Genomic DNA, 115131 nt, shown 5'->3' with positions numbered 1-115131 from the left:
TCTTTCAATTTCCAATTGAATGAGCACCTTTTGAAGTTTTTACGACAACTCTATCTATAAAAACTTATATGCCCCTGGGCATAACTTACAACCTTTGCCCTGGGGGCTCTGGGGGGTTTGTCATCCTTAAATACATAATTTTCAGAACTTTCAACTACGTTGAACAAAATGGCTATCTCTAAACTTTGATTGATTTTTTGGGGGAAATGGTGGGCGTAAAAGGGGGGTTAATTACTCTCCAATCACTTTCGACTATTAAAAAGGGCAATTTCAATTTCCAATCAAATGAGCCCTTTTTGAAATTTCTACTACAAATTTAAATATAAACCTTAAATGCCCCCAGGGCATAACTTACAACCCTTGCACTGACGGCTCTGAGGTGATTATCATCCTAGATGACCTAATTTCCAGAACTTTCAACTACGTTGAAAAAAATGGATGTCTCAAAATTTTGATCGGATGTGTTTGGGAAAATGGTGGGCATGAGAGGGGGGTTAGTTCCCCTTCAATCACTTCCCAATATTAAAAAGGGCACTAGCCCTTTCAATTTCCAAATGAATGAGCCTTTTTTGAAGTTTCTACAATATCGCTTTCTATAAAAACCTTATGTGCCCCAAAGGGCATAACTTACAACCCTTGCCCTGAGGGGTTCGGGGGAGGGGTTGTCATCCTTAAAGACCTAATTTCCAAAACTTTCAACTACGTTGAATAAAATGGCTATCTAATAATTTTAATTGGATGTGGTTAGGGAAAAGGTGGGCGTGAGAGGGGGGTTAGTTGCCCTCAAATTACTTTCGACTATTAAAAAGGGTACTAGCCCTTTGAATTTCCAATCAAATGAGCCCTTTTTCAAGTTTCTATGACATAGATTTCAATAAAAATCTTATATGCCCCCAGGGCTTAAGTTATAACCCTTGCTCTGAAGACTGTGGGGGGAGTGTCATTCTCAAAGGTATAATTTCCTGAACTTTAAACTGCGTGGAAAATAATGGTTATCTCAAAAATTTGAATGGATGTGCATGGGACAATGGTGGGCGTGGAAGGGGTGTTAGTTGCCTTTCAATAACTTTTGACTATTAAAAAGGGCACTAACCATTTCAATTTTACATCGAATGAGCCCTTTTTGAAGTTTCTACGACAACGCGTTCAATAAAAAACCTTATATTCCCCCAGGGCATAACTTAAAACCCTTGCCCTGAGGGCTGTGGGGGGAGGGGTTGTCATCCTTAAAGACCTAATTTCCAGAACTTAAAATTACGTTGAATAAAATGGATATCTCAAAGTTTTGATTATATGTGTTTCGGGAAAAGGTGGGCGTAAGAGGGGGGTTAGTTGCCCTCCAATCCCTTTCGACTATTAAAAAGGGCACTATTCCTTTGAATTTCCAATCACATGAGCATTTTTTGAAGTTTCTACGACAAGACTTTCTATAAAAAACCTTATATTCCCCCAGGGCATAACCTACAACCCTTGCCCTGAGGGCTGTGGGGGAGTGTCCTCCTCAAAAACATAATTTCTATCTGGAAATCAACTATGTTGAACAAAATGGCTATCTCAAAATTTTGATCGGATGTGTTTCTGGAAATGGTGGGTGTGGAAGGGATGTCAGTTGCCTTCCTATATCTTTTGACTATTAAAAGGGCAAAAGCCAATCCAATTTCCAATTGAATGAGCCCTTTTCGAAGTTTCTACGACAACTTCTTTGATACGAAGTGCCCTGCTCTAAAGGAAAAAAAAAATAATAAACAATACATTGTGCCAACATCGTTCTTATATGCACCCAGGGCATAACTTAAAACCCTTGCCCTGAGGGTTGTGGGGGACTGTCCTCCTCAAAAACATAATTCCTATCTGGAAATCAATTACGCTGAAAAAAATGGCTATCTCAAAATTTTGATTGTATGTGTTTGGGGAAATGGTGGGCGTGGAAGGGGTGTTAGTTGCCTTCCAATCACTTTCACTATTAAAAAGGGCACAAGCCACTCCAATTTCCAATCGAATGAGCCCTTTTCGAAGTTTCTAAGACAACTCCTTCGATACGAAGTGGCCTGGCATGGAAAAAAACATAATACATTGTGCCAACATCGTTGGTGTTAGCTGCCTTCCAATACTTTCGACTATTAAAAAGGGCACTAGCCATTCTAATTTCCAATCGAATGAGCCCTTTTCAAAGTTTCTACGACAACTCCTTTTTTACGAAGTGCCCTGGTATGGAAAAAAAAATAAATAATACATTGTGCCAACATCGTTATCAAGTTATCAAGTATTTTACAATAGGTTGTATAGGTTGCATCAAGACGCTGGGTAACTGTAGGACAGAGAAAAGTTAAGACAATTAGTCCAAGTAATTGAGAGGCAAATGTTTAAATGCCTGGGGCACGGGTAAATGGCAGGAGTATGCATGGACTCTCTTATTGGACACATACTTGTCAGGTTAGTTCTTGGAAAGGCATGCCTGCCTAGATTCTTAGGCATGCTGATCAAGAATTCAAAAAGAGGCAAACAAGGCACACCCGCCTATGGTCTTAAGAAGGTTGACCAAGAATTTAAAATTGACATAGGACCATAAATTTGCTTGAAATAACAGGCAAACAATCGTTTAAAGCCATCTTTATCTTTCAAATAGTACCTATTCGTTGCCTAAGCTTAGCCTCACATTCTGAAAAAAATTTGAATTTGTCACAAATTTTTGAAATTTTTGGGTCACTTGCCGAGACTCTGGGCGGGTGGGCGCCCCCAAATATTGCCCCAAATTACCGTGTATGTATTAAATATTAGCAGAATTCAGTTGCCTATACAATAATTAGTTCTGCTGATTGCCAGGCTTAACAAACCACTTAGCTGTCTATATCACCCGCAAGCCATAATTTTTCTTGGTGCAGACATTAAAAACCGCAACTCAATGGAGAGACATTAAATACCGCAAATTAATGGAGAGACATCAAAAACGGCAAATTTGTGACAAAGGCAACCCCAAAAAGATCCGGGGGGACTGACAAGAAGACACACAATTTTGGGGAGAGTAAGAAAAAGTAACATTTTCACTGTATCGCAAATGTTCACTTTTGTTAAGTTTATACTCTTCAAAACTGGAAAAAATAAATTCTTACCCTTTATAAATAAATAAATAATTTTAAAAAATGAGCATCTTTTTCTACGAATATGTTGTTGTTACTATCTGTATAGAAAAACTCCTCATTTCCCATAATTGTATTGTTTGCACACGAGGCTAAGGTAGTTTGGTCCTTTGTAGTCTTTCCCTTACCTTCTTCTCTGATAGTCTTTCATTTATACCTGAGTTGAATCTAACTAATTAAAGCAAAAACTCAAATTCAGTTAAATCAAAATGTTTTTGAAATAATTTAATAGTCCACATCAAACAAAACGGAGGTAAAACTTTATTGATTAATGTGAAAAGGAAAGAAACATTGAAATTATGAAGGTTGTTAAAGGTGAAAGGGTGGAGGGTAAACAGTGAGCTATTGGAAGAAAATAATGCACTTTCTAAAGTTTTTCTTGTCCTTTGACATACCCCGTAATCATACCAGTTAATGGAAATTTCGGTCCATAGCAAACTACGACTAGTGGAGGTGGTTTATCTGGAAGACTTCCAATAAAAAGTTCTCTTCTGCAAAAGTTTCCACTATTCTGCTTGCGAGTATTTTGTACTATTTCTTCTATCTCGTCTGGATGCCTTCCATCAATATCCAGGTTTTTTATTTGGTAATGACTGGGAAGACACTGTCCATCGTCAGACAAGAAATAACCCTCCGGACAAGGAGAGGCATCAAACTGATTCGAAGTGGAAATTGATTGGGAGCCGGTGGTTCCAGAATATTTATGGCGGCGCAGACAAATACCATTGACGCAATCCAAGGGAGTGAGACTTTCTTCGGTTGTGATTTGTTGGTAATATTGAGCTCCAGACTCACCTTGACTGAGGCATTTACCATTTATGCAAGACCAGCCATGAGGGCAGTACCCATTTTGGCCACATTCATCCTCTGGTGATGGTCGAAATGGATTTACACCAGTCCCAGAGCTTGAATCAATCGCCACTAAAAAAAAAAATATACAGTTTCAAAACGATAATAAAGTACTAAAAATAAAAATCAATTACTGATGTAGTAAGTAGGAAAGACGTACATTGTTTAATGTAAGTCTATTTAATGTACTTGGTAATTTAATATTATTATATTTTAAAAAAAACTCAAAGGCTCAAATGTCTCCCCTACCCAATGTAAATGTGTTATTTTCGAGCTGGCTAGCGAAGCTAGCTTTTTTTCCTGTTTGATGTTCACGACTAATGCAAATATGCTAGGCCGATATTCAAAGGAATACAAGAATTGATAAGACTCGGAAAGTCAATCCAGACGGCTAGTAGAAAGTATTACCCGTGCCATTTAAACACCTTTTATCTCTCAATTACTCGGACTACCTGTCTTGGTATTTTTCATACAATTAGCCATGTCTTGGTGGCTACTACAATCAAGAATCAAGCGATGCCTACTACTGATTGAAAATCAAGTATTTTGCAGTAGGCATCAAGACATGGTTAGTTGTAGGAAAAAAGTCAAGACAGAAAGTCCGAGTAATTGAGAGACAAAAATGTTTAAATGCCAGAATACATATTGTTTGTTTAAAATTAACAGTCCTCTTAAAGGTTAGAAAAAGAAGACTCAAGTATGGCTAAACATTGAAATCTTGATACCAAATTGTTTACAGCACTTCTAACAAGAATAAAAACATTTAGTGATTTCACACAATACTAATATACTGCATCAAGAAGTAGGTGACTTTGTGCTGGGCAGACAAGTCAAAACCTAGTTTTGTGATAACTACTAGTACTGAAAAATCACTGCAGCATCAGGCCATCTGAGCCTAACAGAGTTGTAAAACTTTTCCACCCTCATCCAACCGAAGCTTCGAACTTAACCTACTCCTGTGTTGTTCCGAATTCCTTTAAATTCTTCCTATGACCTCTTCCCTTCCCACTCGGACAGACTTGCTTCTCTTTTAGTCTCTGATCGATGACCAAAAAGCACAATCTTTGAACATATGTCATCCCTCATCCGTAAAACGTGGCTTGGCCGTAATTTCAATTTTTCACTAAAGCCTTATAAAGTGGTATCAAAGCCCCTTTTTCGTAAAGGATAAACAGTCAGTCAAACGTGTACCTAAGACTATCCTTAGACAATTCCTTTGGAAAAATGACAAACATATCTATTTAGCTTTTAAAACGCCCACGCTTCACAGCCGTAATTGACCAGTGATAAGAGCATGGCTTCCAATATTCTAGTCGTAGTTTGGTGACTTATTTTCTTGTTCTTCCGAACTTTTTTCAGCTGCTAATAAAACCTAAGTTTGGCTACTCTACTTTTTGCGTATTCACGTCCTCCATCATCCATTGTTGGGAAGGTGTTTTGACTTTAGACAAAGAACATTATCACACATATTGATGCATTAGCTTAACATTGCACTTAGTTCTATGTTTTGACAAACGGTTCGTATTCTTTTGACAAAAACTATTATAAAAAGTAAAATGGGGTAAACATTCGAAAAGTATAAATGAATAAAACCAACATCAAACTCATCTAAAGTGTTTGAGAAAATTTTAAAAGAAAGGATTTCTAATTATTTGGATAAGATAAATTTTTTACCAAATACCAGTTTGGATTTAAGGCAAGCCATTCGACACAACACGTAGTTGTAGCTCTTTTATTAGAATTACATGATTACCTAGATTATGGTCTCCATGTGGCTACTGTTTTCTACGATGTTAAGAAAGCAATTGACACATTAAGCATGAAATTCTTTCTGACAAAATGGAAAATGCAGGCATAAGAGGAATTGGACTAGATTTAGTAAAATCATACCTGTGTGGACGTAATATTGCTATAGATATCGATGGAAAAGTGTCTAATTTAAAAAAATCTTAATGGTATTGGTGTCCCTCAAGGTTCAGTATTAGGTCCGCTCTTATTTTTGATTTATATTAACGATCTTCCGCAAAGTTTGCAGGGGAATATTAGTCTTGCTATTCTATTTGCAGATGACACAGCTATATCTGTTAAAGCAAGTGACTCAACTACATTATTTGAAAATTTGATTGTAACTGTTACTTCATTTAGGGTTCAGGGTTCAAATTTTTAGGGTTCAGTCATATCGCTATTTAGGAATTTTTTCTTGATCCATTGTTGTGTTTTCGTAATCAAATTGATCATTTAAGGGTTAAACGTGCTCAAAATATTGGGTCGATGTACCGTGTGAAAATATTTTTCCATTTTTCATACTAAAAATAATTCACCACTCTTTAATTGCTTCGTACCTGAATTACTGCTCAAATGTTTATCTTTATACCTTTTGGACGCCTTTAAAATAATTACAGGTACTACATAATAGGGCAGTAAGAATCCTTGGAAATTTTTATATTGACCATCAAAACTTGAAAATACATCTCAAACGAAAACGATGTTCTTCTTCCTAAATTTATCGGATTTAAAATATATACGCGATGTAAATATTTCCTTATGGCAGTTTCATATTCAAAAGCCTAAAAATTATTTCTATAACAATTCTCTGTTGATTTTGCCACCTCGTTCGGCTAGTCGGTGGGCGGGATTATACCAAATTGCTTTTGTAAGATGTGAAAGGTCAAGGTTTTCACTTAGGTACATAATGTCATTCATTGCGAATAAATATAAGCTAAATGATAAAATTCAGATTGATCAATCCCAAAAATCTCAGCTGTATTTAAAGAAGAAATTATTAAAGATTGTTTTTTAATGTTTGTTTATGATGGAATTTTTAAAATTTAAAATGGAATTTTTTCTTTATGTGTTTTGTTTTGTATCCACGGTGGGACGGCCTCCCCTGTCCCCCCTTGCCCACCATTTCTTTTCTGCCCAGCATTTCTTTTCCATCTTCTTTACTTGCATTCCTTGTTTCTAACTTTTTCTTGTTATTTTTTTTTGTTAATTAAGTTAATTTTGTTATTATTACTATTACACACCCACAGGAGCTCTGCTCTCTATTGGGGTTAATATTTTTTTTGTACTTTTAAGTATATTAAATAAAGTCAGTCAGTCAGTCCTAAAACATTTTAAAATGTTTCTTGCAATGACACACCTATCAAATATGTCGGGCTTATTTCAGGAAAAACTATATCTTTCAAAATACATTTAAATATCTCATATCAAAGAGTCTAATATATTTTGGGAATAATACGTTTGTTAAAAGTAGTACGTTCTGCGTGATATTTAAAATAAAAATAATAGATCTCCTTTTTAAGTTTCTTGTTTATTCTTCCTTTATTTCTGTACTAGGTTCTATGTTCTATTTTTCAGTTCAACTAATTCGGGCTCTCAGAAAAATACTGAAATTTGTTCTTTAATCCTTCTTCGATAGTCCCAATCAGAATTAAATAATAAATGTTTTGCAAGCTCATAAAATTTCGATTTTTTTTACAATTTTTATGTTAATATGCCCAAGTCAGCTCATAATTAACTACTCAACTTCTTATCCAAATTATCCTATTTCTGATTTAGAAAGTGCTTATTTCATGCCTGTTTTCTGTCAGAGTACTATAATACATTTTTCAGTTCTCCGCCTTGGTCATGATTTCTAGTATTCAGTTGAATCAGCTAAAATTATCCCAAATTATTAAAGCACCAAAGAAAAGGTAATAAAATCTGATTTTTTGAACTGGTAAGTGGGATATTTGCAACCAAATATATCTAAAAAAATTAGAGAAATCGGGAGCAGAATTTTTTAATGAAACACACTGTAATACAGCTTTTGGAAGTTGTAAACACCAAATTTAACAATAGAAAAGTGGGTTAAAAATCAGTAAATAAACTAAACTAAAAACCCCATGGCTCAAAATTTCGAAATGAGGTGTAGCTTTCCTTTGGAGGTGTAGCTTTCTTTGGGAATCGGCTGGTTTTGATGTTTGAATTTTTGTGGACGTGAACCGCGAAAAAGTCACGAAAACGTCACGTCACGCGAACACGTCACGTCACGAAAACGTGATACTGCCTTAAGAATTTGATGATTTTGAAACTGCCGAAAGAATTTTTTTTTTCAGAAAATGCAGTTTTGAGTCATCAATGCATCTAACATGGGTACAGGGGGGAAAGGCTATTCTTATTTTAATGTTATTGGCATTTCAAAGGTTTAAAAAAATTTAACAACACGATATGAAGAAACGAAACACAGATGTTATTAATCAAGAGCTGCTGTCTGGTAAAGATCAGATGTACAGTAGAGCATAAAAAGAAATCTTATGGAGCTCCCGAAGTACTGAGTAGAGGCAAAGGCAAAGGCACACCCCAAAAACATTTCCTGCTGGAGCTTTTCATTTATTAACTGTGAATATGGAAACTTTAGAGGGCCAAACTTCCAGCATCTTTCTTCTGGCAAAAAATACAAATTCACCCAATGCTTGACAGAAAGATAAGAAAGTTTGGTCTAGAGATTCAATTTGACTACAAGAAATATAGCAAATTTAACATAAAACAAATTTAAGCAGAAAACAAGCGTCTTCCTCCAGAAACGAAGTACTAGAAGCAAAATATAAGTTTCGACAACTTACACAAAGTAACAGCTAGAGCGTAAAGAACTATGTGTTTTTTCATCATGATTAAAGTCCAAACTGTAAAAATTTCCTCAATTTCAGCCTTTATATACACCAAAAAATTAGCTAATTGCATTTCAAGTCACGTTTTATATTCAGCTAAGTCTCAGATTTCAGGAAGTATGTTCATGAATGTACGATTTATTTGTTAATACAGATTTTCTATTGTACACTTTTTTTCAGCAGTAAATGCATTTTAAAAGAGAAAAATTAAAATAAACGATATATGATCTTAGCATGGAAACAAGCCAATCAATTTTCCCATTAGAATTTAAGCCACTTTTTTAATTACTAATGGTGTATTTGACAATAAGTAAATAGCTTGTTTATACTAAGCTGGAACTTATAAAAACGAATAATTTGAGACCAATACAAGGCTTGATCTTGGGTAGGTTTATTTATTGTTTTGTAAGATTGATTTAAGCATGGGATTACATGATAAAATATCGTCTATACATTAATAGCATTTATTTTCCAAGCTGATTCCAAATGTTTTGGGATTTTTTTGTTGCGACGTCCAAGTGCAAAAACGAAAATTTAGACTGTAATGTATAAAAAAAAACAACTTCAAAAGCATCAAAAACAGGTAAGAAAAAACGAAAAGGAAAAACTATATCAAGGAAATAAGTGAACACTAATTAACAAAAAAAACTAGTATCCAAGAAAATCAAAATACGCAACAACAAAAAACTCCTAGAAAGAAGTGTAGACAATTTTCATTCCATAACTAATTATAATATAAAAGTAAAAACTTTAAGAGATCTATTTCTTGCCATTATGAATTGCCATAAATGGCTTCAGTGGGCCTTTAATGGCTCACTGAACCACTGAAGCCATTTCAGGTCTCAATTTCAGTGTGACACCTAATGCTGCATTGATGCAAATTTTTTCTGAAGATTTGGCCACCTTTAAAAAGCTTAGGTAATAATCTTTTGGGCAAAAATTTTCTCTCCACGGTTAACGTTATTTCAAAAGTGACCATAATCATTAAGTTAATAACATTCTATTACAATGAAATTGGATTCTTTTTGAAAACTGTGACTTTTTAAAACAGGAGATTGAGAAAAAATTAATAGATTCGACTCCAAACATACGCAATTCTTCAGTTAAGAGTTATACATAAAATTCTTTAAAATCAACAAAAACAAACTCTTCCTAAGATAAACAGATAATTTTCGGTACTTGTCTATTATGTAATACACACTCAAGAAGTGAAATTTGGTGAATGCTAAAGAAATAAAACAAAATATGATGAAAATAGAATACTTTAGTAACAAAATTATGAAAACTACCACAAAGAATTATTGAAGGGGGGGCGCCCAGAGCGCACTATATTAAATACGTAACCTAACCTAAATTAATCAAAATACCAACTAAATATTTAATTAAACTATAGCTGTAATGTAGTTTCCCAACGAGCCGAGGATAATTATCTGGTATAGACAGCGTGAAAAACAGGTATTGTCTAATCTTCGCGATGCAAGTTCTCGAGTGTGTATTATATGATAGACAAGTACCCAATTTTCTTGTAGTGCCCTGATCTTGCCACTTTTAAAAGCTCACTCCTGTATGCTATATGATGCTGTATTTATGCAAGTATTCCTTAAGATTTTGGCTACTCAAAAGCAACGGAGTTGTTTCTTGGTCAAAAATATAACTGACAATTTCTTTTGAAAAGTGGGAGGACCTTCTCTTGGGAAGGGGAATCTCTTAAAAAAGGCATTTTGGGGCTTAACTCCAGTAGCCTGTGCTATTTGATGCTCTTATTTATGCAAGTATTTTTTAAAATTTCGGCTACTCAAAAACAACAAAGTTGTTTAACTCGGGGTTCGGCTTATTCCCCCTGAAAATTCCCCCAAGAGAGCGAGCTCCCACCTGGAAAATCTCTCTGTGGAAAATTTTTCCAGAAAACTCCTCCGACAAAATGTTTTCTTTCGAGAAAGATCTGACCACTCCCCCTTGAAAATTTTCCCCCGATAATTTCCCCCTGGAAAATTCACCTCAAATGCAAAATTGAACAGCCAAATGGAAATTCAGACGAAGAAAAGCGTGTAATTGTACATAAGCTATTATGAAGAAGGTGTGGTTCTATTGTGGTTATATTATGAAGAAAGAGCGAGTTTCTAAACCCAAATTTACTAAATCTCCACGAGCCTTCAGATAAGTATAGGAAGAAATAGGTTGGTGGAGGGGGAATCACGTACGAAAGGGATAAATGTAGGTTGGTGAATCACTTTGTAGGCAGGGGAGTCAGATGCCTCAAGGGGTGCATTTTAATCCAAAAATTTCCTAACTCTTATTGAGCCATAAACTAAATATAGAATAGTTCTAGGAAAGAGGGAAGGGTAGAAATAGATATCTAGTCCCTGGGATTTCTAGTCCCTAGATTTCTGAGCATGTTTCTGGTCTAAGCCTTTATTATGAAAGTAAAGAACGACACTAACCCCTAAACGAGCAGAATTGATTCTGTATAGGAGAGGAGCTGTCTCCTCCTCGCCTTCGCTCCCCTCGTATCCTTAGACACTTCAGAGGATGCTCATTTGATCTGAAATTGAAAGTTCTGGTGCTTTTTTTTAAAAGTCAAAAGTGATTGGAGAGCAATCGCCCCCTGTTCAAGAATCGTTTTCTTACATTTATTTCTTTTGATCCTTGTAAACCTTTGGAACATCTGACTAACATTTCGAGGGATCCATTTTGTTCAGAAAAGCTGAAAATATTGATAAATTTGCATTCAAGGATCACATAACCTCCGGAGACCCTGGGATAAGGGCTGTAAATTATTCAACTGCCAGTTCTTTATAGATATATTGTATAGCTGAAAAAAGGGACATGCTTGATATTGGAAGTCAAGTGGTGTGAAACTTTCAGGGATTATTTTCTTGGTGAAAAAGATCATCAATAATTATCTTTGGGAAGGGAAAGAGGCTGGGGGGCCGAAAATAAGCCAAATTTTTTTTTCTGATCAATTTGAAGCGTCCAGCCATAATTCCATGGGCCAAGGGGTAGGAGGTTCGAAAGACGGTTGAGTATTCCGAAGAAAAGAAAATGTCGTGACCGAGCATTTGTCTTTGTTCACGACCATGTTTAGTTCAGCCACCTCTGAGGTAACTTTTTCGATGAAACCAGCAGCATTGCTCTTCGAATCCTTAGATACGATTTCCATTAAGGACAAGTCGTCAACGTACTTCCATCTGTCCTCCAGCTCAGCAGCAATGTCATTTATCATGAGGAGGGAGCCCAGCGGCTTTATCACAGTTCCTTGTGGAATTCCAGAAAAAACTGGCAGAGAAGTGGAAAATTGGTCTTTATACTTCACAGTTTGCTCTCTATTTGTTAAGAAGCTCTTGACGATTTTAATAATAAAGCTGGGTATATTTTTTTCCGCCATTTTTTCTAAAAGGATTCTAAAAGCTTTGGAATGGGGGTAATAAACCCTTTCTTCCATTTCTTTCAAAAATGTCCTGTTTTTGTTATATTATTGAAAATTATCTGAAGGGGAAATAATAATTCTTAAGCAAATGCTTTAATGAGAGCAACTGGAATGTCAAAACGGGCAACGGAAGTTCTTTTTAACGAAGAGAGTTTACGGATTATAATTGCCGATGAAATATCAGCAATTAAATTATCATCTGAAGGAGTAGTTGAATTTACTGGAGGATCCTCAGGTGGAAGAGGGGGGTAAGACTGCACAATTAGAGCAAAATGGGCATTTAAATCATTCGCAGTTTTCTCTAGAGGCTCCTCATTCATGAAGTCAACAGGTTGAGAACTTTTGCCAATCAGACTTTTTACTTTACTGAAAAACTGCGACGGCTTGGACTCCAAAAGATGGTCAACTTCATTTTCATAGTAATTTGCTTGTGCCTTTTTGATTTTCCATTTTATTTGGCTTGCTAACTGTTTTCCTTGGTTCTCTTAACCTTTTCGTGTTAGGTGCAATTTGTGTTTTATCAGTTCCTTTATTTTTGAATTTACGTATGGTTTATCACTAGAACAGAATTTAGTCTTACGTTCGGGAAAGCACTCAAGAAATTTTGAATTTACCATATTATGGAGTTCTTCTACTTGGGAATTCCAGTCTTTAGCTGAAGAGACCGCGACCCAGTTTTCTCCCGTTATCCAGTCACCGAATTGCAGCAGACCATAGTCAGTGATCGGCCTTGATGTAACTTCGGTTACTGAATATTTAATTTTTACTTTTTCCAAGGGGTTCCTCTGTAACATATAATGTATGGCATGAGTTTTGCCTGGGTAATGAAATTTAAGCACCGAAACCTATATAGGCAATGAGTTTTCATCTGATGAGCCCTGATATGTGGTGATTACCTGGGGAATATTAAAATGTTGTAGATTTAAGGTGCTATGGCTTGGTTTTGGGACAATGACTTCTACTCATTAATGCTGATTTCGCTCTATTTTGGATTTGATTTTCGGATTAACAGGTTGGATATACTGCTTTGTCCTAGGTGATTAGATGGCTGAGTAAGGTTTAGGACCTTGTTCAAGTGCTCATTTATTTCAGTTATTAAATTAGGAAGACATTTTTTTTTTTTTTTTTTTTTTTATATATATACCAAGTAATTACCTGTAATACATTATATAATGATAACTTCCACCAAGTGGTGCTAGTTTACTTGGATTCTGGTAATATTTCGAAAGATTTGTCAGGATTACATCCAGAGAAGTATTCCCCTTAGTTGTTGGGAAATGGACTAGAGTTTTAAGGTTAAGTGACCTGGCCAGCGATTTGCTATCGAGTTCATTAGCATCTCCTAGCATTACTACTCCAAAATATGGGTGAGTTCTCTGGACGTAATCTGTCGATTCCTGCAGTTTCTCCCAAAAAGCTTTTCTTGCTGCAGCTGGCTGACCAGGTGAATAAAAGAAAACTTACACTGCTACGGCAGAGAGCGCCTAGGGAGTCGCTTATAGAGTACACATAATATCAGTACCACCAAACCGAACGATTAATTTTCTATTCCGGTGCGAACGCTGCAAATAAAGATGAAACTTGTAATGCCGAAAACATGAATACGGATTCTATTCAGATCACTTTCTCGAAGCAAAGAGTAAAATCCAGACACAAAGAGCATAGCATGGTCACAAAAATCGAATAAAATTTCGTAAAACCACACTATTATAACGACCGCGATTTGCGACTATCTTAGCATAGCTCATTTTCGATTTATTTATAATATAAGATACAGTTTTCTGTTGCAGAGTTGAAAATAACACACCGAAATCCCGAGTCACCTGAGACTACGAATATGGAGAATAATGAAAAAACAGCAGTTTAAGTCATCCATACCTAACGAATTATTAAACAGCAAATATTCACTTTTAGCCAATTTTTCAAAGAAACAACAATTTTTTATCAAAGGAAGAACGCACCTTATTACCACTCTTTTTCTAAATCAACTTTAGATCAACTAATTAGTAGCAGATAATCCGTGTATATTGCCTTGTTTCAGGTAGGTACTCTTCTTCTTCTTTGCGCAGTTCTTCTCGCAAATTTACTGTGCCTAAACGGTCATCAACACTAACTCTGAGGTCTGCTGTTTGTCAATCCAGTCTACTATGGAACTCTATCCCTTTTGATGTCCCTCTATCTCCGTGAAGGCAGTTTCTCGGCAGGTCTTTCCGTAGTTTTAGTCCAGTATTTTGTATCCTTCCTTTGTTTATTCCTCCCTTCTCTTTTCCTATTGTTTCTCCTTATGTTATTTTCTTTGTTTTGCTTTTTTTTCCATTTATTTGATCCGATTTTTGCCATTTTTAGTTGACAGATTGTTTTAATTTATTGAGTCATTTCCGTGTGTGTTCTCAGTTTGTTGTCTTATAAATGTTTGATAGATCCCTCCACAAACTTACTTCTGTATTTCTCCGTTTTTTTCCGTTTGTTTGTGTTATATATAGTATAAAATAAATGATGATGATGGTGATAAGAGGCTATATTTCCAGTCTGCAAATGCATCCCTATAGTACACGCCAATATAGTACACGATCAAGGAGGCACACTTGTGCCTCTATAAAGAGGCGACCCACCACAATGTTAAGCGATTTCAGTTCTTAGAGGTCACAGAGAGACGGCGGCAATCGCATTTTGTAGCTCAAGCTCAAACTAAGAAACATGAAAAATTTCATCCTCCTCCGACTTTATCTTCATGGGGTAAACTGGGCCGGAAGTTTCGACCCTCCCACCACAGCCCCCCTTTAACGTTGTCCGATTGGGCTGAAATTTAGAGGTTAAGCTATCTTAGGGCCCGGGAGCTTATCCTCGAAATTTCAACTCAATCTGATCAGTCCTTCCCTGTTTTCAAAAAACCAAATATAGCCACTTAAAATTCATCATCATTTCTTTTTTTTTCTTAGCCACGCCTAAAGGCCACAGTTGGCAACGGATCCGGTTGAATGAGGACTCATTCGAAGCAGAATTTGACCTGTTAGGGCCTTTTGATATTTGCAGACCGAAAAAATTATCCCCCGGATTTACATTTACGAAAAACCTTAGTTTTTTTCAAATAATACAGATAAACAGGTTAGACATGCTTTGTTATGAAAACATCTGCGCGTCAATTTTCATAACAAAGCATGTCTAACCTGATTATGTGTATTATTTGAAAAAAAAACTACGTTTTCTAAAGAGTTAAAGAGGCTGAGTTACAAGGTCAACCCTTAAAACGTACAGGGATTAGGAGGCACAGTTGGGGGGGCTGTTAAAGAGGCTGAGTCACAAGTTCGAACCTTAAAACGTACAGGGATTAGGAGGCACCCTGTACGACGTGATTTGAGTATTCAGGATTTAAAAGCCTTAACACAAGAATGTTCAAGAGCGGGAGGTTTGGGGGCGGCAGCCCCAACTTCAACTCCTGACACCGATCAGCTAACAGTTAGTCAAGCAATAATAAGTAATAAACTGTACAAAAACGTGCAGAAATTATTTGAAAAAAACTACGTTTTCTAAAGAGTTAAAGAGGCTGAGTTACAAGGTCGAACCTTAAAACGTACAGGGATTAGGAGGCACAGTTGGGGGCTGCCGCCCCCAAACCCCGCTTTCGCAGCCTTTAAATAAAAAAAGAAATTTTAAACTGAAAGTAAGGAGCGACATTAAATCTTAAAACGAACAGAAATTATTCCGTATATGAAAGAGGCTGTGCCCTCCTCAACGCCTCGCTCTTTACACTAAAGTTTTTATTTTTTAAAAAAAGAGTTTTGAGAAAGTAAAACATTAGCGTAAAGAGCGAGGCGTTGAGGAGGGCACATCCCCTTTCATATACGGAATAATTTCTGTTCGTTTTGAGATTTAATGTCGCTCCTTACTTTCAGTTTAAAATTTTTTTTTTATTTAAAGGCTGCGAAAGCAGGGGGTTCGGGGGGCGGCAGCCCCCCAACTGTGCATCCTAATCCCTGTACGTTTTAAGGTTCGACCTTGTAACTCAGCCTCTTTAACTCTTTAGAAAACGTAGTTTTTTTTCAAATAATACCAAAATAAACAGTAATAAGCTGGTAGTAACCTGACAGAAAAAGTTCTATTGCTGCCTCTATATGCTGCCTCTTCCTCAATACGCCTCTCTTCATGCTCAAGTTTTAACCACTTTAAAAAAGTTAATTATTCTAATTAAACGGTCGTTGCGTTTCAGGAGGTACTCTTTAAGAATTTGGAAAAAAGGTGTAACTTTAGCGTGCAGAGTGGGGTATGAGGGGGAGGCACGCCACATATGTAATAATTTCTATTTTTAAGTTTTATTTTTGCTCCTTGCTTCCAGTTGAAAAAAAAAGTTTTTCTTAAAATTTAATTTCTGATCGTATTTCGAATTATACCGGGACACACACCTCCTCATTCATGGTAATTTTTACAAAGGAAATTGCCCCAATGAAATTTCCCCCGCGTAAAATACTTCCCCCCATGAATTTGCCCTCGTAAGAGTTCATCCTCACTGCAAATGCCCCCTCCCCCTAAAGAAATCTTGTTCAGAATAGTCTGGATGAAAAATTCTTCTGAGCATAATCTTACTCGAAAAATTACTTTTATTTAACTTTATTTATCATCGTTTACTAATTCTTACCAAAAATCACCTCTATGTTGAAAATTTTTCCAAGATCCCTCCCCTCCAACGGGAATCTTCTTGTGTGGAAAATTTCACAGCACAGAATTATTTCTGATGATAAGTCTTCATGGATTAATTCTCATGAGGTAAATTAGTATATTTTGTGTATGAATTCAGGCAAATTTCCCCCTGTGTAAAATTTCTGTTGAAAAGTCTCTCCCCCCAGGATTTTTCTGACGTCCTCTTTCCCTGTTTTTTTCTTTCTTTAACTTTTTTTTAGAATAAATTTGTAAATTTGGTCAATTATTGGCACCTTTGTCACATTGGCCCACCCCCCAAGATTTTACTCATTGGGGCCCAAGACACATTGCCCCCACCCCCCTCCAAAATTTCGCTCTTGATCCACCCCTGGACTAGAGCTCTCAATTTCTGATCTTATCAGCACCCTCCAGAGTTTCAGTGACCATAAGATGGAGTAGTGGATGCCGAAAGGAGGTCCCCCTTCCATAAGCAATAAATCCTGCTCATTTTGGGGTTTAATGATACTCTACTTTCATGATAACAGTGCAGACCAGAAATATTCCCAAAAAGCAGGTCAGAAAGCATTCCAAATGCGTTTTTTAAAGTTTCTTTTGTCCCCCAAACAAAACATATCCCCCCTAGAAAAATTCTGGTTATGGCCCTGGTGATTATGCATCGTTTTTTACCTCCGCCATCCCATTGTCTCTCACTTAGAACTAATTCTGTATTTATCTGATAGTTCAATGAGAACTGTAATGTTTTGGCATTAAAATACACCCTTTTAGGTATCTCCCTCCCTCCTTAACTGCAGATTACTCAGGGGATCGTATTGTAGAGGTTTAAGGGCCTTTTTAAGTTTGTAATTTGTCCACTGCTAACGGATAGTATTTGTTATTGGAAAAGACACAAATATTTTTTGGGGAAAGTTTTCTGCAGGGAGGGGGGGGGGGTGAGGGATTTTCTGAATGAATTTTCAGTGGGGAGATAATATTTGGGAATAAATGTCTTTCAGCTGAGATGTATTTTCCATGGGAAGAATTTTCTGGGTGGATATTTTCCACGGAGGATTTTCTGGGGGCTAATTTTTGCAGAGAAATATTTCCGGGGTTGTATTTTCCGCAGGGGGTGATTTTTTTTCTGGGGGTTTAAACGCCTAGAAAAATTGGCAAAGGTGTTAGCTTGCACCTCTTCTCCCGATATTTGGGGAGGGGGGGGGGGGTTCTAGTCATCCTGAAAGAAACAGTTATTAGATATTTCGACTATGAAAATTGCTCGAAGTTAGACCCACTAAATAATTTTTGGAGAAAAGCTTTAGACTAAATCCACAAATTTCTAGGGGAACTTTAACTTCGACTATAATTCACTCCCAGCCTTCTAAAGTTCCTTGCATATTTTTTTTCCCATGCGCCACTCTTGTTCTCACTGTCTATTAACTCGTAAATTGAATCAATGGGTACAAAATCAAGAAACAGAAAAACACTCAAGAAATGTATAATTTGGGTTATATATTTCCACAATAAGGAGGGGGTAGGGTAAAACAGATGTATTTTTCTATTCGCAAAACAGTTCTGAGAATAATCATCGTCCCTGAAAATATATACCCTTTCACAAGCGTATTGTGATAAAAACTTTTATTAAATCAACAAATTTCTGGGGGAAATGTTTTGCCTTTTATAACTTTAATAAATCAAATAATATTAACATTTTGATTACTAAATATCAGTATATGTATATTAAACTGACAATGCACATTCATTTGTATTTTTTTCAGTAAAGTGCAAATTATGTTCTGGCCTTGGGAAGTCATATGGGTTTTGAGCCCAACTTATGTTAATTTCTGTTCGTTTTGAGTTTGACTCGGTTATTTATCATAATTTCTGTTCGTTTTGGGTTTCATTTATTGATCGATGCTGCTTTGTGGTAGTTTCAAGCTTGGTAGATTATTTGATTTTATTGTTGCTTATTTTTTGTTTAATGGAGTTCCTACTTTTCTTTGAAAAACTTATTTTGTCGAAATTTTTTTTTAATTAATTTCTGTTCGTTTTATATTGAAATAGTCTTTTCAGATAAAAAGAAAATAATGCTTTAAATCTTTTCATTTTTTTAAGAATTTATAGTTTGGCCTGCTATTTGTATGCTGGAGAAAAACTTTCAGCAATTTTTAACAACATAGCCTACACCCTCTTTAAAATCTGGACCCAAATAGCAGTGTTTAATTTAGTTTCATACCTCCTCTAGTTGACCTGAAATGGAAGATTTGATACCATTCGCAAAAACAAAATCTGTTTACTTTCTTTGATAGCATGGATACACTTACGCTATTTTGATTTGGTTAAATTCTAAGAGAAGAAGCAGCCCCGAAAGTTTGAACATAATATCCACAGTTGTTCTTGGGATACTGCTGAGATGCCTTATTGGGAATTAGCATTAACACAGTGCATTTTGATTTAATCTTATGGCAACATTTAGTTTTTAAACATGAAGTCAAATGGGGAAGGTGGGTGTGGGAGGGGGATTAGTTTCCCTCCAATCACTTTCGACTATTACAAAGGGCGTCAGCCCTTTCTATTTTCAATCGAATCAGCCCTTTTTGAAGTTCCTACGACAACTCCATCGATACAAAGTGCCCTGGTCTAAACAACTACAACAGAGAAAAAAATTCATTTTGATTAAAGACCAATATTCACACAAAAATCATATCAGACAGACCCACCACGTGAAAATCTATACAAATTTGTTTGTGGCAGGACTCACTATTTTACTCACTTATTACATATATGTTGAAAAAAAATAAAAAAAAAAAAAAAAAAAAAAAAAAAAAATGCAATCATATAAATAAATAAGAAATAAACCCCATAGGAACCGTGAACCAATACTTATACAAGATAGAACACAGGATACAGCCCCCCCCCTCAGCCATCCTTATTATGTAAAATTCTTTAACCTATTTTTAAAGGAGGACACACTCTCAGCCATCCTAGTGCTTTGCGAAAGACTGTTACATACCGAAACACCCACACGCCCAAATAAAAAACTAGACCTAGCAGTGTGTCGTCTCTCATGTAGGCTACTAGGTCCGCAGAATTCCTTGTATCATAAAAATGGTACGCAGAATTCGATGATAAAACATCACAAAAATAATTAGGTGCTAATTTAAACACTGATACACGAAAATACCGGTCTGATACTCCCTCAACTGCCCAACATTTAAAATATTAAAATGGCGATAACAATCCATTGTACGTTCACAATTTTCAAAATCACCGAGGAGGCGCAGTGCGTTATTCTGCACAATTTGTATCCGTTTAAAATTTACAATAAAATTACTAGCCCACACAGAACAACCGTATAAAATGTAAGGATGAATAAGTTAATTATATAAAATTTCAAAACTGAGACAGGAAACACATGGTTTAAATCTACGAATCAGCCCTAAGCCCCGCACAACTTTCACCGATACAATTCCACTATATTTTTTCCAATTTAAATTACAATCAATCTAAAAACCAAGATACCTTGCATCAAATATCTGCTTAATCTCTGTACCATTAAAATTAACTAAACCGAAAACATTATCAATAACTCCAGTACGACTACAAATCATGTAATTAGTTTTACTCACATTCACTGCTAAGCAACTAAGACTAGTAAAAACATGCAGGTTTAGTAGCACTTTATTTGCTTTTGAAACAAGCTCACTCAAAGCCTATCCAGCAATCATTATAGCTGTGCCATCCGCAAAGGATGTTATGGCGGCATCAGGAATGTAGAACCGTAATGTGTTAACATAAACTAAATATAAAAGCGGACCTAACACAGAACCTTGCAGTACTCCACATAGTACAGGACGAGGTGAACTGACAATATCCCCCACTACTACATGCATTGATCTACCATACAAATACGAACGAAACCAATCAATCCAATTTCCTTTTATCCCTAAATGTGACATCCTACCTAACAACATCTCAAAATCACCAGTACCAAAAGCTTTCTTAAAATCAATGAAAATAGTTAAAGGAGTAGAGCCGCTCTCAAATACATTGTTTAAAACATCAAGAAGATGGTGCACTGCATGACTAGTTGAATGAGATTTTCGGAATCCAAATTGCGTTTCACATAAAAACCTAAGAGAATTAAGGTATGAATATAGTTTCTTATGAAAAACCTTTTCAAATATTTTTGAGAACAGTGGCAGAGTCGATATAGGTCTCCAGTTTGACATTTCTCTTTTGTCACCCCCTTTATGTAAAGGTATAATGTTTGCTTGTTTTAAAGCATCTGGGAACTGACCTTTTTCCATAGATAGGTTCACCAAGTATAGAAGACAAGGCAAAAGGTAAGCGGCGACAGCCTTAAATGCCTTAAGGGTAAGACCGTCAATTCCTGCTGAATTCGATTTTATTGTTTCCAGTGCGTCCTCGAGATCAGATTGAGTGCACTTTACGAATTTCATTGAACGACCTTTCCCACGGTCATCAATAAACAGCTCATTTTTTATACCCATGGTCAGCAACATCATTTTTAACATCAATTCCAACATTTGAAAAATATTTACAAAACTCATCACTAACACCTTTCTTACCTTGAACTTGTTTTTCACCGACTACAAGTTCATCCACTGGGTTTATAGCGTTATTACCACGTAGTGCCTCGTTTATCCCTTGCCAAGTTCCCTTAAGGTCACCGTTTTTATCACGAAACTTCTCTGAATAATAATGTTTCATTGATGACCTTCTGTGGGAATTCACATTATTCCAAATTTTCCTAAATTCTTCAAGGTTTTGTTGCGTTGGAGAATCAAGGTACAACCGATAAAGTCTGTTCCGTTCACTAATTTTTTCCAAAGTTGTATTCGTCACCCACGGTTTCCTTGGGACATTTTTCTTCTTAGGAACAACCTTCACAGGGCAACACTTATCATAAATAGCTGACAATATTTTTAAAAAAGTGTCAAACGCCACCGATACGTTTTCTTTTTCATTCATAACTTGCTCCCAAGAAACTATACTTATCGCTTCTTGAAACTGTTTAAGATTTTCCGGCTTAAGGTCCCTAACTGTCGTTTTCTCCATTTTAAAAAAATTTTTTCCAGTGTCCCAAATTTCGAACGCCAAAGGAAGATGGCCAAAACCTGGACATATGATCATGTCGCAATAACTTTTCGGTATAAGATTCGACGATAAATAAATATTATCAATAAGGGTAGCCGACTGACTAGTAATCCATGTCGGTATTTCTGCTACCGTAAAAAAATTGTGCGACAACATAAGATTTAAAAAATCAAGGTTAGAACTACATAAATTAAGAAGATTAAAATTAAAATCACCAATAAAAACCCGATCCAATTTAGTCGCCACTGTATTGGAAATAAACTTATCAAAATCATAAAGAATATCCTTTGGATTAGCACTAGGTGGCCGGTATACTAAACAAACTAACAACTTTTTCTTCCCCGAAACTTCAATCTCAATAGAAAAAGTTTCGATCTTACCTTCAATCCAACAATTTAAATCCTTCTTTACTGTGTATCTTATTTGATCCTTAATTATAAATGCAAGTCCACCCCGCATCATAGAATTTCTTGATTTTGAAACCAGCTGGTACCCTGGAAAAGTATATGATGGTAGAAAGCTATCCTGTATAAGAAAAGATTCGCATATACCCAACATATCAATCTTACCACAACATGAAGTAAGAAGGTTCGACACTTCAGAAAAATTCGACGTGATGTATACATAATGCTTAAGGATCTGTATCTGGGTCACACTGGTTACATGACTGATCCGTAATTTCAACACATCTACTAGGCCTCATCGACCTGACATTAAATTCAGTGGGTTCAATTACCACGCGTTATAACAATAGGTCTATCAATTTGAAATGAATTAGGTTGAGGTGGCTTCAAGTGCGATGTTGTTCATGCATGAAGCGATGACAGATTGCCGAAGATTGTTCTTTTCGGCCAACCATCATATGTCCCTGGCTAAAAACGAAAAGCAGGTCGTCCCCGTACTGGGTATGGGAGGACGTCATATCAATCTTTACTGTAAAGATGTCAAGCGAAATGGGAACTTCGTGGGCGGATGTAAAAAGGGCACTGTGCTTTCGAATTCCAGATTGGGGTGGAGCCGTTAGGAGCGTTCGTACGACTATGCTTGGCCTATAAGCGGCTTGGTGCTGCGATGAGTTGTTAGTAGTAGTTAGTAGTAGTACCCTAAGGGCTGTGAGGGTGGTTGTCATCCTCTAAGACCTAATTTCCAGAACTTTCAACTACGTTAAACAAAATGGCTATCTCAAAATTTTGCTTCGATGTGTCTGGGAAATTGGTGGGCGTAATAGTGGTGTTAGTCTTTCTCCAATCACTTTCAACTATGAAAAAAGGCATTAGCCCTTTCAATTCCCAATCAAATGAACCCTTTTGAAGTTTCTACGACAACACTTTGAATAAAAACCTTATATACCCCCAGGGGATAACTTACAACCCTCGCCCTGAGGACTGAGGAGGGGGTTGCCATCCACGAAGACCTAATTTCCAGAACTTTTTACCACTTTGAACAAAATGGCTATCTGAAAATTTTGATTGGATGTGTTTCGGGGAATGGTTGGCGTCAGAGGGGGGTTAGTTACCCTCAAATCACTTTCAACTATTAAAAAGGGCACTAGCCCTCTCAGTTTCGAATTGAATGAGCCCCTTTTGAAGCTTTTACGACAACTCTATAAGTAAAAACCTTATATGCCCCCAGGCCATAACTTACAACCTTTGCCCTGGGGACTCTGGGGGGTTTGTCATCCTTAAAATACATAATTTCCAGAACTTTCAACTACGTTGAACAAAATGGGTATCTATAAACTTTGATTGAATGTGTTTGGGGAAATGGTGGGCGTGAGAGGGGGGGTTGAATACTCTCCACTTACTTTCTACTGTTAACAAGGGCAATTTCAATTTCCAATCAAATGAGCCCCTTTTAAAATTTATACAAAACTCTATCTATATAAACTTTACATGCCCCCAGGGTATAACTTACAACCCTTGCACTGAGGGCTCTGATGGGGTTATCATCCTAAAAGACCTAATTTCCAGAACTTTCGACTATGTTGAACAAAATTGACATCTCAAAATTTTGATTGGATGTGTTTGGGGAAATGGTGGGCGTGAGAGGGGGGTTAGTTGCCCTTTAATCACTTTCGACTATTAAAAGGGCACTAGCCCTTTAAATTTTAAATTAAATGAGCTATTTTTGATGTTTTTACAACATCGCTTTCTAAAAACCCTTACAAGCTCCCAGGGCATAACTTACAACCCTTGCTCTGAGGGTTGGGGGGGGGATGGGTTGTCATCCTTAAAGACCAAATTTCCGAAACTTTCAGCTGCGTTGAATAGAATGGCTATCTAAAAATTTTGATTGGATGTGTTTGGGGAAAAGGTGGGCGTGAGAAGGGGGGTTAGTTGCCCTCAAATCATTTTCGACTATTAAAATGGGCACTAGCCCTTTGAATTTCCAGTCAAATGAGCCTTTTTTCAAGTCTCTACGACAAAACTTTAAATAAAAACCTTATATGCCACCAGGGCATAATTTATAACCCTTGGCCTGACGACTGTGGGGGAAGTGTCCTGCTCAAAGGTATAATTTCCTGTACTTTAAACTGCGTGGAACAAAATGGCTATCTAAAATTTTGATTGGATATGTCTGGGGAAATGGTCGGCGTGGAAGGGGTGTTAGTTGCCTTGCAATCACTTTCGACTATTAAAAAGGGCATTAGCCATTTCAATTTCCAATTGAATTAGCTCATTTTGAAGTTTCTATGACAATGATTTATGTAAAAACCTTGTCTGTTATGTGGTCATTATGTGCAACCATTGCCCTGTAGACTTTGGGGGACCACTTCCATCAAAAACAAATTGTCCATCTCGCAATCAATTGTGCTGAAAAAAATGGCAATCTAAACGTCTTGAGTGATGGCGGTCGAGGAAATAATAGATGAGAGAGGGGGGCTAGTTGCCCTCATTTCACTCTCGACTATTAAAAAGGGCACTAGACCTTTGAATTTCCAATCGAATGAGCCCTTTTTAAAGTTTCTACGACAAAGATTTCAACAAAAACTTATATGCCCCCAGGGCATAACTTATAACCCTTGCCCTTAAGACTGTGGGGAGAGTGTCCTGCTCAAAGGTATACTTTCTTGAGCTTAACTGCGTTGAACAAAATGGCTATCTCAAAATATTGATTGGATGTGTTTAGGGAAATGGTGGGCATGGAAGGGTTGTTAGTTGCCTTCCAATCACTTTCGACTATTGAAAAGGGCACTGGCCATTTCAATTTCTAATCAAATGAGCCCTTTTTGAAGTTTCTACGACAACGCGTTCTATAAAAACTTTATATGTCCCCAGGGCATAACTTACAACCCTTGTCCTGAGGGCTGTGAAGGGGTTGTCATCCTCACAGACTTAATTTACAGAACTTAAAACTATGTTGAATAAAATGGCTATTCTCAAAATTTTTATTGAATGTGTTTGGGGAAAAGGTGGGCGTGAGAGGGGGGTTAGTTGCCCTCCAATAACTTTTGGCAATTAAAAAGAGCACTAGCCCTTTCAATTTCCAATTGAATGAGCCTTTTTTGAAGTTTCTACGACAACGCCCTCTATAAGAACCTTATATGCCCCAAGGGCATAACTTACAACCCTTGCCCCGAGGGATGTGGGGGAGTTTCCTCCTCAAAAACATATTTTCTATCTGGAAACCAACTACGCTGAGCAAAATGGCTATCTCAAAATTTATATTGGATGTGTTTGGGGGAATAATGGGCGTGGAGTGGGCTAGTTGCCCTCCAATCACCTTCGACTATTAAAAAGGGCACTAGCCCTTTGAATCTCCAATCGAATTAGCCTTTTTTGAAGTTTCTACGGCAACACCTTCTATAAAAACCTTGTATGCCCCCAGGGCATAACTTAAAACCCTTGCCCTGAGGGTTGTAGGGGAGTGTCCTCCTCAAAAACATATTTTCTATCTGGAAACCAACTACGCTGAGCAAAATGGCTATCTCAAAATTTATATTGGATGTTTTTGGGGGAATGATAGGCGTGGGGTGGGGCTAGTTGCCCTCCAATCACTTTCGACTATTAAAAAGGGCACTAGCCACTCCAATTTCCAATCGAATGAGCCCTATTCGAAGTTTTTACGACAACTCCTTCGATACGAAGTGCCCGGGTATGGAGAAGTAAGAAAAAAAATAAATAATACGTTGTGCCCGCATCGTTCTTTACTTAGGCAGCGCTATCACGCTGCCTATAATATCGCCATTTAAATCCGTTTTAACAAGAGTCCCACTATATATAAAACCAGCAATAATCAAAATTTTCAGTTTGAATGAACACCATCTAAAAATCCAACTAAATGTTTTATACAATTTCCATCCAAAAAATAAAATTTATACATAAATGATACAAATATATTTGTAAATAAAACTTCTACTTTTATTTTTGTAGATTCTAAACCTCAGAAGTAGGCATTTTTAAATCCTAAGTTTAAAAGACATCCCTTTTCTAAATAGGGATTTATCCCTCAATTGCCATCTTTTTTTCAAAGTACTTACTGGACCACTGAATTCCAGCAGACCCATAAATATTGTATGAAAATGCACTTGTGCCACTGGTTTCATATTAGCTTATGGAACAAAAACCAGTTTTTGACGTAGTGCCTAAACATGCCACTTTTCGATAGAAAAGTGGCTTACAAAAGTGGCCTTTTTACAAAAAAGTGGCCTTTTTGGTTTACAATTGTCATGTCATCACCTTCGTATTAGCTTATGAAACAAAAACAAGTTTTGTGACGTCAGCTCATAAACATGCCCGTTTTCGACAAATATTCATTTTTGTGTGGAATTGGCATGGCCGCATTACACCTGTTTCTAACATGCCACAAAGTGCCTGATTCTGTTTTAGACTGACCCAAAGCTTAGTGAATCTCCAATAATTGACCAGTACAGAATTTTTTCCCTATCTTTCTAATTATAATAAAAAAAAGAAATAAATGAAATTTTCTTTAGGGATTAGCTAATGCTGGACACCTGTAAAATAAAGAATTATATTTTTGAACCATGTGATAAAAATTATGCATTTTTTTCTCTATAGGAAATAATTCTTAAAATTAATCTAAAAATTGCCAATTTGCATCTGCTCTTAGAATTTCCTGTGTTCATCTAATTCTACTAAATTCCAAATGAATGTGCTTCGGGCTTTTTCCAAACATAGACTGAGAGCAGTAATAGCTGCAATCTCATTAACTGGTGTTGGGCATATAAAGGGAAACTTGAACATCTTATCATTGGTAAATATTCCAAGAGGAGTCATAATATCATGACCAACCTTCAAAAGAGATCAAAGGGAGAACGTTCCTAAATTCTTGTCAAATGGACAGCTGCCAGAAAGAACAATCATATTTTTAATGAAATTTCGTGGGAAATGGGAGTCACTAACCTATTCATATCTTTTGATAGTCACATAGAGAGTCTCTGGGGGAATAATAACATGTATCATTGTATGTGTATTTAATGAAGAATAAATCTTATCTTATCTTACAACAGACCTAATCCCTATGGGATGGAAAATTGGGGGCCACTGATTTTTTTTTTCACCAGGCAATTTAACAAAAGATGTCGACAGTTCTCTAGTAAATATTGCAGAAGGTAAAAGAAAATGTCCTAGAAGTTCTTTTTGAAAGTCTGTATCTGATCCTACCTCTTTGGGAGTAAAGAAGGGGGTAGATCTTCCAGCTTTTATGATCAGAACATCTAAGAAAGGACTTCTCATGTATAGTTCAAAGTTTGTGAAAGCTAAAACTAAGTGTCACACTTTGGCCTTTTGAAGACATTTGAAGATGGAACGAAGACATTCAAGTTAAAAACCTAACGACGAAACTTTAAGATGCCACTCATACTTCTTCGGAGTAGACGAATAATTCTTAGAAACTCAAAAGGCCAAAGTGGGACGCTTACTTTTTACCTTTCCTAAAGTTTGAACTAAATCTGAGAACCCTTTTGTTAGATGTTCTAATGCTAGCAGCTCTGATTAAATACAGACATCCAAACAGAACTGCTAGGATATTTTCTGTCATCTTCCAAAGTATTTACTAGATAGCCGTCAAATATTTTGTAAAGTTTCCTGGTGAAGAAAATTCAGAAGCTCCTGCTCCCAATTTCTTATCCCCCACAGACACTATGGCCTGTTCTAATTATCAAAAGATATGATTAGGTTAGCAGCTCTCATTTCCGACGAAGTTTGGATACAAGTCTGAATGTCCCTTCTGGTACATGTCTGGATAACACAAATCTAGGAATGCCCCCGTTTTCACCTCCTTTGAAGGTTGGCTATAATATGAAAATAACTAGAGTGAGCCAAAGTTGCAATAATGCATTAAGAGTTTGGGTTGTGCATTTGTGTCGCACGTCATGTGTGTTAAAAACGCAATATTATAAAAACCAGCTGAAAAATTACACTGGATGAACATAGAGAAATATTGCAAAAACTTACTTGACGTAAATTGAAGGCACAAACTAAGTGACCACTTCCCCTGGGGCTAGGACCAGTTGAAAATTATGTTTATTTCAGATGCATTCATAGACCATAAGGTCAATTGTTTTGCATCAAGATATTCCCATTAACTGTCATGGTTGGGGTTTAGATCAGCACTGACTTTGTTTTTCGAGATGATCTGTTTTAATATCTGGCCAATTCAATACTTTTCAACAAAGACGCATTTGGTAGTGAAGTTTCTTTGAACAAAAAGAAAATATTCTGACTTGTAACTGGCGGGCCCAAACAAGGAAAGTCAGTGATAGTTTGGGTATCATTCTTCTATCAGCTTCAATGCCTTATCTGATCCTGAGCGACGGGATCAATGGTAGGTCCTTTCTATCTTATACGTTTATGATTGACGGGGTATCACAGCCTGATTTTGGGATATTTCTACTGGTCAAGTTTTACAACCATAATGGTTGCAAACATTTTAAAGCGGATCAAAGATTCTTAAAATCATTTTTTTTTTCCAATAAGGAGCTACCAACTTTTCTAGATTGGTCTGCAAGTTTGATAACAGGCTAAATAAGGTACTGCTCTTTAGGCTTGAATTTCACTGCAACATTGCACATTGACTGATCGAATAAATTCTTAGATTCTTGAATACTTCGTACTTTTAATGCATTTATTTGATGATTCAGAAAGGTTATGCAGTATTGATATCTGAAATAATTCCATTATTTTGTTTTTCTACCCTCTTGGCTACGTTTGAGTAGATGCATGAGCATATTTATTTGAAATCTTTCACGAATGCAGACAAATTTGTTTTTTTTTTGGGGGCGAATCTTCATGACTATTTTAGAAGTTTGTGTTTTCTCGTGTAAAATCATGCATTAATTAGAAATAGGGCCAAGTTTTTACACCAAGTTCTTCTTTTTATTCTGTATTTTTTCACTGAACTAAATATATCTTTTACCTTTAAAACGTAATAAATTGTAAAAATGCTGTTTGAACATATTTAGGACTGAGAAAACGCAAAAAAATTCTTCGCGCAAAATAAAGCTAAAATTAGGGGCATTTGTCGAAAGCTAGATTAATTTGCAGCTAAAAAATAAACACACCATTAAAATTGTCAGACAATTTGTAAAATATAATATAGCTACTCTCGCCATTCTGTATCAGTCAGATCCCCCCCCCCTACCCTTATTTCTGAATAAGCTCTAGATTATACAATAAATTTTTTTCTTTTTTTTTACTTGGCATTGATGAAAAATAGGAATAAGAAATAATACAAATTAACAAGATTAGCGAACTTTTGTATAAAGTGTGGTCTATCTGAGAACCAGGAAGGGGGCTATAATTACTAATAAACAAATACATTTTTAGGATCACCATAAAAACCTGATTATTTTACTGAATGTTATCAACAGTTAGGCTCTTGCAGTTTCGCTATTGACAAGGATCGTTATTTACTTATCATTCATTGCTATGAAGATTTTTTTTTTTTTTTTTTTTTTTTTACTCTAATTAAATAATAGAGAGAAAAAGTTTGTGGAAAACTGGAAACGGGTCCTCAGTCATAAATTAGACTTATATCTGCCTTATTAAGGGTCAAAATTTATTGACAGGCAGATAAAAATTGTGCAACACACATTTTTTCATGTTTTTTTTTCTATTCTGCTCTTTTCCCTTTGGTTTCCTTATAATTGCCCCCCCCTTGCCGGCGCCCATGGTCACAGATTAGAATTCATAATGTCCCCTTTAAGGGTCAATACTTATTGGTGGGCAAGCAACCATGGGTGTACACACACGTTTCTTTTTTTTAATGAATTATTTTGCACCCCAGATTTTCAGAGGGGCCACGCCGACAGACCCCCCACTCCTCTGCAGGTGCATATGATTTACAATAATTGGCTGAAGTGCACAACGCTACCTGTTATCAGTTTTCTTACGTCAAATTATATAGAGAATATCGAAAATACTTTCCATCCAAATACGAATAGAAACTTTTCCTTGTGAATTTTCATGAAATATCTCAAGGGCTCTCTAAGTAAAATCAGAATTATTTGTCTTGCAATGCACTTATATAATAATATTATTTGATAATATTGATTTTCTGAGGAGCAGGCCAATAAGGTTAGCATTAGCATTTCTGAATGGGCTAAAATGGTAGGTTATAGGCCTAGACAAGGTCCCTAGGCTATTTCCTAAGAAGAAGCTTTTCTTTCTGGCAAGTTTTCAGGTAAGTTTTATATTAACAGACTTTTCAGGTAACTAGGCCTAATAAATAAACTTACATTTATAGTCAGAATTGCATCCAGAATCCATTTTTAACAGGTATTTACATTGGAAATACCTTTTTTAACTACTAAAATTAGTAAGCTAATCAATAGAAAACACAGAGCATGGAACCGTTATAGAAAAAATAAGACCACAGAAAATTATCTAGTCTTCAAATCCTCTTGTAATCAAACAACAAACCAAATGAAGGTGTTGAAGAGAAGGTTTGGGGAAAAACTGGCAGAGGAAGTTAAGGTTAACCCTAAATCTTTCATCCGTTATGCCAGTCACAAATGTAGCAGCAGATGCACAATCCCAGATATCCTGTATGATAGTAAATCAGTTGCTGACCCTGAACTGAAAGTTGAAATTTTCAATCAATATTTCTCTTCTGTTTTTTTGTTCAACCCCAGTATTGTATATCCTACATCCCCTTTACATGATGTATTGGATAATATGGAACCAATTCTGATTACAGATACTTTGGTTCTAAAGGAACTGACATCCCTTAAACTGAATAAATCTGCTGGCCCAGACAGCATTCACCCATGTATCCTACACAAATGTTGTACAGTTTTGTGTCAACCTCTTTCCCAGCCATTCAAATTCTCATTAAATCTTATTAGACTACCTCAGGATTAGAAAACTGCACATATTATTCCTATTTTTAAAAATGGTAGAAAGGACCTTGCTGAAAATTATCAACCCATCAGCAGTTGTTAAGGTTCTTGAAAGAATAATAAATTCTGCAGTTGTTAAATACCTTGAAGCAAATAATGTTTTACACAGTTCACAACATGGCTTTTGTTCTGGAAGATCTGTTGACACCAATCTCCTTAAATCATATGATCACATCACCAAGTTGCTTGATATTTGGGTGCCTGCTGACATGATTCTGCTTGACTTTTCTAAAGCTTTTGACAAAGTGTGTCACAATCAACTTGCAATTAAATTGCACACAGTTAAGCTCAAAGAGAAATCCCTGCTCTGGATCCTTGATTTTCTTTACTTGTGAAACCAATGTGTTCAGTTGTTTGATGACTCTGGAGTCTGTATTCTTTCTTCCTCAACATGTGTTAAGAGTTGAGTTCCTCAGGGAAGTGTCTTGGGTCCTACATTATTTAATATTTTCATCAGTGATGCTCCTTCCATTATCAGTAGTAATTCAACTCTCTATGCAGATGACCTGAAACTTCTTGGACCAGCTCTGTCCTGTGAAGATTATGCCCTGTTAAAAAATAATCTTCATCTGCTGGGTCACTGGGATGAGGCCTGGCTTCTTGAATTCAATGTTGCCAAGTGCCATATTATTCACTTTGGCAAACAGAATCCATGCCACTCTTATTTTTTCTTAGACCACCTACTCTCTTCTGTGAATAATGAGCAAGATCTTGGTGTCACTATTGACAATGAATTAAAATTCAGCAAACATGCTAAGAGGTCTGCTGCTGGGGCTAGTTCAACCTTGGGTTTGATTAAACATACCATCTCCACTTGTTCTTCTAAAGTCATCAGTCTTCTTTATAAGGGACTTGTGAGTCCTAAGCTTGAAGTTGGAACGTCACTTGCCTCTCCATATTTTAAAAAAGATATAAAAGTTCTTGAAGATGTCCAGAGACATGCCACTAAAGTGAAATCTGGCATGTAAGAGCTTTCCTATCCTGTAAGACTATCAAAGTTGAATCTCCCTACTCTTGTATACAGGAGAAATAGAGGGGATGCCATTTTAGCCTTTAAGTTATTGAGGGCTAACATTCTGCCAGCATTATTCCCAACTGTAGCACTAATTCAAAAACTAGAGGTCATCAACTGAAACTTGTCAAGCAGTCTACAACATCTAGAGTCTGTACTCAATTCTTCTCAACACATATTGTCAACAATTGGAACAAATTATCTAATGAAACTGTTACTGCTGAATCTGTTGTTGTTTTTAAACAAAGTCTAGATGCTGAGTGGTCCTCCAAAGAGTGTAAATTCAGTTGGGATGCTATCAAAGATGAGGCAGTGAGTCACCAGTGATTCTTGCATACAATTAGTCATCATTCCAGAGCTCTACAAGGAGAATTCCTTAGATTTCTCCTAGCTGCAATTTAAGGTAAATGAACTCTACTCCCACCCCTATATTGGCCTCTACCAATTCAGGGTATATATTTGCACATTGTAGGGGGGGGGGGTAAAACTCATTTCTATCACAAATCAATGACTACAGCCCAGAGATTATGTTTGAAATATACCCCAACTCCCCCCCTAATATGTAAATATATACCCTGAATTGGTTTATACAGGGGTGGGGGTAAAGTTCATTTCCAATGCAAATGCAGATTAAATATGAATTCCCAATGCAATTCTGACTAGCCTATAGAGGTAAGTTTATTTCTTAGCTACCTGAATAGTATGTTAATATAAACCTTACCCAAATATTGTTTACTGTTTTATTTGCCTTTCAATACTGGGATAGGCCTATTTCTAGCCTAGGTCCACTATCTCAAGGACCACTCACCATCCACACCTTGTTTGAAAATGTCAACAATTTCAGCAGTAACTGTGTCTTCAGAGATTTTATTCCAATTATTGACAATTCTTAAGGAAAAGAATTGAGCATGGGCACTGGTTAGGGTAGATGGTTTTACAAGTTTCAGCTGATGACCTCTGGCTCTTGAATTAGGGCCAATAGCAGGAAATAATGCTGGAAACATGTTTGCCTTCATTAGCTTGTAGGCTAGAATGACATTGCCTCCTCTTCTCCTGAATACAAGTGTTAAGAGTCTCAGTTTATCTTGTCTTGCAGGGTAAGAAAGTTCCTGCATGCCAGATATTGTTTTGGTAGCACATGTCTGTACAGCTTAAAATAGCCTGGAGGCTAGAGACATTTGAATTTCAAACTTGGGTCAAACTAGTCCTTTGTACAGAAGATTAATGAATTTGGAGGAGTGAATAGAAAGGGTCTACTTGATCAGCCCCAGAGTTGAACTGGCACCAACAGCAAAGATGTTAGCATAGCTACTGAATTTTAATTCAATATCAATTGTGACTTCAAGATGTTTCTCATTATTACAGATAATATTGGGTGACCTGAGAGAAAATAAGAGCAATAAGCATTTTTCTGCCAAAGTGGATGACACGGCACTTGGCAACATTGAACTCAAGAAGCCTCAGCTCATTGACAAAGCAGTTTGAAATTATTTTGTAAAAAAGTGTGATCTTCCCATGACAAGGTTGAAGGCTGGTCCAAGAAGTTTCAAGTTGTCAGTGTGGAGTTTTAGTTTACTGTCAATAGTAGAAGAAGCATCATTAGTAAAGATTTTAGATAGTGTAGGAGGTTACCAGACCATCAAATAGCTGAATACACTGATATCACTGATGAAGAAAATCAGGATCCAGAGCAGGGATTTCTCTTCAAGCTTAATTGCAAGTTGCTTGTCACAAACTTTGTCAAATGCTTTAGAAAAGTCAAACAGAATCATATCAGTAGGCACCTGTGTATCTAGTAACTTAGTGATGTGGTCAGACAATTCAAGGAGTTTGGTATCAACAGATCTTCCAGAGAAAAAACATGCTATAAGATGTACTACTACTAACAACTCACTACAGCGCCAAGCCTCCTAAGGCCAACACAGCTATGCATGCTCCTCTTCTATCCCAATCTATTCAAAGCCCCCTTCTTTACACCCTCCTAGGAAGTTACCATTTCCTTTAAATCTTTCTTTATGACATCATTACAGACAGGGACATCCTGCTTTCTGTTTAGCCCTAGACAGTTGGCCAAAAGCAACAATGTTTAAGGAACAAACTCTTTTCAAATATAGTTGTCAGCTTGTGGAATTCCCTTAGTGAAAAAACAATGACATCTACCAGCATGGAGGCATTCAAGTCATCAGTGGATAGGGAGTGGCTCAGTCCATGGACCACTGCTTGGGACCCCACAGAGGACTAACTAGTATCACTGAAGCTGGTGGACACAGGATTCATCCTATTGCTGGCAAGTGCAGTTTAAGGTAAAAAGGATAATCTTCAGCAATCTGTCATCCTTCATCTGCAGAATGTGCCCTAGCCATCTCAACCTTTCTTTCATTGTATCCCTAGAAAGCAGGATTGAACCACATTTTTGTACAGCCTAGTGTTTGAAAATATGGTCAGTCAGCTGGATACCCAGAACAAACCATAGGCAATTTCTCTGGAAAACATCTAGCATCCACTTTTTGGAGTGCCCATGCTTCAGAATCATATTTGACCACTGTCATCATTGTAGCTATGAGCTCTGCAAGGGATTATTGGCTTCAAGATGCTGGATAGATACAGAATTGACTATTCTTTCAAGAACCTTAACAACCACTGATGTCATGCCTAAGGTTGATTGTTTTCAGCAAGGTTCTTTCTACCTTTGTTAAATATTAGAATGATATGGACATTTATAAATTTCTAATAAATGTCACAAATCAATGCAACCAGATTTGTTTCCTATTTTTTTTTGTATTGATAAAGGTTCTGGAAGCCAATGTAATAATGAATTTAGTAAGGTTGTTTATTATGTTCTCTTATTTTTAAATTCAGAAAGGAAATCTTTGAACAGATGAATGGTTTACCTATGGGAGCTCCATTAAGTCCATTATTAGCTAATATTTGGTTGAAAATATAGAGTAGCATTAGATCTATATTTGTTGAAACATAAATTCTGGGGATGTTATATGGACAATATTATTTAAATGTGGAATTATGGGGAAGAAGAACAACTAGAAGGTTTTTGGAATATTTAGATTATTTTGTTTTCAGAGAGGCAGTAAAAATTAATAAATATATAGACAAAAAATTAGCCCTTAATAGAGGTACCAGAGAAAGTTATTTAAGCCCCATTTTTAAGGAACTTATTAATGCAGATTTTTGCAACCTATATTTACCTCATAATCACCTCATAAAATTTTGCAACCTAATAAAATATCAGATGATACCAGATCTGGCAAGCAATTGAATTTTAAAAGGCATTAATTAAAATGAACTCAGATTTAGTTTCTGGAATTGCCATTCAATTTTGGATTTTTTTTTTCAGCTACCCTTCCACCATTACATGGAAATGGTTTTCCATGTAAATTTTTCTTTAGTGGTTGTTTTTTACAGTCTTTAATAAAAAAAAGTTGCCCTTTCACTGTTACATGAAAAGGGTCTATTTTCATTTTAGTAATTGTTTTTTAAGGTTTGTCTTTATTTATTTTAGTTGTTGTTTTTTATGGTCTTTTATTATTTTCGTATCTTATCACTGAGGATGGCTGAGCAGAGATCTCGGCTGAAATATTTGCATTGCATTTTGTTTTTTCACTGGCTGGAAATATCCTTCTTGGTGAGTATGTAACTGAACCCTCTGGCTTCATTTTTTCAAAATTCTTGGGGGGGGGCAAAATTGGAGCCAATTTACCCTAACCACATGAAAATGAAAGTGCAAAATGAGCAATATACTATCATAAAAGTAAAGATATGCTAAGGAAAACTAACCCATTTCTGTGGATGCTTGAATTATGCAGGCTTATCTTAGTTTTGACAAGATTTTTGAATTTTAGCTGGGAGGGGGGCAAACTGGGGTCTGGTGGGGCAAACTGAAGTCTGGGATGGGCAGTTGCTCCCCCTGCTTCATAGCAAATTACACCCCTGACTGAACCATTGTGCAAAGGAATCCCATTTAATTGAACTCTTGTGCAACTCAACCCCATTCAACTGAACCTCTGTGTAACTGAACCCCTGTCCAACTGAACGTCCATATAAATTAACCCCCATGTAATTGAACTCCTATGCAACTGAACCCCAGGACTTAGTTTTTCAGTATTCCACAAATGTGAGGCAATATCATGGGTTAAAACATAAGTTAGAATCCTTACATGTTCAATCTTGTTGGAATTGTTTGTTTTTTAAAGTCATAATATAAATGCACATCAAGACCATTAACAAAAAGCTGTTTTATTGTCACAAAAAAAGAAAATCAGATGTCACAAACCATTAAAGTGCATTTATTTCTCCTTTTTTTCAGATCAATTGGACCTTTCCTGAACATTGAGTAATAAACATCTGTATTGAAAATCTTTGAATGTTGTGAATTTAGATAACAAATTTTGTTCAGATGTCTTTGGGGAGATTGTAACTAAAAAGGACATGGGAGGGGGAATAGTTGTGCTCTGGCCTTTTTCAATATGCCCTGAAGTTTTAAACTTAATACCCTCAGCTGCTCTTGACATATTGCAGGTACACCTTCTTGTAAAACTAGATGCACATAGTATCTTTTGATCTAGCTGAAGATGCCCCTAAACATTTCCCAAACGGTGTGATGGCTGATACCATTAGCTGTTATTTAGGTATTATTAAATAAAAAAAAACAAGTTTTTCCAACTGAAAGTAAGGAGCAATATTAAAACTTAAAAAGAACAGAAATTACTACGTATATAAAGGGGGTTATCTCCTATTCGACATCTCGCTTGCTGTGACAAAGTTTTTTAGTAATTGTAAAAAAGTGCATCTTTTCTCCATTGAAATAACCCCTGGGTTCCGGGAATATTACTCAGAAAACTGGGACGCAAATTCAAGCTTAATATCGAGATTGAGATACCGAGGATGGGGCAACGCCCTTATTACGCAATAATTTATGTTCGTTTAAATTTTTAATGTTGCTCCTTACTTTCAGTTGAAAAACTTGTTTGTTTTTTTCTAATTTCTGATCGTTTTTTTTTAATAATGCCAGGAAGTCTGGTCCCACCTTCATGGAGAAACCCTTTCCCCGCGGAAATATTCTCTAGACAATTCAATCCCAGCGAAAATTTACCATGGACAATTACTCTTAACCACTTTGCATGTAAAATTGAGACGGGAAAGAGACAAAAGGACATATAAAAAGAATTTTGTATAAGAATTCTGGCCAATTCCCCCTGTGTATAATTTCCCCTGACAGGTTCACTCCCTGGAAACTTCCCTCCCCATGGAAAATTCCCCCGTGGAAAAACCCCAAGCAGAAAGTTTGCCCCCCCCCCCTAGCTGAAAATGTATGCCTGCATCCCAATAACAAATACTATGCACAAACAATGGGCAACTTTTATAACTTAAAGGCCTGTCCCCTGGGCCTATGGGGGGGGGGCGTCGTGTATTTGAACTCAACATAAAAAGCCGATTTATTTTATATGTCTTTTGGTATCAAAATTCCGTTTTTTTTTTAGAGTTTCGGTTACTCTTGAGCTGGGTCGCTCCTTACTTACAGTTCGTTACCACAAACTGTTTGATACTGGTATTTCTTTTCATAACCAATAAAGGAAAAACAATTTTTTTTTTTTATTGTATTTGGCAGGCCTCCCACTGGGTTCATAATTATGAAAAAGGGTTCATAAAGTTCATATTTTTCTTGTCATCAGCTGGAAAGCACTTGTGGTTGGTGTCTTTTTCCTTATAAAGGACAAGCAAAGCAAATGTATGTGCAAGAGTTTTATTTAAAACCTTTCAAACTGTAACACTCAGCATGTTTTGTGAACATACATTTTCTTCTGTTCAAAAAGACATTGTTACATCTAACTTGGTTCCTATATTGCCCCTATATCTTCTTGTACTAAGCTATCTTTTAGTCTTTTCTTTTTTCTGGCTTTAGTCTTTGCTACCTTCATAGAGATTTCTAGTAGTAATATTCCTAAATAGTTGATTAAAGCTTATGAGCTGTAGCATAACTTCTTGGCAGAAGATCATAAGTTGATTGATTATTTTTTTTTTTTTACATGGATTCACACTAATGCTTTTTGCACGGACCTTCTACGCGACATTGGATCTTCTTACTTGGCGTTGCTTTACGATGAGACTACAAATGCCAAAGGTGCAAAGGAGTTGAATATTATTATTAGTTACTGGTCGGAGACCAAGGAAACAGTCTCTCTATGGCACCTACAGTCCTTATTCATAGGACACGCAAAAGCAGAATATTTACAGCAGCACCTACTACAAGCTCTAAAGAATACTAACCTTGATCTTCGTCAAGTCTTGATGATGGGGAGTGACGGACCTAATGTCAACAAGAAAGTTCGGAGGTTATTTGATTCCCAAGTTAGAACTGTGCGCAGCGACCAAGGCCTAGCTGACATTGGGACATGCATTTGTGGAACTCGGTTTTTAGTCTGAAAAACCATCAAGGACAAAAAAAATATCCCCTTGTTTCAAAGATAGTAAAAGCAGCTCTCTGCATGTCGCATGGGAACGCTGACGTTGAACATGATTTTTCCTGGTCAGGACGGATCATGACCGAGGAAAGATCATCAATGAAAGTCAACATACTCAATGCTAGACTGATAGTCTCTGACGCTCTAAAGAAGTTTGAGAACAGGCCCGAGATAGTCATCAGAGAGCTGTTGAATTTGGGGCGAAATGCGTGCCAGAGCTATAAACTGTACCTGGAAGCTGAGTGATCTAGACAGGCTGAAGAGGAATCCAAAAGGAAAGAAGAAGAAGAGAAGAAGGCAAGAGAAGAAGAGGAAAAAAAGAGGATGTTGCCTGAGAAGAAGACCATTGAAAACCTGGAAAAAGATTTGATTGAGAAGAAGTCAGTTGAAAAGGAGAAGAGACAAGTAGCAGAAAGGCTTCTTCAAGAAGCTAATGAGAAGCTGAAAAAAGCCATAGTTGCCAAAGACTTTGTAGAAATAAGCCTTGCACAAAATATGATCGAGGATTTGAGCCGGAAGATGCACAAAGAAGATAAGGCAGCCAGAGAGGTTGATCTGATACGGAGCAGGGTAAATAAACGAAAGTCGTCCTTAATTTCGTCATATTTTTCCAAAAGGAACAAGTAGAGCGGAATATTTTGTACTATTGTGTTTTGTACTTTTATACAAATTAAACGCATTTAACTGAACTCATGAAAAAAAAAAGAAGAAGAATATGTGCACCAGTGATAAAACACCAACTGTCACTTTTTGTGTCCGCGGACAGTTTCTGAGGTGCACATACCGTAAATTTAGGTTCATAATAGGTTCATAAAAAGCGCAATAAAAAGTTCATAAACTTCATATTTTTGTGGTCAAAAGTTCATAAAGTTCATATTTTTCACAAAAAATCTAGCGGAAGGCCTGTATTTGGCATTCTTCTTGACATTTCTTTGAAGTTTGACCTTAATACTCCATACTTTTTTGGATATCCAGGATCAAACATACCCCATTTTCTTAATAAAAAACCTTATATGGTAACAATAGGCAACTTGCATAACTTACAGCCCTTGCACCAGGGACTGAGGGTTGTGAATCCTAGAGGCATAAATATTTAAACTTTGGACTGTTTCAAATAAAATGGCTATCTCAGATGTATTTTGGGAAAAAAGGGCGCTGGGGTGGAAGCCCTCCGATCACTTTTGACTGTTAAAATGGCACTGGAGTTTTGACTTCCATTTGAATGAGCCCCTCCAAAGTTGACATAAAACCTTTTCCAGAAAACCTCATGTGTTAGCAATGAGGAATCGGCTTAACTTACAGCCCTTGCACTGCTGGCGAGGTTGTTAACCCCAGAGGCATGGTCATTTGACCTTTGGACTATTCTGAGCAAAATGGCCATTTCAAAGTTTTGATTGGATGCATTTCAGGAAAAAATAGCGGTTAGGAGGGAGAGGCTGGTTCCCCTCTGATTATCTTCGATTCTCCAAAACTGAACTATAACTTTCGATTTTCAATCTAATGAGCCCCCCTCCAAAGTTTATATGACCATCCCTTCCATGAAAACCATATATTTTAACAGTAAGTAAATGGTTACTTACTTTTTTTCAGAAAAATACAAATTATATTCTGGTCCTGAGAAGGCATGGGGATTGTCAGCCTTATTCGTGTTAATTTCTGCTTGTGTTTAGTTTGAATTGGTTATTTATTGAATTTCTGGTTTTTTTTGTTTGTTTTTTTTTGGGGGGGGGGGGTGTCATTTATTTATTGATTGTGATTTGTGGTGGTTTTACCCTTGGCAGATTATTCGATTTTATTTCTGCTCATTTTTGGTTTAATGGAGTTCTTTACTTTTCTGTGAAAAACTTATTTTTGTGGGAAAAGTTTTTTTGGTTATAACCAAATAATAAATCATTGAAGCCTTATGGCTCTTTCGTATAGGCACCGCTATAGCCTTGCATCGGATACAATTTTATTCCATCTACTTACTATGTTAGTCAATTTTACTAAATCAAGTGAAAAGGGTAGTGAAAAATAAAAAACGAGCCATATAGTACCATAAAGGCAAAGGTATCAAACAGTTCGTGGTAACGAACTGTAAGTAAGGAGCGAACCGACTCAATGGTAACAAAACTCTAGAAAACGGGATTTTGATACCAACAGATACATCAAAAGAATCAGATTTTAATGCTGATTTCAAATATATCAGTTTCATTGAGTTTAGTCCTACCCATCAAAAGTTACGCGCCTAAGAAAATTTGGCTGATTTTCGAAAAAAGGGGAAAACCCCCTAAAAGTTATATAACCTTAATGAAATTCACACCATCATATTCAGCGTATCAGAGAACCCTACTGTACAGGTTTCAAGCTCCTATCTACAAAAATGTGGAATTTTGCATTTTTTGCCAGAAGAAAGATTACAGATGCCTGTTTGTTTTTTTTCCCAGGGGTGATCGTATCGACCCAGTGGTCCTAGAATATCGTGGGTGGGCTCATTGGAACGGAAATTAAAAGTTCTAGTGCCCTTTTTAAGTGACCAAAAAATGGAGGGCAACTAGGCCCCCTCCAACGTACATTTTTTTCCCAAAGTCACCCGATCAAAATTTTGAGATAGCCATTTTGTTCAGCATGGTCGAAAATATGATAACTATGTATTTTAGGAGGGCTTAATTCCCCGAAGTCCCCGGGGGGAGGGCTGAAAGTTTTGAACTTTACCCAATGTTAATATATGGTATTGGTTATTGGGAAGTATAAAGACGTTTTCAGGGGGGGGGGGTTCTGGTAGTGGGGGGAGGGGGTGGGTTGGGGGTTATGTGGGAGGATCTTTCCATGGGGGAAGGGACATTGCTATGAAGGGGGCGCCTGATTTCCCAACATTCTTTAAAAAAAAAGACCAGAAATTAAATAAAAAAAGGGTTTCAACTGAAAGTAAGGAGCAACATCACAACTTAAAACGAACAGAAAATATTACGTATATGATTGGGTTCACCCCCTAGTCCATACCTCGCTTTTTAAGCCAAAGATGTTTTAGTACTGTCATAGGAGCTATTTATTCCAATTAACGGCCTTTGTGATTAAGGGTCATTTTTAAAGAATTGGAACAAAATTCGAAATTTAGCTTAAAGAACAAGGTATTGACTAGGGGGCGAACTCCCTAATATACGCATTAAGAATATATGAATATAGAAGTTCGTTACGTAAGTTAATTCGTAAGTTACGTATATTTATTGCTAATAAAAACGTTCGTAAATAAAATTAAACAAGTTTCAAGAAAGCCAATTAACCAAATAAAAGTAAAATTAATATTAAAACTTTGTTGTAATTATTCATGTACGGTGAGCCAAAATCAAAACCTGTATTAATTCAAAAACGTTCAAAAATTAAATAAAAAAAATAAGTTTTTTTTTTTAACTGAAACTAAGGAACGACGTTAAAACTTAAAACGAACAGAAATTATTCCGTTTATGAAAGGGGCTGTACCCTCCTCAACGCCTCGCTCTTTACGCTAAAGTTTGACTTTCTCACAACTCTATTTTTTGTTAAACAATAAAAAAACTTAGCATAAAGAGCGAGGCATTGAGGAGGGGACAGCCCCTTTCATATACGGAATAATTTCTGTATTGGTATTTCTGTATAGTATTGGTTTTGGTTTATTGGGAAGCCATTTAGCACAAGAAAAGTAAAATTAATATGCAAATTTTGTTTTACTTATTCAATGACGGTGAGCCAAAATAAAAGCTGCATTAACTAAAAAACGATCAGAAATTAAATAAAAAACGTTTTTTTTTAACTAAAAGCAAGGAGCAACATTAAAACTTAAAACGAACAGAAATTATTCCGTAGGCCTATATGAAAGGGGCTGTCCCCCCTCAACACCTCGCTCTTTACGCTAAAGTTTTTATTGTTTAAAAAAATAACGTTGTAAGACAGAGTCAAACTTTAGCGTAAAGAGCGAGGCGTTGAGGAGGGGACAGCCCCTTTCATATACGGAATAATTTCTGTTCGTTTTAAGTTTTAATGTCGCTCCTTGCTTTTAGTTTAAAAAAACTTGTTTTTTTTTTATTTAATATACTAAAGAAAGCTGACGCGTTTCTCTGGATGTTTGAATTATGCAGGCTTGTCTTACTGTTGATAAGATGTTTGAAGAAACTAAATTTCAGCTTGGGGGGGGGGCAAACTAACACATAGCAAATTATGCCGGGGGCATGTTTGATTCTTGGTTTCAAAAAATGGTAAGGCTATTTGTTTTGTGGGGATGTGTGATTTATATACGTATTGCTAATACTACTTCTCCTGCTACAACGACTGGCCTCTTTTCGGGCCCCTTCCTGTCTTTAACAGGGACGAATTCAGATTAACTATTCCCTCTCAATATATTAACATGCCAGTGCAAGATACTACTGTTGTGCCGTATGGCTTCATCTGCTACATTTTTGGCAGTTTCATTCATGGCCTCCATTTTGCATCTTTGTAATTTACATTTTAGTGCTTTCTCCACTTTCTTTACATTGCTCTTATTTTTGTATGATCTATCACTCATGTAATTCTTGTACAGGTCCCTCCTCCTCTATTAAACATAAAGCATTTTCACTAACATTCCTAGCCGCGTTTAAAATTTCTTCCCTAAGACACTGTCAGCAACTTCGCAAACAATTTTCCTAAAATTATTCCATTCATCTTCTATATTTTTAGATTTTAAACTCTCTAGTTTAGTATTTACCTGTTCCTGGAAAGTTTCTCTCAAATTCATATTTTGGAGTCTTATCAGTGTCGACAACAAAACAGAGCTTTTTATGAATCATCTTGACAGGCATTTAATAACTTTAAAAAACAAATAATTCCAAAAATGTTGAACATGTGAATATTCTAACCCCATCATGTTCCCTCACATTTGTAGAATACTGAAAACTGAGTATGGGGGTTTAGTAGTTGCAGTAGAATTCAGTTAAATGGGGTTCAGTTGCACGAGGGCTCAGTTACACGAGGGTTCAGTTGCATGGGGGCTCGGTTGCACAGGGGTTCAGTTGCAATCGAACCATCCTCGTTTGTTCTTCTGCTTGAGTTTTTTCTCCTATTGTTTGGAAGGTTTAGAGGGGGGAGTTGCCCTTCTCTTGTTTGCAGTAATTTCTGTCTGCTTTCAGTTTGACTTGTTTATTCATTTTGATTTTGGCTCATTATAGGATTTATTCATTTGTCTGTGTCAGTATTTGCTATCTTTATGTTTTGTGTTGTTTTGATTTTAATTTTTGTTCATCTAGGGTTTCATTAAACTTTTATATGGCTTTTGTTTGAAAAACTCCTTTTTTTCAGAAAATGTTTTTATAATTAATCCATGTTCGTTTTAATGCCAAGTCGTAATTATTGGCTAAAATCATAAAAATATATTCATACTATGATCATTTGGCGACCTGGATGCACATAGTGTTTTTGGATTTAGTTCAACATCCTCCTCAGCATTTCCTGTAAGTTTCAACGAAATATGCTTAGCCTTTCCTGAGAAACTGCACATACGCCGTATTGACAGCCTGGTTGCACGTACTATCTTTTGATTTAGTTCAACACCCCTCTCAACATTCCCTGAAAGTCTTAACTTAATACCATTAGCCATTCCTGAGATATTGCAGATATGTCTTTTTGATAACCTGGATGTAAATACTGTCTTTTGATTTAGCTCAACACCCCCTTAGCATTCCCTGTAAGTCTCAACTTCATTCTCTAATTCCCTTAGCCATTTGTGAGATATTGGAGATACGCATTTTTGACATCCTAGATGTATATAATGTCTTTTGACTTATTTCAGCACAACATTCTCTGAAAGTTTCAACTTAACACCCTTAGCTTTATCTGAGATATTACAGATACGCCCTTTTGACCATCTGGATGCAGATTGTGTATTTTGATTTTGTTCAAAATCCCCTGAAAGTTCTAACTTGAGACCCTTTTGACAACCTGGATGCAAATAGTGTCTTTTTATTTAGTTCACACCCCCTCAGTATTTTCTGAAAGTTTCACCTTAATACCCTTAGATCCTCCTGTTGTTTTGCAGATACACGGTTTGGATATCCTGGATGAACCTAAAGTCTTTTGACATAGTTCAATCTCCCCCTCAATTAGCTGTTCCTTTGATATTGCCCAAGCCCATCTTTTTCATTAGAGAACAAGTTTTTAAACAATTGCTAATTTGCTGGGGATCATGTCATCCCCAGAGGCATATTTCATTGGACTTTCTACTATTGTAACCAAAATTGATGTCTCAAAATTTTGATTGGATGTCTTTGGAGTTTACAGTGGGCCAAAAAGAGTATAGGAGGGGGAGTGGATGCCTCCAATCATTTCATACTATTGAAAAGAACACTAGAACTCCCATCGAATGAACCCCTTCCAAAATCTCTTCGACCACCCCTTTCATATGAAGTAGCTCTGGAAAAAAATGTTATACATTGAAAGATTTTGTAAAACTGGTTACGCCAGAGTATTACCTCTGGATAAAGTTATAGTTGAATCATAAAAATAATAACTCTCTTTTATTTCCAGTATGTCTTCAATATCAAAGAAAGTAACAAGCCTAATAAGGCAATTGTCATTTTCATCAAATGTAGATGATGCAAGTGAATCTAGCAGCATAAGCGAAAAACGCCGAAAAAATCAAGTATTTCGAAGTAAAAGTGGTGGCCACATACCCTCTAAATCAAAATCAGACGAAAGTCAGAAGAGAAAACATTCTACATCAGATAAAAACAATAAGAATCCCTCGTGTTGCCATGCTGGTGTGGGGTCCTGCTTCTTGTGCTCGTATTTATCCAGGTACTTCTTTTTACTTACTGATTATGATTACAAATGCATACACCATGTTGTATATCAATGGCATAGGCGTAAGATAGGATTTATTTACGAATGATCACAAGCTTAGATGGGCCAGGCTCACTCTGCAGAGTAAAAGACACCGCGCACAAATAAGATATATAAAAAGATCTTTTAGCACCAGAATTTAACGTGTCGAAAAGGTTAAAAACGTTGAAAAGGGTAAAAACAATTAAAATTAGTAGAATTCCGAACGGATCTTATTACACGGAAATTATGTACATATTTCTTGTACAAAATTATGTACAAGAAAAAAAATCTTCTAATTCTGGACAGACAAGATGACAACCTTTTAAGGCATTTGGAATGGACGCTTGTTTGCCTGCAATTCCAGGCGACTTAACGGTCATGTGTATATTCTAAAGTTTGGTCAGCCTGCCTGAGACTCTAGGCGGACGTGCCTTTCCAAAAGCTAACACATAAGTAGTTGTCCATTTTGAGAGTCATAGCTACTCCCGCCATTTGCCCGTGACGTTTGCCAAAACACTTGGAAATTTATAGGTCTCCCAATTCATCTGCGAGTCCAGGGAACTTCTCAGTCATGTTTCAATCCTAAATCGTGGTAGTCTGCCTGACATTCTAAGCAGACATGTAACCCTAACAGGACCCACCCTCCTGCCTAGAGTGTCGGGCCAGGTTTGGGGATGGTTCTATGCACACAATTACGGGGATCATTACATTTTTCCAAGGGGATGGGTTGAAAACACACACAAAAAATGTACTTTTAGACACGAGTAAGCCGCAAATCTAGACAGTTCAACAGAATTAGACATGACAACCATGACAATCCTCTACATGGTGGAATGTTGACATGGCTCTCACAACCATTGGAGTCTACAAGTAAGTTATCCTCACATCAGAGGGGTTTAAAAAATCACAATCCCTAAAAGAGTTAGGGGCTGAAAATAACTTGTTCTTACTTTCTTTGTGCTAATCACCCTCAACAGGAAGCTTTTGGGCTGGAATATATATTGAAAGACTTTATGTACCAATCAGTTACCACATAGGAGGGCCTCCTTATTGAAGGCCCTCAGCTATTGCAATAACTGACTATCACAAGGAAAGACATATTTTCCAACTCTTGCGGAGACATAAGTACGGTTCAGATATCAGCGGAGTTTTCTTGGGAAGGGAAGGTTGGGAAACTAAGAAAACTTCACTTTGAGGAATAGTTTTCCCTAAGGTGGTCTATGGAACTGACCTTATTGGAACTTTCTTCTCAGTCAGAGTATACAGGTAATATGAAAGTTCTGAGGAGTTTCTATTCCTCTCACTAATCGACATTCAAGTAACCTACTATATTGAATAATTGTTCAAGTGACTAGACAGGGCGTAGAGTATTCCACGTTCTAAGATGTTTGGATAAAAAAAAAAAACACACACACAAAAAGATCCTCCAGTCATTGCTGGCAAATAGGGTGTCGACCGACGTTTCAGTTGCTGGAAATTTTTTGCAGGCACAAGTAGTAAGCCTGTTGCCCTACTTTGGGGTAGGGCGGTATATTTATATGAGCACTGTATATTTATATGATGATCTACTGTATATAATAGTTTATCTGTTAATGACAGCAACTATATATGTGACCGAAATAGCCAGAGACTTTTTTGTTGTTTCACTGTCAAATAAAAGGATTTGTCCCTATTGAACTGTTATTTGTACTGTGCTACCAGAAGGTGGAAGTATTAGATCTTTAGTATATATTTTGTTTAGTTTTGCTATGGCTACTATTTCAATCAATCAATCGATTAGTTTATTTACTGCGCCGTAATATTTTAAAAATAGAAGCGACGTTGCCAATATAAAAAAAAGCATTGGCATTATCAACATCAAATTAAAGCACTAAAAACAATTAACTATGTACAATTATTAAATGATTCGACAAAATATGGTACAAATGAAGATAAGTAGCGCTGACTTGAATTCGGTGCTGGTTTTTTCAGGACAACTTTAACAGCAGCTTTGCTCCTTATCGCAGGACCGTTTTTTCTTGGCTCTAAGAAATTCGGTAAGATGCTTCCATACCGTTGTGAAAGAAGGCATTGGCGGCCCAACGTCATGAGTGCTTCGTTTCTGCGTTGGAATAGGGTTTTGAGACCGAACCTTTGGTTTGGAGACTCTCCTCGTATGAACTGTAGGCTTGGCCGAGGATGATGCGGCAAGCCCGTTTCTGTATCTTCTCTATTTGCTTGTCTTGTTCTTTTGTCAGACTTGACAACCGTATTCCAGGGCGGGTAAGATGTATGTTTTTAGGATGTTTTTAAGGGCCAGGGCGGTAAAACCAAAGCGTTTCAGGTTTGCGAACGATCTTAGTAGTCCTGCTCCTTTGCTTACAATCTTGTTAACTTGGGAATCCCACTTCCGGTTTTTGTCAATAATAATTCCAAGAATTTTGGCAGAGTCCACTGATTTGAGCTCAACTTCTGTTTCAATGTTGCCTATGTGTTTCTTGAGGAAGTTCATTCTCATGACAACACTTTTTTCCTTGCTGATTTTCATCCTAGTCTTCTTAGCCTCCATTGTCAGTTCATCAAAGGCTAGCTTAAGCTCGTCTTTGGCTGTGGCTAATTGACACAAGAGAGGTAAGGAGAGGTCATCAGCAAACTTGGCCCTGTTCGGCTTTTTCTCAAGTAGCTATTTTCAACTATGCAGAAGTTTAAACATCAAAACACACACGTTTGACATTTAAGTCTCCAAGTGACTATAACTAAAGTCCCATTAAGATGAAATTTTGAGTCTTAACAAGAATTTATATTACCAGTAATTCTGTTACCAGTCTAATTTTATCAAATTAGTAAAAGTATTGAATAAAGGCCAACTAAACTGAAAGAAAAAGTAAAAAAAGTAATAGACTTTTAGACTTAAGTCAAAGACTTAAACTGAAGTCGTAGATCAAAAATGCACTCTTTGTGACTTGCCGGTCTCCTCGTATCTAGATGTCTGAATAGCCTCCCCCTCCCCCCCTTCTTCTTCACACGGGTGCCTTCTGGTGCTAATAAATATACTTAGATCTAGGTTCATGCTGTTTGTCCTCTGTTAGAATATCTGTGTACTTCATTATTGGAGAAATTATTGATGGTTCAAAGCTATGGATCTGTGTATGACATTAATTATTGGTTTGTTTAATGTTTAGTTTATGTAAATATCTTATAAAAATTTTTTCTAGTGACCAATCTAGAGCTGATCAGCCTGTGATTACGTACGGTAAGTCTGGTGAAGATTTGCCTCGTTTGAAGATTGCTCACCTAAAATCACGTATGGTTGCCACTCAAACTGGCCCAGATAAAGGGATTGAAACAATCAATCCTGTCAATTCTCACTTTACATCTAAAGAACCTGATATCTCTTTTATTGACTTGGATAAAGACACTGACACTTCTACAGTTGAGAAAAAAATGGGAGGGTTTAAAACGGACCAAAATGAGAATCACGACCTTCTTCAACGAACTCTTCAAGATGATGGATTTGTTGGTGGTATTGAAAATTGGACTTGTCCATCCGAGAGGGCTTATGGTATTGCTGTATCATTGTATGAAGTCAACCCTGTAACATCCGTTCAGTCTGGTGAGTTAACAATGTTTTAGTTTTCTAAATGTCCTTGTATTTATTGATTTGCCATTTAAAACTTTTGGATAATATTTAAAATTTAATGAAGCACTTGTTCATTAGATATTTTAATTCAGTAGGCTACCAAATTTGTAGGAGTAGAAATAAAATTCAACAGGAGAAGGGACTCCTTGGGAAAACCTAGGATCTTTTATCACAAATATTTTTTGTGAAGAAAAGTTTTAGGGCTTTTCCACACTTGTTGGGTTCTTTTCTAATTTTACGTAAATAAAAGCCAACATTCATAAATCAACATTCTTTTTTAGCATCGCTATACATAGAAGAGAATTGTACCATCCTCCGTATTAGAACGAACACTGAACACATGGTGCAAGTATGTAAGGGGGCGTATTTTTTCGAGTGGCAGGAGGGGCACAAATGAACCAAGCTACGTCATTTTGCTCTATTTAGATGAGGTGTGCTAGAATAGGCTTAAAATGTTTGATCAAAGGAGTATGTGATACTGATCAGAGAGAAAACTAAAGTCTGTCTCGGAAAATAAAGAACAACCAATGCTATCTGGGATCACTAAGCAAAATTTTGCACTTGATTATAAAACCCTCAATGAAAAATCTATTGCGATGATTTTCGTTTTTTTTTGTTTTTTTGTTTTTTTTACTTTTGCTTCAAATTTAACTAAATATTAGAGAACCATATTTTCCAAAAGCATACAAATGATGTAATTTTGTTGTTAGCCTGTATCGTTCATACTAGACTTGCTCTGACTATTTCACAGTTAATAATTTGAAAAGCCAAAGAATCGGCCATCTTCCAGAAAATTTCAAATTGGACTCTTGCAAACCTAGAACTCTTGAAAACGAACATTTAATGTTTTTGATTTTTCTAAGCGATAATATTTTTTTTAATTCCTCTTAAACCCAAGTTAAACCACCAAAATGTCATGTCTCTCTTTGGTTTGATGCATTATTATCCAACAAAATAAAAATAAATTCAACAACCTTAACCAATGATAAGTTAATGCAACACATAAAAAGATATGATCCAGGAGACCGAGCATTGCTCAGTAAAACGAAACAGTTGTTTTAAGAAGTGCAATTTTATTTTTTGTTCTGCAAACTGATTTTTGCATATTTATATCGACAAACTATTTTATGCTATGACAATCAAATTAAATTATGATGCACTTTTCAAAATGTTTAGACTCGTCCTCATAAAATTTTATTGCAACTATTCTAAGTATTTGTCACGTGATTCATATGAAAAATGTTTGAAAAAATTAAGGCTCTAAACGAATTTTATCCAAAGTTTGGGCTATCTAAGTCATTTTTCACACCAGAAGATGCTACTTTGCCAATTTTCAGAAAATATTATAGTGGTTTATTCGAAAAAAAAAAATGCGAACACAGATATACAAAATTATTACGCCAAAAGGCTGCGTAAAACGCTTGGTAATGACGAGGCAGATCTAATAAACAAGATTTTTTATTGTTTCAAGAAAATTCATGCCCAAAAGTAGCGAAATTAGATGTATCGTAGCCCAGAAACCCGTCACGTGGGTTTTTAGTAACTTGTGCCGCGAAACAGAAAATTAATTAGCCCAATTGGCGGAAATAGTCCAACCTGGCAAGACAGCTTGAAAATCCTGTCCTTTCGGTACAAACTATAGCTTTATTCATGTAACTGACAAGGCAGATCTAATAAACAGGATTTTTTTTTCAAGAAAATTCATGGCCAAAAGTAGTGAAATTAGAAGCATTGTAGCCGTAGCCCGAACATCGAAGTCGAGCACATTATCCACTGTGCTAAGCCAGCTTGTAAACACTAATAAAAGAAACAGAATGATGAGAAGTGCATATGAATGCGACGTTATTCATATGAAAAACTTTTTTTTTCAAAATTAAGATTCTAAACGAACTTTCCCCACAGTCTTGCCCTATCTTGATCATTTTTTTCAAATCAGAAAATGGTACTATGCCAATTTTCAGAAAATATTATAGTGGTGTATTCAAGAAGAAAAATCAAAAAGACGAATATACAAAATTAATGCTCGTTTACTAAGACAGATAATAGAAGTAATATCTGATCATAACAAGTGTCATTTTTTTTTCGAAGCTCCATCCTTTCACTCTTTTCTCCTTCCCATAGTGCTGGTGGTGCAATGAGTTTTTGATTATAGCAGTTATAGGCATTTCTTTTACAGGTGACCCAATAGCTGACGCATTTGCAGTTTTGGCTCGAGAGAACAGTGCCATCTTAGCCGTGGCTGATGGTGTTAATTGGGGTGAAAAGGCTAAATTAGCTGCTCGGTGTGCTGTCTATGCATCTGTTCATTATCTGAATCGCATATTGTTTGAAAATGGCCTAAGAAAATTAACAACGTCTGTAAGTCGTTTTCCTTAGAGTTATGCATTTAAATTAAGTTAAAACTAGACAAAATTCCTAGCTAAAATATCTAACAATTTACTTTTTGCCTATATTTTTGACACAATGGATCCTTCTTCGCATAGGCTCGAAACCTCCAGTTTATGGCCTTAGGCCCTGAATAGTAAATAGTAAAATGGATCCTTCTTCGCATAGGCTCGAAACCTCCAGTTTATGGCCTTAGTCCCTGAATAGTAAATAGTAAAATGAATCCTTCTTCGCATAGGCCCGAAACCTCCAGTTTATGGCCTTAGTCCCTGAATAGTAAACTGTAAAATGGATCCTTCTTCGCGTAGGCTCGAAACCTCCGGTTTATGGCCTTACTCCCTGAATAGTAAATAGTAAAATGAATCATTCTTTGCATAGGATCGAAACCTCCAGTTTATGGCCTTAGTCCCTGAATAGTAAATAGGCTATATGAAAATTTCTATTCTCTTCCATTTTGACCTGTTTGGACAAAAAACGGCCACTGTCTTTGACACCAGGGATCCTTTCATGCATGGTTAAGCCTGAACTTTGGGTGAATTTCTTTTCGCAAATCTCACACTCAAAAGGTTTTTCACCAAAATGAATTCGCATATGATTAGTTAAGTGGTCACTATGGTAAAAGGCTTTTATACAGACCTCAAACTGGTAGACCTGCTACTTAGTATGAGTTACCATGTGCTTAGTTACATCTGATATTATAACAAAGCCCTACACACAGATTTGACATAACCTCTTCCTACCTCCTCCGTAACCTCCTCCTAATGTACTCTCCTAACCCATTCCGAATATACTCTCCTAGCATAATAGGCAAGTAGACACTTTCTGCACCTTCTTTTTAGTGGAAAAAATTCGTCAGGTCAAACCAAAGCTAAAAACAATGTTGATTTGCTCTCATTAATAGATACCTATTAGCAGACATATGTACAGATTAGAAATCGTTGCTACTGAAGATTTGAACAAGGTGCTATATGTCTTTCTTTTTGCTGAAAAGTTGGTAGTGGGCAAAGATTGGGTTTAGCCTTGACTTCGCTTACTTTTACGCCGAGCCAGCATAAAGGTCATTTTGCCCCAAGTTGGGCTTTAGCTTGTTTCTTTACAGTGTCCAGAATTAATTGGTTTTGCACCGAATTCAGATTTAGCTCAATTTTTCACCAATTCAGGTTATCTACTCTTATAATTTTGACCTAAAATCCTACTTGCAAATGTTCTGCTTTTCAGTCTAAATATTTTTTTTTCATTTTTACCGAATTTTGACTCATTGATGTTAAATAAATAACCGGTGGATATGCGTGTGGGGTAGATCGACACGTATATGCAATGATCTTAAGCATTGACCTCAAATTTGAGATCGAAACTTAATGGGATCTCAGTGAGATCAAATTTGGCTCGTTTTTTCACTATTTCAGGATGATCTGAAGTTTTCTTAAGTTTATGAACTTGAAAATTAAATGATTTTCTATATTTAAGAAAGCATAAAGGAGATTCTTTTGTGGTAGGTTTTGTAAAAAAGTGTCCTCTTTTCGAGTTTTGGGCATTTCTGGCATGGTTGCTCTTTGCATCACCTGAACCTCTTGATTATGTGTATTCACTTTGCCCTGTCTTCACAAACTTTGTGAAGGCCTGTCTTCACAAACAAAGAATGTAATTATTCAAATTCAAAATGCCATGTTTTTTTGATTTGAAAACTTAACCCGAGTTCTCTTCTCCCATTCCTCAGCTTTACTGACTTAATCACAATGTTGAATGAAATCAGATGTACTAAGAGACGATGGACGATTAAGGAAATTAAGAAATAAATGAAAAATTGATGGGCTGGTAACGAGCTAATCCTAAAGAAAAAGGGACATCAAACTGAAAACATTTTGGGTCAGTGGTCCCATCTTAGATCTAATCATACTTGAAAACCACAATTTTCTAAGATTTCTCTGCAAAAAAAGTTATGTAATCTTAATGAAAATCGCACCGTCATATTCAGCGTATCAGAGAACGTTACATTAAAGGCTTCAAAGCCCCCATCTTCAAAAATGTGGAATTTCGTATTTTTGCTATAAGAAAGCCAGTGATCTTTCTTTTGGCAAAAAACAGAAAATTCCACATTTTTGCAGATGGGAGCTTTAAACCTTTTGTTTAGGGTTCTCTGATACACTGAATATGTGGGGGGGGGGGTGCGATTTTCATTAGGAATTCATGACTTTTCATGACCCCCGCCCTTCCTTGTCGAAAATCAGGCAAATTTTCTCATGCGTATAATTTCATGGACAGAATAAGTGCCTTTAAGTCTAGCAAGAGAGGGTGGGTGGGCATGTGCCCCATATTATGTTTCAAATATAATTGCAATATCTTCTGAAGAGAATGGTGTGTTTAGTTTGCTTCTTTCAATTAAATCAATTCGATTTATAGTAGATTCAAATCCCGCATTCTTTTTGGGACACCCTATATATGTTTTTTGCGTTTTTTTTTTTTTTTCAACTTTTATTTAGTATTGTATTGCAGGGCTGCCATGAAGTCTCTAAAGTCACTAAAATCGAGTGAAGATCCCTATTGGTCCCTTAAATTGATAAAGGTCCCTAAAGCCCAAATTTCTTGCTTTGGTTTAAAGCTTCGTATTCTGAAGGCTACCAATACCTGTGAGTATACGGTTTTCAGTATTTTTGTTTGGGTTGAGATTCTTGGAACCTCTTTTTGCTTGTCTAAGAAAGACAAAACTTGTTGTTACACAGGCTACAGCGTTAGTATGTGGACAGAGTGGACAGACAAGTAACGAAAAAGAGTGACTCCCTTTGCCTCTGCAGTCAATAGGCTAGGATGCGGCAAGGTTTGGTTGGCTTTGTTAATTACGTAGAAAACAAATAAGAGGGGGGAAAAAATAAGAGAATGGCTCGAAGAACAAAATACGAAGGAGGTGGGGTTAAAACCAGGTTTTTTGCGCGATTTTGAACTTACATTTATTTCTTGAACTATTAGACTACTTCCTAGCGCCCTTTTTTATTTGAATACATTTCTGGGAATAGCCTATATATTTTAATACTAACTTCTTTTCTTTTTTTAAAGTTTTGGGTTTGAAGTTCCATTTTGAATTAGAATGGGAAAGTGCAAATTCTGGGAAAGTTGGTTGGAAAAGAAAGATGCGACAGGACACTAAATGAAAGAGTGGTGCAGAGCCGTTCCGGGGGGATCTGTTGCTCTGGAGATGATAGAGTCTGACTATTCTGGGAAATCCGTAGACGGAAACGCAGATGTATATGGAAAAATGTTCCGAGATTAAATGGTCAAAAACTTTTCCTTCGGGCGAACTAAGTCCGCTTATTTTTTTAACCGAAGCTCTTGGATCCTATTTCCGGAAGATTGCCCTTGATGAAGTCGGCAGAAAGCAGTTGTTGAAAGCGTTAACTTTTCTTCATCCCGATGAAGTTTCAAAGCCAGTTTCTGCTCACAGTTTATTATATGTTTTCATGAAGCTACCCATCTCGACACAAAAGGACATGGTAGTTGATGAGTTTAAGCTAGTCATCCGGAATTCTATGGAGCCATGAAGGATCAATGACAAGTGGAACAATGTGATCCAGGAAGGAAAATATCCAAACTTGTCTGAAGTCGTAAAAAATGCTTTGACCATTTCTAACGGGTCTGCCAGGATTCAGCTGGGTTTCTCCCTTTCTGGGCGAGTTCTCAGTGAAGAAAGCTTCGATGAACGAACTTTGTATGCAAAACTGTTTGTGATACATAGGTGGAGCAGATTTGAAAGACATGTTCAAAATGTTGCTGTCTCTGAAGACTTGATAAAACTGGCAAAATCCGCTAGAAAGAGCTATGCTTTGTACCTACAGCAGGGAAAAGCCCTGAAAGAAAAAATGAGAAAGAACGGCAGGATTTGGAGGCAAGAGAAGGGCTGAGAGGGCAGCAGCTCGCTAAAACCTATTTGAAAAGACAGACATTAGAGACTCTCGAAAAATCTCTCAAAGAAAAAAAAAAGAAGCGTTTGGTACCAAGGAACAGGCCATGGACTAGTTACTGAGTGAAGCTCACAACCGGCTAGAAAAAGCGTTGAAAAGAAGTACATGGTCGATTAGCGGAGGCTATGATAGATGGGACTCTAAGAAACAGCTGCAGTTAGAGTCGCAGTTAGAGAGCAGCAGTTAGTGTGTGGTTACCGTACCCTTATCTCTTTCATCATATTTTTGCATCTCATTTTTTGTATTCGAAAGTAAAGCGTTCAGAAAAAAGAAGGAAAAAGCTTCTCCCATGACATGATGATTCTCAGGTGGTTGGTTTCTTAATTATCACTTGACCTCTGATCATGGAGAGATGTCTGCAAATGATCATTCCCATTTATTTCTTAGTCAAGTGTCATTTGCTGTTGTGTCAGTGCTTTTTCCTTTGTGTGCTTTTAGTGCTTTTTCTGAAAACTGAGTTTTGGGGTCCATTTTGTGTCTAGAATGGTCCCTAGAGAGATTCCTTTTTCGACTAAAAAGAGGTCCCTAAGTCCCTATTTTTCACTACTTGAACCTGTGGCAGTCCTGGTATTGTGTGGGTTATAAATAGATTGGTAATATTTATATTTGATATAACTGATTTTTTAGGATCTGTTTACGTCACTTCTGCAATCGTTTGAGGCAGCCCATCGACTAATTCTTCTTGAGGAAGCAGCGTTGACTACCCTTGCTTGTTGCATTGTAGCGCCTCTTGACCGGTCTGATGAGTATGTTGCTTGTATTTGCAATGTTGGTGATTCGCTGGCGTATGTTTATAATCGGAAAACGGGTGTGAGAGAAATTACGAAAGGTAAATTTTGGTTTTGAATTTTCAGGGATCTCAAAAAATAAAATATAGTGGCCTATACAGGGTCATTTCGGGTTGCCGAAAGAGCAGGACTTAGTGCCAGGAAGTGCCTCACTGCCAATTAATGAGATGCCATAAATCAAAACTGAGTGCCAAAAAGGGCCTTATTGCTAATTAAGGTTTGCACTATCAATTAAAATGTATTGTCAAGAGCGCCTTAGGAATTTTTTTCTGTCATGTCCTGTCCAATTTGGTTAAAAAAAAAAAAAAAAAACTTTTCAAATAAACGGGTCCGAGACCAGCAAAAAAGACAAGAAAACAGAAAATAACGCTACAAAAAGAAAAATTATTTTTTTTCAAAGCAATGGATCTAAAACGAGATAAAAAGACAAGAAAAGAGAAAAATTGATTTTACACCAGTTAAGCGTGTTATTTTTCTCTTTTCGTGTCCTCTCCAATTTGAGGCCCTTTTTTTGAAAAAAAATCTTTTGTTTGTCGTCATATTGGTCAGTTCGGCTTCAAATATTTTAACCGATTTTTTTTTTTCCATTTTGTTAAGACAAATTAAAAACATTTCGAATAAACGGGTCCGAGGCCAACAAAAAAGACAAGAAAACAGAAAATAACGCGACAAAAAGAAAAATGTTTTTTTTTTCAAAGCAACGGATCTAAAACGAGTTGAAAAGACGAGAAAAGAGAAAAATTGGTTTTACGCCAGTTAAGCGTATTATTTTTCTCTTTTCGTGTCCTCTTCAATTTGAGTCCTTTTCTTTGAAAAAAAAATCTTTTGTTTGTCGTCATATTGGTCAGTCCGGCTTCAAATATTTCAATTTGATCTAAAAAATTAGTTTCAGGAAAAGACTAATATTTTGTAATAATAATCAAAATGCTTAGAATTTAAAAATAGAGGTATTAAATAAACATTGAAGGTTAATAAACGCTTCAAATATTTTAACCGATTTTTTTTTACCATTTTGTTAAGACAAATTAAAAACATTTCGAATAAACGGGTCCGAGGCCAACAAAAAAGACAAGAAATCAGAAAATAACGCGACAAAAAGAAAAATTATTTTTTTTCAAAGCAATGGATCTAAAACAAGATAAAAAGACAAGAAAAGAGAAAAATTGATTTTACACCAGTTAAGCGTGTTCATTTTCTCTTTTCGTGTCCTCTCCAATTTGAGGCCCTTTTTTTGAAAAAAAATCTTTTGTTTGTCGTCATATTGGTCAGTTCGGCTTCAAATATTTTAACCGATTTTTTTTTTCCATTTTGTTAAGACAAATTAAAAACATTTCGAATAAACGGGTCCGAGGCCAACAAAAAAGACAAGAAAACAGAAAATAACGCGACAAAAAGAAAAAAAATTTTTTTCAAAGCAACGGATCTAAAACGAGTTGAAAAGACGAGAAAAGAGAAAAATTGGTTTTACGCCAGTTAAGCGTATTATTTTTCTCTTTTCGTGTCCTCTTCAATTTGAGTCCTTTTCTTTGAAAAAAAAATCTTTTGTTTGTCGTCATATTGGTCAGTCCGGCTTCAAATATTTCAATTTGATCTAAAAAATTAGTTTCAGGAAAAGACTAATATTTTGTAATAATAATCAAAATGCTTAGAATTTAAAAATAGAGGTATTAAATAAACATTGAAGGTTAATAAACGCTTTTCCCCCTCTTCACATGTTTACGAGGTCCGTAGATCCCAGAGAAGGATGGGAGGTCCATTCACCTCTCCTTCTGTTAGTTTCTTACAATAAATAATAAGCGTCCCCATTTAAATTTGTTTGATATGTACAAGCATAAGGAATATGATACTAATCATAGCAACGTTTCTTTTGAGTCTCGATTCCCCATTTAAAATACCGATTTCTCATTTGGGGACCTCCCTATTACGCTAAAGAAATGTTATAAATACTAATCTAATACTCTCAAATATTTAATACTTCATATTAGAATATAATTCATATAGAAAAACTTTGAAAAGGTAATGGAGTTGGGCTAAGTTGCAGTTCGAAACGAAGAAGAAAAAATTATTATTATGAAACAGATTGCGAAAAATGTCGTGGTAAGAGTGAAGAAAGAGGAAACAAAAGACAAAAGAAAGGTCGTAAATAGAATAAAAAGCTCCAGAAAAGGGCTGTAGATTGACTTTCGTTTTTTTTTGTGATCAAACTAGGCAATTTAAATTTGATAAACTAACTGGAGAACCTTATTTGAATTTCATTTGAAATCTTATTTACCTGTTGTTTTAAACTTAGAACCCCCTTTGTAGCCTTTTTTAACTTCTTATTTTCTAAATTTGTTCGATAAATCCTTCAAAAACTTCCTGCAATAAATTGAAATAAGCTAGAAGTCATAAGACGTTAAAATCCTTACTTGAGCACCCTCTATGTACCTAAAATGGAGTCGATTTTAAGATCATTTTCTAGATGTCTCTTCTTTTGATTTCTATAATGTATCCTGCCTTTCGATTCTAAAGCCATTTAATTATATTTCAATAAAAAAAATACGATGGAATACTTGTTTTTTCCTGCTACATAGTAATGATGCAGGGCATATCTCTTGCGCTCTCTAGATATATCTTGTTTTATCACTTTCAGAATTTATGATGGCCTTTGATTCTGAAGCCATCTCATGCCGTTTCAATGAGAATGATGACACACTCTGCCGTCCTTTTTGCTAATAAAACAAGGCGCGTCGTGTTTTTTTGTTTTTTTTTGTTTTGCTTTTTACCAAGTATTGTTGCCAAAGTTTTTTCTTAATATTCACAATGATTAGAAGATTTTTTTAGAAAGCTTCGTTGTTTTTTTTTAGGAAGCTTCATCGTTTTTTTTTTTTTTTTTTTTTTTTTTTTTTTTTTTTTTTTAAGATTGTTCAGAATTTTAAGCGGGAAATTTTTTTGGCATGCTTTATATTTCTTATTTTTCTACTAACCGAACGTCTCTATCCTTTTCAGATAAGAAAGTTAATGTTTTTATTAACGATTTCCTTATAATGATTTATATTGAGTTTAAATTTTTAAGTTTTCTTGTAAAAATTAAAAAAAGAACTTTTTCTTGGTTGTGTTGCGGGAGCGAATTCCGCTTTGTCCTGGCTTTTTCTTTATCTTTTTCTATGCATGTGATTCTCTTTATTGAAAAGAAGTAGAAGGGTCCAATAATTGTGGGCTTGATTGCTAAATATGGTATTATATTTTTAAAAACTATGTATATCTTTTGCCTTGGTCCTGGATTGCTCTTTTTGCTCCTATTATAAGAGGCAAGATAATACTTTGTTGATAAACGACTGCCACGAGGAAAAATAGAGAAAAATTATATTTCAAGTTAAAAATTTTTAGAATCTGAACAAGAACCACAAGCGAGTAAAATAAGAGAAGCAATTAGAAACAGTTGATGACTCCAAGTTAAAAATTCGGTCAAAGTGATTAAAGACTTGAAAGCATGATTAGAGTAAACTCAAGATAGATAGCCTCTGTGAGAGGCAAGGCTGGCATAGCTTTTCCAGAGTTGTATAAAAAGAAGGCTGGAGCCAAGGAAAAAATTTAGAACTAATGACTTGAAGTAAAAAAAATACAGCCCAAACTGCGTCGACCCCCTCCGCCCCCCTTCCCACCCAAAAAAAAGAGTGGAAATACGAGATGTGACAATAATCATTTCGACAATACCTGAACAAATAAAAAAAAAATGAAGGAGTCCTATTTAGTTTAGGACAGATTTCGAGAATCATTAAGGTGTTTCGCGATGTCGGGGGGTGAAACTCTTTCGAAGCCTTTCAGCTACAGCATGGATCGGTGAGTAAATGCGTACTTCTGGGGAGTTTCAGTGGGGGAGCCAGTGTTCAGCGAAAGGCATAGTTAGTGACTTAGCAAAAGGCAAGTAAATGCTATTCCTCCTTTCTTTGAAGGTAGTAAGGTTTGCAGTTATAAGAGGGAAGGAATATGACGTTTTACTCTTTTTGTAAATGATCCTGAGCGAATACTTCAGAACCGACTCAATTTTGTTGTTACGTTCACTAGAAAAATGCGGAGGCTAGACCGGGCATGCGGATTTTAATAACAGTCTGACTAGGGATAAGTAAACACGGTGGGACTTGATCACAAAACACGGAGGGACTTCAAAAGAGACGGACGGTTCAATTTATTCAGAAGTTCTAACAAGGATAACGGAGCATTTGCTTCTTTTGTGATATTTAAAGCATGTATATCCTGCTTAAGATTATTGGCAATTGTGACACCAAGGAATTTAACTTATTTCATTAAAATTTTGGATGGGGTAGGGTCTAGAAAAAAGGCAGTAGATTTCAGAAACTTTATGGTCATCGTATTCGATGTAAAACTACGTGTTTTTACGTTCCACTAATCCATTAGAAATTATTTTCTAATTTGGATCTTAGTCATGTTTAGGTTCTTAGCTTCTTCCGAAGCAAGAGTACTTAAAAAATTTCAAGGGGGTCACTTAATATTTCTATGACAAACTTTGAGGACCGACAAGTCATCCAAATGTCTTCATCTTTGAGGGAACTCACCACCAATTTCATTAACAATTGCTAGAAACAAAAATGGTCCATATAAAGGTAATTGAGGAATTCCACAGTAATTAGGGAGTGGGTCAGAGAATGTGCTTCTGTAAGCTGAAGGGGAGTCTTATAGTCTATGTCTTAGAGTCTGAGGACTAGCATGGAGATTGTAGTTACTACCCTGAATAATTATCGGAAATTTTTCCACCAGGCTTTGGTTTCGGTTTTTTTTTTTTTTTTTTGCATTTAAGTGGAATGCTCTATTCAAGCAAGCGGTAGTTTCCAGTTGGACAGATTGAAAAGTGAAGGTCTGAAATGTAAGGTGGTTAGCTCTGTTGATGTGACTCCCATACGAGTTACTATCTTCAACCAGGCGGAGAAGGTTCGGCATGTTCAGAGACGGGAAATTGTCATTCCATAAAGACATATAGAAAAGCTTCGAGACTAAAATAAAAACATATTCCAAGGGCCCCGGAAGTGCCGTCATTTACTTTTCGTTTACTGTGATTTTGGCTAAGCTTGCTATTTTATTTTCTATATTTTTGGACTGAGGCAAAGGAAGGGTATCATCTAAACTTTAACAGTTCTCTTCCCTAAGAACATTGGAGCTCAATATTTACTCATTTCTTAGTAGTGCTATTTGAATTTTGGCCCACAGCTAGAAAAAAAAACAAGGAAAATAGGATTTCTTTTATCTCTGGTCAATAATCCTTGAAGGGTCGATGAAAGAATATTACATTGGAATTTTTGTGCAGTAAATTCATTAATGAGATACGCTATTTTGAAACTGCTGGTCAACTCGCTGCGGGGCATATTGGGTTTAGAATCAGATGATGACAGTGCAAAAACGAGCTAAGTCCTGATTTGGTACAAAGACGATGCAAGTCATGATGTGCTATTACTACTAATAACTTACCGAAGCACCAAGCCCCCTGAGGCCAACACAGCTACGCACGCTCCTCCTCCATCCTAATCTATTCAAAGCATCCCTTTTTACACCCTCCCAGGAAAGTCCCATCTCCCTTCAATTTTTCCTGACGACATCCTTTCACCCCAACCGAGGACGATCTTTTTTCCGTTTAGCCTCAGACGGTTGAGATGCACTAAGTTGGTTTTAGTCCTCTCCAACACCCCCACCACTAACTTGTCAGAATAAAGATAGGAAGACTTTTTTTTTCACTGACCAACCTGAAGTAATGTGTCAAATACCTTGGTCAATTGGTACATGAGAATGGTGATTTTCAGAGACGTACGTTGCTTTTCTGACGTTTGTGTCATTTTGCTCAGCTCCGTTTGAAACTTCCGGGGTAATCACCTGGTGCCAAGGAGACAGAGGGATTAATCTTCAGTTGCGTATGGCGCTTCATAGCCCAACCTACCTACCGCACTAAAATCTCTGGATTCGCTTGAAATCTGGTAGCCAAGTACCATCAGTCAAAGGGACTTTAATAAAGGCATTGTAGACCATTCACTTTTACAGCCCAGGCGCTAGTAGGTTTCACAGTTGCATTGTTTATGGATTCCTCCCCTATGACGGAGAGTCGCTTGCAAGCAAAAATAATAAGACATGGTCATCTTAATGCGGCACAGGTTGTATACTTGGAATAGTTAACTTTTATCCCTTTTCGGTGTATATTATGGTAGAAACACGTGTCTCGCTTGAAGTTGTTTGGCAGCAATTATAAATAATAATGCAAGGGACTGACTTAATTTAGTTCTTGTAAGTATGTTGTTTATGTGGCAATCACTTGATGATCACCATGTAAAATTATTTTATTCTAACCATCAAACACATTGGAAATAAATACCAGGTGCTGTGTTTGGAGTCAAATTAGCCTAAGGTAATCTTAGGTTGTGCATACTGCAATAATAGAAATAACAACGTAAATTCTGCTAGGTTGTATGTTTTGGCGTAAAGTAATGCAGCCGTAGCTTGTATGCACGGTACATTTAAAAACTATCAACATTGATTGGGTCATGACATAGAGAATAAAGATGGTTTTAAGCAGAAACAGAATATTAAGGAATGATAAAAAAAAAACCGTAAAGAAGAGAAAAACGAGGATAATAACAGCCAGTAAAAAAACACAGATTACAATACAAATATGTCGGTCAAGACCTCTGCTTGACCGTCCTCAGTGCAGAATAATAAAAAAAAAATACCAATAAAAATGCAAAGATAATATAAAAAAACAAACCTTAAAACAAACACAAAAAAACTAAAATAGGAAGACCCTTTCGAAGTAACGGTGAAATGGTAACCTATTTCAACCTATTTTAACGTTTTCCTATTTTAGTTTTTTTGTGTTTGTTTTAAGGTTTGGTTTTTTATATTACCTTTGGATTTTTATCTGTATTTTTTTTCTGAACTGTGGACGGTCAAGCGGAGGTCTTGACCGAAATATTTGCATTGTAATCTGCTTTTTTTTTTTTTTTTTTTTTTTTATACACGTCTCTTATTATCGGTTTTTTATGGTTTTGTCATGATTAGCCAGTATGGGGTTAGAAATTATTTAAGACAAGCTTACGGGGTTATTTTGATTTGTCAAAAAAAACACGCTAGCCTAATTAACCAGAAATATTTTTTACAACATTGTAGGGTCAATAGAATTTTTATGAATTATATTTTTTTTTTTTCGCTTAAATCTAGGCACACGATCGGAACGGAAATTTAGTGATAAGGTTCGTTTTCAGTCATTGATCCACATTATAAAAGACCATAAATATCGATGTGTTTTCCTTAGTAAAACGATCTAAAAAATTCGAAATTTGTTACAGCAAAACCTCTCACCAGCAGGTTTTCAATGTTACCCTTTTGCCGTTACTTTGAGAGGGTCTTCCATTTTTTTTTTTTTTTTTTTTTTTTTTTTTTTTTTTTTTTTTTGAGGTTTGGTTATTTTATTATCTTTGGATTTGTTTTGATTTTTTTTACTATTCTGCGCTGAGGAGGGCCAATCGGAGGTCTTGACCGTAATATTTGCATTGTAATCTGCGTTTTTTTCACTTGCTGTTTTTATCCTCGTTTCTCTCTTCTTTACGGTTTTTACTGTTTTGTCATGATGAGCCAATGTGGTCTCAGAAATGATTTACTTTAAGGAATGTGACATAATTTTTCTTTTTTTTTTTTTTTTTTTTTTTTAAGGGAAATATCACTCTAAAAGTTTTAAGGGGTTGACAGCTGCAGCGTGCAATAGCTGGTGAAAAAGCAAAACTGAAGTGTTATTTCCCAAATATTTTTATTGGTAACACCGGTCAAATGTTGATGCAGCACTTCGCAAATGTTGATAGGCAACGCAAATCATGATTTTCTTTCTTCTTTTCGTTTCTGTTCCTCGAAGATAAGGTTGAAGTCTCCAGATTTTGTTCTAGATTCTTTAAAGTATTTTCGGTACTTTCCCATTATATGGGCACCTACAAGGAAGCCAGTCATGAAAAACTCGTTTGTGACCGGTTAATTCAATAGATGGCTTCAGAGTAATGCAATCCATAGCGTGGTTTTCATTGCGTATACGATATTTAAACTGTTGTTTTTTGGAATTTAGGGGGGGAAGGTACCTAGGTTAGGTTAGGTTATGTATTAAATATATTATGTGTTTTACCCCCCTCCCCCCTAATGTGCAAATATACAGCCCAAATTTGTATATAAACAATTATAAATCCTATTTTATTTTATTTCATTAGCATTAACCAAACGTAACTTTTTAGAAGTGTCCATATCATGGGAAAGTATCGTATTTTCTTTTCTTCTCTCATGTTTAAGCAGTTTCAACCTGTTTTGGTGTAGTTTTAGTGAAGTAGATTAAACTGCCTTATGTGCACAAATTTATTTTAAAGTTGCGATGGAGTTGTTTGCAAATTCGCCAAAGTCATGAAAAATATACGGATTATGTAATGAAATAATGTAATAATGAAAAATATACGGATTATGTAGATATCATAGAAAATACAGTAAAAGTTTTTGGACAATTTCTTTATGCGGAAAGTTGCAACATAAGTGATATCGACAAGGCTTCAGTATTAACCTTACTTTAGTTAAAAAAATACCTTCCAAAATGTATGGTAGTCCAAATCCTGGTGAATACACCTGCACAACGATGAACCTAATAGTAAATTCCTAAATTGTGCCTATTTCATATATTTTTTTTTTGTTCAATATTTAAGTTTTCATTCAGTTGCTCTCCCTTTTGCTTTCTGATGGCTTTTGGACTCCAATCCTCCCAACCGTAACCTTTAAACGCTATGGTAAAACTGAGCAGCTAATCTATGCCAATCCCAAAATTTCAAGTTGCTTCCGCTTTGTAAATAATTTGGTTTGTAGAATAGAATTAGCTGTTGGAGGGATAGGACTAGTAATGATATTTTAAAAAAGATTATGACATTAATTAATTGAAGGACTGGACTCTAAAAGGAGTCCAAAAGTAGCCACGATAAGCCAAAATATTAAGAAGTAAAATGACGGATCTGAAGGAATAGTTATAGTGTTTGTTAAAATCATTTTTTGTACTAATAATAAAACCTAGCAGAGAACTAACAAGAGATATAACAGAGACATTAAAAGGGTACGGCCGCTATAGTTTTTAGAATGTTTAACGAGTAGTAGCCCTAATTCTGTTTGTGTTTATGTCTGTTAGTTTTGAGTTTGAATTAACATAGGACTTTATTCCTGTTCATCTTAGGTTTTGATATAGCTTTTGACTTTTTTTTAAAGACGTATTTTTCGGAAACTTTTTTAAAAAATTAATAAGTATGTGAAGACCTAAATAAGATACGGAAAAACGGATGGAAGCAATCGAAGGATCCTGCAGAGTTTGAGGAAGTTGGCTACTAATCTCATTTTGACATAAAAATGTAACATGGCACCTTTTGAATTGTCACTGCTGACACCTGGTAGCCCCCCGCCGCCACCTGCATATATGCCCAGCGGACTGAACTGTTAAAAATCTTATGATTTTACTTCATATTCAAATGAATCTGATTTTTTAAGAGTATTAATTAATTCAAACAATTATAAATTTCTGATATAGGGACAAAAAAGAAGCGTAGAATAAAAAAAGATCAGCAAATACACACACGGACATTGAATGGCTGTCGTCCCCGAATGGTGTGGGAGGATGTCGTAAGGAGAAATTGAAGGGAAAGGGAACTTCTTAAGAGGGTGTAAAGAGGCTTCGAATAGATTGGGATGGAGGAGCGTGCGTAGCTGTGTTGGTCTCGGACGACTTGGTGCTGCAGTGAGTGGTCAGTAGTAGTAATAGCAGTCCCTTATAACGATCAAAAGTATGAAATAATAATTTTCTATTCACTATTTTGGATCCATTCTTTCTAACCGTACCTGCCAGCAGGACTAGGGGGTAGAGATAATCCCCTCCGCTAGTGATTTCAACCTCTTTCCTCGTAAAAATTAGAATATTTTTTTCAACAAATAGGTTTTGAATTTATGACCCCCTCTCCCCTATAAAAAAAAATCCCACCCATACCCCAAGATTTAGGTCTCTGTGCTTTTTCTTTAAGTGGTTAAGTGCTCTTAGTCCGAATGTTTTAGTGTGCTTTTATAAGTGTTTCTATAGCTTAAATTGAGTATATTGTCACGTTCACTATAATCACTCAATGTGCATCGTCATATTCACTACCATCGAACTGTTGCATAATGTTAATTTTTTGGAATGACAATCCACCGTCTTCAACTACAGATCAGATTTCCTCCTATCTTATTTCGCTCTCAAGATATTTTACAGGTTTCTTGTTTTTCCAAGATTTGTCATATCTTCTCCCTCATAAAAATACCTCTAGTCAGGAAATTGAGCTTCTTATGCCAATGTTGTTTTTGTCATATCTTGGATTTCTAAGAAATTATTCTTTGTACAAAAGAAGTCCTTAAGAAAAGCTTAAAAACAAATCTGAAAATCATATTTCAATTGTTTCAGTCTCCTGTATAATTCATATTCTATAACATACCGTCTTTTGGTTTTCAGCAGCCAATTGGTTGTCCATGTACTTTAAAGTATTATTCTCTACTTTCTGTTTCAGGTTCTCATAATATCGATTCTGTGCGAGATATGCGAGACGCTCTAGGGGCTTTAGGACCTGTTGACGGACAGAACCCTGAATTGAGCAACCTCACCTGCTCAATGACAATCGTGGAAAAGGACGATATTATATTTATGACCAGTGATGGAATATCTGATAATTTAGATCCCGTTGTTGGTAAATTTGCATCAGCAGATAAGAAGGATGAACCTGACAGGGCAAAATCAGGCAGTTTTAGTTTGAAAAGAGAGAAAGTGGGTAGCAGCCTTAAAAGTGTGAGTCCATTGCAGCGGCATGACCTGACTTCACGAAGAATAGAGGATATTCTTAATAATGGGATCGATGGATCAGGAGAAAGTTGTAAATCGGCAAAACAGCTTTGTGAAATATTAATCGAGTTCGTACAGAGGCTTACCTCTGCTAAGCGTAATGTGTTAGAAGATAAAGATTTATACTATGATGCAGAAAATAAGCTATTAGATGCAAAAGAACATAGAAATAGGAGAAAGCAAATTTGTCAACGGATTAGTATGATGCCTGGTAAATTAGATCATGCTTGTGTTGTTGCTTATTCCGTTGGTGATGTGTCCTGTTCAGCGAAACGTGGTATTGCTCCATCACCCAAAACCCGAAAAATCCCTGAGCAGGTGTTTCCTGTTTTGGAACTAGCTGGAAGTAATAGCACCATCTATGATAATCTTACAGACCTATCACTGGATAGTGCAGTAGGTCCAACGCAGGTTAAGTGGGAATCCACCATCCCAGTGAAAAAAGAAATAGTCAAGAAAACTGTACTGCCAACTAGTTGTGTCCAAGTGCCGAAAGATGTAATGCACAAAAATGCTTTACGAGGTAAGGAAAGTACCTCCGCTTCAAAAAATAATGCTTCAAAAAGTTTAGTTCAGGAAAATAAGTCTTTAATAGTAACGGGAGGAAGAACGGAAAAAAGCTGTAAAAGGAATGAAAACAATTTATCTGACAAACTTCAAATATCCACTGTAAAGGCATCGAGTGGGAACGATTCTTGTAATGGAATTCCAAGTCCCGTCTCTTTAGATTATAAAATTCAAAGGTCTGAATATGCTTTTTCTAGTGGTCCAATTGCCCTAGGATCAGATGAATCCCATTCCAAAACTCATTGCTCCACGACCGAAAAAGAGCAGTTGTCAGATAATATGGAGGCTAAAGAACTTGAAGCAATTAATCAAGCTCAACTAGAGGACAAAAATAAGGACACAATTTTCCGGGGAGAGAATTGTCTACCAGATAAAGTGCAATCTTCAATTGATGATCTTGTAACAAAAAGCTCAATAAAGCCGAATATTGGGGAATTAAGCTCAAAAGCTAAAAATACTCCTGTTGGAGTCTTAGGAATTCATCCACAAGTTGATCTAGAACAGGAGTCTTTATTATCTCGGTTAAGTGCTCAATTTTGGAATTTGGATGCAACTGTCAATAGCGCTAATGTGAATGCACCTTTGGGTGTGAGTAGTCAAAATTCATGTGACTCTAATGGCTATCCAAATACTAAAGAAACAACAGTCTAGCAGAAATAAAAATTCGGTGTGTCGTGTTTCCACATAAAAAAAATGTAATAATAGTGAATATGTTCTTGAAGCACAAGAATAATCTATTATATAGAATTTAAAGGGTCACAAACTGCAGAATATTATCTTGTGTCTACTGTCATGCTATCAACTGCCTTCGTGGTTAAATGTGTCTCTTATGAAACTCATATTATGTTTTAACACGAGGCATCCTTAGCAAGGCTAACCTTTCAATAAACCTAGACGGGAGGCAGGGCTGTACCCAGAATTTTAGTTATTTTTGAGTTGGTATTACAAAGTTGACATCATGTCAATATTTTACTGTTTAGCGTTTATTTGTGCCTTTTAGCATATCGAATGCATTTTCTGGTGGCATTTTCAAATGTAATACTGTAACTCTGAATTAAAAGGTAAGGTAAAGGATGCAGCACCGGCCATTTCGGTCCAAACCGCCAGTAGTTGGCCCTACAGGCAAGAAGTACAGTGGGGGGGGGGGGTAATACTGAATTGACCAAGTATTGGCTTTTTTTCAATTAATTTGTTGATTCTAATTCTCCTTACCATTCTTGAACGCAAGCAAACAGTCATTTTTAGACAAACAAGTGTCATCAATTTACACCTTGCATTTTGAAAATGCTGCCGAAATTCATAATTTGCTATGAGGAGGAGAGCAGTGAACCTTTTTTTACTGTTGTCACAAAATGACAAAATGTCGACGTGATGTCAACATTTTACAAATCGGACCTCCGCCGTGTTGACAGAGAATCAAATAAACGGAGAGTTTATGAGAGGAAAAACGGGTTTAATTTAAACAAAGCAGTGACAGGCGTATTAAAACGTACTAAAAACAAAAGCAACCACAAAACAATTCGAAAGTACTATCCAAAAGTAATAAAAAAAAACTCCGAAAGTACTATCTGAAGATTTTTGTGTCTTATCTTTGATTATAGTTGTTACCGTGCTTTGGAAGTTTTATTAAGATGCGAGTTTTATTTATTTGTTTTGTCTTTTGTTTTTTTTTTCTCTCTCTCTTTTGTTAGTGTTGTTCTTTGTCTTTTTCTTTAGATGATTAACTAAGTTTTTCTTTTCGTTGATAAAAGCTCCAGGATGTGGGGTCGAAATATTCGGAGATTTTTTATCAATTAATGTTTTGTTGTTGCTTTTTTTTTTAGTACGTTTTATTACGCTTGTCACTGCTTTGCTTAAATTAAACCCGTTTTTTCTCTCTTAAACTTTCTTTTGTAAATAGAAAAGCAGTGTGGTCTAAGAAATTATTTATCAAATAAACGGCATAATTAATTGGCGTTTCTGCAGAAATGCTAATTCCAACGCGGCTTTTAATGGCCTTTTTCAAACAGTTCGTGGTAATGAACTGTAAATAAGGAGCGATGCGACTCAATAGTAACCGAAACTCTAAGAAACGGAGCAATGATAACAATGGATACATCGAAAGAATTGAATTTTGATGCTTATTCAAAATATGTAAAATTCATGAAGTTTAATGTAACCCATCAAAAGTTACGAGCCTGGGAAAATTTGCCTAATTTTGGAAAAAGGAGGAAACGCCCTCCAAACATCAAGTGATCTCAATGAAAATCCTACTGTCAGATTCAGCATATCAGAAAAACCTATTATAAATGTTTAAGTTCCTAGATACAAAAATTGGGAATTTTGCGTTATTTTTTTTTACCAGAAGCAAGATCGTGGATGCGTGTTAATTTGTTTTTTTTTTTGGGGGGGGGGATCGTATTGTGCCAGTGATCCTAAAAGATCAGGAAAGGACTCATTTGATCGGAAATGAAAAGTTCTACTTCCCTTTTATAAGTGACCAAAAATATTGGAGTGCAGCCAACCCCCCTCCCATGCGCTTTTTTCCCAAAGTCGCCCGACCAAAATTTTGAGAGAGCCATTTTGTACTGTATAGTCATTAGATCTTATAAATATGACTTGACCTCTCACAGCCTCCGGGAGAAGGGCTGGAAGCTATGAACTTTGCCAATTGTTTGTGTGTAGTATTTACTATTGGGAAGTATACGGATATATTTTTTTTCGGGGGGGACAGGTGGGTGGAGGAAGGACATTATTTAGAAGCGATCAGAAATTAATTTTTTTTAAACAAGTTTTTTCAACTGAAAGTAAGGAGCAACATCAAAATTTAAAAAGAACATAAATTATTTCGTATGTAATGGGGGTTGCCCCCTCCTCAATACCTCTCTTTTTACGCTTATTTTTTTAGAACTTAAAAAAAGCTTATGATTCTAATTAAACTGCCCTCATGTTTCAGACGTCATTCTTAAATAATTGGAATAAAAATTCAAACTCTAGTTTCAAGAACGAGGTTTTGAGGAGGGGGCAACCCCCCTCATATACGTAATAATTTCTGTTTGTTTTAAGTTTTATTGCTGCTCCTTACTTTCAGTTGAAAAAAAAAACGTGTTTTCTTTTATTTATCTTTAAACTAGGGAAAAAGTTTTTGGTATTTTGAATGTTAAGTTGAAATATTTGCAGGGCAGTAGAGGAGTAAACTGGCCACCTCACCTCCTTGATAATGTCTTTGCGGGCGTATGCTGTCTTGAAATCCTTCCGTTTCCGCCCTAAAAGTAGTGCTCCCACAATGGACGTCGCTAGTTTTTTGGGATACTTAGAGCTGGTTGACATAAGGTTTTTTTTTTTTTTTTTTTTTTTTTTTTTTTTTTTTTTTTTCATCAAAATGCTAAGGCTTTGGTTACATGAATTTAGCTGTTGGTATTCATGCCTGAATGAAAAGTGTCAAAGAACAGCCTAAATTTTGCTACCCAATAACTTAAACAATAAATTACGTTGTCCTTACTTTCACCAATAGGTAGGATCTTCATGATAATTTTCATGATTTTCTCGTCCTTATTTGATTTATGGAAACGCACTAGGACCACATGGTCCGCACACTTGATGCAAGACACCGAACATGTCCTAATCAGAGCGGGTTCTGCAGCAAGAGCGAAGGCAATGTAACTAGACCCATACGAGTTTACCCTATTTTTAATTATTACCAAAATGTGCTCGAGACCGAGGGTCTCAGTTTTGTGATGAGCTTTTTGTTACTAGAGATGTTAGATGTGAGTAGTTCAATGACCCAAAACTAGGCCCAAAGTCAGATCATGATTACTGCCAGGTTTCATTTCAGCACTGTCTTCGGTTCTTCCAGTTTGTTTTTGAAACCCAAATACGAATTCCAAGAATCTGCGTCCTTGTTTTTTTTTGTTTTACAGTAAACGCTTTTTGACACTGGCAGATCCAGGGGGCGGGGGACCCCCTCTCCAAGATTTTCTGGCGTCCTTATTCTGTGTGTTTTTTTTCTGTTTTCACACTTTTTTAAATAAACCTGTTAATTTTGTCAATTATTGTTTCTCTTGTCACATTCCCCCCCCCCCCCAGATTTTGCTCGAGATCCGCCTTTGCTTTTTGATTTATTTTGATCAAATTAATCTGTTCATGCTCTTCCTTTCAAGTTGTAGTTCTTTTTTCGTCGCACTAAAGGATTTTTTGGTTTGGTTCATTGTCATATATCATTTATTGTAAAAAAAAAATATCGTGGGTTTTTATCCGCGCAAAAAGTGTAAATTAATACTATGAAGTGTATTACTTTTTACTTTAATATCTTCAAAGATATGGAATTGAATGCAAGGTTTTGCGGCCTACCATATTTTTCGTTTAATCATGACTACAAAGCAAGAAAACAGCTGTGTTTAATAAACAGCTCCCAATTTGTCAAGACATAAAATTCGTAAATTTTTGTCAAAAATTGTACTCAAACGAAAAAATATTGATAAGAGAAAGAAAGGAGAATCTAATATTAGTGAAAAAAAAAAACAGTGAAAGAAGAGTCCAAAAAGGAAGAACTGCTGTATGGTACTAACAACGGCAATGGCAAATTTTTATAGTGCCCATTTTTGCTCTATGCCCTAAGAATGACCCAACACCCCCCACCCCTGGATTCACACGACTGTTGTTGCGCAAAAACTTCATTTTTAAGTTTTTAGTCTACTGTTCCTGAGCTGTTTAACTAAAAAAAAGTGCAGCTATCTTATTGGTTAATATAGCAATGAGTGCAGGAGCCATCATTCTTCTGAACGGGGGGGGGGGGGCGGTAAGAGCTGGTTTCAAAAAACAATGAGTTTAAGTCAGTAGAGATGAATCCGCCTTTTTCCTTACGGAGTCTGAAAAAAAATGCTTTAATCCTCTTGCACTCTAAGCTTTAATTATTTGGATTTTTTGCGTAGATTCACGTATTACCATCAGGGGCGTCCCGAGGGGGGGGGCGTGCCGCCCCTCCAACATTTTTGGCATTCGGTAAAAATTTCGTCTAAGGCGAAAATTTCGGCAAAAATTTTCCAAAATTGCCCGAATTTTAGCAAAATTTTTCATTTCTGCAGAAAATTGGGCATAAATCAGGTAGCAATTCGGTAAAATTTACGAAGATCCCACCCCCCCCCCCCCCCAAGGAAATGAGTCTCGGGACGCCCCTGATTACCATGTATACTTTTTGTTAAACTACTTGCAATTGAAACTTATCGGCTCTCTCCGATATGATCCTAGAAACACTTGTGTGTTTCTGTTCGATTTTCGGTTTTTGTTTTCCATTACAGTTCCTGTTAGTTTTGACCATCATTTTAGGCCCGATAAACTTTTTCTGAATTCAGATAAGTTCTTGTGTCTTTTATACACACTTTACAGAGTTATGGGTTTTAGAGGTGCAAATGATCGGTGAGGATTAGCTGTAGTTCGTAATGGTATCTAGGGTAGATCACAGATGGAGCCTCACACTTACCACTTCCAAAGGTTTGGCTGAAAATAGAAATATTACTAGGGTATAGTAAGACCCTGGAAACCCGCTCTAAATTTTGATCCATTGTTAACAAAGAAGCAGAAATGCCCCTGTCTTGCCGCTATTTGTCAAGTTCATTATCTTTATTTTAATCCGTGGGTCTACAGGAACAGGGTTGTTACTAGCCAATTTGTTGTTTTTTGGGGGGGGGGGCAAGAGATTTTACCGACTGGCTGGTTATTTTTACCTACTGTTTTTGTCAAAAATTAGCATAATGTCCGTTTCATATACAATGCGTAAAATCGCTGCACGAGTCGGTAAAACCGCTGCACTTACCAACCGAGATTCAGATTTCGGTACATATCATGTCACTATTTTAATGCTCTTTATTTAATTAAATGGAAAATTGTGGCACCATCTGTAAACTTACGGCAGGAGTCGGTAAAACTGCTGCGTTTACCGACCAAGTTTGAAACTTCTGTAGATGACATGTCAGCATTTTTGTGGTCTTTATTAAACCGAACAAAGAATTTTACCGACTCCTTTTTTTTTACCGAGTGACCAAAAACATTTGGAGGGGGGCGCCCACCCCCATACGTGACGGCCCTGCACGGGACTATGCATTTATTTGTTTATTAGCTTTTTAGTGCATAATGAATTATTCTTCATCATAAAAGTGATGTTTTCATCGTCACGTTAAATGTACGACATAGACCGAAGTCTTCCTTTTAATGCCATGGATCGAATTATGGTTACATATGAACTTCGTAATTTACGGTAATTTACTATCTTTTCGTATATATGCAAGATACAAAAAATTAACCTAACAAATACGCGATATAAGCTTTTCAATAGCGAAAGATATGTGTACATTTTCAACCCCGTCAACGGGGTTGAAGTCAAGATTCCGCACATTCTGTTTTTGTTTATTTTAGTTTTTGCAGCCCATTTTTGTTGTGATTTCTCAAAGTTATCTTAGTTATTAAAGCCTAGTTTAGGAGAATGATTTTTAGCCATTAAAGTTCCATGATTAGAAGTGTCAAAAATTGGTTTGATATCTGGTTTGTTTAATTTTTACCTTCTGTAATTTCTGTTAATTATCTTTGCCATTTTTTATTTGTTGAGGATATAAGCTTGATCCTCAAAAATCCTAATTTGTACATCGGACTTCTATGTTATCTCACTGCTTTTATTAAAACTTCGTTTAAACGTTGTACAACTTTCCTTATTTTTTTTTAAGGGACTAAAGTGAAGTTTATAAATTAATTATCGGCTCAAATAGATCGTGAATGTTGTTGGCACTATATATATATATATATATATATATATATATATATATATATATATATATATATATATATATATATATATATATATATATAGCAAAGTCAGAATTTTAAGCGTAGTCCAGATTGGATTTTCTGGTGTGGACTGACCCTAGTACACACACAAACTAGTGGTAAAGCACTAAATAGCAAAAGTGTTTCCTCCTTGGCTTTATTATTTGTTCAGCAATCTACATGTCAGGACTCTCATCTCCCACTGGAGGCTGAATCAAGCATGGATCCTAAAAAATACTACTAAGACATACAATTCCACGTTGCTCCAAATTTGGCTGAGGTCTAATCACCTTGTCTGTTAAATGTCCTTGTGACAAGAATTTAGAGAAACAAACAACTCAGAAAGAAGACAGTCAATTTAAAACTAGTGTTGGGCGATATTTTGATTAATCGACGCATCGATATTTTTACTTTCGATATATCGATATTTCGTATCAGTTTTTTGCTATCTCATGGATTTGCCGAAGTTCAGTAACGCAAATGGTAAATAAAGGGTATTTTGTATAACTTTTTTTCAAAATTCAAATAATATAAAACAAAAAATAAGAATAAACTTTGATTACGTAAATGAATATACTAAAAATCCAGATTTGGAATTATTCGGGCTCAGGAAAAGAGAAAAGTAAACTAATGGCTATTCAAAAACAGCAGCATGTCAATGTTTTTCCCTGAGAGTCGGTTCCGCCATCCATAAATATCGGACCAGCTTTGGAAAAAACTTTGTCAGAATGGAAATTAGTAGCGGGCACAGAAATGTATGTCATTGGAGCTTCGTACAGGTGTTTTTGGGACCCCATAGCACGAGACCTCTACCACACTTGAGTGGACAAGTTTCTCTTGAAACTGTTGGCTCTCTATTGAAAGTTTTCAGTGCCATGATATATTCGGCTACTGTCGAAGCATTTCCTGCATTGATTATAAGGACTTCATCGTGTGAACCCCACAAACTGGCTTGATTCTGATATGATTGCATCGTCGCGACTGCAATAATTCATGTATCTTCCGATCGCGATTCAGCAGCGAGCAAGCTAAAATCTATTTGATTTGCAATTTTGCTCTCAACTTGTAGAAGATCGCCAGGTGAAGTATAAATTTTCTTGAAACGTGGGTCAAGATATGTGGCAATTGCGACGGGTGTGACTTGACCAAGGCTTATAAACCTACAATTCATTTTATTCAGCAACGCCTTTAGAAGCTCATCATCCACAGCTAAGAATCAACCAAAATCTACCTGAGCAAAGTTGGGTTCTCAAAATCTTAAACGAAGGCAGGACTTTCGAGATAGGTGATAGCTTTTAGATGAGAGCTCAATAGTCGCCTCTTCATTGAACAAGAGCACCACAGTCACATTTGAAATCACACTCCACTAACTATCAGCGAGTATGAGGTCCCCTTTACCGAGAAGTACCAACGAACTTATTACAGACTCTTTCAAATCTTGTAGACTACGCAACATAGTGAGAAGGGAATTCCATCTAGTGGTCACATGAGGTTTTAGTTTTTTGGTGCAAACATTGTCAATAGAGATTTGAAACTGGCACAACCTGTCGGTAGCTAAAACACTACGTCTGAAAAATCTGACAGTGTTTCTAGCCTTTTGGACGATAGGCAACAATTCAGCAGTATCATTAATAGCATCCCCACATCAAATTTAGAGTATATACGAAGCACGAAACATGTGTCCATCCTGTACCTACTTGGGATGCAGCATCCTTTATGTTCTAAACTACATTTATTCTAATATCAGTTACTACAGTGACAACCTTTTTCTTGATCCCCCACTCAATGACAAATTTAAATTGGTGAGCCTTAATAGCATCAGCAGTATATGTATTTTTTTCAGACTGAGAAAATTCACCATGTCTGATCGGCTAGTTTGGCTTTGATAACATTCAAAATCCGAACTTTTCATTATAACATCATTTGCTGTGAACTTTTCATTCTCAGTTGGTAATAATTCACACGTATCTGACTCGAAAGCCGAAAGTGAATTCTTGCGAAAAAGATGCCAGGGTAAGATGTAAGATAAAGATAAATCAAATCAATTATAGATGAAAGAATTCAAACCTGCAAAGAATCTCGAAGATGTATGCTGAAAATATTTAGAATTTTCATGTGGTGGATTTTCTGCGGGGAATATAGGCGGTTAGGTACCCCAGAAAATATCGGTTTTGAGAATGCGTTTCGATATCGATATTTGGTCCGATATATCGATATATCAATATCTATATCAAATATCACCCAACATTATTCCAAACTCTAAAAGAAATCATGATTGTCAATTTATGACCGAGTCACGCCTTTGTCACGTCTGCTGACAAAAAAAGCCAAGATACACGAATGCCATGTGACTTGAGAAATTTGAACGGTATATATTGTATTGGCATTGAATTCGTATTTAATTTTGATTTTATGGACGAGGGTATTACACTGGGAAATTGTAAATACTGTTTACGTTTTCACGATTTTCAACGGCACGTATCAAATCAGATTCTCAAGCAAATAGACTTAACAATTGAATTATCAAGCAGAGACAGGCTTACACTAGATAACCTTAGATGCCCTCTATTTTTCTCTACCTTAAACGCTTCTTACGACACAAACCTCTCCCTTTTATCTCATCAGTATTAATCATAGTCATCAAATGAAATTTAAAATTTTATTTTTTTGCATTTATAACAAGTAAATTTGGTCACGAATCTGTTGGCAGGTTCTAAACAACATAAAAAAGGAACATACAGGTGAAAAAATTTTTCAAAGGACAATAAACAAATTAAGCAAGATAAGATAAAGTTATAAGATAGGTCAACTTCTCTTTTGGTCGTTGCTAAGATCAAGGCTTATCTCCAGTGGCGTCAATTCGTGGTAATTAGGGAGAGAGGAGCAAGGATGTATTTTTCAAAATCTAGAACTGGGGGACGGGGGGGGAATTGTTTTTTTTTCAATTTCCCGATGAAAGTACCCATAAAAGCCATTTTTCATTGAAAATACCGAAAAAACGTATTTTTCAAAACCTTGCCCCCCCCCCCCAATTCACACCACTGCTTAACTCAGGAGTGAATTAGTGTAAAAAAAATTCCCTTATTAAACCACAAGGGAAGGAATTTGAGAAAACCTTGGAAAAAATAAATAGAGTAGATTTTGTGGTTTAATTTTCAAGTTCCATCTTCTGATTGTCAATGAAAATTTCCAATGAACAGAGATCAAGAAGATCTTTCTCAACAAGAATTTTTACTTAATGGTCAACATGAATTGGGCATGGTCTTAAACTAAAAATAGAGGAAAGTGAAAACGGAAATTAAAAAAGGATCAAGACACTACAAACTATACTGGCAAGCGTATCACTAAATAATTGTTCGTTATTCATTGTTAATTATCACTTAGTTGGTGTTGAACATCCAATAGGTGTACCAACCTGAGCTTCAGATTCCCTATTAATAGCAGGACTAACAGGTAAAGGCCGTTTCACACCAGTTGCTAAGGTTGAGCACATATGAGATACGTCTGTGTTTGTTGAGCTCATATCCTCATGGAAGAATGTAGAGTAGCCTGTGTCCAATACAACATGGTTAGTTAGGATCTTAGGTTTAATATCTTCTTTTTCAGATTCTACTGATTCATCTTGCTCAGTTATTGGCTGAATCTTTGTAAATTCAAAATCTCTAGTAACTGGAAACGCTGTACTCGACATTAAATCATTTCGTCGCGAAAAACCATCGGTAAAGCTTATCACACTAATGTCTTCTTGATCAAGGTCAATTCGACGAGCCGTTTTCGAATTTTCACATAAAATACGTGATTTTAAATGAGCGATTGGTGAAATTGGTGGTGAACTACTATCACCGTCCATTAAACTAGCCATACGTTCGTCAGGTGGTGTGATGGGACTAGATGATATACCGATGCTTCCAGGTGTTCCAAGAAGAGACCCTCTATTAGGGGCATCCGGGCAAGTACTTTCATTCAAGTCAACACGTCCTTGAAACTCTGGCGTTCCTCTGTAACTACTCTCACTATCTAGGTCACAATCACTATCTCCAAATAATTTCCTTCTACGAAACGAAGAAGTTTCTAAATCTTCACAGACAAAGGCGTCTCGTTCAACACTGCACTCATTCATATACTCCTTAAAAACATCTTCAACATGTTTGGGCAGAACTGAAGGCAAGCTCAACATTGTTTGCGTGGCAACATTGTACCTCGTAGAATCACTGAAGCTTGAGCTTCGAGACGGTCTTAAAGCTGGCTTGGGTATAATATCTCTCGCTGGAGATGGTACAATTTCTGCCTGACTAAAAAACGTATCTATTGCATCCTGAACCCTTGATTCATAAAGTGGATCGACGCGTTGGCGATATTGTCGAGCCAGTGGTGAATGTGTGATATTTACAGGTTTCATTATTGCCACATGATCAATTGACCACCGAAATTCTTTCTAGAAAAGAACAAAAATAAGATTGTTTTACCAAACGAATTGAAATAAAAATCATTAAATACAAAAAGTATCTTTCTAATTCCGACTATTCTTACGTACAAAAGTTTATCACGTACAATTACGTACCTTTGGTTCGTAATTGGGGCCAGGGATTGCGGATTTTGAACTTTCGAAACAAAAATAGAGTCAACTTAGGCAAAAATTTGCCACAGTTTAACGAGTTTTGGCAAGTAAGTTATGATTGTATCAATGGTTTCACTTTGAAAATCTAAAAATTCTTGGAATTTATGCAAGGAAAAAACAGCATTTTTCAAGAGGGGACAAAATTTTAACAATTTTCAGAGCAGATGGCAGCTCAACTATATTCCTACATTCATGATCATTTTGTCTGTATAGACATATGTGTGTTTCTATTAATTTTTCATCTTTAACAAATTTAGAGTTCTACAAATGTATCCGAGAGAAAAACAACAAATAACATTTTTTAACGAGAATAAACACACATTTTTCTTTGGGTAGAAGATTTAACTATTATTATTACTTAAATAAAGCTGCAACAAACCCAGGACTTATCGCAAAAAAAAAAAACCACAAAATATTAAAAGCAGACGCAATGTATATACTAAACTATATTTCTTCATTCATAACGGTTTTGCTTCTATAAATGTTTCCAGTTCGAAAATTAAAATTCATCGAATCTATGAATAAAAAAAAGAAGTAAACGTCTTGTTTCAACGAGGAAAAAAAATGCAATTAACTCTTTGGGCTGTCGGCTAAACTGGAATTATTATTTGAAAAAAAAAAGCTGTTGCAAAACAAAATACAAGAAAAACAAAATAACAAAATCGAATTTGCTAAATAATCATAGAAAGAAAGTTGACGTAATACCAATACTAAGCTATGTTCTGTATCGGTTTTAATTGTATCGATGTATATATGCTTGTATCGGTGTGCACACTTCGCACCGATAAATCTTCAAGTCTATTTAAGAAAGAAAAAAAAAACAGAAAACTTTTTTTAACAACAAAAGAACCTAATTAATACTTTGGGAAGGTAGCTAATTGTTTTCCTTCGTATACGATAATTTTGAATCCCCCCCCCAATTCCATCAGTGTATCTTTTTTGTTCCTTAAGTTTTTCTTAATTTCAAAGGGATCAGAAGCACCAATAGGGAAAGGGAGCACCCACCCCTAGATTTTAAAGAATACCCTGTTCGTATTTACACTAAAAACGTAAAAAGAACCTGATATTGCACCAACATACCCATGTTTTTTCCTACTTTCTAATTCATTAAGTTTTAAGAACATTTTGGGACAAACCCTGATTGAATCGGTGTGCACACTTCGCACCGATAAATCTTCAAGTCTATTTAAGAAAGAAAAAAAAAACAGAAAACTTTTTTTAACAACAAAAGAACCTAATTAATACTTTGGGAAGGTAGCCTTATTTTTTGGCTAAATAGAGAACTAGATAGTTGCTTTTTTGGAATGACGTGTTTATTTGGTCACACATGGGCCTAAACTGAGTCCCAAAAGAAAATATTACTCGACAATTTGGCGTATTAATCTCTGAGCCAAAAACCCTAGTGTCGAAAAGTACTACAAAATTTGTTTCATTAAAAAAAAACTAAAAAAACTATAGCTATGAAATCAAAGAGTTCTTGGTAACGAACTGTAAGCAAGAAGAGATGTGGATCAATAATAACGAAACTCTAAAAAATAGAGTCTTGGTAACAATAGACACATAAAAAAACATCAAATTTTGCTGCTTCTTCAAATATATAAAATCCATCAAGTTTAATGTTACCCATGACATTCTTGAAAAAGGGTCGAAACAAACCCCAAAACCATCAAGTGATCTTAATGAAAATCGCGCCATTAGATTCAGCATATCAGACAACCCTACTGTAGAAGTTTCAAGCTCCTATATATATATATAAAAATGTGGAATTTTGCTCCTTTTTTTGCCCCAGGGGCGATCGTATCGAAACAGTGGTGATCCTAGAAGATCGGGAGAAGGCTCATTTGATCGGAACCTTTGACAAATTAAAATCATGGCCAAAAGATATAATGGTCATTTCCTTAATTCGCCAAAAAATGTCAGAAAGTTATTCCTTAAAAGGTATTCAACAAAATTTAAGTCCTTGGACAATTTAAAACGTCTTTGCTTTTGCTTAGAAATTACGTGATTTAAAGCCATTAGTCTTAATTTGTTTTTTAACACGATCAGAAATTAAATAAAAAAAACAATTTTTCCAACGGAAAGCATGGAGCGACTACTAAACTTAAAAGGAAGAGAAATTTTTACGTATATGAACAGGGTAGCGGCTTTACCAGCACCTCGATCTTTGTGCCAGAATTTAATTTGTGGCCTAGTTCATTAAGAATGGCTCCTGAAACACAAGGATGGTTTACATAGAACAATAAGACGCTTTTTTTAAAAGTACTAAAAACTTTGGCGTAAAGAGCAAGGTGTTGAGGAGGGGGTAACCCCCTTTATATACGTAATAATTCCTGTTTGTGTCAAGTTTTTATCTTGCTCCTTACTTTCATTTCAAAAAGCTTGTTTTTTTTTGTTTATTAATTAGTAAAGACGGTGGGGGCGGCGAAAAAAAAAAAAAATTAGAATAGCCAGGCCCAGGGTGTTTTCCCGCAGTTGAAAAAGTTTGGAAGGATAGGAAGATAAGCCTGCGAACCAAGATTAGAATATTGGAAGCTGCAATGATGACAGTGATCTAGTATGATTTTGAAGCGCGGGCGCTCCGAAAGACGAGGAAGATTTGCTAGATGTTTTCCAGATAAATTACCTACGGATTGTTTTGGGTACCTGACTGACTGACCGTATCTCAAATAGTAAGTTGATGAAAAAAGTGCGCCAGTCCCACTTTCTAGGGCTATAATGAGAGAAAGGTTGAGATGGCTAGGCCACGTTCTGCAGATGAAGGATGACAGATTAACAAAGATAGTCCTTGTCGGCCAACCGTCTAGAGCCAAATAAAAAGCAGGTCGTCCCGGGATGGGGTGGGAGGATATTGTAGGGAAACATTAAAAAAAAGGACCTTCTTGGGAGACTGTAAAAAGGGAGACTTTAAATAGATTGAGATGGAGGAGGAGCGTGCGTAGCTGTGTTGGCCTCAGGCGGCTTGGTGCTGTTGTGATTGTTTAGTAGTAGTAGTTGTTGTTGATATTACAAAAACGAAATCCACGTTAATCAAAATATAGGTCGTTTTCAGTATAGCGAAAATAACGCTCGGGTCTTAATGCTGGTTGGGGGTGGTAGCCCTGCTTCTGGCTGTGACAATTTCTGTTCATTTTAAGTTTGGCTGGATTTTTTTTTTAGTTTCCTTTTTTCATCAGGAATTCTCCTTCGGTCCATTCTTAATATTGATATTAGAAAGTAGTCCACGACAAAAAAAAAAAAAAAAAAAAAAAAAAAAAAAAAAAAAAAAAATCAAGTTTTGAACTGAAAGAAATACAATTTTGATTTTTAACACTGATCGATAATCCTTGACGACTTGATACATATATGTTTCATAAGTTTTTTTTGTAATATTAAATCGTTCATGAAATAAATCATCTAAAAATTTTGAGGGGCTGATACGTTATTTGCTGTGTTCCCCACTAATAAAAATTGGGTATCCGAGCTCACAAACAAGCTAACATTTGATGCGTTGCAAAAAATAAGCTGGGAGCAAAACTGAGCCCATGGCCCTTTTATCCCTCCCCCCTCGGGCCCGTTAAGTTTTAGCTCTATTGCAAAAAGATAAGCACGGTACACCTTTTTGAATCACAATCACGTAGGGATATTAAATTTGTATGAGGGAAGAGATTAAGCAAGTGGGGGGGCACCTCCCTCATTCCAGTCCTACTGCTAACTTTCTTGTAGAACGGCAGCCATACACTGAACCTTGTCTGAACCGGAATCTTCCAAAGATTTTTAATCTGTTTGAAAGGAAGACCAAAGCCTGTTACTGATATCTCTACCCCCCCCCCATACACACATCACGGACAATCTTTTATTGAAAAGTTGGGAATGCTTCCTTTTTTCAACTGATACCGTGTAAGGATTTCTAGTTAATATTATTGGGAAGCACAAAGTGGGCCGATGGTCCCTCCAATGTTCCTTCCCCTGTTTTCTACCAACCATTTCTTTTCTTTACGGAAAGGAAGGCATATTGTACATAGTTTGAAGGAGAATCATACAAGGATTCTCAATCTCACGCAAAACATCTATGATAATTATTCTGTTATTTATCAATAATAATATCTTCCAGTATTGCACATCTTTATTTAACCAAGTTCCAAATAGCCCGCATGATTACTTCTGCGGGCTTGATTCAAAAATGGAACAGGGTTACTAGCCCTCTGAGAGGGATGCGGTCAGATATATGAATGAGCACGCAAAGGAGCAAACCTGCATAACGATAGTTTATTTGAGGGTTAATAAACAGCACTGGAATCTAGAATTCAGTATATATATCTATGCAGTTGAATTCACATAGGGAACATAATTAAACCCGAGAGTTAATTATCTTTAATAGCCTATCCATTAAGATATTAAGGTGAGAATCTTTTTGTCTTTAGTCTTTGTTAAATAAAAAAAATTAAGATTTTCCAGATATAAGTAAAATGATGCAAAGAATAGAAACTAACCTATATGTAAGAGCACTACCTCCTTTACGCTATAGCTTGACAATATAGACCTTAATCATGCTCACAATAAAGAAAAACTTTATTTATCCTATTTAGGACCATTTCTGTTCGTTTTAAATTTTAATATCACCTTTTATTTCTATCAGAAAAACTTCCCTTTTTAATATTATATTTCAGCCCATTTTTAATCACATTAAGAATGAGAAAGTTGCTCACCCCATCATATTGCAAAATCTTTACAAAAATTATTAATAAGAACCCTTCGTCTTACGTGGAGGACAATATATACTCTTAGGGACGAATATCACGTTCACGCAGAGCATCGTCTCTGGAACTGGAAGGGTGTTTAACTAGCTTTTCAGTTGTCCTAAATTGATTGACCATCATACAACTTTTAATCGACATCATTTTCACCCTTGTTAAGCCAAATGTATTGTTTTGTGGCACAAAATGGCAAGGCATGTACAAGAATTTCAAATTTATCTTGAGGCGAGCCCTTTCCCGATATTGTACAAACATTTGTTCGATACAATTAGCTCGGGTAAAAAGAAGACGAAAAAACTAAGCAACTAAACATACATCCTTGACCACCTTTGAATTAATTTATTAAGCTGAATGAATGAATTTAGTTGAATGATTCGATTAATGAAGGAATGAGCAAAACTATCAATATTAAAATGCTTAATTATGAAAAATTTTTATAGCATTTTCTGCCATGATACGCAATAATGAAATCAAAAGGAACATGATAAATATAGAAACTCAAATTTTAAATTAATTCTGTTCTAGTACCTAAGTGTAACAAAAATCCAAACAATATATGTTCTACTGATTCTCTAGGCAACACATAGGGTTTGTCAAACTTTCAAAATATGAAAAAAAACAAATTCATTTAAGCAACAAATGCTTGTAGCTAATTGAGTTGAAGTTTAAGAAGGACGGCCATTAGGAAAAGAAAAAGGCCGTATAAATACGGAGTTGTCATTAAAACTGGGGCTTTACAACCCGGTGCTTCTTCAGATCTAACCTTGGGGTAGCAGCTTGCTAATTTTGGGACCCAAAGGCATTCAAAGCCGAGGAAGTTGCTTGCTCATTCAGGCACTCTATGAAAACCAACAAATAAAATAGACGACATGATTGTACCTCCCTGCATATAGGCAGAAGAGCCGTCAATACTAGTAGAGGAGCTCAATTCTCAGAAATTGACACAATTATTTGTTTTACTTTTATCATTCTTCTTTACCTTTATTTGAATTTTTACTGAACTGTCTAATTAGGGTACACAAGGGGGTCAGGGTTTGACCCCCACCCCCGAATTTTTTTTCAGACTCGTAAAAACGCATCAAAAATGCATTATAGATTTTGGGTGCGTTTTTAAGTTTTTTATTCCCCCCCCCCCCAAAAAAAAAATACCCCCTCCCGAAAAAATACTGGATACACCTTTGAGGGTACATTTTGACGGTAGAGCAAAAATCATCGAGCCGCATTTTTTTAGTTCGTTCAGGAGAGCGGAGAAACTTAATAGAGCTGCTTGCAAAAATTCAACACATTCATATAACTTCAGATGTATGAAGCATATGAGGTTAATGTTTTGACTGTGGTTGTAATTTGAAGCCGGGCCATACAAAAATGCACCGAAGAGGTTTTCTAAATAAAATATGTATAGACGCATTCGCTTCCAGCATTTTTCCTAGTTTTATCCTAGGATTTTCAACAAATCAATCGTTCCAGATTCTAATATTGAAACTGCTATATTAAATAAAGATAGAAATAAAGTTGAGGCATTGTGACTGGCTTCAATGGATCTACTAGGGTTTAGCCATAAATATTTAGCAATCATAAGATTAACTTCATTGACCCTAAAATATTACTAACTTAAATGATTAATAATCTTTCTTCTATGTCCCCTGTTAGAACTAATTTCAACGTCAGTACTACAAGGCAAAACAAATTGGCTTCAGTGGGCACCCAGATACCCATTGGATAGCCCACTGCCCTTTTCACCTATTGCTAAATGTGGCCTTGATCACCTTTTCGTCTTATCGTGCCGGTTTTTTTTTTTTTTTTTTTTTTTTTTTTTTTTTTTTTTTGTCTATGGAAAGCTCAGAGACAATTAAGGGACTTGAGGTCTTTGATTTATTGAGTAACCTCCTACCAGCAATACCAAAAGGAGTGTTTTTTCCATGTTATCAGGCAGAGTCAATTATCAGGCTCTGCCTCGCGGCAAAGGTTATCAGAAACGAACATTCTCTTAGATACTTAAAGACAAAGGTACGATGAAGATCTAAAGATAGTTTCGGGGACCTGCGACATATCAGCAGCTGATGGCACCACCAAACCTAATAAGAAAAAATAATTGCAAACAAAATGAAGAAAAAACACGCCAAATGTTTATATTAATAATTTAAAATCAGTACTTAAACACTAATGTGTTTTTTCGTATAATGGTACAGTCCTTTTTTGTCTATGCAAAGCTCAAGAGGGAATTAAGGGGCTTGAGGTCTTCGACTTATTGAGTAACCTCCTACCAGTAATACCAAAAGGAGGGTTTTTTCCATGTTATCATGGCGAGCCAATTATCAGGCTCTACCTCCCGGCAGAGGTTATCAGAAACGAACATTCTTTTAGATACTCTAAGACAAAGGTACGATAAATATCTAAAGAAAAAGAGAGTTTCGAGGACCTCCGACATATCGATAGTTGATGGTACCACCAAACCTGGTAAAAAAAATTAATTGTAAACAAAATGAAGACCAACAGGCCAAATGTTTATATTAATAATTTAAAATTAATACTTAAACACTAATATTTTGATTCTGTACACCTTATCTTTGAATGCCCAACTATGAGTCTGGTTCTTACTACCTATCAAGTTTAGCTGGGAACCGATGTTCCCTATGGTACATATGTAATTATGACAAGGAGTTAAGGCCCTCTCCCTTCTTACTCCTCCTAATCGGTCAACTGCTCTTAGTCTAATGCAATACATAACTACGATATTAGTTTTAACTTCTAACTAAGTTGGGTTAGACAGATGCCTCTTTTTTGTGGATATCATGATTTAAAAGCCTCTTTCCTCCCAGAACAGTTGGATTAGTCCTGGATCTTGAAAAGTATAAGTTAGACTTCAGCTTTACTTCTCATCAAGTTTGGGTATAACCACCATCGATTGTTCTGGTGGTAATAAGCAAGGGTTCATCTCCCTTACTTATTTCCTGTTTTAAACCTTATTTTCTGTTTGTGTTTCTAAACTTTACTTTCTTTTTCCGTCGGTTAGATATATCTCGTTTATTTATTTATTGGCCCGAATGGGGTATATATTACCGTTTTGTGGCAGAAAATGGTTGAAATTGACACTTTTCAGTGGCGTGATTCTTTTTTTCCTAATAAAATGACTGGGGAGCAAATACTATGTAAGCTGTTCTGCATATAAAAATTAAGCTTAAACTTCGAAAATATTTTACAAAAGCAATCAGGCATCCTATTGTTTCACACACTTGAAGTCTTGGATGCTACCAGGGACAGACAAGAGGGGAGGTCAACGGGCCCCTAGGACACTTTAGATGTCCTCCTCCGCCAGGGAGAAGTTCCTGATAGCACTTTTTCTCGAGATAACTTTTTTCTAGATAGGCTAGAATTTGTTTTCAAGCGTGGGTAAACAAATTTTAAACTTCAAAAAATTAGAAGTCACACTGGTTTCTCTGAAATAGATTTCCTTCAATATCCAGTAATTAAGAATCTATTCCAAAATTTCAAACTGAGATTTTCCCGGTTTTTTCTAAAGTTAGTTTTAGAAAAGTAACCCTAGTTCTAAAACATTCTGAAATTAGGCAACAAGCTTTTCCGTATACCTAAGATATGCTGAAGTTTTTTATTCCATATAAGACTAAAGTTTCAACTGAATTTTCTCAAGACTGTTTTTTTACTTAGGCCTTTTTGTCAGAGGATAAGAGTAGTACTTTGAATTTAGCCCTGATATCACTTTCTTTTGCAGGCATAGAAAAAGAAAATGGAAACTGAATATCCTGTAAGACTAGAGGAGATCATCAATAAGTATCCTGAGAGTTTGCGAGCGTTTTTAACTGTTACAGGGTACAATCACTTTGCAGCATTTAAGAATCTAACCAGAGAAAATATCAATGAGGCTGAAATATATATGAGACAGATAACTCTGGACCAAATGCCTAGCGACACTATTAAGAAGGCCTTCGGAATATTCATATCTTATCCTGAAAGATTTCAACTTGTCCCTGGACATATACAACTCATACTGAAGGGCGTTGAAGAGTTGAAGTCTTTAACTGAAATCCCACTCTCAATTGCGAATGGATCAATTTCCACTAGAAAGGGCAAAGCCACAAGAAGTTACAACTGATGTGCCGCAAACAACTTGGCATAATAAATGTTTGTTTTCGAAAAGGGAGTAGCTGTATTCGTTTAATATTAGTAGTAAAAAAAAGGAAACAGAGAGACTACTCTCCTATAATTTCACTATAAGATTGTGCTTTAATTTTATTGGTTTACACCTGTGACGTATTATCACTTGCCATTACTCCTTAATGGTTTTTATTTACTTCACAACCCATTGCAGCTTATTTTCGCAGAGAAAAAAAAATATTTGAGTCCCAAGATCTTCGGCAATTTGTCCTTCAGTTTCTCTGTGGTTGGATTTAGTGTATTTTTAACTATGTCACTCTATTAATAAATTGCTACTACCATGCTTCTATGCATAATTTTGTAAAGGCTTAGCGTTAGAACAACTGTTTCTCACTATTAATTTAAAAAACTTTTTCTACAAGATAAGTTTTTCAAAGAAAAGTAAAGAACTCAATTAAACAAAAAAAGAGCAAAAATAAAATCAAATAATCTACCAAGCGTGAAACTACCACAAATCAGCATCGTAAATAAATGAAACCCAATACGAACAGAAATTACAATAAATAACTGAGTCAAACTCAAAACGAACAGAAATTAACATGAGTAGGGCTCAAAATCCCCATGCCTTCCCAAGGCCAGAACAAAATTTGCACTTTAGTGAAAAAATATAAATGTTTTTACTTCTATAACTTTAATAAATAAAATAATATCAACATTTTGTTTACTAAATATCAGTATATGTATATTAAACTGACAATGCACATTCATTTGTATTTTTTCAGTAAAGTACAAATTTTGTTCTGACCTTGGGAAGGTATAGGGGTTTTGCGCCCAACTTTACGTTAGTTTATTCTCGTTTTGAATTTGACTCGGTTATTTATTGCAATTTCTGTTCGTTTTGGGTTTCATTTATTTATCGATTCTGATTTGTGGTAGTTTCACGCTTGGTAGATTATTTGATTTTATTTTTGCTCTTTTTTTGTTTAATTGAGTTCTTTACTTTTCTTTGAAAAACTTATTTTGTGGAAAAAGTTTTTTTAATTAATTTCTGTTCGTTTTCTATTGACATAGTCATTTCAGGGAAAAATAAAAGGATACTTTAAATCTTTTCGTTTTTTAAGACTTTATAGTTTGGCCTGCTATTTGTATGCAGGAGAAAAATTTTCAGCAATTTTTAACAACATACACCCTTTTAAAAATCTGAACACAGATACTACTGTTTAATTTAGTGTCAAACCTCCTCTAGTTCACCTGAAATGGAAAATTTGATTCCATTCGCAAAAAAATCTATTTACTTTCTTTGACAGCTTGGATACACTTATATTTTGATTTGGTTAAATTTTAAGAGCAGAAGTAGCCCCGAAAGTTTGAACATAATACCTTCAGTCGTTCTTGGGATACTGCTGAGATGCGTTATTGGGAATTAGCATTATCACAGTGCATTTTGATTTAATCTTAAGGCAACATTTAGTTTTTAAACATAATGGGCAAATGGGAGGGTTGGAGTGGAAGGGGGACTAGTGGCCCTCCAATCACTTTCGACTATTAAAAAGGGCATCAGCCCTTTCTATTTTCAATCGAATGAGCCCTTTTCGAAGTTCCTACGAAAACTCCTTCGATACGAAGTGCCCTGGTCTAAACAACAACAAGAACAAAAAATAATACATTACACCCCCATCGATCTTTACTATAAAAATGTCAGGCCTTCCAATCCCTTTCGACTATTAAAAAGGGCACTAGGCCTTTCGATTTCCAATCGAATGAGCACTTTTGGAAACGACAACGCTTTCTATAAACACCTTATATGCCCCAAGGGCATAAGTTACAACCCTTACCCTAAGGTCATTCTCAAAGACCTAATTTCCAGAACTTTCTACTACGCTGAACAAGATGAATATCTGAAAATTTTGATTGGATGTGTTTGAGGGAATGGTGGGCGTGAGAGGGAGGTTAGTTATGCTCCAATCACTTTCGACTATTACAAAGGGCACTAGCCCTCTCAATTTCAAATTGAATAAGCCCCTATTGAAGTTTTACGACAACTCTATCTGTAAAATCTTATATGCCCCCAGGGCATAAACTACAACCTTTGCCCTTGGGGCTCCCGGGGGTTTGTCATCCTTAAATACATAATTTCCAGAACTTTCAACTATGTTGAACAAAATGGATATATCAAGGCTTTGATTGAATGTGTTTAGGGTAATGGTGGGCGTAAGAGGGGGGTCAATTATTCTTCACTCACTTTCAACTATTAAAAACGGCAATGTTAATTTCCAATCAAATGAGCTCTTTTTGAAATTTCCTTAAATTTTTTCGATATAAACTTTTATGCCCCCAGGGCATAACTTACAACCCTTGCACAGACGGCTCTGAGGGGGCTATCATCCTAAAATACCTAACTTACAGAACTTTCAGCAACGTTGAACAAAATTAATATATCATAATTTTGATTGGATGTGTATGGGAAAATGGTGGGCGTGAGAGGGGTGTTAGTCGCTATCCAATCACTTTCAACTACTTAAAAAGGCAATAGCCCTTTCAATTTCCAATTGAATGAGCCCCTTTGAAGTTTATACGACAACGTTTTCAATAATAACATTATATGCCCCCATGGTATAACGTGCAACCCGGGCCAAGAGGGCGGTCAAGGCTAAAACTGTCTTCTAGAAAGTACTAAGTTCAAAAACTTTTTAAAGCGTTGAATAAAATGGCTGTCTAAAAATTTCTATTGGGAATGTTTGGGGAGAAGTTGGGCGTGAGAGGGGGGGGGGGGTAGTTGCTCTCAAATCACTTTCAACTATTACATAGGGTACTAGCCCTTTGAATTTCTAATTGAATGAGCACTTTTTCAAGTTTCTACGACAAATATTTCAATAAAAACCTTATATATAATCCTTGCACTGAGGGTTGTGGGGGAGTGTCTGGGGAAAGGATGGGCGTAAGAGGGGGGTTAGTTGCCCTCAAATCACTTTCGACTATTAAAAAGGGTACTAGCCCTTTGAAGTTAAAACCGAATGAGCTATTTTTCAAGTTTCTACGACAAAGATTTCAGTAAAAACCTTATCTCTATGTGTATCTATGTGTATTATCTCTATGTGTGTGTCGTCTCTGTCTGTGTGTCGTCTCCGTGTGTTTGTCGTCTCTGTGTGTGTGTCGTCTTTGTGTGTTTGTCGTCTGTGTGTGTGTGACGTGTCTGCGTGTGTGTCGTCTCTGTGTGTGTGTAGTCTCTGTGTGTGTGTCGTCTCTGTGTCATCTCTCTGTGTTTTCGTCTGTGTGTGTTTCGTCACTTTGTGTTTGTCGGCTCTGTGTGTGTCTTTTCTATGTGTTTGTTGTCTGTTTGTGTTTGTCGTGTCTGGTTTATGTTAGGTTAGGTTAGGGGGTTAGTTGCCCTCAAATCACTTTCGACTATTAGAAAAAATAGTACTAGCCCTTTTAATTTCAAATCGAATGAGCCCTTTTTCAAGTTTCTACGACAAAGATTTCAATAATAACCTTATATGCCCCCAGGGCATAACTTATAATCCTTGCCCTGAGGGTTTTCGGGGAGTGTCCTCATTAAAAATATGTTTTCTATCTGGAAATCAACTACGCTGAACAAAATGTCTATATCAAAATTTTTATTGGATGTGTTTGGGGGAAGGATGGGTATGGGGAGGGGGGGGTAGTTGCCCTCCAATCACTTTCGACTATTAAAAAGGGCACGAGCCCGTTGAATTTCCAATCGAATGAGCATTTTTTGAAGTATTTACGACAGCGCCTTCCTTAAAAGCCTTATATGCCTCAAGGGTATTACCTACAACCCTTGTACCGAGTTCTATGGGGGAATAACCTCCTCAAAAACATATTTTTTAAGTGAAAATCAAATACGCTGAACAAAATGGCTGTCTTAAAATTTTGATTTGTTATTTTAGTGAGAATGATTGGCGTGGAGGGGGGGCTAGTTGCCCTCTAATCACATTCGACTATTATAAAGGGCACTAGCCACTCCAATTTCCAATCGAATGAGCCATTTTCGAAGTTTCTACGACAACTCCTCCGATACGAACGAAGGGCCCGGGTAGGGAGAACCAAAAAAAAAAAAACACATTGTGCCCACATCGTTCTTTACTTAGGCAGCGCTAGCGCGCTGCCTATGATAGTGTTACATCAAAATTACTTTTGGATGTTAATGTCTATATAGAATTAATACATATTTATCTTTGAATTACAAAATAAATATTGTATTCACATACCTAGTAAAATTGCGCCTGAGGTCAATGTAGATGTTCATGCTAAGTCCCCTCCCCCAATCTATTCAAAGTTTCACTTTTTACCCCCCCCCCCAACCCCTTCAATGTAGTTCAAATTTACTTTAAATCCTTTCTTGTGATTTCTTCCATCCTTTTCAGTGACGACCATGCTTTTTGTTTAGCTCCAGTTAGATGGACAAAAGCATGTCAAAACAAACAAGAAAATATTTTTTCAAACGAGAAAAAATAACAATACAAAAACCTAAAACGAACAGAAACACGGCCTGAAAATTTCTTTATTTCAAGCAAATAGGAATCAATAAGCCTTTCCATTCTGGAGGCATTGTGAGTAATATTGTTGATCTCATTAGTATTGCTCTTATATTGGAGAGTTCGTTCTTGAAGTATCTGGAAGAGAAATCAGCTCAAGGGTGAAGAGCGAGGAACTTACATTTGTTTAAGTTTTAATGTTATCCTTTAATCTCATTTGGAAAGAAACTTTTTTCTAATTCAGTCAAAAAAGGGATAACTAAAATAAACACTATAAATATTCTATATAGGTTTTATCAATTAGCATTATTATATCGCCGGGTAAAGCTAGATGACCCTTTTTTTTCTGTCAACAAACTTCTCAGTTTCCTTTCTTATCAGTGTTAATCCCTTGAAATGTGTTAACCTTGTAACGTACCTCAGACACTGACGGACTGACAACTTGAGCAAAAACCGATGGACTAAACGAAGACATAGTTAGATGATGAGTATCCACTTCAAATGGGTTGCGACCAGATCCAGAAAACGAAGATGAAGAACCAGTTTTACTGCTGTTGTTTCGACTTCCAGTTGGAGGGGTTATGAAGGGTGATCTTTGAAAATTGCCAAAACGTAATCTATCAATGTATTTATCTGGAGTTACAAACGGGTTTTTGTCTTTTTGAATATGACCTGGAATATTTATGATAACTATAACTGTCACTACAACTGCTATTACTTTTATTATAACTTTATGATAATTATATGCTACTTTTTAATAACTACATTTTATTTGTTTAGTATCAACTATTAACAAAAAACTTAGCATAAACATATCCCCTCCAAATGCCACAGCATGATATGAAGGAGGGATAACCAAACAAATAAAAAAAAATTAAAAAATACTTAACATTAACCTCAGAAAGGATTAAAAACAAAACACAACTACAACATCATATGCCCTGCTACCACTCACTTAACACTCAACGCTCAATTCCTTTCTTAACATACCTCAATTAAAATAAAACACTAAATTTAATGCAACTGTTGTAACTTTATCATAGCTACATTTATAATAACTATAATAATTATAGTTTATTCTCACTGTCATGCCTGAGCAAAGTTACGTATGTTCAACCACACTTTGATGCCCCTGATCTACATCCCCTTTCTCATCCTGCCCTCCAGAATAGCTTAGTAATTAGTTTTTGGCAAACATCTTAGCATTGTGAAAATGTCAGATATGAACTTTAGAGGTGACGGTGACGTTAGTTTTCACTCACGAGACAACAAAGTTGTCCTTTTTCTCTGGAAATGTCCTCTGGACAAAAGGTCGGTAAATATTACTATCATATTATCTCCAAAAAGACCCGCAAGGATATTTTATAGGTGACATCTACAAAGACGATATTTTTATAGCTGTTATTTCACCAAAAATATATATTTTTATACCATCTTTAAAGTTCGAAGATTTCAAATTTATATTAATTTATTATTAAGCCAACGGTATATTAAAAACAATACAGCATGGCTCTCTCCAGGCTCCATTTCCAAGAAACACTCGAGGAGACAAGAAAAATAAAGAAAAATTTGTTATTCACACTAAAATAAGACTTCAAAAGAGAGAACAAAATTGAGAACGATAAAGCGAAGCAAAGAAAATAACAAAAAAAAAAAAAAATAAATGATTAAATCTGACCTTTCAAACGAAGCGAGATATAGTAGATTTTTTTAGAAATACGGATATAATGACAATACTGGTCAGAGATGAAAAATGGAGGACATCTAAGGGCCTTGGGAAAAAAGCCGAGGAAGTGCAGGAAAGTGAAAGAAGCAAACGAAAAAAAAAACAAAGTGATTCAAGATCAAATAACGGTTTAATTACCAAATGACTTTACGAACTTTCAATATGAATCCATTGGTTCGTTTTTTCAAATAGTGTGGTAGCCTCTAGTTTTAACAGACTGGTTCAAGTTCATAGACAATAACCCATGGACGGACAAGCTAAAAAAACTAGGCTTAAACAAAGATAAAACAACACTACAATACAAAAATAAACACGAGGGCAAAGATACAATAAAACAACAATAATATAAAAGTAGCAGCTAGCCCAGGATCCATAAATAAATATATAAAAGATATTCAATATTATTAAATATAAATTAATGCTAGAAGATAGCCGAGAGGCACAAATTCACCCAGAGCAATAAACCATACAAATAAATTTATCTTATTAAATAAACGCTAAATTAAAGATAATCTTGAACTAAATGAAATTTAAGATTTATTTTTATTAAATGGATAGTAGAAAATTTATCACTAAGATCCTTGAGAGCATCCCAGCACCGGGCTATTGACACAAACGGAGCACATTTAGATCTCTCAGTACTATACTTGTCAACGTAGATACTCTTTTTTTTTTTCGAGTGTTATAATTATGTAAATCTTGTGATTGGGAGAACAAACTTTGATTGAGGTAGTATGGCGGTAATTTCTTAATGTCGTAATTGACTTTGAAAAGGACTGCTCCAAAAGTAAATTGTTGAGAAACTGGAAGTATATCTAGATAAGTATATAAAGATGTTGTAGAATACTTAATTTGAAAGTGTAATAGGTTACGGAACAAAAAGTTTTAGGATTTTTAGGGCTTTATTTTGTAAAATCTATATTGGTTTAATATGGATTTTAAATGTAGATAAGTATGCTAGAAACAATAATTAATATTAAACTGAATCAGAGCAAAACAAATGCTTCGCAAAGCAGAGAAGGGCAAATAATGCTTCAACCTTTGCATTAAACCAGCATAGCTTGAAATTTTTAAGCGTAGATTTTGAATGTGTGTTTTAAAAGATAAGCTTTCGTCAATCACAAGTCCAAGGTACTTTATCAATTCCACCCGATACATTGATAATCGATACTTTGAAGAAGTAACTCGGGTAATATGAGGGCAGATATTTGACTTCCTGTCGTAAATTATAAAATTATTTTCTGATGAATTCAAAGCAATAAAATTTGAAGAAGACCAATCAAGAACATTAGAAAATGCAGTATCCAGTTTAGCCTCCGACATTTCGTCATTCCTCTCAGGAAGTGAAACTGCCGTATCATCAGCAAGATGTGTTTTGAGACACGGCATTGCCGAAGCGCGGTGAAGATCATTTATCTAACTTAGAAAAAGCAGAGGACCTAGGAAAGACTGAGGAACAGACCGAGAGAGGAAATTACCTCCATCTATTTGTTGCTTTCTCTTATCAAGAGAAAGCAACAAATATCTCTTCTCATGGCCGCCTCAGTTTTGTAATCATCATATTCACTTGTTCGTTTCATTTTTTTAGTGTGTGTTTTGTGGAATTTTAGTTCTAACAGGCATGATTGAAGCGACGAGCCTTTAAGATAATTGATAATCAGCTCCATGGTACCATCCAATATGACTTTTGAATCATGCGACATCCTTCTAGTCGAAATACAATATTGATGGATGACGAAGTGGCTGCTGGTGGTATATCCTACCACTTGCTTCATCCTAGTTTTGGCTCCCTTCAACTTCAAAATAACAACACTGGCCCCAGTCGTAGATCTTGGAAAACAGTTTAAGAAAAGGAAAAAAGGTGAACATCCATATGATTAGGAAATAACAGACATGAGACTGAATTAATTAATGATATAGCGTTCTAAGAATCAATCAAGAAATAAAATATTTGAAATTAAATCATTAAAGTACTGAAAAATATAAATCTCTGCAAAAAAAAAATGCCTTAAAGTCAGACAGGGTGATCTTCATGACTACTGATTGTACCTTTCGATATAGTGATTTCACATAACTAAGGGCAAGCCTATGAAACTGAAAAGACTTGATTTACAAGCATTTAATACAGACTAATTGGTACCAAACTCTATTAAATTATCTAAACAGGCCATCTTAACTTGACCACACCTTAGAATCTATTCTTTCATATGTTCCAAAGGTATTATCATCAGCGAAAGCAGCAAGACCATCCAACAAAGGCTAATGACTATAGGCTTGAAAGGATTTAGGATTAGATGAAAGACAGCAAATTACAGTTTCTCTTTTGTAACGGCAAAAATTTGATATTTTAACGCAAATTAAAGACAGCAACGGCTCGACAATTGAACCTTGGGGTAACACAAACGAACTTCTGATTCAGGTGTAAAGTACAAATCCATAGACACTAATCTGCCAGAAAAATAAGAGTTAAACCAAGATAACGTGCCCCAAACACTAAAATGGGATAAAATCAGCGAAAGAATCGTGTAGGGTTAAAGAATCAAAAAAATTGTGAATTTCCAAATCAAAGCAGCAGGGACGAGTCCAGAGACTAGCGCTATTTCATGCTTTTCTCAAAAATCTAGCTATAAATCATAAAAAAAATCTTCATAATCTATAAAAGCAACAAGACAAAACAGCATTGCCTTTCGAAAATCTTGGTTAAGACATACAACAAGACATTGGCTGATATCTAGTTGGATTATTCTGCCAGAAAATACCATAATAAGATGAAAGATTACGAAGTTTCGTCAGGAGAGAAAATTTGAAGGAAGAAGAACTTTTCTATGTTTGTGAATAGCCTGAGGGCTATATAGTCTTGACTGAAAAGCCCATAATTTCTAACAGAAGAAGTAAGGACCAGGCGATCCATAATTCTTTAAATCCTTGACAGTTTCTAACTTAGATAATGGTTCTCTAAACATTGCATTACAGCAGCGGGGGGGGGTGCAAGATAAGACTAAAGACTGTAAAATAAGACTGGTGCAAGGTGCAAGATAAGCAGGGTGGTGCAAATAAAGCTCTGTAACATCATTTTGTGGGTTAGATGATGATAACATTGATAATAATCCCAGCGAGACGATGTAAACAGTCTTTAAGATGAAATAGTGATGTTAAACAAGACAAATATGATAAATATTGACGTTAGCAATCAAAATAATTGACCTTGATGACGGTATAGCTTTTATTACCAATAGCTCTGAATAAGCGGCGGTGACTTGGTAAGAATGCTCTGTCGATAGCAACGACGTCAATGGCGAAGAGATTGATCATAGGATCACTACCGTTCAGCACCAAGTCGCCTTGGACTAAAACAACACCGCACGCTACTCCTCCACCTCAATCTATTCAAAGATTCACTCTTTACCCCCCCCCCCAGGAAGGTATAACTTCCTTTAAATATTTTCTTATGATCTCTTTCCATCCCATTCATGGAAGACCTGTTTTTTGATGATAGTGATAATTGTGAAAAAAGTAGTGACATTTATTTCCTTATAGATCTGGAGGTAACAGCTGAATGTCTCTTCAGTCGCCACTTTCCAGGAAAATAGAACTTGTTCACTCGTGAAATTGGCTTTGCAGAGTCTGGAAAAAATGAACAATTTATCATTTGGCCCGGGTAATTTTAAATTGATCTTGCAAACAAGAGTTGGTAAAATTTCTGCCTAGCATTGGCACAAAGATCCCTTGCAAAAATTAAAAATAATGGGCTCAACAATACAATCTCTCTAATTCAAAGCATTCACTATTGACAAAATCCCTTGAGACTCGAGACTTTGAATCACACAGGCCCAAAACTTAAATCACTGTTCCAAGGCAGTATAGCCCCTCAAACTGGGAGGCCATGAACTTAGGTCTTCAATACTCCTAAAAGTTCTGGCAGTCTCGAAAGCAATTTTACTCGAAAGCAATTAACTAAGTCAAGCCAAAATTTTTATTTTACTAGTACTTTTCTATGGCATGACATCTTTTCTACTTCAAAGGGGCACTAGAACTTTGGAAGTTTCCACTCGAAACAGTCCTATCCCAATATTCTACCACCCCTGATTCGAAATTATCGTTTCTGAAGAAAAAAAATATCAAACATACAAATAAACAAGTATCTGTGACCAGTTTTTTCAAGTAAAATCTAAAACTTTGTGGCTACTCATAAAAGAACTGCAAACCTTCTATGCAGGGCTCTTGGAAGGGCGTTTTTGGGATTTTTCGGGGGTTTCGTCAATTTCCTATTTCTAAGAATTTTTAACTTCTTATGCTAATAGTTTATGGTGGGTAACTTTAAACTCCAGAAATATTACATATTTTTAATGGTCAAGAAAAGTATATTTTTTTCAATATGTATTGTTATCAAGATTTTTCATTTTAAAGTTTAAGTTACTATTGGCATGGGCGGCTCTTTACTTACAATTCGTTACAACAAACATAAATGATAGCTATTTTCGAAAGTTTCTTTTGCTTGGTACTACAAAAAGGCAGTGTGATTTTCCACATTATTTAAAACAGGAGTTCTCAGCCAGGGATGACCATACCCCTTTGGGGGAAGCAAAGTGATTACAGGAGGGCATGGACTCAATCTTTGGAACATATTTGGAAGTAATACTGAGAACTAATAAGATTAATTGTTATTGTCATTTTGACAGTTATGTAAGGACCATTTAACCTTTGCTCTACATTGCTCTATATTGAATTATCCATAGCAGGAGGTGGAGCAACAACAAGAAATGTAGAAGCCCATTGATTTAAAGGGGGGGCAAATGGTATCATTGCTACATTTTTCTTTTAAAGTTTTGATTTTAATTATAGTATATTCATCCTTAAATAATGTAAGTTTTACATTAAACCTTAAACTGTTCTACAGACTTATCTCATGAGCTAATTGGATACATTACATAACTATAACATAGGTTTACTTTTTTATTGGGTAAGGGTGTGTGAGGGGGGAGGAATAGCCAAATGAAAGCTATTTCTACAGCGAATTTACAATTTTAAAGGGCACATATTATTGAATAGTTATTCACGTTTTGTAAAGGTGGTAGGAGTCTTCCCAATCCCTGGTCTACACACTGATACACCAGCAAAGGAAAGCTCCAGTTCCAGTTTTCCAAACAGGCAATCTTGGAAATACCACCAGTTCAACATGTTTCTATCGTCTTGTTTTTAGTTTAAAAAAGAAATTGTTTGACATATTTGGTTAGTAGCAATACTATAAATGTTTGACAATTATATGTTTTTCAAGTAAGTTCATTTTTCACACTTGTTGTAATATTTTTACCATTTCCCTCAAAAACAGGTCCTAAATAGTCACCCAGGTGTTGACAGATGAGAAAGGACATCAAAGTATTTTTTCCAAAATTGGAGGAAGGACGTGTTTAATATAGGGCTTAATATCGAATTATGCTCGACAATGATACAAAATAGATACAAATGGGGTGTAGTTGGCCTGTCTGAGACGCACCTCCCCCGAGCTGGAGAATAAAATATTCTTGAAACCACTTTCTTATTGTCAGGACGTACCAACAATGTTCACCGACAGGGTGCCGGTTTCATTCTCTTTCCAACCACCGGAAGTTCACTGATCAACTTCACTCCTGTATCGGAAAGAATTGCGACATCCATCTGAAAAGACCCATCGGAAATCTCTCAGTCGTCCAAATATACGCTCCAGACTCTGCCCGAAACCTAGCGGATTGTGTCAGTTCTACTTCCAAATACAGAGTGTAACTGATCAGATACTCAAAAACGATATACTAATTGTCATAATGGACAACGCAAGGGTGGGCAGTAGCCATCCTGGTCGGATGGTGGGCAGTGGGCCCATGCCGTCATGGGCCCACATGGACAAGGTCGCATTAATGCAAGGGGAGAACGGCTAATTAACTTCTGAAGAGAAATAAACTATATATCACCAACACCGCTTTCAAAAACAGACACCAACAGAAGTTTACATGGAGATCACCCATTGGAATGACTGAAAACATGATTGACTATATTCTAATATCCAGACCATGGAAGTCTTCAGTAACAGACACTGTTTCACTACCTGAAGAAGACTTTTAATGGGATCACACGCTGCTGATGTATAAACTAAAGCTAAAATTAAAACGACTTGCCAAGACAGCAAAGATTTCCAGATTCCAAAGAGACCTTCTCCGCGACCTACCAAAAAAGACGCTTATACCACTACCGTCTCTACAAAACTATGGGATATCATGAGTATATCCACACCCCTCACAATTCCTGAAGAGATTGACCGCTTAGCCGAACATACTACCCCCGCAATAACAGAGACTGGAAATGACATACTTGGTAGAAAGACTAAAGATGAATAACATAGGATAACTGAAAACATAATACAGCTACATGACCAAAAACGCCTATATAGCAACAAAGCTGACCAAAGTAGCCGAGACACCTACAAACATTTCAGAAGAAAAGTCGAACAAGAAATCTGAAAGGCACTCCGAAAACACATTGCCAAGAAGTGTAAGGACAGTGAAACCCTGTTCAAGAAAGGTAACAGTCACAAATTCTTCAAAACAGTCAGAGAATTATCCACCAGGAGAGATCCTACAACGTGTGTGATCCTGGACAAACAGGGGAACGATATCAATGATGCGAAAATAAAGTCCACCCAATGGAAAGAATATTTTAATAAGAAATTAAACCCAGAAGTAGTGACGGAACCAAATGTCCTATACTATTTTCCAATCACAAAGTATGATACCCGCCACGTCCAATAAGATTCGAGACCAAAGCGGCCATTGAATCCCTGAAGCATGGCAAAGCTCCAGGACCAGACGGTGTCTCTGCGGAACTAATAAATGTCAACTCAAAAGATGTTGTTGACCTATACCATAGTATTATAACTGCCAACTGATGGAATGCTACATCGAGTTTAAAACAGAGCTCTATCAACTATTCATTGATTTCCGACAGGGCTTTAACCTTATATGGAGGAAATATATTTGGCATATTTTAAAGCACTAGTGTCCCAGACGAAATCGTCGAAATTGTTAATGACATGTACAACAAGTTCAAAAGCCAAACTCTGACTACAGATGGCCTCTCTGATGAATTCTTGACAACTTCCAGAGTCCTCCAGGGATGCATCTTATCCCCGCATTTGTTCAACCTATTCCTGCATGACATCCTCTCCCTGACACCTGCTGGGTAAGGGGCGAAAATAGGTGGGATCCTAGTCGGCAACAGGGACGTAATTTGCTATGGGGCAGAGGGCAACTGCCCCTCATAGACCTAGGTTTGCCCCCCACCCCCCCAGACCTAGGTTTGCCCCCAGCTGAAATTTAGTTTTTTTAAAAAATCTTGTCGAAACTAACATAAGCCTGCATAATTCAAGCATCAACAGAAACAGATCCGTTTTCTTTAGTATATATTTACTTTAATAGTACTATAAAGTATCTTTAGTACTTTTATAGTGTTTTCATGGTATCAAATGGCTTATTTTTCAGTTTTTATTGTCATTTTCACTTGATTTGGGAAAATTGACTGCAACTTATCCAACTATCCAACTATTCAGAACTGCACCTGGCAAAACAGCATATCGAGCACTGGTCCATGAAATTTCGAAAGGAGTGGCCCCAAAACCTCCCGTGAGGATGGATGGGATGTAAGTAAGTAAGTGTACTTGATTATAAATGTTTTCACATGCTCAAACTCGAATTGGAAAAACTCCAAAGCTCAGATTATTTTTTAAATAGAAATTTAAACACTCACTAGGATTTTGAAGCATTGGCAAGTGTAATGCAAGCGTTTTTATACTGTCCATTGGCAGACATAGTTTGACACTTTTTCTATAAGACCAGAAGTTTATTAACTTACTCACATCAGAAAATACATTTGATAGAGAATGCAAATATGCAAGTGAGACTACAGAAGAAAGTCAAGAATCTCAATCACAGTGTAAGCAAAAAATGAGAAAGACATTTAACTAGAGGAAAAACCAAAGAACCATTATACAAAAATAAATATAAGAAATAATTTCAAATATTGGGAAACAACTTATATTCAAAGTGAAAACTCGAAAAAACTTGAGTATGGGCCTATATATATATATATATATATATATATATATATATATATATATATATATATATATATATATATATATATATATATATATATATATATATATATATATATATATATATATATATATATATATATATATATATATATATATATATATATATATATATATATATATATATATATATATATATATATATATATATATATATATATATATATATATATATATATATATATATATATATATATATATATATATATATATATATATATATATATATATATATATATATATATATATACACACACACATATATATATATATATATATATATATATATATATATATATATATATATATATATATATATATATATATATATATATATATATATATATATATATATATATATATATATATATATATATATATATATATATATATATATATATATATATATATATATGAAAAAACATAAAGGTATAGAACCCTAAAAGATCATTCTCTAGTACTGGGCTTTTTATAACAAAAGTCAAAGTAAGATTAACACCCAAAACAATTGATACTGCACTCCACTCTTTCTATGAGGCTATTAATTTAAGAAAAACATTTCCAAAAAAACAAGTTTAGTTAAAGCTAAGTAAATAGCAATGTTACAACCTGTTACAATGTTACAAGAAGAAATAGAGTCCCATAATAATTCAGCCTTAAAAAAACGGAAATTACCGCAAGCTGGAGTAAAGTCTACTAACCTCCCTCCTCACCCATCTAATTTAAACGATTTAGGGTCATTTTCCTTGGTCTGTGGGGGTGAGGTCAACCCTGGAGGCATACTTGCTAAAACTTTTGACGTTTTTGAACAAAATGGAGATTTCAAAGTTTTGATACAATATCAATCTTATAGGGGGAGAGGTGGGGGGGGGACAGGGCGTGAGGGGAGAGGGAGGGTGAGTAGCATAAAATCCATGGGAGGGAGCCTGTTGCTTCTAAATCTCTTTTGGCCCTCAAAAAGGGTGTTACAACTTTCAATTTCAAAGCAAATGAGAACCTCCTTAGTTTCTATGAAAAAAACTTCAAGCGAAATGGCTGGAAATTTTTTTTTGCCCTTTGTTAGGTCCCATTTAAAGGGGAACCAATTTTTCTATTTTCTTTTTGCATTGGCTTGAGGGGCCAACCTAAGCCTGGGGCCTTAACTATATAAGTTTAGAGTCCATCACGAAAAAAAATTTTTGGCCCGCTTTTTTTAGCCCTATTATGGGGAAGGGAGGATGTTCCTTTTTACATCAAATGCCTTATTGCCCATAGCCTTACAGCTTCAGGTTTTGAACTGTACGGGCAAAATGTTTTGGCCTATTTCAGGCTAAAAATTGACTCTGTTTGCCTAGAGACCAATCCCTGAAAGCTACAAGCCAATCGCACAACCAATGTCAAACAAGCCCCTGTTTTTTCCATCACAAAAATAATGTGTAAACAATTGGCTATTTGCATTTTTACGGCCTTTATGCTAGGCGCTGTGGGGTTACGCCATTCCTGGGTGCGCATTTATTCGACCTTCTCCTTTTTTTGAACATGGCCAGGGAAAAAGTCCTTTCTTGGCCTTTTTTTATTTTGGGGTGGAGGGCAATATTTGTCACAATATCTCTCTCTGCATTGAGTCTCCCTTAGTCTGAAGACCCAGGTATACAAGTTTAGACCCAATAAGAAATAAAAGGTTTTTGGCTCTCTTTTGGAACCCTTTTTTAGGGGGGGTCAATCGCCAATTGTATTATCTCTAGGTCCAGGGTCTATGAGAGGCTTGCTGTCTCTAGGGGCATATTTACTGATCTTTTTGACTATATTTAACAAAACTGCTATCAAAAATGTTTATTAGGTGTATTTGAATGCTATGTGGGGCTGGGTAGCAAAAGAAAGGCAAAGGAGGTGAGATGGTTGCCCTCCAATTAATTTTCACCAAATGGACTTGTGAAAAAAAATAAATAAATAACAAGCAAATAACATACTGAAGGCTTATGGCCCTTTACTACAGACCATGCTAGAGCGTTACCTCTGATTTTAACAACAGTTGTAGCCACTAATCTACTCAAAATATACTGCACCTATGTAGGCCTACAATTCATATTTATGTTATGTTGAATAAAAATGTAGCCAAATTGTGCTAGTGAGTTACGTGTTTCAAGAGTGCTTGAATGTAGATATGGACATATAATCCTATATAAAACAATATTTATATACAATCATAAAATGATCCAAAGAAAAAAAATTCTTCAACTTTGAAAATAAAGAAGAGGAGAAATTCGATTTTGATTTTTGTGAGTTTTTTTTTAACCTGGGTCTAAAGCCACCAAGAAGTACATTTTGGGCCTAAAGTTTTACAGTCTTTTGGGAGGGAGGTCCTCTGGGTCACTCTTGAGGGGGGAAGTTCTCACCGCCAATTTGTGGTTTTGACTATGCATTTCATACATGAGATACGGTCTGGAGATTATGTAAACCAAAACCAAAATCTACCTCCCTCACTCAAATACATTTGTTTTGAATAAAACTGCAATAAAAAAGACAACAAATACAGTAAAGAGTCAAAAAGCATTGCCAAAAATAAAAGCTACTAAGTATTCTCTGTTTCAGGACACATTATTCTACTAAGCTCTGCAAAAGAGAAGAAAAAAGAAGGAAAAACAAGGTTGGAAAATACAACCTTGGGAAGTAGAATTTTGATGATCTTTTAAAAGTAAATTTGCTAAAAAAGTAGAGCCAACACTTTCATTCTTCTCTGAGGTCAAAGCATCTTCATCTTTATTTTCTTTACTCAAAATTCCTGTTGAGGGTGTATCCATGTCAATTCAGGTTCACTTTGTTGCTAAACCTAGATATAAAGAACATTTTAGTGCAAATTGCCTAAAACCGCACACCACATTTTCTATCTATTTCAAAGTAAGTCTTTGGCAATAAAAATAAACACAGAAAAATAACTGCAAATGCTTTCATAATTATCAGCAATTGCATTACAAAAACTGAGGGAAGTAGCCAAAGCAAGATATTTGACAGGGCCTGCATTAGTCTTTTCAAAAGGGCCCTTTTTCATGAATTTTATAGGAGCCAGATGAGGGTCATGGGTGCCTCAGTCTTAAAACTCATACCTTAATTTTTCCATTGCTCTAAAATTGAAAATATTCAATCTTCCTTGGATATTTAAGTATATTTGCTATGTGGATGTGTTTGACAGAAGGTCTTGCTGACTGCTTTGAGCAACCCCTGACAGCTTATAGCTGAATGTAGAAGAAGATCAGGAAGTGATTATTTTGAGATTAACTCTCTGTAGCTCATAAAAGCTACCACAATTTGCAATAATTACAACCTCTGGTTAATATTTAGAGGAAAGGCTCAATAGCTTTGGGTGAATCTGTGGCTCTTCCTGACAAGAATCAAACACTCATAATAATCTCTATAGATTCCTTGAGGAACAAATTGTAGTTAACACATTTGCATTGACTTAAGAAAGAGTTATTTGTCTCCTATGTATTATTATTATATTGTTTTCTCCAGGGTCACTAAGTGGGGTATAAGGCCATAGACACCAGGAAAAGGTTTAACTTAGTTACAAATTCTGAGCTCTATTGCCCTTCTAAATGGTTGGAGGGTGGGTTGTTACCCTTCAATGTCCCATGTACCTTTAGGCACCAATGCAGCCCTATATGTCATATGACAAGTATTTCAATATGGCTATTTTAGTAAAATTCATTCATAGGTCCAAAAAATATCATAAATATAGCCCCAGGGATAAGGGCTCTAAACTGGGTAAATGGCACACGGAGAATAAAGGCTTCATGTACCAACTTTTAATAAAAGGTGGGCAAATTTTACACTTTTTTAAAATTAGTGGGGGGGGTCATTGAAAAATGTTTTTTTGGTGTTTTCATAGAAAAATCTGAAAATGACAACATTACCCCCCCCCCCAGGATATTGAGAGTAAATTTTGCCCCATCCCTAATTTGTTTTTGAACTGATGCCACTGCATCAGGCTGTATAATTATCAAAAAAAGAATTCTAAGAGCTTGTCAAAACACATGCTCTCTGTATTCTATTAGAAATTAATACATGTAAGGTCTTTGTAGAAAGATCTATTTCTAAAAATTTTGTTCAACTAGCCTAACAGCTTTAGAGCAGACAAAAAGTTTCTATATTGCAATTTTACCCATTACAAAGCCTTACTTAGGCCTGTCAGTAAAGTGGATTGATGATGATTATTGAGAGTTAAGACTGTTGAAAAACGCAAACAGTAGGCTAAACATTTGTTTACATTTTCTACAGAGTCTAACAACTTACTCCTGTTGAAAATGTCCTGCAGAACAAATTACTGTGAACCAACTGTTCCAGCTTTATCTTTTCCAACAAGTCCTTGTCTTACTAAAGTTCTGTTAGTGGTTAATGAAACGGTTTTTTTCTATCTTAAAAAATAGTTATGTTAGGCAAATGAAACTTTCAGCAATGGATGAACAGCCTCAATTATGCCCCAAGAATATATTTTTGAGCTCATTTCTTTACTTCTTTGCTCTTTTTAAGACTTAGAAAATAGTAATTTTAAACATATAAAATTACTATTTAAAACATATTAATCAGAATTCTTTAAAACTTTATCCAACAGTTTGTGGTAACAAACTGTAAGTAAGGAGCAATGTGGCTCAATAGTAACCGAAACTCTAAAAGCGGAATTTTAATACCAATAGATACATAAGAAGAATTAGATTTTTATGCTGATTTCAAATATAGAAGTTTTATCAAGTTTAATCTTACCCATCAAAAGTTATGTGCCTGAGAAAATGTGCCTTATTTTTGAAAAAAGGGGGGAAACCACTAAAAGTAATAGAATGTTTATGAAAATCACACCATCAGATTCAGCATATCAGAGAACACTACTCTAGAGGTTTCAAGCTCCTATCTGCAAAAATGTGGAATTTTGTATTTTTTGCCAGAAGAAAGATCATGGATGTGTATTTATTTTTTATTTTTTTCAGGGGTGATTGTATCAATCCAGTAGTCCTAGAATATAGTGAGAGGGCTCATTCAAACGGAAATTAAAAGTTCTAGTGCTTAAGTGACTATAAAAATTGGAGGGCAACTTGGCTCCCTCCCACACTCATTTTTTACCCAAAGTCACCCAATCAAAATTTTGAGATAGCCCTTTTGTTCAGCATAGTCAAAAGGGCTGCAAGTTATAAACTTTGCCCATTGTTTACATATAGTATTGGTTATTGGGAAGTATACAGGCGTTTTCAGGAGGAATTTTTTTCTAGTGAGGGGTCAGTCAGAGTAGGGGTTACGGGGGAGGATCTTTCCATGGAGGATATTTCCTTGGGGGAAGGGACATTCCTATGAAGGGGGTGCCAGATTTCCCAGCATTATTTAAAAAACGATCAGAAATTAAATAAGACAACAAGTTTTTTTCAACTGAAAGTAAGGAGCAAGATTAAAGCTTAAAACCAACAGAAATTATTACGTATATGAGGGGGTTTGCCCCCTAGTCAATACCTTGCTCTTTACACTAAAGTTTTTTTAGTACCTTCAGAAGAGCTATCTATTCTAATTAACTGGCCTTTGTGGTTCAGGGGTTTGTGATTCAAACATAATTCGAACTTTAGCAAAAAGAGTGAGGTATTGACTAGGGAGCGAACTCCCTAATATACATAATAAAAACATACAAATATAGAAATTTGTTACATAAGTTAATTCGTAAGTTACATTAGAACAAAATTTCAAGAAAGCCAAATAGCCAAAAAAAGGAAAATTAAAATGCAAATTTTGTTTTAATTATTCATGTACAGTGAGCCAAAATCAAAGCTGCATTAATTCAAAAATGTTCAGAAACTAATTAAAAAAAGTTTTTTTAACTGAAAGTAAGGTGCAACATTAAAGCTTAAAACAAACAGAAATTATTCCATATGTGAAAGGGACTGTCCCCTCCTCAACGTCTTGCTCTTTATGCTAAAGTTTGACTCTGTCTCACAACTTTATTTTTTACAACAATAAAAAACTTTAGTATAAAGAGTGAGGCATTGAGGAGGGGACAGCCCCTTTCATGTATGGAATAATTTCTGTTTGTTTTAAGTTTTAATGTTGCTCCTTACTTTCAGTTTAAAAAAAAACTTGTTTTCTTTAGTTAATATAAATAAGGATTTAGTATAGGTTAGAGGTCTCACCTAATCCAGTTACTTTGCAATGTCAAACATTTTAAAGTAAAAAATTAAACATTGGTGCAAGAGCTGCAATTTCACTGACTTAATTTTTAAATTAGACCCTTAATGAAAAAAAAAGATAAACCAAGGGAAGTGAAATGCTTAAATAAAATCTGTGCAAATCTTGATCCAAGGTCATAAACAAATTTTTTCACTTTTGGAAAGAATGTGGCATTCTGTACAATTGTACCTTGCTGGTGATAATGACAAATCCTGTGGAAAACAGCCAGTGCTGGCAGTGGCTTAGCTGTTGAAGTGCATTTCTAGATGTGTACCTAGGCTTGCTGCATTACTCCTTATCAGCCCCAATGGTACTTGATACAGTCCTTGGCTATATACAAAATTTTGCTGATTCTCTTTCAAATTGGCTTTATTTAGTGTTATGAAATAACTGCTGATAACAAAAAGTCATAAATAATAATGACAAATATACAAAATAAGCAACATTTTGCATTTAGACTAGGCCTAGGGTAAGATACCCAGTAGTTGGGCAGCTAATCACCATTTCAGTAGTCAAATCACTGTTATATCTCTATTACACCACCCAGAACTTGGATGGTTTCACTATTGAATTTTCCTAAATTTTCTTAGTAAGAATGTTGTTAGCTTGAATTTAGTCATAAACAATGCCAAATATTTTAAATGCACTGATAGTTAATAGTAGAACCTAATCATGGACACACACTTAAGGCTTGAGCCTAGCCTTGAAAATACTCTCCTATCTTTGACAATGAAACCCATACCACAAATATGTCATGCTGCCCAGCACAGGCCAAAGAACCATTCCTGAATGTGAAAGAAGAGCTTGACCTCTTTTGGCATGTATTAATTTTATTTGGATTTTTTAGTGGAGCTCATTTTGTTTTTTATTTGGTTATAAAAAATAACTTGTTGGTGTGAAAATTGAATGCAGGATTATTAGCCAAATTTGTGATATGTCCTGCTATACAAATTTAATGAAGTTTTTCCCAATATTATCCATGTTTATTGGGTGTTTTGTTACCATGTGGAGAGTTGAAGAACCATATTCTTATTCTGATCTTTGGAGATTGTTAAGTGTATGAAACACACATGAGTTCACCTCACTGTGGGTCATTATTTTTTTTATTTTTAATTTAATGGATATTAAAAAACTTGAACTTTAACTTGGTATTATAGATAGCACATCCAAGTTCCATGGAAGTGTTCAGCACCAAGTTACATGAGCCAACATGGCACTTGGACTGATAAAAGTAACCATCACCACTAAAAAATTTAAAATTATAAAAAGCTGTAAATGGCATTAGTACATCCAAAATTTGAATTGGGGTCAAAAGTTGTGCACCCCCACTATAAACAGATAAGCATGCACTTGAGAGGGTCCAAAGGAGAGCTACTAAGCTCCTGAGCAACTTCAAACACCTGCAGCATCAGGAATGTGTGAAGAAGCTGAATCTGCCAACTTTTACCTATAGGAAAAGAGAGTGGAAATGTAATAATGAGGAAGAAACTTTTGGATGCTGATGCAGGAAATGCCCTTTTCTTTCTAGCTGAGTCAAAAATCACCAGGGAACAATCAAAGAAGCTACAATGATTTACCCACAAAAACAGAGAAAATACAACTTCTTTGCTGTCCAAGGCATCCCCTTGTGGAACTCTATAAGTGAAGCAACAGTCCAGGCAAAATCTATCAAAAATTCAAGAAGTCAGTGGATGGTGACTGAATAAACATGGAGTAGAAATTCAGCTGGAATGTCCCCAAGTCAGAACAAAGAAAGCAGCACCACAAGATCACCAGTCTCACAACATTCTATAGGAGGATCACCCTCACCCTGCTGCTGGCAAATGTAATTTAAGGTATTCTAAGAAAAGGTGAAGAATATTAAAGTTTGACCATAGTTTCTAAATCAGAGACAAAATCAATATTCAATATACTGATCAAAGACAAGCATTGTGATACAGAATAATTGTATGCCTATTTAAATAGATTAGGCTGCATGGGTAACTTTTGCCTAAATTTAAATGTTGAAAACAGAGTTTTCTAAGTTGTTATTCATCCAATTCCAAATAGCCAAGCCTGGTCCTAACTAGCCTATCAGCCAATCTCAACTACCTAAACCTATAGGCTACACCCCATGTTCAAGATTAGGTTTCTGTTTTCCATGTTTGGAAAAGATAGAGTTTAATCAGGATAGTTTGCCCAATATTAGGTACTGTCTGAGTACTGGGATCCTATCCTGTGTCTGTTTTGACAAGGAGGTGGTAAATGAACTTGTCAGCTAATGGCAGTGATGATTATAGCCTCTATGAAAAGAGGAATTAACGGTACTTTCTTTTTTACTATCTGATTTCTGCCCTGTAAGAGGCCTTTGACTGGTTGAAGCAATTCTAGGCAATCGTCCACCAGAACTTAACCAACTACAACAGTCATCACAAGGTAGTGATCCAAGCAGGATCGAAAGTCCTAATATTTCATCTGAGCAGCAGAATTTTGATGGTAAAACATTTAAGGTACCATTTAGCCGTCTAAAGTACTTCTAGGCTATCGACCAAACTGACTCAGCAACAAATGGAAACATAGATCACTTATGTAACACTATTTAATGCCAAATCATAGCACTGAGATGTTACAAATAAAGTCGAATAGTCTATACCACTTGATGCCATTATTTATGATCTATCCATGTATATTCCACTAGCTAAAGACATTTTGGTAAAATTCTACTTTAGCTACTTTTGGCTAGGCTATCTTGGGAAGGGGTTAGGTTAGGAAAATGAGACTTTCAGGGATGGGTCTACAGGCTAAAGTATGTCCCGGGAAGGTATTTTGAAGTACCTACCTCCACTCCTGCTCCCTCTAGAGGGTCATGAAATTTGCCTAGCCTACATGACATCAGTTATCAGTTTCTTTTTCTCTGGCTTTAGCTCTGAAAATGCAATTTCAGTTATTTGAGCAGAATTTTAAGACATATAAATAGTTTATTTCCAAAATTTAGGAAATGTATTTGCATATCTTTTAAACCTTATAAATTGGGATTGAGGAAAGTTGTGAAGCTGAAAACAATTTTGTTGTACTTCATTTAAGCAGAAGATCTATTTTGCAAGGTTTCACTTCTATAACTCACATATTTTTAAAGGTCATCAAAGGTCAGGACCTCTAGAGGGAGAAGGAGTGGAGGTGGATACTTCAAAGTATCTTCCCAGGACATACTTTAGCCTGTAGACCCATCCCTGAAAGTTTCATTTTCTTAACCTAACCCCTTTCCAAGATAGTCAAAAGTAGCTAAAGTAGAATTTTACCGACATTTTCAATCCATCTATGAATCATTAAGATGAAGAAAGTAAATTAGTCAATTACCCAAATCGTTAGTAGGCTATTTAAAGGCAAACTCAGCTACAAATATTGAATTCAAAATTTAAAAAATTAATTTACGCAGAGCACCATCTATAGATACTTTTTCCATAGGATGCTAAAATTCCGACAGCCAGCAGAGAAACATGTTCCAGGTCGAGATCCAATCATGGTAACAAATCATTAATTATTCGTTATTGCCTCAAGTACAGAAAGATAAAAGCAAACCGATCCCTGAAACGCTTATAGTGCGAAATAGATGTTAAAATTGCATTCTCTTCTGAACTTAGAATAATACAAATTGCTCATAATTTTTTTTCAGTTGTCCTGGAACCATCTGTATTTAATATTAAGGCATTTTAGAAGGATTCATAGGCAGCGCAATAGCGCTGCCTAATTAAAAAACGATGCTGGCACAATGTATTATTTATTTATTATTTTTTTTTTTTGGTTTTGGCCAGGGCACTTCGTATCGAAGCAGTTGTCGTAAGAACTTTAAAAAGGACTTATTCGATTGGAGATTGGAATGGCTAGTGCCCTTTTTACACAGTTCATATAATTATCCAGTAAGCCTATCGCAGATCATTTCTGGTCTTCGTTCTTGGTGCGAACAAAAAGCTCCTCCCACTTCTTTCTGTATTAGCGGGTTAGTCTGTTTCCGATTGTTTCCAACAAAGTGCATTATTCTTAATAGCGGGTTTCCACTTGTTTCCGATTAGATCACAGTCTGACTTGTCTACCCATGAAAAGATCTGATGACGCTTATGTTTCTATCCGCAAAAACGTTCTCTGGAGCACTCGCACCTTGGTCCGGGTTTTTATAATGGGTGAGATAGGGAAAGATCATACTGGATAATTATATAAACTGTGGTCGAAAGTGATTGGAAGGCAACTAACACCCGTTCCACGCTCACCATTTCCCCAAACACATCCAATAAAAATTTTGAGATAGTCATTTTGTTCATCGTAGTTGATTTCCAAATAGAAATTATGTTTTTGAGGAGGACACTCCCAAACAGCCCTCAGGGCAAGGGTTGTAAGTTATGCTCTAGGTTTTATAGAAAGCTTTGTCGTTGGAACTTCAAAAAATGCTCGTTCGATTGGAAATCCAAAGGGATATATATATATATATATATATATATATATATATATATATATATATATATATATATATATATATATATACATTTAACTTGAGTAAATATAGTTGATGAAGATCAAGGAGGAGATTAGTGGCTACAGTTGCCGACTTACCATTTGTCTACTGTAGCCACTAATCCCCTCCTTGATTTTTATCAACTATATTCACTCAAGTTAAATATATATATATATATATACTATTATATTATATATCCTATACAGTCTTCTCTTATTCTTCAGAGTGATAGCATATTTTTGGATTTATTCAATTTTAAAACCAGCTGTGAAATCGTATTAATTCAGTACCTCGAACTTTAATATATTCAGTGACCTTGAGTGATTACAGAAGTTTCACAATACTCTGCTACTGATTAAAATCTAAAGTGACCTTATTGTTATGGACTAATTATGGATAGCTTTGTTTGAATTTAATAATACGGTAGCAACAACAGGTATGACATTTCTGTGTCTTCAACAATTTTTTAGTTCGAATTCTAAAAAAAAAATAATTTATTAGCCAAATTTTATCAATTTTTCGCTAATTCAGTGACAGCCTGTGCAGAAGAGAGCGGGAATAAACACAAGAGCCGTATCGGTACCGGCCGGATATTTATTCTTAAACTGTTTGAAAGGCGAATGTTAAACTGTTTGAAAGGCGATTTGGGTACCGGGACTTCCCACAGGTTTTTTTTAACTGTTTCATAGCAGATATCGGTATTCAAATATACCCTTGTCTGGTCTTTTGATGCCATCTGTCGTATATCCTTTACTCTAATGGCTCTACATTTAAACCCTGTTTTTAACTTCCTCCAGTCAAATAAAATGTTGGATTTAGCTTTGCTGTCGAAAATGACACTCGACTTTTTCGTGCTAGCTGCATTACACTGCATTACAAAAATGGTACTCCTTGAATTAGCATTCCCTGCACGAGTATCTCAAGCTACAAAAAGCCGAACAAAAGATTCAGCAATTTCAGAATTGTTGGAAATTCCAGGTTATTGTGACAGGAAAAACATTCAGCTTCCAACTTTTGTAATCTGCCACCCTTCGAGTATCCACCAGATTCCTGAAACAAATTTCTCTATTTTACTAGGAGAAATTCAGTATCTCAAAAGCTCAATGTCAGTGATGAAACTGTACACTACAGGTGTCCATCTGGCAGCTTTTCAATCAACAGTCACTGCTATACCTAAAACGAGAGAAACCCCAACTTGCTCTGTAATCAGAGAAGACGCTCCTTGCATTGACCCTTTGTCCAGACAGGAGGCATTTTGTCAACTGCAGTCCGAAATTGGGGACACAAGGGGTCAAACAGTGAAAAGATAACAAATTAGAAGTCAAATTTAACGACAATGTTAAAGCTAGAGATTTTTGCAAGGAGGCCCTTACCGCTATTTCTACTAAATTACCAAATGGTAGCCCAAACAATATCAAGAGTAAACTTACAAATGAAAAAGAATTTGGTGTTGTACAGGTTCTCTCTACGGATATTATTGCAATTTTGCTGGCAGTAAGCAACCCCGACCTCACAGAGGAAGCTTCGCGCTGTGGCCGAACCGAAAACTGTCTTTTCAATTTGACTTTCAAGAATAGGCAGTCATTGAACTTCGCAATTTCTAGTGGAATTATATTACGATCTGATTTTTTACCGACTGGTCAAGTACAAACAAGCCACACGAAGATGCTTTAAGTACCAAAGCTTTGAACACCTTATTGAAAGCTGTGAATGTAGTACCTGGTGTGCTATATTTTCTAGACCTCACATCAGCAGCAAGGACTCACCATGTAATATTTAACCTAAATGTATCTCATATAAAGAACCACATGTCTGTCTTAGCCTAAAATTGCAGAAACTAGAAGAAATGTTGAGAAATGAAAGTTACTCATTAATAATTCTATAAAAGCTATAAGCCTGAATATTAATGGGTCCTACAATAAAGAGAAAGCTCTGGATGATTTCCTTAAGCTGTATGATGTGATATTCATTCAGAAATATATACTTTGTGGATCGAATTTCGAATTACTTTAATAAATCCAAATCGCACTACCTTTTCATAAATCCTGCTAAGTTAAAAACAAGTTGTCCGTCTGGAGGCCTTACAGCGTACACAAGGAAAGAGATTATCGTCAAAGTTTACAATTAAAAACAGTAACTTTTTGTCTGTTTTTGC

General features: G+C 35.9%; 3 protein-coding genes across 5 annotated transcripts; 1 reads left to right on the top strand and 2 right to left on the bottom strand.

Moving 5' to 3' along the window:
* Positions 1-3457: 3457 nt before the first annotated feature.
* LOC148947319 (uncharacterized) lies at positions 3458-20295 on the bottom strand. Its single transcript, XM_089097382.1, has 2 exons — positions 20217-20295; positions 3458-4058 (listed from the first exon to the last, which is right to left on the bottom strand). The coding sequence occupies exons 1-2, from the start codon at positions 20248-20250 to the stop codon at positions 3505-3507; spliced, it is 588 nt and encodes a 195-aa protein (XP_088953508.1). The 5' UTR covers positions 20251-20295; the 3' UTR covers positions 3458-3504.
* A 9920-nt stretch (positions 20296-30215) lies between these two features.
* On the top strand, positions 30216-74311 carry LOC148947318 (PP2C-like domain-containing protein CG9801). Of its 3 annotated transcripts, none has more exons than XM_089097008.1 (6): positions 30216-30352; positions 45178-45447; positions 48669-49066; positions 51270-51451; positions 56059-56260; positions 66794-74311. In XM_089097008.1, the coding sequence occupies exons 2-6, from the start codon at positions 45179-45181 to the stop codon at positions 68338-68340; spliced, it is 2598 nt and encodes an 865-aa protein (XP_088953134.1). In that variant the 5' UTR covers positions 30216-30352; position 45178; the 3' UTR covers positions 68341-74311. The 3 variants fall into 3 exon arrangements, with proteins under 3 accessions (XP_088953134.1, XP_088953135.1, XP_088953136.1); XM_089097009.1 differs by having other exon boundaries at positions 30238-30266; XM_089097010.1 differs by having other exon boundaries at positions 30238-30385.
* A 2845-nt stretch (positions 74312-77156) lies between these two features.
* bora (aurora kinase A activator-like protein bora) lies at positions 77157-111863 on the bottom strand. The gene is made up of 4 exons (XM_089097011.1): positions 111827-111863; positions 104955-105122; positions 92866-93119; positions 77157-78919 (listed from the first exon to the last, which is right to left on the bottom strand). The coding sequence occupies exons 2-4, from the start codon at positions 105091-105093 to the stop codon at positions 77861-77863; spliced, it is 1452 nt and encodes a 483-aa protein (XP_088953137.1). The 5' UTR covers positions 105094-105122; positions 111827-111863; the 3' UTR covers positions 77157-77860.
* Positions 111864-115131: the final 3268 nt, after the last annotated feature.

Source organism: Artemia sp. Qi Xiang Cuo, chromosome 11 (genome assembly GCF_049724085.1).
Source record: "Artemia sp. Qi Xiang Cuo chromosome 11, ASM4972408v1, whole genome shotgun sequence".
Classification (NCBI taxonomy): domain Eukaryota; kingdom Metazoa; phylum Arthropoda; class Branchiopoda; order Anostraca; family Artemiidae; genus Artemia; species Artemia sp. Qi Xiang Cuo.
Note: the sequence above shows the minus strand (reverse complement) of the source record. Positions and strands in the feature narration are given on the sequence as shown.

Bases quoted from the DNA above. Each gene is read 5' to 3' on its own strand.
- LOC148947319 (XM_089097382.1), bottom strand. From the start codon at position 20,250: ATGGTACAGAGATTAAGCAGATATTTGATGCAAG. The intron at 4,059-20,216 runs GTATCTTGGTTT...TTTTTTTTTTAG, and splicing joins AAGCAGATATTTGATGCAAG to TGGCGATTGATTCAAGCTCT.
- LOC148947318 (XM_089097008.1), top strand. From the start codon at position 45,179: ATGTCTTCAATATCAAAGAAAGTAACAAGCCTAATAAGGCAATTGTCA. The intron at 45,448-48,668 runs GTACTTCTTTTT...AATTTTTTCTAG, and splicing joins TTGTGCTCGTATTTATCCAG to TGACCAATCTAGAGCTGATC. The intron at 56,261-66,793 runs GTAAATTTTGGT...TTTCTGTTTCAG, and splicing joins TGTGAGAGAAATTACGAAAG to GTTCTCATAATATCGATTCT.
- bora (XM_089097011.1), bottom strand. From the start codon at position 105,093: ATGGATACACCCTCAACAGGAATTTTGAGTAAAGAAAATAAAGATGAA. The intron at 93,120-104,954 runs GTTGTATTTTCC...TAAATATTCCAG, and splicing joins TCAAAATTCTACTTCCCAAG to GTCATATTCAAAAAGACAAA. The intron at 78,920-92,865 runs GTACGTTACAAG...GTTCTTTTCTAG, and splicing joins TCAGTCCGTCAGTGTCTGAG to AAAGAATTTCGGTGGTCAAT.